Source organism: Suncus etruscus, chromosome 19, assembly GCF_024139225.1.
Source record: "Suncus etruscus isolate mSunEtr1 chromosome 19, mSunEtr1.pri.cur, whole genome shotgun sequence".
Taxonomy (NCBI): Eukaryota; Metazoa; Chordata; class Mammalia; order Eulipotyphla; family Soricidae; genus Suncus; species Suncus etruscus.
This window is the reverse complement of record NC_064866.1, coordinates 19,449,220-19,593,398: the sequence shown is the minus strand read 5'-3', so window position 1 is coordinate 19,593,398 and position 144,179 is coordinate 19,449,220. Positions and strand designations below refer to the sequence as shown.

At 40.2% G+C, this 144,179-nt stretch overlaps 3 protein-coding genes and 1 pseudogene across 3 annotated transcripts in view; 2 read left to right on the top strand and 2 right to left on the bottom strand.

Annotated features, from left to right (window-relative positions):
- Positions 1–15,322, top strand: part of SASS6 (SAS-6 centriolar assembly protein) — a 36,034-nt gene extending 20,712 nt beyond the window's left edge. Inside the window, exons 9-17 of the mRNA XM_049765843.1 lie at positions 1,865–2,059; positions 2,155–2,244; positions 2,327–2,506; positions 3,030–3,111; positions 7,321–7,457; positions 9,983–10,111; positions 11,737–11,831; positions 14,706–14,800; positions 14,898–15,322. Coding sequence (XP_049621800.1) covers positions 1,865–2,059; positions 2,155–2,244; positions 2,327–2,506; positions 3,030–3,111; positions 7,321–7,457; positions 9,983–10,111; positions 11,737–11,831; positions 14,706–14,800; positions 14,898–15,001 — 1,107 coding nt within the window. The 3' untranslated portion in view covers positions 15,002–15,322. The remainder of the gene's footprint in view (positions 1–1,864; positions 2,060–2,154; positions 2,245–2,326; positions 2,507–3,029; positions 3,112–7,320; positions 7,458–9,982; positions 10,112–11,736; positions 11,832–14,705; positions 14,801–14,897) is intronic.
- A 3,909-nt stretch (positions 15,323–19,231) lies between these two features.
- On the bottom strand, positions 19,232–68,012 carry MFSD14A (major facilitator superfamily domain containing 14A). The gene is made up of 12 exons (XM_049765742.1): positions 67,791–68,012; positions 53,923–54,018; positions 45,024–45,086; positions 43,494–43,621; positions 39,924–40,038; positions 38,812–39,030; positions 30,124–30,237; positions 29,331–29,402; positions 25,320–25,432; positions 24,033–24,130; positions 21,273–21,436; positions 19,232–19,818 (listed from the first exon to the last, which is right to left on the bottom strand). Exons 1-12 carry the CDS (start codon positions 67,872–67,874, stop codon positions 19,612–19,614), a joined length of 1,473 nt encoding a protein of 490 aa, XP_049621699.1. The 5' UTR covers positions 67,875–68,012; the 3' UTR covers positions 19,232–19,611.
- A 14,494-nt stretch (positions 68,013–82,506) lies between these two features.
- Positions 82,507–136,472, bottom strand: SLC35A3 (solute carrier family 35 member A3). Its single transcript, XM_049765758.1, has 8 exons — positions 136,346–136,472; positions 109,741–109,945; positions 101,106–101,260; positions 100,903–101,025; positions 98,173–98,344; positions 87,818–87,936; positions 86,672–86,805; positions 82,507–82,901 (listed from the first exon to the last, which is right to left on the bottom strand). The coding sequence occupies exons 1-8, from the start codon at positions 136,466–136,468 to the stop codon at positions 82,811–82,813; spliced, it is 1,122 nt and encodes a 373-aa protein (XP_049621715.1). The 5' UTR covers positions 136,469–136,472; the 3' UTR covers positions 82,507–82,810.
- On the top strand, positions 108,508–109,423 carry LOC125997419 (60S ribosomal protein L7-like; annotated as a pseudogene).
- Positions 136,473–144,179: the final 7,707 nt, after the last annotated feature.

Genomic DNA, 144,179 nt, shown 5'->3' with positions numbered 1-144,179 from the left:
TGCCCTACCTCCATGCTATCTCTCCGGCCCCTTAAATTTTATTTATTTATTTATTTATTTATTTTTGGATTTTGGGCCACACCCGGCGGTGCTCAGGGGTTACTCCTGGCTGTCTGCTCAGAAATAGCTCCTGGCAGGCACGGGGGACCATATGGGACACCGGGATTCGAACCAACCACCTTTGGTCTTGGATCGGCTGCTTGCAAGGCAAACGCCGCTGTGCTATCTCTTCGGGCCCCTTAAATTTTATTTTTAAGTAACATTATTATTTGAATTTTGCTTTAAGGAATGAACAACAACAACAAAAAAGAATCTATAAACGAATTATTCTTTTTTGTTGTTGTTGGGTTTCTTTTTTTTGTTTGTTTGTTTTTAGTTTTTCAGTCACACCCAGCAGTGCTTAGGGGTTACTCCTGGCTCTACACTCAGAAATCGCTCCTGGCAAGCTCAAGGGACCATATAGGATGCCGGGATTCAAACCACCGTCCTTCTGCATGCAAGGCAAAAGCCTACCTCCATGGTATCTCTCTGGCCCCTTAACTTTTATTTTTAAGTAACATTATTATTTGAGTTTTGCTTTAAGAAATGAATAACAACATAAAAAAGAATCCATAAAAGAATTATTTTTGACATGGAAGTATATTTGTAATATGTGAAGAAGGAAGATTTTAAATGTGTATATAGTATGAGCTTTTCTTAAGACAAATCTCTAAATAGAAGAGTGATTTCTAGATTTTTTTTTCCTTTCCTCTCAGTACTGGGATGTTAACCCAGTATGTCGGCATGAGTTCTACAGTTGGAGTCACTTCTCCAGCCTGTTTTTCAGCATTTTTAGACCTTTGCATCTGTACTATCGGTTGAAAATGCTGATACGGACAATAGAGGAAAAAGTTACTTTTAGAGCGTGTCTCTTAGGATTAGATTTCCCTGGAATCATTACAAGCGGTGCTTAGTGTATCTGGGGCCCATTTCCGGCAATACTTGGCCCACCTGTGAGGGCCAGACAGTTCAAACCCAGCAGCCCTGGGCCACCAGCATATAACTGACAGTGCTTGGGATATTGAGCTGTGAGCTTCCATCTGCCAGCGATGTGCTATTGTGCTATGCCTTTGGGCTATCTTCCCAGCTCCTCTTGTTACTAGTTTTTTTTTTTTGGGGGGGGTGGGCGGGTCACACTTGGTAGCACTCAGGGGTTATTCCTGCCTCTACACTCAGAAATCGCTCCTGGTAGGCTCTGGGGACCATATGGTGGTTTCGAACCACCGTCCTTCTGCATGCAAGGCAACTCCCTACCTCCGTGCTATCTCTCTGGCCCCTTGTTACTAGTTTTTAAAAGTTACAGTTATTTATTCAATATTTGGTTTTCTTCAATTAAATCAAGATTTGTTTTCTTCCCTTACAATGATTGAATTATGATGAATTTATTATTATCAGTGCACTTTATAATTATATGTAGTCCAAACCCACAAATTACATGCAGCTTTAGAGAGAATCTTTTAAATCCCCCCCCTCCCAAATTAGTATTAGAACAATTATTACTTTTTTTTGGGGGGGGGGGTTTGGGTTTTTGGTTTTGGTTTGCTCAGGATTTACTCCTGGCTCTGCACTCAGAAATTGTTCCTGGCTCTGGGAACCGTATGGGATGCTGGGAATCGAACCCACGTCTGTCCTGGGTCAGCAGAATGCAAGGCAAATGCCTTACCACTGTGCTATCACTCCGGCCCCAACAACAATTATTGCATTTTAAAAACTATTTTAAACATCTTAGTTATAAATAGCCTGATTGGGCTATCATTCCTCTTGCCCTACTTTTGTATAATCCTATTCTCTATAATTTTTCTGTCCCTGCCTCTCCTACTTGTAGGACCTCCAGCGGACCAAGCAAGAAGTCCTCTCCCTGAAAAGAGAGAATTCTGCACTGGATGCTGAATGCCATGAAAAAGAGAAACATATTAATCAGCTACAAACAAGAGTGGCAGTTTTAGAACAAGAAATCAAGGATAAAGACCAGCTTGTGTTGAGAACAAAAGAAGCATTTGATACAATCCAGGAACAAAAGGTCTTGAAAACTTTCTAAAACCCGATTTTACACTGAGAAGTAATACTTTTCTTATGCAAACATATGCCCCAATGTTTCCTATTTTCCCCGAATAGGTGGTTTTAGAAGAAAATGGTGAGAAAAATCAGGCGCAGCTCGGAAAACTTGAAGCTACAATAAAGTCACTCTCAGCAGAACTTCTTAAGGTTTGTTTTGCTAAAAGTTAATGAAATTGATGGTGGCATTGGGTCATATTGAAAGATACATATGAAGCTTTTCTTTTTGCAGGCAAATGAGATTATCAAGAAGTTACAAGGGGATTTAAAAAGTTTAGTGGGTAAGTTGAAATTGAAAAACACAGTGACCGTTCAACAAGAGAAACTCTTGGCGGAGAAGGAAGAAAAATTACAAAAGGGACAAAAGGAATTACAAGAAGTTGGACAGTCTCTTCGACTTAAAGAGCAAGAGGTACTTATATCTGATTTGTGAGTGGACATGTTTAATAAATTTCCCGAGGTTTATTTTTGGTTTGGTTTTGCGGGGTGTTTGCCAAGTGGTACACAGCAGGCATATGGGCCACCTTGGGAGGTGCTGAGCCAATGGACCTAATGGTTCTCTGCTAGGACCCAAGGGTGTGGTGTTGCTTAGATCTTCGGTGCAGACTACCAGGCTATCTTGGTTTATCACAGATGCCTCTTGGGCCATATCTGGTGATGGTTGGTGCTGGGGACTGGACCCGGCTTGCATATTCATGTATTTCAATTGCTGTGCTATTTCCTAGCCCCTTCGAAATAATACAAATTTTTTTTACTTTGTTATATTGTAAAATGCATTTTTCTTTGGGTTTTTAAAAGAATAACTAGATTCTGCAGAAGCTAGCTTATTGTGAAAAGTGTGTCTTGAGCAATTATATATTCTGTGTATAAGATTTTCTTACTATTCTCACATGCAAAGTAATTAACAATCAGTTACAAGGATTAATATATTTCAGGTATGCAGATTACAAGAGCAGTTAGAAGCTACAGTGGAAAAACTTGAAGAAAGTAAACAGCTTCTAAAAAATAATGAAAAGTGTAAGTATTTTCTGATGGTATTTGGGGTTGGGCATTGCTGGGGATCAAATTTGACTACTTGTGCATGCTGAACATGTGTTTTTAGCCGTATTCCTGGTCCAGTAGCTGTGTTTTTTTTCTGTTTTTTTTTTTTTGTTTTGTTTTGTTTTTTGTTTTTGGTTTTTGGGTCACACCCAGCGGTGCTCAGGGGTTATTCCTGGCTATCTGCTCAGAAATAGCTCCTGGCAGGCACGGGGGACCATATGGGACACCGGGATTCGAACCAACCACCTTTGGTCCTGGATTGGCTGCTTGCAAGGCAAACGCCGCTGTGCTATCTCTCCGGGCCTGTAGCTGTGTTTTTAATCAAAAATTATATTTGGGGCCAGAGACATAGCAAAGTGGTAGGACATTTGCCTTGCATGCGGCTGAGCCAGGAGGGACCTGGTTCAATTGCCAGCACCCATATGGTTTTCCTGAGCCTTCCAGGAGTGATTTCTGACTGCAGAGCCAGGAATGACCCCTGAGCACCGCCAGGTATGGCCCAAAAACCAATCAATCAATAAATAAATTAATAAAGTTTAAAAACAATTATATTTGAATTCATGAAAGTCTAAACATGTCAGTAAGTTGCTGTATGCAAATCAGTTTAGTTTGATATGTTCTGTCTTTTCTATCACTTTGTCATCACAGTGATAGGGCTCACGTATACAGTGCTCCCACCCTTGCTGTGATTCTTAGTAGGGCTCATCCACTGTTTGTTTGTTGGTATTTGTTTATGCTGAAGGTACACACTTGTCTGTGGTGCCCTTGATTCAGATAAAATGCACTGGAGATCACATGATTTGGATTATAAACAGCAGTGCCACTGAGATTGCTTTTGACAAGTAAGGTGATGCATTGAATTGAATTTGTGGCCTCATGCCTGAAACGCAAGCATTATACCAGTGAAATCCATAACTGACTTAATATGTTTCTATATTGAAAGTCACATCATTTACCTTGTGAAAGTCCCCATCATTATAAGAAAACCATACCATCTATGGTAGGGGTCTCAAACTCGCGGCCCGCAGGTCGTTTGCGGCCCTCCGTACAACATTTTGTGACCCTTGGCTGGCCTTCAAATATCGCAGTATTCGCGATTATTCACTTACCGAATAATCGCAATAAGAATCACATTAGTAAGAAAAAAATCGCATTAAACATTCGCATACCCGAGCAGTTCCGTTTGGGGTGTGCAAATGTTTAATGCGATTTTTTTTCTTACTAATGTGATTTTTTTATTGCGAATATTTGGTAAGTGAATAATCGTGAATACTTTGCGCCTAGCGCAAACATCATTTCCGCTGCTCCTGCTCACTGTCCCTTGCATTATCAGAGGCCTAAGGGAGAGAAGGGAGAGAAGTTTATTACAGAATTAGATTTTGTCATACCTTCATCATGACTTCATCAAAGCCTGCAGTGAAGAGAAAGATTGATGACGAGCACAGACAATTTCAGGAAAAGTGGGAGACCCAGTATTTCTTTGTTAAGCACAGGGGCATCCCATACGTCTTATTTGCTCAGAGAAAGTTGCAGTGCACAAGGATTACAACTTGAAACGCCATTGTTCAACTAAACATGCTGAGGAATGTGCAAAATATCAAGGAAATGAGAGAGCCAAGCGGGTTGCCAGTCTTAAAGCCTGTCTAATGAGGCAACAAGATTTCTTCAAGAAAGCAACCAAAGAGATTGTTGCATCAATTGAAGCTAGTTACATGGTCAGTGAGATGATTGCTAAGGCAGGGAAACCATTCACAGAAGGAGAATTTATTTAAAAATGCATGTTACAGGCTGCAAGTATTATCTATCCAGAAAAGAAAGGTCAGTTTAGCAAAGTCAGTCTTTCTGCCAACACTGTGGCAGACGCATTTCTGACATGTCAAGTGACATTTATCATCAACTGTGAGAAAGCCAAGTGTTTTGATGTATACTCAGTTGCTCTTGACGAGGGTACAGATATAACAGACACTGCGCAGCTCACAATTTATGTCCGTGGTGTTGATTGCAATTTTGAATTGACAGAGGAGCTGCTCACAATAATTGCAGTGCATGTCCAGACCACTGCTAATGAGATATTTCGGCATCTGTGTGATGCCATTGAGAATGCAGGTTTGCCATGGAAGAGGTTTGTTGGAATAATAACCGATGGAGTGCCATCGATGACAGGGAGGAAAAATGGACTGGTGGCACTTGCTCAAAAAAATCTTGAAGAGGAGGATGTAGAGAAGGCCATTGCTCTTTACTGCATTATCCATCAGCAGCCCCTTTGCAGTAAATGCCTGTAACAGTGTGATGTCTGTTGTTGTGAAATGCATCAACCAAATCAGATCCAGGGGCTTAAAGCACTGGAGGTTCCGTGCTTTTTTTTTTTAGAGGAAATGGAGTCAGAATATGGAGATGTGCTCTATTTCACCGAGGTACGTTGGCTTAGCAGGGGAAATGTCCTGAAAAGATTTTTTGAGTTGAGAGAAGAAGTGAAAGCCTTCATGGAAAAGAATAGGAATGCTGTTTCTGAGTTGAGTGATCACAAATGGCTCATGGACTTAGCTTTTCTTGTTGACATCACACATAAGCTGAATGTACTAAACAAGATGTTACAAGGCCCAGGGCAGCTTATCAGTGCTGCCTATGACAATGTGAGAGCATCCTCCACAAAACTTGTGTTATGGGGGCCGGGCGGTGGCGCTGGAGGTAAGGTGCCTGCCTTGCCTGCGCTAGCCTAGGACGGACCGCGGTTCGATCCCCCGGCGTCCCATATGGTCCCCCAAGAAGCCAGGAGCAACTTCTGAGCGCATAGCCAGGAGTAACCCCTGAGCGTCACAGGGTGTGGCCCAAAAACCAAAAAAAAAAAAAAAACAAAAAAAACTTGTGTTATGGAAATCCTAGCTCTCTCAGACAAACCTTTGCCATTTCCCAGCATGCAAGGAACTTGTGGATGCAGGCAAACCATTCAGTGGTGAGAAATATGTTGATGCTATTTTTAAACTAGAGAAGGAATTTGATCACAGATTTGCAGACTTCAAAAAGCACAGAGCCACTTTCCAAATTTTTGTGGATCCCTTTTCCTTTGATATGCAAGATGCCCCTACTGTGCTTCAAATGGAGCTCATTGACCTGCAATGCAACTCTGATCTCAAAGCCAAGTTCAGGGAGATTAGTGGAAAAGCAGACATGCATGGGCAATTTTTGAGAGAATTGTCCCCCAGCTTCCCTGAGCTTTCCCGAATGTTCAAGCGCACCATGAGCCTTTGTGTGAAAAGTTTTCTCCACATTGAACTTCAATAAGTCAAAGTACAGGTCTAGACTTAATGATGATCATCTTCAAGCCATACTGAGGGTCTCAACTGCTTCCTCTCTAAAGCCAAATGTGGTTCAGATTTGTGAGAAGAAGCGCTGTCAAGTCTCTGGCAGCAAGGAATAGGCAAAAGATGCCATGTTCAGAAGAACTGTTCATGATCTTCACTCAATGTTCTATTCATGTTCAGAAGAAATAATTAAAACTGTTAATAATGACGTTTGAGGACTTTTTTTTTTTTGTGAAATCCCTTATGTGGCCCTGCCTCACCCTGACTTTGCCTCCTGTGGCCCCCAGGTAAATTGAGTTTGAGACCCCTGATCTATGGCATCAACTTAAAATTAAAACAATTGAAGATATTGGTATCACTTTTACTTTCAAATCTCATTTTCCTGTTTTTTATAGATTTTTATTATTTTTTGTTTGTTTTGGGGCCACACCTGGCACCACTCAGGGATTACTCCAGGCTCTGTGCTCAGAAATTACTCCTGGCAGGCTGAGGGACCAATGGGATGTTGGGGATCGAACCCAAGTTGGCCATGTGCAAGTCAAACATCCTACCCACTGTGCTCTAGCTCATATTTTCCTGTTTTTAAATTATTATGCTCCTAAAAGTAGTAATATTTGTGCTGTAATAATCTTAATAATACGTAGATTATTTGTGCTATAATAGAAGAGAAACCATATAGCTAACATTTCTTAATTTCAAGTGTTATTTAGCAGATATAAATATGAACTTCAAGATTGTTATAAAGAAAAAAAATCTTTCAGAAAGATCTATTTCTAGTAAAAATGCTTCTGATGGTGATGGAATGTTTAAAATTATTATAATCATGATCAATTTAAAAATTAAAAATGATGTTTTTGTTTTGTTTCCTGTTCTTTTATTGAAGTGATCACATGGTTAAATAAAGAATTAAATGAGAATCAGCTAGTGAGAAAGCAAGATGTTTTAGGATCTTCTACCACTCCATCTTTACATTCTACTGGCAACATGATCAGAAGCGGAATTTCTCCCAACTCCAATCTGGTAAGATTTCAGTTAAGATGTGAGAGGTCTTAGTAAATTTCCCAGATTTTTAGAAAGTATGACTTGAGGTGCTGGTATGAATATGACTGGAATCCTACAAACAATGACACTGAAATAAAGGTATTTAGAGAACCAAGCCAAGTAGTGATCGGGGCTAATCCTGGCATAGTGCATTGCTTAGTGATCACATGTTGCTAGAGATATAATTTGGGGCTCCCTCATTCAAAGTATGTGCTTTAACTGCACTATCTCCATGGCCCATGATAAAGCTTATTTATTTATTTATTTATTTATTTATTTATTTATTTATTTTTGGTTTTTGGGTCACACCCGGCAGCGTTCAGGGGTTACTCCTGGCTCTCCACTCAAATCGCTCCTGGCAGTCTCGGGGGACCATATGGGATGCCGGGATTTAAACCACCATCCTTGTGTATGCAAGGCAAATACTCCATACTATCTCTTTGCCTCCCCCTATCCCCTCATATAGCTTTTACTTTTTCTACTTTGAAGCTGGGCATATATCTATTTGAAATATTTGTACTTTCTCCAAGAGGCTACTTTTAAGAGATTGTTGTTTTGTAAAATTTTAACAGATATAAAAATCATTCAATATTAACTATAGGGGCTGGAGAGATGGCATGGAGGTATGGCATGGAGGTAAGGCATTTGCCTTTCATGCAGAAAGTCATTGGTTCGAATCCTGGCAACCCATATGGTCCCCCGAGCCTGCCAGGAGCGATTTCTGAGCGTGGAGCCAGGAGTAACCCCCGAGCGCTGCTGAGTCTGACTCCCCCCCAAAAAAAATCAATATTATAGTTAATGCCAAAGTATAAAAGATCAAAAAATATTTTAAATTTTTGGTTTTGGGGCCAAATACTGGCAACATTCGGGTTACTTCTGGCTCTGTGCTCAGAAATTATTCCTGGAAGGCTTGGAGGACCATATAGGATGCTCCGTGTCAAACCTGGGTCAGCAAGTGTAAGGCAATTACCCTACCTGCTGTGCAATTGCTTTGGCTCCTATATGAAAATGTTTTTAAGATTCATGCATGTATATCCACATGCTTATATGTATATGCATGAAGTCAGGAGATTTTGAGAATAGAGGCGAGGACAGGGTTGGTTTTTGTTTTTGGATTTTTGAGGGGGGGGCACATCTGGTGATGCTCAGAGGTTACTCCTGGCTTTGCACTCAGAAATCGCTCCTATCTTGGGGGACCATTGGGACGCTGGGGGATTGAATCCACGTCCATCCTGGATCTGCCGCGTGCAAGGCAAATGCCCTACCGCTGCACTATCGCTCTTGCCCCCAAATCCCACTTTCTTAAACTTCATAAATCATCTAGCACGTATATAAATCTGACAAATACAGTTCTTTTAGTACCCTCTATTACAGATTTCTACGGCTATCTATGTTACACTGTTTCATTGCATGTTTGCCTGTGTGTTTGTAGGTCTATGTGGAGAGTCATTTGCTGCAGTCTGTTGCATTGACTTAAAAATCAAATGCTTAGGGGTCGGAGAGATAGCATGGAGGTAGGGCGTTTGCCTTGTATGCAGAAGGACATTGGTTCGAATCCCAGCATCCCATATGGTCACCCGAGCCTGCCAGGAGTGATTTCTAAGCGTAGAGCCAGGAGTAACCCCTGAGTGCTGCTAGGTGTGATCCAAAAACAAAACAAACAAACAAAAAATCAAATGCTTAATTAATTCTTAATATATAAAATGTTAATATTTATAGCATTATATATAATATATAAAATTTTAATATATATGAAAATCAACAATAAAGTAGTACTTGGAATTTAAAGAAAGGAAGGGATTTCTGCTAAATTGGAAAACATTCTGGGAAGAAATACTTGGTTCTGAATTGGAATATTTTTTTTTTTTGGTTTTTGGGTCACACCCGGCTGCACTCAGCGGTTATTCCTGGCTCTACGCTCAGAAATCGCTCCTGGTAGGCTTGGGGGACCATATGGAATGCCGGGATTCGAACCACTGTCCTTCTGCATGAAAGGCAAACGCCTTAGCTCCATGCTATCTCTCCAGTCTCCTGAATTATAATCTTTTGTGTGTGTGTGTGTGTGTGTGTGTGTGTGTGTGTGTGTGTGTGTGTGTGTGTGGTTTTTGGGTCACACCCGCATGCTCAGGGGAAACTCCTGGCTCCATGCTCAGAAATCGCTCCTGGCAGGCTCAGAGGATCATATGGGATGTCAGGGATAGAACCCAGGTCAGCTGTGTCCAAGGCAAATGTGCTATCACTCCAGCCCTCTGGAAAATAAATAAATCACTCCTGGCTTTGGGGACCTTATTGGACACCGGGGATCGAACCAAGGTCCATCCTGGGTTGGCCGCATGCAAGGCAAACACCCTACCGCTGCACTATTACTCTGGCCCCGTGAACACCAATTCTTTTACCCTGAAGTACTTCTCTTATCTATTACTATATGATAATCATTTTTGGCTGAGCATTACTATTTGAAGCTGATTTTTCATCCTTTACCATTTTTATGTTTTTACTTTTAGGTTGATAGTAGACTCACTTATCCAGCTTGTGGGATAGGCTATCCCATCTCCTCAGCGTTTGCATTCCAGAATACCTTTTCTCATCCTGTATCTGCAAAAAGTGCCATCCACCCAGCTTCTGGACCAAAGGTACCTAGCCAGATTAATAAATATTTGTTTATATTATATATAACAAGATATATATATATATATATATATATATATATATATATATTAACCAGGTTAATATTTTTGTTTCAGACAAATTGCATGTTTTTTTAAAAAAAAAACACCATGCTTTAGAATACAAATAGTTTTCATCTTCAGATATTTAGTATAATTTATTCTTTGATAAATAACAGTTTATCCTTAGTTGCTAAGTTAGGAAATATGTCAGGTGATGTATTACTGAATGTGTAATATATATGCTTATAGAAAATCTTGAACTCGGTTAGGCACTTTATGTTATTTTCATTCTGTGTGTGACTAAAATGAGTTTTCTCTACATCTTAGAGTAAACATTTTGTGTGTGTGTGTATGTGTATGAAGCAAAATAGTTTTGTTAAAAGAAATTGAGTTAAGAGGCTGGTGCGGTGGCACTAGAGGTAAGATGTCTGCCTTGCCAGCGCTAGCCTAGGAATGGACTGCAGTTCGATCCTCCGGCGTCCCATATGGTCCCCCAAGCCAGGAGTGACTTCTGAGCACATAATAAGGAGTAACCCTTGAGCGTTACCGGGTGTGGCCCAAAAACAAAAAAAAACAAACAAAAAAAAAGAAATTGAGTTAAAAAACAAAACAACAAAGAAATTGAGTTAGGGGCCGGAGTGATAGCACAGCATGTAGGGCATTTGTCTTGCACATGGCCAACCTGGGTTCTGTCTCCAGAATCCCATATGGCAGAATCCCAACCTGGCAGGAGTAATTTCTGAGTGCAGAGCCAGGAGTCACTTCTGAATGCTACTGGTGAAGTTAAAAACAAAACAAAACAAAACAAAGCAAAAATAAGAAAGAAATTGACTTAGAGCCACAGGAGGGGAAGAGAGAGATGATGTGTTCAAGATAGAACCAGTCTTCTTTAGAGAGGAAAAAGCCAAGATAAACATTTTTTGAAAAGAATATTTAAAGAAAAGGTTTAGTTGGGGGTAGAGTGGTAAGAAAAATATTGTGGGACGTCCCACATTGCATATAATGTCCCAGCATTGCATATAATCCCAGGATTGTCCCCTGAGCATAGCCCAGTTGAAACCTCTGCTTTTGGTACTTGGCTACTTTAATGCTATTAAATTTTTTAAATATATTTGTGTTTATGTTTTTATTTTAGTATTTTTTTGTTTTTATTTTTATTTTTTTTTTGGTTTTTAGGGCCAGACCCATTTGGTGCTCAGGGGTTACTCCTGGCTAAGCGTTCAGAAACTGCCTCTGGCTTGGGGGGACCATATGGGACGCCAGGGGATCGAATTGCTGCCCTTCCTTGGCTAGCGCTTGTAAGGCAGACCGACACCTTACCTCTAGCGCCACCTTGCCTGCCCCTATTTTAGTGTTTTTACTATTAGTTTTATTTTACTGTTTTTGTGTTGTTCAACCTGTAGTCAGGAACTTTTTGGCAGGTAGAAAGGTAGAAGTCGTATTTAATTAATTAATTAATTATATTTATAAGTTATAGGTTGAAGTTAGAACTTTTTGGTCTTTAGGTTTTTGATCTAAGCTTATGAGCTCTTTTTATCATCTTTCTGAGTTTTCACTAATCAGTTCCATGAATTCTTTTCTTCTTACAGGTTCAATTTAACTTGCAGTTTACAAAACCAAATGCATCCCCAGAAGGTCAGCCAGGTGCAGCTATGAGTCTGCCTTGCTCAACTGATAAAGAAAAGTAAGTACTTGTTGAAATAACATATAACGTTTAATATTTATATTTTTAAAGGTCATCATACTTTTTTCAAAAATGAATGCCAACATTAATGAAATCGTCTTAACCATCTTTTAGCAGCATGTAAATGCTGCAATACTTACAATTTAGACATTTTAAATTGCTGGTCAGAGATTTAATTCACTTTTAGCCCTAAGAAAGTTATCTTGTATTTTGAAATTGCAGGCAACACTTAAGACATATAGTAAATTACTTTTTAAAGGAGAAGTTCTCTTGCATAATTAAAGGTTACCCTTTCAAATATTCTTGGACAAATGCAGCTGAAAATCCTCTATTGAAACTGTTAACAGTTTTGGTAATGGGACAATAGCACAGATAGCACAGTGTAAGGTCTTTCTTTGCCTTGCATGCAGCCAACCCAGGAGAGACCTGGTCGATTCCCATCATCCATATGGTCCCCCAGCCTGCCAACGGCAATTTCTGAGTGCAGAGCCAGGAGTAACCCTGAGTGCCACCAGGTGTGTCCCAAAAACCAATCAAGCAATCTATCAAAGTTAAAAAAAATTTTTTTTTATTGTTAAATAGGCTTGTAGATGTGTCATGGCATTAGTGTATGAATAAGCTTTAGTGTCAACTTATGACTTGTTTTGCTTCTTTAGGGATGCTTTGCTGTAAGGTTTTTTTTTTTTTTTTTTTTTGGCCATACCCGGCGGTGCTCAGGGATTACTCCTGGCTGTCTGCTCAGAAATAGCTCTTGGCAGGCACGGGGGACCATATGGGACACCAGGATTCGAACCAACCACCTTTGGTCCTGGATTGGCTGCTTGCAAGGCAAATGCCGCTGTGCTATCTCTCCGGGCCCAAGTTTTAAATCTTAAAGTTTTTTGCTCTAAAGTTTGTTGAATCAGTGAATTGTGGCACTGTTAAACAACTCATATAGACTTGTCTCTAAAGACTTTCAAGGATTATATGTTGGTGTATCATCCTTATGCCTCCTTACTTAAAATCTAGTAACTTTTGGACCAGAGGAATAGCATAGCAGATAGGGCATTTGCCTTGCATGTGGCTAACCTGGGTTTGATCCCCAGCATATGGTTCCTCAAACCTGCTAGGCATAACTTAGAGTGCAGAGCCAGGAATAACCCCTGAGCACCACTGGGGTTACCAAACAACAACAACAACAAAAATGTAACAGTTTAGGACTTATCTGCTAATACTGATTATGATGAGCTACCATCATCTCAATATATTATACTAAATTACTAACATCGTTTTTGAGAGGCTTCTTATAACTGTCTAGCCATTATTCACTGTTTTTTTTTTTTGTTTAGTGAGTCACTGAATTACACATCACAAAGATTTTTATGATTGAATTTCAAGTGTACATTGTTGCAACACCAATCCTTTCATCACAGGCTCTTGCAAATTGGCACAGGATATGTTTTAAAATAGCTCGTGAGACTCTTTAAAAATTTTTATAGCACTGTGATTTATCAAGGTGTTCATAATACAATCGTTTTAGGCATTAAATATTCAAGCATCTGTCCCACCACCAGTGTCACCTTCCTTCCCTTCACCAATATAACCAATATCCCACCCACATCATAGCTGCCTCTATGCAGGCACAAACAAATTTACTAATATTGCTCATTACATGTCTGCCTCCTTTTTTTTGTTTTTGGGCCACACCCATTTGACGCTCAGGGGTTACTCCTGGCTATGCACTCAGAAATCACCCCTGGCTTGGGGGGACCATATGGGACACCGGGGATCGAACTGCTGTCCGTCCTATGCCTACGTCCTACGTCCTACCTCTAGCGCCACCTTCCCGGCCCAAATTTTTTTTTTTTTCTTTTGTGGGCCAGATATTATAGTGGGTAGGTTTGTTTGCTTGACATGTATCTGATCCAGGGTGTGGCTCCACAATAAAAGAAAAACCCAAACAAACAACATTTTTTGAAGTTCTGATATATGTGTGTGTTTGTGTATTTGTTTTATTTATTCATAATTTGTTCAAAGAGAACACCTAGGAAGATTTTAATGTTTATATATTTCATTTTGTCGTACCTACCAATAGCAGTTTACTTGCAGAAAATAGAATATAGTAAGAAGTCAAGCATAACTGAGTGTCTCTAAAATTAAGATTGTTCAACTATTTTGTTTTTCTGATTAGAGCCGGTTCATTTATTAGTTTATTTTAAGGGGGGAATGGAAATGCAAAGTAAAGTGTAAAGGAAAAAGTGAAAATTAGAAAAAAAATACCTTTTGATCTAAAAATTGGGGGGAAAGATCACTTATATTACTAGTTTCCGTAACTTTTTGAGTGTTTGATACTAGAAAAACAACTTTAGGAAGAACTGGTAGGCAGGAGTAAAATACTATAAAATAGTACTTTTGATTTTTACTATTGGGGGCCTCCGAAGTAATAATCAAAGGGATTGCTGTCTATTCCTGGCAATATTCTATGTGGTAGAACAGGTAGTCAGTGCTCAGATCCATCATTCCAATGTTGATCAGTGGTGCCAGGCCACCAAGGAAACCCCAGCAGTTCATTGGGGCCATCAGAGCTATAGCTTGCAGTCTTCAGGGGACCATGTGTGCCAGGGATTGAACCAGGGTAAGCCACATGCAAGGCAAGTGCCTCAACCCTTGTACTGTCTCTTTGGCTTTATAAAATACTCATTTCTGGGAAAAGAATTTATTAACTAATCTATAAATTATCTGCATAAGAAACTAATCAAGTATGTGCTTTGTCTTGAGCAAACATTGAACATTAACTTAGTTATATTTAGTATTCATATATATGAGGTAAACAAGAAAATAGGTATTAAAGAGAAAACAATAATATTTGGTTAAAATGAATTCTTTACTTTGCAGTAGTGAAAGTTCAGGGCTGGAATCTAAGTATCTGAAGAAGAGGGAGGATAGCATTCCTTTACGTGGGCTCAGCCAAAATTTATTCAGCAATCCAGGTAAGATGACACTTCTGAAGTCATTTGTATGTTGTTGTTTAGTTAAATGCATGCATGAACACAAGGAGAAATAAAACCTAACTGCCCTCATTTGCAGAACTTCACAAAGATGGCACAATAGGAGCATTGCAGACTGCCAAGCCAACGGCGTTCTCTTCCACAGCGTCCGCTTACTTCCCTGCACAGCCACAGAACAGTTGATCGAGCTTTGTCTTTCCTTATTAAAGAAATTCAGGTGCTTTGAGAATATATCCACTAGACAAAATCTACAATGAAAACGTTTGGTAGCAGACTAATTTGTACTTCAGATTGATGAGGATTCTGAGTAAGAAATTTTGAATTTGTGACCTTAGGATGTTTTATGGACTAGCACAAATTTTATGAACTTATTTGACACTTTCTTAAAAGTTCTAAGGCAAGGGTACCTTCTTTTAAGGGACTTTCAAATCCTATCTGAGCAAATGAAAACCTTTGCAGAAGTAATCTAAAACCAAAGAATGCTATTTTCATTGGTAAAATAAAAAATTTTCAGTTGCCACCTGCTAACAATGAGGAAAAAATTTTATCTTTATAGGGGACGGTATTGTTAACAGTGAAAGGTAAAGTCTTAAAATGATTTTAAATGAATGACATTTTTGTACCAAGTATTCCCCTCAAAATCGTAAGCTGTTATTAAGTTTGATTAAAATTCTATTAACTATTTTACAATGCGTATACATGACTAGGTTAGGTATATACCATGCTTTAGTAAACTCAGTCAGCTGAGTTTACAGGATTTTAAAGCTTCCTAAAAAATCTGCACATCTGTTATTTTAGAGTTATGTCTATATTTTAACATTTTTATGAGGGACTGTGATCTACAAAGTTATTTATGATTGTTTCAGGCATACAAATATTCCAACACAATTCCTTCACCAGTGTCTACTTTTCTTCCCAATGCCTGCAACTTCCCTCCCACCTGTCTACCTCTGTGACAAGCACAACCTTTTCCCTTTTCCCCCACTTAGGCACTGTGATTTTTTTTTTTTTTTTTTTTTTTGGTTTTTGGGTGGTCACACCCGGCAGCGCTCAGGGGTTACGGGGTTACTCCTGGCTCTACACTCAGAAATCGCTCCTGGCAGGCTTGGGGGACCATATGGGATGCCGTGATTCGAACCACCTCTTTATGCATGCAAGGCAAATGCCTTACCTCCATGCTATCTCTCCGGCCCCAGCACTGTGATTTATAGCACTGTTTCATACATCACTTTAACCACTTCCAGTACCTCGTCCTACTCCACAATGGCCTCTTCCCTCCACTGTCATTGCATACACATCCAAGTTGTATCTTTCATTGGTGTTTCATTACTTATACAATTAAATCTGAATCTATGAAATTTTAAAAATCAGTACTACCAGGATCATTTATATAATTTTTATATTAAGTGTATGGTGTTCTTTATATCAAAAGCAGCTTATTTTTTGAGCCACACTTGGTGCTAGAGACTATACCCACTGTGAAGCCCCCCCAGCAGTGCCAGGATGCTAGAATTCTTACTCTGGGTGGTAGTGTGCAAGACCAGGACCATAACCCTATATTGTCTCTCTTGCCCCAAATGGACTTATTTTAAGTAGGTAAAATGAAGGATTGTTAAAAGAGTTGTTCCTTGAGGAAAATCAAGAAGTTAATAAAAACTCACCCAGAATCACGTAGGGCTTCTTATTTTTCTGACAAGTACCTTTTTCATTGGTTGTTTTTGGGGGTCCCACCAGTCGTGTTCGGGGATTCCTCCTGGCAGGCTCGGGGGACCATATGGGATGCCAGGACTTGAACCGACGTCTTTCTGTATGCCAGGCAAATGCCCTACACCTCCATGCACCTTCTCTGGCCCCAATGACCACTTCTTTTTTTTTTTTTGGTTTTTGGGCCACACCCGTTTGACGCTCGGGGGTTACTCCTGGCTATGCGCTCAGAAATCGCCCCTGGCTTGGGAGGACCATATGGGACATCGGGGGATCGAACCGCGGTCCATCCTAAGCTAGCGCTTGCAAGGCAGACACCTTACCTCTAGCGCCACCTTCCCGGCCCCCAATGACCACTTCTTTTTTTTTTTTTTTTTGTGGTTTTTGGGTCACACCCGGCAGTGCTCAGGGGTTATTCCTGGCTCCAGGCTCAGAAATTGCTCCTGGCAGGCACGGGAGGACCATATATGGGACGCCGGGATTCGAACCGATGACCTCCTGCATGAGAGGCAAACGCCTTACCTCCATGCTATCTCTCCGGCCCCGCAATGACCACTTCTAAGAAGCTTTTAAATCAGTTGTTTTCCTAAAGATTGCTACTGCTTATGATATTTAAAAATTATTTTCAAGAATATTACTATAGGGGCTGGAGTGATGGCGCAGTGGTAGGGTGACCCAGGACAGACAGCAGTTCAATCCCCTGGCATCCTATATGGCTCCCCAAGCCAGGAGCAATTTCTGAGCACAGAGCCAGGAGTAAACCTGAGCGTCCCTGGGTGTGGCCCAAAATAAAAAAAAAAATATATTACAGATGAGCAAAGAAATAGTACTGGCTCTGATATTCCACATAGGACAAGGATTCTTTATTAAATTTAAGTCATGATGCTGAGTCTTATGTTTTGAAAATACTGGTAATTAATGGCAAGTGATCTTAAACAAGGGGGGGTCCTAAGAAATGTAGTAACCATAATTAGGCCATGACTTTATAATCCTTTTCTCATTTAGATATACTATATTAGTAAGAATACTTGGTTACAATAACTTTGTTCTGGAATGAAGCCTAGAATCGGCTTTCTGAGTTTTTATATGTGTACAGGCTTTGGATGGGACATATAATATACAGGTTAACTTTTTTTTTTTGGTTTTTGGACCACACCCAGCGGTGCTCAGGGGTTACTCCTGGCTGTCTGCTCAGAAATAGCTCCTGGCAGGCACGGGGGACCATATGGGACACCGGGATTCGAACCAACCACCTTTGGTCCTGGATCGGCTGCTTGCAAGGCAAACGCCGCTGTGCTATCTCTCTGGGCCCAGGTTAACTTTTTATAAAAAGAAAAACAATTTTGAGGCTGGACAGAGTACTAGCAGGGATGGTGCTTGCTTTGCACTCAGGTTAATTTCAGGGACCATATGCACCCTGTAGCACCTCCGGGAGTGCAGGCTTTCTCCTTTCCCCACTTAACCCATGTTCACATATGGGAAATTAAAGACATTCCAGAGGATGGGATAGAGATCGTTTTGATAAACTTGCTAAAGATTTTTGTATTAAATGTAAATATATATATAAAATAGTTTTGAGTGTGCTAATTTTTTGCTCTACCTCTTAAACTTATTTGAAATTGTTTTGCAGTGTAAACTGTACATGTGTTGATAATCAAAATGTTGCGTTTAATGTATTTTTTAAACTGTGTGAGCTTTGATATTAATAAAGTATTTTTGGGAATATAAAGACTAGGAAATGCTTCCAGTTCATTTGCAAACTAAGTTTTTTTTTTTTTTGTCTTCCCAAGAGTACTTTTTGTTTGGGAAAAGAAATGGTGATGGAATGAAAACACATTCTAAGGAAAACATAAGATTTGACTGGTTACTGTAAAAACTGTTATGGTAACTAGTAAAGTCAAAGTAAGCCCTAAATAAAGGTAGTCACAGATCAAGACTTTCTTTTTAAAAAATCATTAAAATATTTAATTTTATTAACAATATTTACATTTCTTTTAAGACCTTATTTAACCATAGTGAATGTTCCAAGTTTAAAAAGCATTAAGCAATAACCACACACAAGATGAAAACAGTGTAAACTATACAATACTTTATGTACAATTTTTTACAAAGTAACACTTTTTTAAATAATATAACTGGACACAAAAATATACACTTTAGAGAAATTCACATCAGTAATTGTATAAAGCTCTCTCCTAGGGTCCTGAAAATTTAGGACAAACATTAGCTCGGTAAATGAAGTGTTACTGTGACTGTCCTCAAAGGCCACTATATAAATGTATATATACTCATCTACTATGGAGATCACACTTACAGTTCCAAGGCTACCAGCTGTAACTATAATTCCAGATTATGTATTCAAGTGTTGAGGTTCTTATGATTATGCAAACATTAAAAGAACAGTGGTATAAGTAGCTGGGGAATGAAACCGAGCCAGCATTCAATTTACAGGCTCGAGACATCCCAATTTAAATTCTAAGTGGCGGATGCTTTTTTCCTTTTAAAAAACAGTAGTGAATAATGTGTGAAATAAAATTATTACACGAGCTTGAAACATGATTCAGACCTAGTTCAATTTTCTTAGGAGTTCTTTTTTAAATGCAAACAATTCACTTACCACTTCTTTAGTGCATCTGCATTAAGGCTTTGAATTATTTGATCCAAGATTTTATGATTAAAATCTGACTATTTTAAAATGTTAAAACGAACGGTCCACAACCATACTTCATACTCTGTCTCACTGTGTCAGCATAAATAGTTAAAGCTCAACACCTGAAGGAAATGGTAGCAGAGACATTGCTAGTTTCTAAGAAGTGACACATATAGATTTAAACTGATGTATAGAATAAAACAAATAGCTTAGTGGCAAGAAATCGGTAGTCATAAACAAAAGGTTTCTTTTCGAAAGAAACTGTAACATCTTTGGAAAAACTGTCCTGTTCTTTCTTTAGTTCCCACGGAGTTCATGCAGATACATTTCTTTAGACAATCTGGAAGTACATTGTAGATGGAAATGGAATGTATATCCAGAACTACTGGTGAAAACTAAAACTTGGGTGCTGATAGAAAAGCCATCCGAATGTCTGTCATCACACGTTCGTGTCTTGAAGTAAAGGTTCTTTGGCCTCTCCTGGAGCCTGTGTACTGTGAGGATGGCTGTGGCTGCCACAGTGCTTTCTCCAATTGCTCGACCGTAAGCTTAAATTAGTATGTTCCGGAATAAACAAGGCAACAAGCAGGGCCAGCAGTACCGAACAGGCTCCAAAGAGGAAGGGGGGACCAGGGATGATGGAATTCTGCATAGGAAAAATAAGAATTAGGAATTTATATGGAGGTCTTACAAGAAACCGCTTTCCTTTTAGCAGTAACTGACTGCTGTGAATTACGATCCAATGAAAACTCTCAAATAAAATGACAGGAAAAGCATTCTCATTTCAGGACAAAGGGGACATACATATTTACCTTTCAATTTAAGATTCCAGTGCTACTAATAATATTCTAAAGAATAGAGCTAAAAGGCTTTTCTGGTTTGTTTGTTTGTTTGTTTTGGGCCACAGCTAGTGACGCCGGGGGATCGAACTGTGGTCCGTCCTAGGCTAGCGCTCGCAAGGCTTACCTTACCTCTAGCACCACCACACCGGCTCCCGGCTTTTCTGTTTTAAAGAATAATCTACACAGGGGCCGGAGAGATAGCATGGAGGTAAGGCGTTTGCCTTTCATGCAGGAGGTCATCGGTTCGAATCCCGGCGCCCCATATGGTCCCCCGTGCCTGCCAGGAGCAATTTCTGAGCCTGGAGCCAGGAATAACTCCTGAGCACTGCCGGGTGTGACCCAAAAAAACCACAAAAAAAAAAAAAAAAAAAAAAAAAGAATAATCTACACAGAGGTATCATAATTGTCACATAACAAATTGGTGTTTTGAGCCTTTTTTTCTTTGAAATGTTTTCTGATTCGCCTCTGTCAGTTATCTGCCAACCACACTGTGGTGGTGGTGCTCAGGGTCTCGATGCACCTGGTCTGCTGCACTTAAGGCGTGTGCCTTCACCCTGCAATACTCATCTGGCTCTCACAGAAATATTTTCTTCATTTAAAGGATAATTATATTCTCTAGCGACTGAAGAAAAATGATTACCATGTAAAGAGGTAAGAATCATTGCTCTGTCTGGAATGATATACTTAGCGAGAACTCGCACTACCAGTTTTACCTGTATATAACACATAGTCTGCTTTATTTAAAAGTAGTTTTGACAGGTTTGAGGGTTCGTGAAGAATTCTGCCAAGAATAAATAATGGACGAACTGTATGTATTGGCTAAAATAATGCTTGCTGTTAACAATTTCAGTTTCCTTGTCACTGATGATTAGTTCAATGTGGAAATAAAAGCGAATTAAACAAAGCAACAACAACAAAAAAATCCGTTTTTGGTTATAAGAAGGGAGGAGTATAAACAGATGTAAGACTGATCAACACCAAACTAACTTTGTGAGAAGGCTGCTTAATAGAGAACCAACAAGATAAGTCTCAAACTACAACCTGTACCATTAGGTATATACCATTAAGTCATCTTTAATTCTGAAGGGGGAAATGGTGTTTGCAGAGCCAATTTCACAAAGATGTAAATAAGAGAATGTAGTTCACCAAGGTGGGATTTTTAAGCAACTGAATCTAAAATACTCTCATCAAAGCTTTAGGGAGCGAACACTTAACATCTTTCAATCCAAAAGAATTTTTGTCTTCAGTGAAAAATTACCTGTTCAAAATGGTGCTGCGGACTTGTGTTTGTTCCCAAGTCTGTTCCTGTCATTGGTAATTCTTTAAGTTCCACATGGAAGATGTAGAAAATAAATCCATAAAGAGCTGGTCCTAGACCATTGCACAACCCTCGAATTCCTGTTATCATTCCTTGAACAACACCTAAAAACATTTACACAAATTAGGTTTAGGTGACCACTTCTTTCCGTACCTTTGGATAAATATTTAATCAATACAAATGCAAAGCATCTTATCAGCACTAGTAATCAATTGATGGCATTAAACATTAACTTCGAAGTTTATAGTGTCAGGAATTTATAAGCAACTGTGGGCTGAGGTGAATTTTATTAGTTTTAACAACTCAGGCAAGGGCTAGAGAGATAGATATAGTGCAGTGGGTAGGGTGCTTTGCTTGCATGGAGCTGGCCTGAATTCAATCCGTGGCACCATAATATATGGACCCCAATCCCTGCCAGAGTGATCCCTGTTCACAGAGCCAGAAGTAATAATGAGGAAAAGCAGTTGTGGGCCCAAAACAAAACAAAAAAAGTGGGCAAAAGCACTTTTTAAATGTCTAAAAATTAGTATGAAATACTAAAAACAAATTTAAATATTGAGCTTTTAATTGACCTCTCAAATTTGAAAGACTGTTGTCATTGGTTTTTCTCTTATTCATAGGACAGGTGACCACAGCTACTATTGTGTTCCTTCTTTCCTCATGACTGGACAAAACATTTTCCAAGAATTATTTCTGATCAGTTATTTCAATAATTAAATAGTCCCATATGGCCCCCTGAGCACCACCAGGTGTGCCCCCCCGCAGTATGAATGTAGATGAATGTGTCCAGCACTTGGCAGTAAACACAATAATCGAAGGTAAAATGGACTTAGAACAAGCTTTCATTTTCTACTTTCAATCTCTTTTTGCCTGGTAATTTTTTGCCATGACTCTAGTTATACAGAATATAGATAAACATAATTCAGAGGCATGGAAGAAGTCTTCAAGTAAATCTGCATAGGGATGACTTGCTAAACCATCTAAGAAGTGTACTGATTGAATGCCAATGCTTCTTGGGCTAAAAGCAGTAAAATATAATGTACCTGACTTTTTTTTTTTAATCAAGGCAACAGTCCTGATGCCACAAAAAATAAAACTTCTATAAAAAGGGCCCGGAGAGATAGCACAGTGGTGTTTGCCTTGCAAGCAGCCGATCCAGGACCAAAGGCGGTTGGTTCGAATCCCGGTGTCCCATATGGTCCCCCGTGCCTGCCAGGAGCTATTTCTGAGCAGACAGCCAGGAGTAACCCCTGAGCACTGCCGGGTGTGGCCCAAAAACCAAAAAAAAAAAAAAAAAAAACTTCTATAAAAAAAAAAAAAGGACAAGCAGTTCAAGCATTTACTGCTTATAAAGTGATTTTGAAAGAAATGTTTTTAGGAACGTGACCCACAGTTAAAAAAAACTAGGTACAAGGCCAAACAGAATACAAGGGTTTAAAGTGCTTGTTTGCCCTGAGTGCAACTGAAACCCAGGATTTGAATCCTTAGCACCACATATGGACCAGGAGCAGCACCAGGAATGATCACAGGGGATTCTCAGGTGTGGCTCTATACCACCTTCGTCCCGAATAGAAATAAAGTAGGGGCTAGAAGACAGCCAAACTTCACTAAATTTTCTAGCAAAGGTCAGTTGGAGGCTATCGCTCTTAAGATGCTATGGTCTGCATACAGTCAGCCACAGTGTGATCTCTCGCACCACACAGCCCAAGCTGCGCTATATCTACTCAGGCCCTCATGGTGAACTGTCAGCTCAGTTGGTCAAGAATTATCAGAAAGGCTGGGCCCAGTCTCCCAAACACTGCTTGGGAGTTGCCCTTCGACTCCCCCACAAAAAAGATCAGATGGACCTCATATTCAAAATAAAAGACAAGATTATGTTATTCACTTAGAAATACCCTGGAGGCCAGGGCAATAGTAGAGTGGGGAGGGTGCTTGCCTCGTACACAGATAACCAGGTTCATTCCTATTACCTCATGGCCCCCCTTCCCTGCCAGGAGTTAATCCTGAGTGCATAGCCAGGAGTAATCTCGGAACACCACTGGGTATGACCCTAAAAACCAAAAGGAAAAACACTCTAGAATCTGTTTTTAGTTTGTTTGGTTTTGCTTTATAATTTTTTTGAAATAGGATTGTTTTACTTAGGAAATATGAAAAAGAGGAAGTCCTCTAGAATAAAAGGACTATAATCCCAAACTGGGATGTAGACAATTCCTGAGTAGAGCACATTGGATACTTTTCTTTTTTTTAAATTTTGTTTTGCAGTGACCACAAAACCAAACTGTTTAGAGAGCTACTCCTGGCCTTGTGCTCAAGTGGACATACTTAGTAGAAGCCATGCAGTGTTGAGATTGAACACAGACTTCTTGGGTACAAAGCATGTACTATACCTGTGGAGTACCTCCTGCCTGCCTTCTTTCTTTACAACAAAAACAATTAAAAATGGTCTACTTATTATGAAACATGATTTAATGTATTAGGATCTACTGTAAGGAAAAAGGGAGAGGATGTCTGGTGACAGCACAGAGGATCAGAATATGCTTTTGCTTTTATCAACATTGGTGGACATGTCTGGCTATGCTCCGACGTCTTAGATTCACTCCCTATTGAAGTGGGGTTGGCCACACACAACACAAACAAGCACCTTAGCTTCTGTATTAACTCTCTTGCTTTTAAATTATCATCATTGATCCTATCGCTTACCTTGCTGATCAGCATCAGCAGTTCGTGAAACAAGTGCACTAACGGCGGGGAAGGTGATGCTGGACATGGCGGCCACTGCCCCGGCAGCCCACATCATCCTAGAATAGGCGCGCAAGACGGAAAAAGGAAATCATTATTCTCTTGTGCACAATCAAAGCAAAATGAGTTCTTCAAATCAAGGCACTTACTGTGAAAGGGTTTCACAAGGGGAATAAAGGCAGTACTAGTTCATTTCTTCTTGTGTATTTGGGGCGGCTCAATTTAAAGTTTAATCCTGTTTATTTCTCTTATAGAAACGGAGATACAACCACTTATTTACAAAAATGACGTGGAGCTTTAAGGCTGAACTGATAAAGCTCTCATGTTCTAAACTGTAAAATGGTTGGAAATTACTTCAGTCTGGAGTATGTGACAGATGTAGAGTTATAATGCAAAATCAAACATGTAAAAGCACTGTTTACTCATACCTAATTATGAACAGTGTCGTTCAGTTGTGAGGAAGAGAGTAAACTAGGGGTTCAGTACAGTACTCCTGAACAGAGCAGAGCTCACAGGCAGTCCGGCAATAGCACCACCAAACTAACAGACTTTTCTTGGCACAAATGTAGAACCACAAAACAGCTTTTTTCACTCTCTGAGTACTGGTTGATAATGCGCATTGATGGTACGTGATTAATCAATTTACTGTTTCTTTCTCACCAGAAAAACAAAATGTTGCTATGGGATTGACTATCCTTTCCCCCATACTAAAATGATCGAAATTAAATACCAACAGTTTTCCCTCTCACCCTTCCCTCCCACCTGCCTCTGGGGCACACACTTCTCTTTCTCCTTCTCTTCCCGAACCCCCCTAACCCACCCCACCCTGTCCTTTCTTTATTGACAATGTGGTTTGTACTACTACAAACGAAGGGGCACCATGAATGTCCCTTTCATATTTGACCCTTTTCTCTGCTCTTTGTGGCAAACTTCCTACCATGGACTGGCTCCCCTAATCCTCATCTCAATTGTCTCTGATATCATCCCCACAGTCTTTTACTTTCCTTGTATCCCTTTCCCCTCATTTCACTCAGCATAATACTCTCCATGTCCATCCACGGATAAGCAAATTTCATGACTTCATTTTTCCTAATGGCTGCATAGTATTCCATGGTGTAGATATAAGTGAGAGATTTGTTTTTGCATTGAGAAAAAGCGAAACTAATAAGCCTCAATAAAAAAAAGACATTTTGTTAATTTTATCTCAAACCTGTCAAGAGGAGACAGAAAAAAGCAAAATGTGCCTACCAAGGTTCTGATCCGAAGCCATACCACGCCAGCTGTAGTATCTGAAATCCCAGACCTAATAAAATGGTGTTCTTATTTCCAATTGACCTCATAAGTAAACTCAAGACTATGGTCTAGAAGGAAAGGAAAATCAAAATGGTTAATCAGAGTAAACATTTTAAAGCTTGGAAGTCTATAAAACTTTCTGGTGACTTTTTTCAATTTATAATATAAATGTAACCTTTCTATATTTTGGTTTTTCAGCTCTAAGTGCTCTGGCTATATTTGAAACCATTTCTGTAGTGCTGTAAGCAGATAAAAGAATCCTCTATAGGCAGTTTCAGAGAAAAAGAAAGAAGTATGTACCATTTCCACTCAGTACATTTCTAATGAGAAACATTTAAACTGGCAGCTGAAAACATTAGGGTCAAAGTGTTCTAATAATGTAAAATTCCCTATTACATAAAGGTAGGATAGTACAGTGTGGAGGGTACTTTCCTTGCATATGGCAGATCCAGGTTCAACCCCTGTTCCCCCTTTGCAAGGTGTGGCCTCTTCCTCCCACCCCCATATATAAAAAGGAAAGAACAACAACAGCAACAAGCAAAACTTCAAAGAGATTTTCAAAAGTTTAATGGATACATATATAACTTTTGGTCTAAATAGTGTTTCCCAAACTGGTCAACAAATATTTACCAAATCTCTACTATCTCCAACTTGAGCTTCTGAGTCTATGGGTTAGTGAACAGGTCAAAAGGATGCCAGCAAAAAGATGTTCTGTTCAGAGAAGACAGATTCACAGAAACATACTTTCTGAACCAAACAATCACAGGCTACTGCTGCTATAAAAAAGCATCAAGTATGGGGCCGGTGGTGGCGCTAGAGGTAAGATGCCTGCATTGCCTGCGCTAGCCTAGGACGGACCGCGGTTCGATCCCCCGGTGTCCCATATGGTCCCCCAAGCCAGGAGCGACTTCTGAGCGCATAGCCAGGAGTAACCCCTGAGTGTCACCGGGTGTGGCCCAAAAACCAAAAAAAAAAAAAAAAAAAAAAAGCATCAAGTGTGTGTGGAAGTAGAGCTCCTGGAGGGGCAGTGAGTCTTTTTGGGAGCTGAGTAAAAGAAGGGGTGAGATGAGGCAAGTCACAGAAATTAGGTTGCTCCAGAGCTGAGGGTGCAGGGGTGACGGAGAAGGCAAAGATCCTGGAATAATGTAGTGCTCTCAGCAACATGCAGAATAAAGGAAAATGGGGAAAGAGACTAGTTTTGATTATTTAAAAAAAGTGGATTTTAAATAGAAGCTACAATCAAATTTCCTTTGGCAAAACTAGCAGTGAGAAGTAAGGAACCCCGCTTGACAGAGTCACTGCCAATGATTTACAGTGGGTTGCTTGTAAGGAAGCTGGGAGGATAAGGTTTGGATTCACAAGTAGTTCTGGAGACAGGTGATGAGAGGTACGGCAGAGAGAAAGAAATCAGAAATAAATCAGAGAAAGAAATCAGAGAGAAAGAATCAGAAATAAAATTCTTCAGAAATGTGCCCTACACCAATACATAAATAAATAAATAAATAAATAAATAAATAAATAAATAAAAAGAGAAAGAAATCAAAGAGGACCTGCGGGCAACAGGATAGCTCAGTGGTAGAGGCCATGATGAGTCCCTGGGTTCAGGATCCCTGAAGGACATAAGTCCAGTTTTAGTTTTGCAGTAAACTATTTAGTTTATTTACAGCAGATTTGTCAAATAGATGCTTAGGGTTGTCAAAGATGCAGACCTAAAAAGACCATATACTCAATAAGCACTTATTAACCGCATTGTGAATTTAATGATGTCTAGTGGTTCCAAGAAACGATGGGGGAACTAAGGCAAACCAAAACATCCCAAAGGGAACAAGAAACACTTGAGTGCTACAGATGGGTTTTGGCAATGTTACTAGACCTAGTAATTTGATGGGAAAAGCATCATATCTGTATTATCCTTTATAACTACCATTTTCTTAAATGCTTACTAGTTTGTTAGGTTTGTTTTTGGGTGGCATCCAGCCAGCTCAAGGGCTACTCTTGGTTCTTCACTCAGGAATCACTCCTGGTGGGCTTGGGAAGCCACATGAGATGCAAAGGATCAAACTCAAACACAATGGAGGGGATCCTTGGTCAGATGCAAGTGACAACTTGGAAATGAGGTGCTGTAGCTTCCCTGTTTGGGATGCCTGGCACTACTAGAAAGAATGCAGGCCACTGCAATACAACAAAATGTGTGCAAGCACCACAAATCAATGTGTGTGACCTTTGGTCACTAGAAAAAGTAAGACCTTAAGGGGAAAAAATTCTGTACTTCAATTGAAGTCTTGCTAGGTAATAGGCACAGGGCAGAGTGCAACAGTGACTATAGTGAACATAACATAATCCTGACTTCACAATCTTCTCAAGACTCTAAAAGGTGTTCAGTCTAATGTGGCAAAAATAACAAAAGGTAAGTAAAAAAAAAATCTCCAGTAGAGTGTATTTTGCACAATAGCAGAACTAATTGCATTCTACGGGAATTCCGAAAAGAGATAATTAAGGTAGAGAAAGAGAAAGCAGAAAGAAGCAGGATCAAAGGTACAAGGACAAGCAAGAAAAGAGGACAAAACTGGGAGCAAAATCAGCTCTGCTGCTGGAGAGTGAAAGACGAACCCTGGCTGAGTGAGGTCAATGGTTGACAAGTCACTCTCACGGGGCCAGGAAGGTGGCGCTAGAGGTAAGGTGTCTGCCTTGCAAGAGCTAGCCTAGGACGAACTGTAGTTCGATCCCCCGGCGTCCCTTATGGTCCCCCCAAGCCAGGGGCGATTTCTGAGCGCATAGCCAGGAGTAACCCCTAAGCGTCAAACGGGTGTGGCCCAAAAACCAAAAAAAAAAAAAAAACCCCAAAACAAGTCATTCTCACTTGTCCACAAACAAGAATTTGGTCAACTGAGCCGGGAGTGACAACACAGCGGGTAGGATTGGAGTGGTGGCACTAGAGGTAAGGCATCTGCCTTGCAAGCGCTAACCTAGGACTGACCGCGGTTTGATCCCCTGGCATCCCATATGGTCCCCTCAAGCCAGAAGTAACCCGAGTGTCACCGGGAATGGCCCAAAAACCAAAACTAAAAAAAAAAGTGGATAAAAGTAAGCAAAAATAGCAAATAGCAAAATATAGGCTTTTTTTTTTTTTCTCACAAAAAGGATAAATGAGGAAACATATTTTGATTGTGAAGCAGAGATCAATTGGAGCAGACCTCCTAAGTAAATTTAGTTTCCTTTATTCTGTTCATCAATCACACTGAGTTTCCAGTTGCGCACCATTCCTCTGCAATCCACCCAAAGCTGCTTCTCCTCTGGCTGGTTACAGAAGTAGTCTACAGGGCTGTCTGTTTCCACTCCTAGACACTGTTTCATACCTTTCCTGTTCATCTCACTGCAGTCCTATGGAACCCCCTGGCTATTCTTTTCACAAGCCAGGCAGAGTCTCTTCGAGCTTTATTTCCTCTGCTTAGTATTCCCTTCTTCCAAACTTTCCCAAGGCTTGTTTCTCTTTCTTTGAGTAAGGCCTTCCCAACCTTGCCGGACAAAACAAAATCCTGCACCAAACATACTTGATTCCCCTCAGCCCTTTTATGATTATGTTATCATTCTCATTATACCCACTAAGTTTATACTGACACATTCAGTTTCTTCTATCCCACAAATATATTAAAAAATTCATTGTTATATCTCCAGAACTTGGACAAATAATATATATGTTTGTGGAGTGAGTGAATAGCAGAACAGGACAAATAGAAAATTTTAACTTTATGTAGGTCTACACTCTAAACCTGGAAACTGTCTTATTTTTATGTATCATTTAATATACAAATTCCCTAAATCTGATCATACTAACAACTGAGTTTCTAAACCTACAAACATTGGTGAAACCACTAAGATAACTCTCTGGATATCTTTCAAAATTTCATTTGGGCCAGCCACAGTTCATCTTCTATGACATCAATCTAGCTTATAAAGAAAACTCACCTGTGCGATAATGGAAAGTATGCCAAGGACTGCAATAAATGCTGCAACACTTTCTGGTGAAAATTTCATTATCTAGAAGATTTTCAGAAAAAGTAACATAATAGATTAAAAACAAATCAATTACCAAACTAATGCAACTACTAGTGTATCTAATAAGTTAATTAATTTTAATAGATTTGAATAGGCAAAAAGCCCAACCCTTTATAATCAAAGAATTCATCAGGTGATGTATCTGGTTTTGACTACAAACCAAAATTATATGCACTGTCATCCTAAAATTAATTCTATATAATTTAGGTTAAATAAATCTAAGACTCTCAACTCAGACTGATTGAATTACAAACACCTAACAAGCACTCAGAATTCATTTTCTATTACTAAAATACTTTGTGCTTTTCATAGATACTGATGAAAGCTTAATCTCTGGCTTGAAAGATTAGTGCCAAGTGCTTTCAATTTGGTTAGTTGATTTCAAATGTGCTCTAACAATAGAGTCTGGAGTAGGCGGATAATTAATTTTATTAAAGCTATAAACAACATATAAATAAACTCAATCCACATACATTGCAGGGAAAACTAACTCTTTGTTTCAGCCAGTTTTAAGAGAAATGCATAAGAAACATCAGCAAACTGCATTAAGTAGAAAGTTAATTCCTAAAGGCTTGAATGCTTGAATTTAAAACCGGCAGCCATTATATTATTAGTGCCTCACTCATTTAAATTTTGCTACAACAGCACCAAACGAGGAACTAACTGAAAGTCTATCTTGGTAGAATCTCGAGAAAAAGTTTACCTGTCTGAGGTATAAAAAAAAGCTGGAGTATTGGCCTGCCTCCGGTAAGTAGGAGAGAAACACCGTAATGCAGATCAGCAGCACTATGGAATCTTGGCCCACTTTTTTTAAGGACTAGAACAATAGAACAAGAAAAAGATTGAGACAAGGTTTTACATAGAAATGTTAACTAACTAGTCTTAAGAATATGCAGTGATGGGCCCGGAGAGATAGCACAGATTGCTTTGCCTTGCAAGCAGCCGATCCAGGACCAAAGGTGGTTGGTTCGAATCCCGGTGTCCCATATGGTCCCCCATATGGTCCCCCGTGCCTGCCAGGAACTACTTCTGAGCAGACAGCCAGGAGTAACCCCTGAGCATAGCCGAGTGTGGCCCAAAAACCAAAAACCAAAAAAAAAAAAAAAAGAATATGCAGTGATATCTTTTGGTAGTGCATATATAAGCAGCTAGTGATATTTTTAAAGGTGACACATATTTCCCAAACAACCTTAAAATATTATTTTAAAAAAATTCACAAACTTTTGGGAACATTAGTGGAGGGAGATGGACAATGGTGGTGGGACTGGCCCAGATTCATTGTATGTCTGAAACACAACTATGAAGGACTTTGTAAATCACAATGCTTTCAATAAAATGTTAAAAAAGTTGAAAAAACCCACCTCAACAAGTTGTTTCCACCAAAGAGAGAAACACCACAAAATATTAATGTTTCATCATTTCATTATTTCAATGTTTCATTACATATATTTCATATATATTTCAATATACATATTGAACATATATTCAACATATATATATTTCTTTTTTTTTTTTTTTGCAATCCCTGTCTGATATTGAGTATATCATCATTTTTAAAATTTTTCTTTGTTTGATTAAATTGAGAGCATACTTTAGAGAGAAGACTGATCATTTCTTAAATAATAAACATAGTATTGTTAAATGAAAACAATCATAAGTCAGTGCAATAATATGCCTCCTTGAAAGATATCTGACAAAATTATAATGACCACAGGGTTAATAGTTATGGTTAAAAATAAATGTTTCACTTCAAATATAATTTTCTCCAAGTTTATCTCACGTACATTATGAGCATTTGATTTGTTAGCAGATTCAGAGATGTGGGGGAAAACAAGATTTATTTTCATAAAGCAATGTCATGATATTTAAAGTAAACCATCCTTAATCTGAAAATTCTATGCTATTCTATCCTTAATCTGAAAATGCATTATGATGGTAATTCAAACAACTTTAAGACATATAATTATGAACTTTAGTCTTAAATGGATAAATATCTTATAAATCTGCTATTTGTACACTCATAAAGTAAACTGATTAGTAGTAAGATTTTGGTTTGTTTTTATAATATTTTGAAAACTATTTCCATAATACTCTCTCATCTTAGTTTATCTGAGCAATTCAAATGTCTAGGAAAATTCAGGAACCAAACTCCCCTTGGGACATTCTTAATACTGCTCTGTAACCAACAAGTGCCAGTTTTGATATGACATCCTGACAATGAGGAAATGGCAACAACTTGGTCTAAGAGCAGGTGTCTTACCTCACCACCTAATGATAAGATGAAATCAGAAGACATGTCATCCTTTGAACTGTGCAAAAGCCAAGATTGATAACTACAGAAGACTGATGTGACAACCATGACTGGGTAGAACTTATCCTGGAACCAATAAAAATGACCCTAGACTAGGCTTTGGTCTATGATCTGTACAACTAAGATCTCTAATTCCAGAAATCTGAATGAGACAGATCTTCTGGAAACATAATGAAAGACTCTATCTTAGGCTTCACCCTAGGATTGGTGCAAAACCCAAGGCCACCAACTACAGAAGACTGATTAAAACAACAGTGATGGAACAGAACTTCTGGAACCATAAAGTCTCCATCGTAGGCTCCATTCTTTGACCCATGCAAATACCAAGATCTCTAGTTACAGAGGCCTGATTTTATCATCCATGACTGAGAGGAAAGTTTCCATCATAAAAGACCTAGGGGAGAGATTAAGAGCACGTATGCAGCCTGTAGTTATTCCCATGACTATATACTACAAGGGCAGAGAAACCCTGTATCTCTTAGGCCAAGGAAATTCCCTTTCTAATCTCCCCAATATTTACTGTGCCTATGAAAAAATCCACAAATTAATTTTTTGTTATTGTTGTCATTGCTTGTTTTTGTTTTGTGTGTGTATGCTTTGTTTTGTTTTTATCGTGGGACCAGGATTATTGTTTGGTTGTAGTCTTTATTGCTGTGGTGCTTTACGGAGATGTTTTTGCTTAATTTTTTTTGTATTTTTTTGTTATGTTTTTCTTCCTTTTTCCCTTTCTTCTTTTAAATTGATATTTATAGCCTTTAGAAGGACTCCTCCCTTGTTTGTTTGGTTTTCTTTCTTTCTTTTTTTTTTTTTTTTTTAAGATTATTTTTTTTTCTCTTTATTTGGATATCTTGATTACATAAATGATTCTGATAAGGTTTCAGTCCTATAAAGATCACCCCTCTTCACCAGTGCAACATTCCCGCCACCAAAGTCCCAAATCTCCCTCCATCCCACCCCACCCCCACCTGTACTCCAGACAGGCTTTCCAGTTCCCTCATTCATTCACTTGATTATGGTAGTTCTCAGTGTAGTTATTTCTATAACTGTGCTCATCACTCTTGTGGTGAGCTTCATGGAGTGAGCTGGGGTTCCAGCTCTCCTCTAATTGTCTCTGAGGATTGTTACAAAAATGACTTTTATTTTTCTTAAGACCCATAGATGAGTGAGACTATTCTGCGTCTCTCTCTCTCCCTCTGACTTATTTCACTGAGCATGATAGATTCCATGTACATCCATGTATAGGAAAATTTCATGACTTCATCTCTCCTGACGGCTGCATAATATTCCATTGTGTATATGTACCACAATTTCTTTAGCCATTCGTCTGTTGAAGGGCATCTTGGTTGTTTCCAGAGCCTGGCTATTGTGAATAGTGCTGCAATAAATATAGGTGTGAGGAAGGGGTTTTTGTATTGTATTCTTGTGCTCCTAGGGTATATCCCTAGGAGTGGAATAGCTGGGTCGAATGGGAGCTCAATTTCCAGTTTTTGAAGAAACCTCCATATCGCTTTCCATAGAGGCTGTACTAGACGGCATTCCCACCAGCAGTGGATAAGAGTTCCTTTCTCTCCACATCCCCGCCAGCACTGATTGTTCTCATTCTTTGTGATGTGCGCCAATCTCTGTGGTGTGAGGTGGTATCTCATCGTTGTTTTGATTTGCATCTCTCTGATGATTAGTGACGAGGAGCATTTTTTCATGTGTCTTTTGGCCATTTATATTTCTTTTTTATCAAAGTGTCTGTTCATTTCTTTTCCCCATTTTTTGATGGGATTAGATGTTTTTTTTTGTAAAGTTCTGTCAGTGCCCTGTATATTTTGGATATTAGCCCCTTATCTGAAGGATGTTGGGTGAATAGTTTCTCCCACTCAGTGGGTGACTCTTGTATCCTGGGCACTATTTCTTTTGAGGTGCAGAAGCTTTTCAGTTTAATGTATTCCCATCTGTTAATCTCTGCTTCCACTTGTTTGGAAAGTGCAGTTTCCTCCTTGAAGATACCTTTAGTCTCAATGTCATGGAGTGTTTTACCGACATGTTGTTCTATATACCTTATGGTATCTGGTCTGATATCAAGGTCTTTAATCCATTTGGATTTTACCTTCGTACATGATGTTAACTGGGGGTCTATGTTCGCTTTTTTGCAAGTCGCTAACCAGTTCTGCCAGCACCACTTGTTGAAGAGATTTTCTCTGCTCCACTTAGGATTTCTTGCTCCTTTGTCAAAAATTAGGTAATTGTATGCCTGGGGAATGTTCTCTGAGAACTCAAGCCTATTCCACTGATCTGAGGGTCTGTCTTTATTCCAATACCATGCTGTTTTAATAACTATTGCTTTGTAGTACAGTTTAAAGTTGGGGAAAGTAATGCCTCCCATTTTCCTTTTCCCTAGGAGTGCTTTAGCTATTCGAGGATGTTTATTGTTCCAGATGAACTTCATAAGTGTTTGATCCACTTCTTTGAAGAATGTCATGGGTATTTTTAAGGGGATCGCATTAAATCTGTATAATGCTTTGGGGAGTATTGCCATTTTAATGATGTTAATCCTGCCAAGCCATGAGCAGGGTAAGTGTTTCCATTTCCGTGTGTCCTCTCTTATTTCTTGGAGCAGGGCTTTATAGTTTTCTTTGTATAGGTCCTTCACGTCTTTGGTCAAGTTGACTCCAAGATATTTGAGTTTGTGTGGCACTATTGTGAATGGGATTGCTTTCCTGACTTCCATCTCCTCCCTATTATTATTGGTGTATAAAAAGGCCATTGATTTCTGTAGGTTGATTTTGTAGCCTGCCACCTTGCTATATGAATCTATTATTTCTAGAAGCTTTTTGGTGGAGTCTTTAGGGTTTTCTAAGTAGAGTATCAAATCATATCATCTGCAAACAATGAGAGTTTGACTTCTTCCTTTCCTATCTGAATTCCCTTGATATCTTTTTCTTGCCTGATCGCTATAGCAAGAACTTCCAGTACTATATTGAAGAGGAGTGGTGAGAGAGGACAGCCTTGTCTTGTACCCGAATTTAGAGGAAAGGCTTTTAGTTTTTCTCCATTGAGGATAATATTTGCCATTGGCTTGTGGTAGATGGCTTCAACTAGATTGAGAAAGGTTCCTTCCATTCCCATCTTGCTGAGAGTTTTGATCAAGAATGGGTGTTGGACCTTATCAAATGCTTTCTCTGCATCTATTGATATGATCATGTGATTGTTATTTTTCTTGTTGTTGATGTTGTGTATGATGTTAATAGATTTACGGATGTTAAACCATCCTTGCATTCCTGGGATGAAGCCTACTTGGTCGTAGTGTATGATCTTCTTGATGATGCATTGGATCCTATTTGCCAGGATTTTGTTGAAGATCTTTGCATCAGCATTCATCAGGGATATTGGTCTGTAATTTTCTTTTTTGGCAGCATCTCTGTCTGGTTTTGGTATCAAGGTAATGTTGGCTTCATAAAAGCTGTTTGGGAGAGTTCCCTTTTTTTCAATTTCATGGAAGAGTCTGGCTAGGATTGGTAGTAGCTCCTCTTGAAAGATTTGAAAAAATTCATTAGGAAAACCATCTGGGCCTGGGCTTTTCTTTTTTGGTAGATGTTTGATTACAGTTTCAATTTCCTCAGTAGTGATGGGGGTGTTTAGATATGCTACATCCTCCTTACTTAAATGTGGAAGGTTATAAGTGTCCAAGAATTTTTCCATTTCTTCTAGGTTCTCATGTTTTGTAGCATAAAGTTTCTCAAAGTAGCCTCTGATTATCCTTTGGATCTCTGCAATTTCTGTTGTGATCTCCCCCTTTTCATTTCTGATACGGGTTATCAGATTTCTCTCTCTCTCTTTCTTTGTGAGTTTTGCCAATGGTCTATCAATCTTGTTTATTTTTTCAAAGAACCAGCTTCTGCTTTCGTTGATCTTTCGGATTGCTTTTTGGTTTTCCACTTCATTGAGTTCCGCTTTCAGCTTTATTATTTCCTTCTGTCTCCCTATTTTTGGTTCATTCTGTTGGTCATTTTCTAATTGTTTAAGCTGCGCCATTAAGTTATTCAGGTATGCTCCTTCTTCCTTCCTGATGTGTGCTTGTAGAGCTATAAATTTTCCTCTCAGGACTGCTTTTGCTGTGTCCCATAGATTCTGGCAGTTTGTCTTCATTATCATTTGTTTCCAGGAAAGTTTTGATTTCCTTTTTGATTTCATCTCGGACCCACTGGTTGTTCAGTAGCAGGGTGTTTAATTTCCAATTGTTAAAGTTTTTCTTCTGTGTGGCTTTGTAGTTCACATCTAATTTCAGAGCCTTGTGGTCAGCAAAGGTAGCCTGCAAGATTTCTATCCTCTTGATTTTATGGAGGTATGTTTTATGTGTCAGCATGTAGTCTATTCTGGAGAATGACCCATGTACATTGGAAAAGAATGTGTATCCAGGTTTTTTGGGATGGAGTGTCCTGTATATATCTACTAGTCCTCTTTCTTCCATAACACTTTTCAGGGCTAGTATGTTTTTGTTGGGTTTCAGTCTGGTTGACCTATCAAGTGTTGATAGGGCTGTGTTGAAGTCTCCCACAATGATTGTGTTATTATTGATGTCTTCTTTCAGATTTGTCAGTAATTGTATTAGATAATTTGCTGGTCTCTCATTGGGTGCATATATGTTTAATAGTCTGATTTCTTCCTGTTGCACATATCCCTTGATTAGTACATAGTGTCCATCTTTGTCCCTTACCACTTTTCTGAGTATAAAGTTGGTGTCATCTGATATTAATATGGCCACCCCAGCTTTTTTCAGGGTGTTGTTTGCTTGGATAATTTTCTTCCAACCTTTGATTTTGAGTCTATGTTTGTTCTGACTATTCAGATGTGTTTCTTGTAGGCAGCAGAAGGTTGGATTCATCTTTTTGACCCATTTTGCCACTCTGTGTCTTTTAATTGGTGAATTTAGTCCATTGACATTGAGGGAGATGATTGTCATAGGATTTAATGTCATCTTTGTAGATAAGTTTGCTGTGTTTGTTGGTCTCTCTTGTCTTAGAGTAGACCTGTCAGTTTTTCCTTTAAGGCTGGTTTATCTTCTGTGAAGTTTCTGAGCTGTTGTTTATCCGTGAAGCTGTGTATTCTTCCTCCAAACCTGAATGTGAGTCGGGCTGGGTGCAGTATTCTTGGGGAGGCATTCATTTCATTCAATCTTGTCACAATATCCAACCACTGTCTTCTGGCCTTGTGACATGTCTGCTGTAAGTCTTAGGGATGCTCCTTTGAATGTAATTTCCCTTTTTGATCTTGCTGCTTTCAGTATTCTATCCCTATCTATGGGATTTGTCATTGTAACGAGGATGTGTCTTGGTGTGTTTTTCTTTGGGTCTCTTTTAGCTGGTATTCTTCGGGCATGCAGTATTTGATTGCATGTAGGCTTTAACTCTGGGAGTATCTCTTTGATGATGTCTTTGACAGTTGATTCTTCTTGGAGATCTCCTTCCTGGGTTTCTGGGACTCCAATGATTCTTATGTTGTTTCTGTTGAGTTTATCAAAGACTTCTATTTTCATCTCTTCGCATGCCTTGAGTACATTTTCCATTGCCTGTTCGTTTGTCTTAATGTTCTTTTCCAATTTCTTCTGTTGTGTTGAGCTTTTCTGCATCTCATCTTCCAGTACTCCGATTCTCTCCTCAGCTGCTGATACCCTGTTGGCGAGGCTATCCATTGTGGTTTTCAGTTGAGCAACCGTATTTTTCAGATCTGTTATTTCAGTTTGGAGTTTTCTGATTTCTGTTTTTGTGTTCTCTTCAGATCGATCTATGCTCTTTTTGAGGTCTACAAACATATTCCATATTTCTACTCTAAACTCCTTATCTGAAAGGTTAATCAGGTGGTTGTAATTTATTAGATCAACCGAGCTTTCGTCTTCATTCTCTATGGATGGTGTTTGCCTGCGAGTTTTCCCCATTGTCACGCTTGTAGTGTGGTTTTTCCTGCGTGTTGTGGTGGGGTTCATTGATTAGGAAGAGTTCGCGGCTGCAAAGGGAAGCGAAGCGGCTGAGCGCTTCTGTTGCCTCTAGTTGCAAGTCCTCAGAGTGAACAAAGGCAGGGCAAGGTAGAGCGATCCCGCAGCCCCAGAATGCAGCTGCTCACCAGCTTCAAAATGCAGTTTTTTAGGGGTGCACTCCCTAGGCCCCTGAGGAAACCTTCGGAAGTTCAGAAGCACAGTTTCAGGCAGACAGAGATAGGAGTTTTCCCCGAAGTCCTCAGAGTAAACAAAGGCAGGGCAGGGCAAAGCGATTCCGCGGCCCCACAATGCAGGCACTCACCAGCTTCAGAATGCAGTGTTTTTGGGGGTGCGCTCCCTAGGCCCCTGAGGAAACCTTCGGAAGTTCAGAAGCACAGTTTCAGGCAGACAGAGATAGGAGTTTTCCCCGAAGTCCTCAGAGTAAACAAAGGCAGGGCAGGGCAAAGCGATTCCGCGGCCCCACAATGCAGGCACTCACCAGCTTCAGAATGCAGTGTTTTTGGGGGTGCGCTCCCTAGGCCCCTGAGGAAACCTTCGGAAGTTCAGAAGCACAGTTTCAGGCAGACAGAGATAGGAGTTTTCCCCGAAGTCCTCAGAGTGAACAAAGGCAGGGCAGGGCAAAGCGATTCCGCGGCCCCACAATGCAGGCACTCACCAGCTTCAAAATGCAGTGTTTTTGGGGGTGCGCTCCCTAGGCCCCTGAGGAAACCTTCGGAAGTTCAGAAGCACAGTTTCAGGCAGACAGAGATAGGAGTTTTCCCCGAAGTCCTCAGAGTAAACAAAGGCAGGGCAGGGCAAAGCGATTCCGCGGCCCCACAATGCAGGCACTCACCAGCTTCAGAATGCCCAACATATATATATTTCAATATAATGTTTCATTATTCTTCAGGGTATTTTGAGTTATTCTGGACGGGATACTCAGGGGTTATTCCTGGCTCTGCGTTTGGGAATCTCTCCTGGTGGGGGCACAGGGGACCATATGGGATGCTGCGATCAGACCTAGGTCAATTTCATGTAAGGCAAGTGATCTACCTACTCTGCTATCCCTGACCCCTCATCATCCAGTTTTGACAGAGAAGGGAAAAGTACAAACTTACTGCAAAGGGGTCGGCCTGTTCCCAGGAAATCGGTGCTCCCCAAGATGCTGGCCTCATCTTCTCAGGCAGTGATTCTGGCACAGCAACAAGGATGAAACAAATGTCTAGCAAAGCTATGGCTGTAGCCAAAACCACCACTAAGTTGTCCCCATAAACTCTTCCAAGGTAGGCTCCAATTGCAGGGCTGGTTACCAAACTTGCAGCAAATGTTGCTGAGACCTGAAAGAAATCATATCGTGAATGGAAGAGCTCAGTTGGGTCCTTGACTTCAATAAACAGAACTCTCAGTCTCGACACATCCTGGACTTATTTTTGGAGTGAGTTAAGGATACCCTCACTCCATCTTCATGTAGTTCTGGACACCCTGTCAGCCCCCAAAGGCAATTAGCATGCCTGCATTTGGCCATCTCTATTCTCAAAAGGAATGTATATACCAAACCATGAAAAATTACAGGTAGCTGAAAATGGCAATCTTGGGAGAAGAGAGCAAGCCTTGACCTGCCCTGCAAAAGCAACACTAGTTGCACCCTCCACCCACAACTGCCATTTTGCCAATGGCCCACTTCACCAAATCAATCACAATTCTCTGCAGAGGTCAAACTAACTAAATCTCCATACTGTAAGGCCATTAAATATTTAATTTACCAAGACAGTGTTCAGCAAACAACTGCTAATAGTCCAAATCTAGGTAAATGGTTCTGACATTTTTAGAGATGTGAAATCATGTAAGCATAACTATATATGGGAGAATATAAGGGACAGAAAGTCATGGAAAAGGTTTACTGATTCCTATGCCAGCTATTGCATTTCAGGTTACACACTAAATACAATATTTTTACACACAATATATTATGTTTGAAATTTTGCTAAAATTAACTTCCACATAGTAAAAACAGTCCAGGGTATTCTCAAACTAAAATGTGACTAATCAATTCTCCTTAAATGAAAGTAACAAAAAAACATCTGCGTTTGTGTTAATTTGGATAATTTTATTATGAAATATATTTATGGAAAATTAAGACCTTGCAATACTTACACTCGCTGTAATATGCACTAATTAGAAAACAAGGTATCTTTTATCAGACAAAAAGGTGTAAAGTAAATATATTTACCAGTCCATAAGCCATACTTCTTTCATGTTCTTGGGTTATATCTGCTACATATGCAAATACCACAGAGAAAGTCACTGCAAAAACTCCAGAAACAGAAATGACAGCAAAGTACCACCTGGGGATTAAAAGGTAATTGAGAAGATATAGTCAACAATTACCATTATACCATAATTCTTTATCTCTACAGTGAGCTAAATAGGTCATCTGATTCAGATGACTAAAATATTTTATAAATCAATTCTATAAAACATAATCACAGATATCAGAAAAATACAGGATAGAAGAGGCCTTTTGATAGCAACTAAGACACGATGTACAAATAGCACAAATTAGACAATGTAAGCAAGGTCAACTGTTTAATCAACTATTGAATTATTAGTGGCTTAGTTTTTTTGGCTTCAACTGAAAAATATAGCAATTAGAAGTCTGATTTATTAAGTACTAGTTTTTACCACAGTAAAAAAAAAAAAAAGAACAAAACTCATTAACTAAACTAAGGCCTAAGCTATTTCACATTTATTTCAAGCCTGAATAAAGAAACAAGGTGCTTCTACTTATAGATCATATTTGATTCTTTAGTCTATTCCCGCCCTTTGTGATGCTGGTAGCCCTCACATATACAAGGCAAATACTCTACCACCTGGCCCTTCTGCTCCTTAAATGTTGGCAAAACAGCTCAGCCTTTACATTAACAAAAAGTGCTTCTAAACACCACAGTATTGGTAATACAGCTTTAAATTTCTGGGCAACTTCATTTGTTTGATGCTGACATTCCTACTGGAACACAACAATTTAATAGAATGGACAGCTAACACCAAGAGCTTACTACTAAATCTTCTGTTATTATATTAATTACTTCATTGGAGATATAACAATTTTCTTTTTTCTTTTTTCTTTTTTTTTTGGTTTTTGGGCCACACCTGTTTGACACTCAGGGGTTACTCCTGGCTAAGCGCTCAGAAATCACCCCTGGCTTGGGGGGACCATATGGGATGCCGAACTGCAGTCCTTCCTTGGCTAGTGCTTGCAAGTCAGACACCTTACCTCTAGCGCCACCTCTCCGGCCCCTTGATATAACAATTTTCATAAATGTGCTTGTGACTGTAGTTTTTCTTTTCCTAAACTTTTCCTTTTAAATAACTACTCTCATTTACCTGAAAACAAATGTAATATGGTCAACTATCCTGCATTTTCTTTAAATTAAAAAATAAACTGGGGCTGGAGAGATAGTATGGAGGTAAGGTGTTTGCCTCTCATGCAGAAGGTCGGTTGTTCAAATCCTGACATCATATATGGTCCCCTGAGCCTGCCAGGAGTAAGTTCTGAGCCAGGAGTAATCCCTGAGTGCTGCCGAGTGTGACCCAAAACCCAAACAGAAAACAAAAAACAAAAACTGCGGGGTCATTTTCATGAATAAAATGAGAGATTACTTTATATTCTGCTATCTAAAAATCTGTATTTCCCTATATATAATTTCGAAAAACCTGGCAGGGCTTAAGAAATTTCTATTAAAATGCTGATTTAGTTTTTCAAAACAAGTATAATCATAATAAAGTCACCAGATACCATTGAACCAGGGCTTTACAACTTAACGAAATTTCTAATACATTACCTTCTGCTTTGTTCACTGCTTTGAGTATTTGTTAAAGATTTCATTTGTATCTTTAGCTCTCATCAAGGGTTTAGGTTTTAAGATTTTAGCCCAGTGGTCCTCAAACTACAACCCATGGGCCACATATTGTATTCGTTTCCATTTTGTTTCTTCACTTCCAAATAAAATATACATGGTGTGCAGAGGAATTTGCTCATAGTTTTTGTTTTTACTATAGTCTGGCCCTCCAACAGTCTGAGGGACAGTGAACTGGCCCTCCTACACACACCCCCTTTTAAAAAGCTTAAGGACCACTGGTTTACCCTATCAAAATCCATGGACATTCTTTTTTTTTTTTTTTTTTTGGTTTTTGGGCCACACCCGGCAGTGCTCAGGGGTTACTCCTGGCTGTCTGCTCAGAAATAGCTCCTGGCAGGCATGGGGGACCATATGGGACACCGGGATTCGAACCAACCACCTTTGGTCCTGGATCGGCTGCTTGCAAGGCAAACGCCGCTGTGCTATCTCTCCGGGCCCATCCATGGACATTCTTAGAATCACCATGGAAATAAAAGTCTGCCTACAATACTGAATTACTAAAGTTAATATGCAGTGGAATAAAACATCAGCCAGAGAATTAATAAATATGAAACCACACTGGGAGTTATTACCCTGCAAAAATAATTTTTTTTTTGTTTTTTTTGTTTTTGGGCCACACCCTGTGACGCTCAGGGGTTACTCCTGGCTATGCGCTCAGAGGTCACTCCTGGCTTGGGGGACCATATGGGACGCCGGGGGATCGAACCGAGGTCCGTCCTAGGCTAGCGCAGGCAAGGCAGGCACCTTACCTCCAGCGCCACCGCCCGGCCCCAAAAATAATTTTCTTGGTGAGCTTTCCTTCCCCCTTCCTCTTTGTGAAAATAATCTTGGTTTTTACTCAGTGGCCATGAGACCAGTCTTTAGCAAACTAGATGAAGAATATGTCTGATACCTGACTCAACAGACACAGGCAGATGTTGGATGGGACTTCATTCCCCAGTCTCCTCAGAGGCAAGCAATATGCTTTCATCTCCAATGACTGAAATGCTACATGATCACATGCCTAAAGATGATGTGTGTGTGTGTGTGTGTGTGTGTGTGTGTGTGTGTGTGTGTGTGTGTCTGAAATGCTACATGATCACATGCCTAAAGATGATGTTGGTGTGTGTGTGTGTGTGTGTTTGCTTGTTTTTTGGGCCACACCAAGCGGCATTCAGGGGTTACTCCTGGCTCTATGCTCAAAAATCGCTCCTGGCAGTCTCAGGGGAACCATATAGGATGCCAGGAATTGAATCTGGGTTTGTGCTGGATTGCTGGCAGTGTGCAAAACAAACGGCCTACCGCTGTGCTATCACTCTGGCATCCTAAAGAGCCATCTTATACAGAAGCTGAGAGAAGAGGGTGGAAGAGCAAAGACTGAGTAAAAGTCTGGTTCCCTGGAAATGTGTTAACTCTGGATCGCTCAACTCCAACTTTCTTTCATTAGAGACAGATTAAATTCCCTTGATTTTAAGTATTATTTGGGGATCAAATGATACTTAAAGTATACTTACTTAGGGTCTTGCTCCCATGTGCATAGCAGTCAGCAAGATGAGATTGGGTGGTTGGGGTAAGGTTAACAAGCGTACTGTCTCCCTTTAAAGAACTAGGGATCCTCACTCAACATCTGTTCACTAAAAGTTTAACCCCATTTAAAACATTGTTTAAAAGTTAGACTGTAAAACACCAAAAGTGTATATGCTTCCTGAAAATAGCATCTAGATCTAAAATCTTTATCAACTATGGATTAGTTTCTCATGGCCTACGTATCCATGCGAAAGATCAGATTATTAGAAGAAAAAAATTAAAGCCTAGACAGGATATCGTAAACTAAGAAAATATTCAGAAAACAATCAGCGGGAAGTGATGTTTAGCAGCTATAAATTGGGCACTGTACATACCATGGGCTGATCTTCATTAAAGGAATTGGGGCACATGTGAAAAATACTGTTAGCAGCAAGAAGGATTTTCGGCCCCAAACATCAGAAAGAGCACCAATAAGTGGGGCACTGAGGAATGATAACAAACCCTAAAATGGAAGAAAAAATATAGGTGTAAAAAATAAAACACTTTACTACCACCAAAGAACTTTAAAGACATTTCTAAAGTAAGCACAGACAGCACTACAATTTAGGTAAGCAACTCTTCTTTTCTAGCTGTAATTTCAAATTCCTTAAAATTGTCTAAAATAGGGTTCTGTGCATTAAATATGAAGTGTGTTTTTTTTTTTTTTTTTGGTTTTTGGGCCACAACCGGTGACGCTATGTGCTCAGCAGTCGCTCCTGGCTTGGGGGACCATATGGGACGCTGGGAGATCGAACTGTGGTCCGTCCTAGGCTAGCGCTGGCAAGGCAGACACCTTACCTCTAGTGCCACTGTGCTGGCCCCAAATATGAAGTGTTTTAATGAATTCTCAACCACTCCAACTCCACAGTAGCAATAGTAGAAAACACATATCTAGTAACATAGCATATCTATTAACATCCACAGGCTAGTTCTATTTCTAAAACTTCATCAAAAGGAATCAAGATCATGCAGAACAATCAAGATTTCACCATACTGATACAGCTTTTTACATTTACATTTTTACATTGTATAGTCCAGCACAAACTGTGGTCAGAGTTTAGCAGCGCCATGCTTGGCAGTTCTGAGGTGGGTGTGGGAGAAATGCCAGGCTAGGAACTGTGCTCAAGGCCTCACAAGTTCTATGTCACACAGACCTATTGATATATTTTTTAAAAGTTATTTTCTCTTCAATATATACTGTTAATTGACAAAAGAATTAAAAATCTGTTATGTGGTTTACTGTTACAAATGATGTGGCTATACTGAGTTATATCAATGAACTGGCCATCTAGAGTGGCCAGAGCAATCATACTGGGGTTAAGGACTTGCCTTGACTGTAGCCGATTCTGGTTTGAATCCTTGCACTGCATATTTAGTATCAAGTACCGCTAAGGACCACTCCTGAGTACAGAGCTTACAAATAACCCCTAAGTACCACTAGCTGTGGCTCCAATACCCCACAAAATTTAAAACCCAGTTCTTTTTATTTTTTTTATTTATTTTTTATTTTTTTTATTTTTTGGTTTTTGGGCCACACCCTGTGACGCTCAGGGGTTACTCCTGGCTATGCGCTCAGAAGTTGCTCCTGGCTTCTTGGGGGACCATATGGGACGCCGGGGGATCGAACCGCGGTCCGTCCTAGGCTAGCGCAGGCAAGGCAGGCACCTTACCTCCAGCGCCACCGCCCGGCCCCCCCAGTTCTTTTTAAAAGTATTAAACAATTCTTCAGCTATATTCTAATAAATGGATTAGTCAAGCCATTTTATAATTCATGAATCAATATAATGGCAAATTTACATATATATATATGCAGATGGACATGTGTGTGTACTTGTGTAGAAGTATATGTAGAATTATGAGCTCACCTTTACACCTTGAATTAGGCCATTCATCAAAAATGTATGTTTAGGGAAGGTTTCATGTAGTACCTAAAGAATAAAACAAAAACATCTCATGTTGAATTTCATTCTTAGTATAATTTCTACAGTTTCATTTTAAAGCATTCCTTTAAAATACAACTAACTTAATATAAATTTTCATTTTTATATGCATAGTATGAATTAATTACCAAATGTTTAGCATTTATTATGTCACAAAAGCAAGCAATTGGGCACTTTTCATATTCCTATTAGAAAATTGACATAGGTCAAACAGCTTGTCCAAACATAACTACTAAGAGGTAAAAACTAAGACTGAATACAAGACGCTCATTTTCAAGGTCCATTATCTATTTTTGGAGGGGGATGGAGGAGGTTATTGGGGCTCCAAAAGTCGATGCTCAGGAGTACTCCTGCCTCTGCAGTCAGGAATCATTCCTGGTGGTGCTCAGAGGACCATATGGGATGCAGGGAATCAAACCCAAGTTGGCAGCATACAAGTTAAGTGCCCTACCCACTGTGCTATCTCTGACATCATCAAAACCCAGACTTTTAATTACTTGGCACTTCTGTTTCTCACTGTAGCTTAGAATTCTTTTATAAATAGGTATGTTATTTAGGATAAGAGACAGAACATTTTAATTCCAAAAAGCAGTCTAGAAAAATTTTGTGAATTAAGAAAAAAATATCAGGGCCGGAGAGATAGCATGGAGGTAAAATGTTTGCCTTGCATGCAGAAGGTCAATGGTTCAAATCCCAGCATCCCATATGGTCTCCTGAGCCTGCCAGGAGCGATTTCTGAGCACTGCTGGGTGTGACCCAAAAATCAAAAACCAAAAATAATAATAATAATAAAAATATATATATATAGTTACCTATGAAAAATAGGTTATTCATGCAAATTAAATTAATATCACAAAATTTGAAAACATCACATTTCTACAAAGAAGCACAGATAAAGTAAGATAAACAAAACCCATGGTTGACTTTTTAGTAAGTCCTGAGCTGGAGAGAGTATAGGGGCTAAGGCAATCACCCTGAGCAGTGACTCCTGAGCAGAAAACAAGGGATAAACCCTGAGCACCCTCCAAAACAAAACAATGAAAAAAAAAATACAGGTAAACCAACTAATATATTTATTTTTAATTTTTATTTTTTTGGTTTTTGGGCCACACCCTGTGAAGTTCAGGGAGTGTTACTCCTGGCTAGCATTCAGAAATTGCTGCTAGTTGGGGGACCATATGGGATACTGGGGATTGAACTGAGGTCCATCCTAGGGCAGCCATGTGCAAGGCAAATGCCCTACTGCTGTACCACTGCTCAGGCCCCCTAATATAAAGATTTTTATCTGTGGGGCTGGGAAGGTGGCGCTAGAGGTAAGGTGTCTGCCTTACAAGCGCGCCAAGGAACGAACCGACCGCGGTTCGATCCCCCGGCGTCCCATATGGTCCCCCCAAGCCAGGGGCGATTTCTGAGCACATAGCCAGGAGTAACCACTGAGAGTCAAACGGGTGTGGCCCAAAAACCAAAAAAAAAAAAAAAAAAAGATTTTTATCTGTGAGGTACCGTTAGTATTGATTTTAGGCTTAAACAGGAGCCAAAGTATACCCGCTAGGAGTGATTCTGAAGTGACCAGCCAGGGGTAAGCATTGCTGGGTGTGCCCCTCCCCCCAAAAATACATATCCCAGTAAAATTTATAAAGAACTTTACATTTTTTTATAATATAATTTTATTTTGATCATAGTGGCTTACATATTGTTGACAATAATATTTTAGGTACATATTTACATAAAATCAGGAGGGATTCCCATCCATCACCGAATTGTTCTCCCTACCCGTCCGTTTTTGTCTTTCCTCCCATTTCTTCTTCCCTCACCCCCAGGGCGGCTAGAATATGTGGTCCCCTCTGTATCTAACCTATTACTTAGTAGTCTTGCACCTGTTTGGTCTTGAGGCCTCCCTTATTTCCCCCTCTAACTGGAGGCAAGACCAGCTATTTCAAGTTACGTGGTTTTGCCTGAAAAAGAAAAAAGTAATAAATTGGGGTAAGAGTCTAATACCCCGAAAATGGGCGGAATCAGAACTTTACATTTTATTTTTTTTTTTTTTTTTTTTTTTGGTTTTTGGGCCACACCCGGCGGTGCTCAGGGGTTACTCCTGGCTGTCTGCTCAGAAATAGCTCCTGGCAGGCACGGGGGACCATATGGGACACCGGGATTCGAACCAACCACCTTTGGTCCTGGATCGGCTGCTTGCAAGGCAAACACCGCTGTGCTATCTCTCCGGGCCCCGGAACTTTACATTTTAAGAATAAATAATTATGGGGCCGGGCGGTGGCGCTAAAGGTAAGGTGCCTGCCTTGCCTGCGCTAGCCTTGGACGGACCGCGGTTCGATCCCCCGGTGTCCCATATGGTCCCCCAAGCCAGGAGCAACTTCTGAGCGCATAGCCAGGAGTAACCCCTGAGCATTACCGGGTGTGGTCCAAAAACCAAAAAAAAAAAAAAGAATAAATAATTATTAAATGCATCAGAATTAGCTAATAGCAAAGGATGAATACCACATATATAGAAGAGATGCACGGGGAATTTAGTAGAGGACCCTAAAACATAGGCTTTGCATCTCCCAGCTTGAACCACCAAACACTGTCTTACTAGTTGAGACCAGTTCTTTCAAAATATTTGAGGGCATTTCTTACTATGGTATATCCTTATAGAAAGATTACTAATTGGCCATCACTACAAATCAACAACCGTACAAGTCCTAACTTGTCCATCTCAGTGTTAGACTTCGGTTCTCAAAAATATCTGCCAGTACGCGTCTCTGCATTGGACCAGTTCCATAGACTCAACTGTTCTCAAAGTTATGCAAAATTATTGGCACACCAGTCACACAGTTGAAAGCTGGTAATCTTACCTGCTGCACTTTATCACCCCTAACTGCAGCTTCACCAATGGCCCTGCTTCACCACTCCTCTAAGGCTCGATGCATAGACATCAATCTAACCAAATGCCTTTGGGCTGATATAACCAGGACTTTTTGGGAGTAAGTGAGGGCCTATCTCTGACCTTCTCAAACTTTAGGAAGACCTGGCAGCCAAAAACATACCCTACAAAAACCACAGTATTAGCTCCAATGTTTGGAATTCCTGAACCAGGACAACTCCAATTTTTTGAATACTGTCATCCCCATAGGAACACACCAATCTAGACTCCAATGTGTATCTGAAGCCACCTAAGGTTCAGAAAAGAAAGAAGTAACAGAATGTTCAGCTAGCAACAAGAGCTTACTAAACCTTCTGACAATGACTTAATGACCTCACTGGAGAGACAATAAAATTTTCATTAATTTGTTTGTTGCTATACTCTTTTTATTCTTTTTTTTTTCTCTTTCTTCATATTTTCCTTTTTTTTTTTTAATTTTTTTCTTTTTCCCTTTATTTTTTTAGTAATTTATCTCCCACTTACCTGGAAACAAATATATTCTGATCAAATATGTCAACCAAATGACATATGCTCTTTAAATAAATAAAAAAAAAATCCGCCAGTACAAAATTAGTTTTTGTAGTTAGATGCTGGTGGAGACTTCTCCAACCTCCACTCCACACACAGCACAGACTCTGTTCTTGTTCTTTGTGTACTATGAGAACACAGTGTTCTATAAGCTCAATGAATATCAAACAAAAACAGCAGCCACATAAATAAAAAATTCTTTAACTTCACTTATATTGAAAAAAATAAGACCAGCAATTAGAAAAAAACGCAATCATTATAAAATGGGTTCTTAAGATTGTTAACAAATAAATCAAAAGATTATTTGGCAATTTCAAATGCTGAAAGGGGCCAGAGCAGTAGCACAGTGGTAAGGTATTTGCCTTGCACATTGTGACCCAGGAAGAACCCGGGTTCGATTCCTGGCATCCCCTATGATCCTCCCCAGTCTGCCAGTGGCGATTTCTGAGAGCAGAACCAGGAGTAACTTCTGAGTACCACCATGTGTGGCTCAAAAACCAAAAAACAATCAAATTCTGAAACAAATTCTAATTATTTGAGTGTTCTAGATGGGAATTGTCTTAAAATACAAAGGATCTAATTTTATTCATTTTTCCTTTATCTTTTTTTTAAATAAATGTAAGAGCTTTGATTCTTTAACAGGCATCCCTTACAGTAACATTCAAAACACAAAAGACAAAAATAAAATGTTTAGAGGTTAGCAACTTTTAGAAAGAGGGCAACTTGCTACATTTCCTATCCTTGTTCTACCATGAAACTCACCTGTCCCCACACCAAACCACAAAGGTGGGAATGGGGGACACAGAGGAGTCCTAAAAAAAATTGGACTGGAGCCGGTGAGATAGCATGGAGGTAGAGTGTTTGCCTTGCATGCAGAAGGACAGTGGTTCAAATCCTGGCATCCCATATGATCCCCGGAGCCTGCCAGGAGCGATTTCTGAGAGTAGAGCTAGGAGTAACCCCTGAGCACTGCCGGGTGTGACCCAAAAAAACAAACTAACAAACAAAAAATTCATTACACTAATTCTTGGGCCAGAGCCATATAGTACAGTAGATAGGGAGCATGCCTGGTACACAGCTGAAGTGAGTTTTATCCATAGCACCCCAGATGGTCTCTCTCTAGATTGCCAAAAGCGATTCCTGAGTATAGAGCCAAGAGTAAGCCCTGAGCTTACTCACACTGGGTGTGACCACCCTCTCCCATAATGAGATACAACAAAATATGTTCACAGTTGATGAAAACTTTGATAGCCTTAAAAACCCCATATTGTTCAATGCTTATAGGATACAATATATATTTTAAAAATAAAAATATATGGGATTATAGAGATAGCATAGTGGTTAAGGTATTTGTCTTGCATATGACTAACTCTAATTTGATTCCCAGCATCATATGACACCCTGACCTATATACATATATATATATATACACATATCAGAAATGACCTGAGTGCAGAACCAGGAGTAAAAGCCCTGAGCTCAACAGAGTGTGATTTTTTCTGTGCTAAAAATAAAATAAAAATAGTGTTATGGACTATGTAGAGGGGTATAAGGAATATAGACTTATAATTTCCTTATATTTCAATCACTTGCTGCTTCAGTGTCCTGGGGATAGCAATCTCTACACTTAGATACCATCTGATCTCTACAACTCAATAATGTCTTGCATAGGATATTTCCTTCTCATCACACAGAAGAAAAATGTGTATCATAAAATCGTAATGATGTAAAAAAATGTGTTCATCAGATGAGACAAGAATTAGAATATAGGGGCCGGAGAGATAGCATGGAGGTAAGGCATTTGCCTTGCATGCAGAAGGTTGATGATTTGAATCCTGGCATCCCATATGGTCCTCTGAGCCTGCCAGGAGTGATTTCTGAGCGTAGAGGCAGGAGTAACTCAGGTGCAGCCGGGTGTGACCCAAAAACAAAAACAAAAACAAGTAAAAATAAAACTGAAGCTAATTTTAAAAAATTTGGTGTTTGCCTCACATGCAGTCAGTCCCAGTTGAATGCCCAGAACTGCTGGAACAGAGGCAGAAGTAGCCTCTGAGGGTGGCTCAACTCACCATCCCAACTCACCAAATTAATAATTTTTCTTTTCTAAAAAGAGATTTGATTTTAAAATAACCAAGTGAAGAACTATAAAAAATCATGATTGACCATTCTCTTAGTCAGTAATAATTGGCCAATCACCTTGCCATTTTAAAAGGCCATGTATAAAGAACAACACAAAAATTAGAATTAGGAGTAACTTCAAGACAACCACGGGAGGGGGGGGGGATAGGGGAAATCTTGCTATAAATCAAACACTTACTAATGAAAAAAAACAAAAACAAAAACAAAAAAACCAATTACTAATGATATTATAGCAATTGTTCTAAGAAATGTAGCCATGCTGGGAAAAAAGAGAAAATAAACAGAAGTGCCCCCAACACAGCATTCTTTATTTTTCTAACTAAAACGTAATTTAATTTAGTTGGGTTTTTTTGTTTGTTTGTTTCTTGTTTTGTTTTTTGTTTTTGGGCTACACCCAGCGGCACTTCGGGGATACTCCTGGCAGGCTTGAGGAACTATATCTAATGCCAGGAATGGAACTAAGTCCATGCCGGGTCAGCTGTGTGCAAGGCAAACAACCCCTACCACAGGCGCTATTGCTCTGGCCCCTTAATTTAAGTATTAAGAAAAAAAAAAATGCAGAGCTCCATGGATGAGAATGGGGCATGGTTTAGCCACAACCAATGGTGCTCAGGGGCTATTCCTGACAATGTGCTTGAAAATGCTCCCAAGACAGGGCAGAAGAGATAGCATGGAGGTAAGGTGTTTGCCTTACATGTAGAAGAATGGTGATTCGAATCCCGGCATCCCAAACGGTCCCCTGAGCCTGCTAGGAGCGATTTCTGAGCGTAGAGACAGGAGGAACCCCTGAGCGCTGCCGAGTGTGACCCAAAAACCAAAAACCAAAAAAAGAAATAAGTAAGAAAAAAAGAAAAAAGAGAAAATGTTCCCAAGACGTGCTCAGTGAAAAGTACTTATGCCGGGAATTTGAACTGTGGTCAACTGCAAGCAAAGCAAGCACCTTAACCTCTGTACTATCTCTCCAGCAGCTCCATATTTTAATAACAACAGTTCAAATACTAATATTGTGTTTTACTATCACACAAGCTGCTTAGCTTTTCACAACATCAACTTTTCATCTGCATTATAGTTTTGAGGATTAAAAAGAATAATATTTTAAGGTATTTAAAACTGCTTGGAGCAATCAACTTAATGAACTACTAGCACGAATCTCAAACACTTTGAATAGAGACAGTAATTCATTAGACACATTCATGTGTGAAATTAGTGGTGGGTTATACAATACACTGGAACATTATGAAAGGAAATATAAAGATGCGGTTCACATTGTTAATCACATTACCTTAGTAGCCCGGACATCAGTTTCAACTCTCCATTTGGGTTAACAAAGGCAGAAAATCTGTATGATAATTTTGAAATATTGGCACAGAAAGTATTTAACTTATTTTAAAAAACAAGTGTTTAGGGCCGGGCAGTGGTGCTAGAGGTAAGGTGCCTGTCTTGCCTGCGCTAGCCTTGGACGGACCGCGGTTCGATCCCCGGGCTTCCCATATGGTCCCCCAAGCCAGGAGCGACTTCTGAGCGCATAGCCAGGAGTAACCCCTGAGCGTCACCGGGTGTGGCCCAAAAAACAAAAAAACAAAACAAAAACAAACAAACAAAAAAAAAACAAGTGTTTAAAAGTCCACACTATTTATTTTGAAATATTTTTGTAAAACTGATAACCTGTTACAAGTAAATGAGCTGTTGCCATCTGCATCCAAAGGAAGTAAGTTTCTTTTAAAACAGACACAAATTAGGGGTTGGAGTGATAGCACAGTGGTAGGGTGTTTGCCTTGCACCTGGACGACCCAGGACAGACCCAGGTTTGATCCCCGGCATCACATATGGTCCCCTGACCCTGCCAGGAGTGAATTCTGAGTGCAGAGCCAGGAGTAACCCCCGAGTGCCACTGGGTATGGCTCCAAACCAACCAACCAACCAACCAACCAACCAACCAACCAACCAACCAACCAACCAACCAAAAAAGCAAGTCAGCAGTCCTGTAAGAAACTAGTAGAATTATTTGAACTTGTAATACATGGTTTACTGAAAAAAAAAAAAAAAAGAACTATTGTTTGAGATTATCTTATGAATTTTGTTTTAAAAGCTTATAAAGATATATTTAGGGTAATTATTACACATTCATAGTTCACATAAACAGTATGCATGCATAAGGCAAAAATAGAAACACAATCTGTTAGACTTGTTCAATATATTTATATAATATAATTCAATATTTTTATATACCCCTTCATATAGCAGTTCATGAAAAATAAATGGAAGTACACCCATTTAAAACTTTTCTGAGAACTTGCTAAACTACACATTTATCCTAAGTGAACATTTCAAGACAGAGACATTTATGTTTACTTTTTCATTTCATCACGCTCACCATTTACACCAACTGGGAAACTAGTCATTACTTGAGCCAGTAATCAGGCAGGGAGATTTTTTTCTAAGATTTCAAACATAGGAGTATTCCAATAAAAATCAGCAAGTGTTCCCCCGAGCCTTCCGGGGGCGATTTCTGAGCATAGAGCCAGGAGTAACCCCTGAGCGCTGCTGGGTGTGACCCAAAAACCAAAAAGAAAAAGAAAAAAAAAAAAAAGAAAATTCAGCAAGTGTATGATGATATCAAAATTATTTTCTCGGGGCCAGAGCCATGGCGCAAGTGATAAGGCATCTGCCTTGCGCATGCTAGCCTACGAAGGACCTTGATTCGATCCCCTGGTGTCCCATATGGTCCCCCAAGCCAGGAGTGATTTCTGAGCACATAGACAGGGGTAATCCCTGGGGGTCATCGGGTGTGATCCAGAAACAAAAAAAAAGACAAAAAACAATAAAAACTACCTATTTTCTCACATGGAAAATGAAAAATCTTAGCCTAAGTTAAAAGAACTGCACATAAAATAAGAATGTTGAGTGATTGGAACTAGGGGCATCATCTTTCATTCACCTATCAGCTTATGAATTTTTATATTCTATCTAAGCACAGTGGTTATTGTGCCCTTGTTTTAAATACATTTGCAAGAATCACAAGATTTATCACATGAAACATTAGTCTGAGTGTCCCTTCATAAACTCAAAGTAAAGGAGAAGAAAAGGTCAGGAAAAAAAAAGCTCAACAAAAACAGGAAAATACAATAAAGAAAGGCTGACAATACTGGTAGGAGTCTTATCAGGAGACGAAAGGGATTTCTTATCCCATAAAACTATAAAAGATCTTAAAGCCAGAGATAAGTAAAGATTACTTACCACCAAGGTAGGCGCTGTCAACAATCCCCAGGCAAAAAATTCCAAAAAGATGACTATAACCGCATGATAAACACTAGGAGAGCCTATTCCTTGAGGCTAAAGAAAAAAGAAAAAAAAAAAGTTTTTAAATGAATGGTGAATTCTAAAATCACTAACAATGACAGTAATAGTAAATGTTCAGTGAAAAATATATAATATTGAACATTATGTCAAACAGCTGAACACTAATACAGGAACAAGGAAATTAATGCATACTTTGTAAAAGAAAATGCACTTGGAAGACAGAGACCAGAGTGGGGGAGGAAGACACAATCAAAACAAGCAGACTTTGGGGAAGAAGCTGCAACAAGAGTTTTGACAAGAACAAGTAGGGCGAGGTGAGTGGGCATGAAAGCAGCAGCCTGCACAGAGGTTTGTATGCAGGGAGCATCAGAGAACTCAGAAATACAGGTTGCAGTTGTACTATGAACAGAGGTTCTCAAACTTATTTGGCCTACCTTCCGGGGGGGGGGGGGGGGGAGTTACTCACTGCCTTCCTGGAAGTCTACTTTCTTGAAAATTAAAAATAAAATGAGAGGGCCCGGAGAGATAGCACAGCGGCGTTTGCCTTGCAAGCAGCCGATCCAGCACCAAAGGTGGTTGGTTCGAATCCCGGTGTCCCATAGGGTCCCCCGTGCCTGCCAGGAGCTATTTCTGAGCAGACAGCCAGGAGTCACCCCTGAGCACCGCCGGGTGTGGCCCAAAAACCAAAAAAAAAAAAAAAAAATTAAATAAATAAATAAATAAAATAAAAAAAATAAAATGAGAAAAAAGAAAAGAGGGGCCGGAGAGATATCATGGAGATATGACGTTTGCCTTGTATGCAGAAGGTGGTCAGTTCAAATCCCAGCATCCCATATGGTCCCCCAAGACTGCCAGGAGTGATTTCTGAGCATAGAGCCAGGAGTAACACCCGAGCGATGCTGGGTGTGGCCCTAACACCAAAAACCAAACAAACAAACAAAAAAGAAAAATATTGCCCTCTCTCCTTTTTAGACCAAATGTGGTCTACAAGTATCCATACTGTTCTATATCAGCAGACTACCCCTCTACCACTGTCCCAAAATCTCTTTTCCCTCTATCTGCTCTTGAAGCTTTAGTTCATTTTATCAGTATCAGTTTGTTTCCAACAGAGACTGTCTAGCCCTTTGCTTTGTCTTAATACTCATGTATGTATGTATGAAAAATTACTGTTTATCTTTCCTCTTTTTAAAATGTTACTTTATTTATATTTGGGGGCACATCTAGAAGTATTCCGTGGTTACTCCTGGCTCCCAACTTAGCAATTATTCCTGGTAGTGTTCAGGGAGCCATATGGGATGCCAGGAATCACTGGGTGGCTGTGTGCAATGCAAATGCCCTATCCACTGTACTATCACTTCAGCTAACTTTTTTTCATTTGTTTTAAGTGTTTGGACCACATCTGATGATGATTTACTTCTGGATCTGCATTCAGATAGGATGCCAAGGATCGAACTCAAATGCTCTTTCACACACTGAACTATCACATCAGCCCTTATTTCTAATAGTGACAATAAATTGATGGAAAAGCAAATGGTCTATTAAGTCAATTTCACTAACCCTATAATAGAAGTAGAGTTGAATTTTGCTATGGATAACTTAAATCAACATGTTGCAGCATCACACTTAAGTTTTAAAGTATATTTAATTGTCTAACTTGGAAATTATTAAGTTTGGGTTTATCTACATGCTAAAATAGTACTAAATTTATTTTATATAATTCTCATTAGTTATAATGCATAATCATCATTGAAAAGATGTCTTTCTCTCCCAACCTGCAGAATGTAGGGACCTCTGAACTCCCTCACAGGAGATACTGGAGTGAAACAACCTGAGTTAGCAGGTGTGGAGTGGGCTCGAGGAGGTCACACAAACTGTGTCTAAGAGTTGGAATCTAAGGACTAAGTCTAAGAGGAAATCTGTATAGAACTTAAGTGCACGTATTAGGAAGCAATTTCAAGTAGCAAGAAACTTTATGTTGTCCTGAAATTTTAAACATTTTCTATTACGCACTTTGAATAAGAGGAAATATTAAAAAAAACTATAGAGAATTATCTATTTTCCTTTGTTTTAAAATGATTTAAACAGAATTGAACACCACATAATAGGAGGACAAGATGTCAGGAAGAGGCTGTGGTATTGAAACATTGCATGTCTGCAACCTTATTAACAAAGTGTTGTCAATCACAGTGCTTCAAAACTATCTATATATAGATATGACCAATTAAATTGACAAATCTTCAAAAGACTGAAAATCTGGAACAAATCTAAGATTTGATAAATTTTTTTTTGTTTTTGTTTTTTTTAGATTTGATAAATTTTAATGGGATACTCAAAAGCTAAATTCCTGAACAAAATTTGAGAAAGTCTACAAGGGTCATGGACTGAACATAAAAAGCAGGAGGGTAACAAAACATTTGCCAAGAACAATTTGTAACACCCGGAGAGTTCCTATCCTGAGAAAATTGTCCACAGATGACCTGTCTTGAGATGCTTGAAATTTCAACAGGTACAAAGTACAAAATCCTATAGGAATTCAAATCAGAACAGAAATCTGCACATATCTGACTCGCAAGGCAAAAATATGCCTGCCACCTTAAATCCTAATAGTAAATTCTACTAAGTTTTCAGCGGAGTACTTTCTCTGAGAGATGGTTTCAATGCAGTCACTTCTTAGCTTCAATATCAAAAATCAGGGATAATCTTTAATCCCTCCACACTCCAATCTATTTCCTATTTCTCAAAGCATTTATACTTTCTATCACTAATATGGTTATGGTTTCATTATCTAGGCTTTCAGCCAAGTCTTTCCAAATTATATTCAAACATATATATACATGTATGTATATATGTATGTACACATATTTTATCCCATAGTGTGATATAGCACTTAAGAGTTGAATTTTGCTATGTAAAGTCTTAATGATCTAATCTGAACTTATTTTTAAGCTCATACTCAAGCTCATGCTCTGATGCTTTCTCTGGGTGGTAGGTATGTGCAAAAAACAGCCCAGAGGTGTGCTTAATAAATGTCTGCAGAACCGTTCTCTCTGTTCTCTGAGTTTCCTCTACAGTGTATGTATCCAGTAATTAGTTTTTATCATTCTGAAGATGATATTATAAACTGCTACCTTTCCCCGATAAACTTCCTTATACTGGTTTCTCACATTATGCTACTGTATCACCTATTATAGAAATTTATTATACACATACACTAGATTAGAAAACCATGAAGTTTACAATGGCTTACTTTCATCACCTTACTGATTCTTCCTTAGCAACTGTTCCAGCGAGATACTATCATCTTCATTTGACAGTTCGATTCATCAAGTAAAAGATGAAAGTGTCCAATCCCAGAGCCCAAGTCTGGAGTGATCCTGGCTGTAGTGGTCATACCACACACACACTGGCATTGTATGTTATGTGAGTGCAGGGATTCAGCCTCATCTATTTCAAAATTCCAGAGCACAGCACAATCCCGGGGAAGAAAGGGCATTTAATGCCACTGAACTGGCTGACCCTAATCATGAGGGTTACAAAACTGCTAAGGTGACCTAAGTAAACTGGAAGGGGTAACTTATTAATCAGATCCTATAATCCAATCTATAAAATTCTAAGTCTATGACTGCCCAACTGATGAGTTTATGAATGCAGCACTAACACAGGATAATACTTCCTTGACATTCTCTCCTTCCTCCCTCCCTCCTATCTTTCCTTTCTTTTTCACCAGGCTTAACGGTTACACCTGGCACTAACTCAGAATTTACTCCTGGCTCTGTGTTCAAGGATCACCCACGCCTGATGGTGCCTCTAGGGCTATGTAGTGCGGAGAATGTAACCTGCATGTATGGGAAGTTAGGAAGTGCCTTAAGCCCTGTAGTAGTGCTCCAGCCCGCCCCTTTGTTGATATTGTTATTGCAATGACAAAGCTGGATGGGGGGCTCATTTTGGCCTGCAATCCTCTAGTGTGGCACTTGGAGCTCTTAAATGGCACGCAAGTTATGGCTGCGGTGCTCATCAGGGGTTGTAGTTCCTGGCTAGGCACACCCAGACATCTTTCTGAAATTGTGATGCTCATTAGGGCAGCACTCTCTTGTGGTTTACACACATTAAGCACCGTGTCTCAAAATACCTTTGTAGAGCTGGAGACCAGGCTCAAAGAGACTGACAGGGGCCTGGAGAAATAGCACAACGGCTTTTGCCTTGCAAGCAGCCAATCCAGAACCAAAGGTGGTTGGTTCGAATCCCGGTGTCCCATAGGGTCCCCCGTGCCTGCCAGGAGCTATTTCTGAGCAGACAGCCAGGAGTAACCCCTGAGCATCGCCGGGTGTGGCCCAAAAACCAAAAAAAAAAAAAAAAAAAAAGAGAGACTGACAGAATTGTGTTAGGAACATGTTGAGCTCTGGGAATTGAAACGTGGCCACATACCTATCTGTAAGGCAGTTGTGCTAGCCCCGGAACTACTACTCTGAGCCTTGTAATGAGTCACATAACATGCTGTATTCCTATCAGTGAACCAGGGGATGTTGATAGCTGAACAAGAAACAAATGGTTCCACCAATTAACTGTCATAAATCAATCTTATTTCATAGGATGTATTTGAGAAAACAAAGTCAAATTGAGGTTTTTGTTCTTAAAACATAACCTACACTATAAAAAAAAACCCACATCTTTTAACATTAAAGACACATGATAGATAAACATTGTGATTAAATTCTGCATTAAGAAATAAAGAACTGGCCAGGACTGGCTCATAATATGAAGCTCACTACAAAGAGTAGTGGCACATTTAAGGAAATAACTACACTAACAACTATCACGACAATCTATCATGACTATCAATGACAATGAGTGAGAGAAGTAGAATGCCTGCCTTGAATACAGAGGCAAGGGTTGGGAAGGAGGGAGAGTGGGTATTGTAGCGGGAATGTTGTACTGGTGAAGGGGGTTGTTCTGTTTATGACTGAAACCCAACTACAATCATGCTTGTAATCATGGTGCTTAAATAAAGATTAATATATATATGTATCTATATATATAAAGATAAAAAGAACTAGGACAGGAGAAATAGTACAGTGATAGAGCATTTGCCTTGCAAGTGACTGACCTATGTTTGTCCCAGGCATCTGATAATCTGATATGGTCACCAATCACTGTCGAGGGTAATTCCTGAGTGCAGAGCCAGGAGTGAGACAGAGTATGACTGTGTGCAGAGCACCCCTCCACTCCAAAAACACAACTATAAAAAGCACTTGAAACAACTGGAGAAATGTTACTGTACGCATTAGTATTGAGCTTTCAAAATGTGATAACTGTATTGTATATATTTGGGACAGACAATATCCTTATTAGGTAATACATTCTGAGCTTTTTTTTTTTTTTTTTTTTTTTTTGGTGTTTTGGGTCACACCCGGCAGCACTCAGAGGCTACTCCTGGCTCTATGCTCAGAAATCTCCCCCGGCAGGCTCGGGGGGGGGGGGGACCATATGGGATGCTGGGATTCGAACTGCCATCCTTCTGCATGCAAGGCTCTCAGGCCCCACATTCTGAGTACTGTAAGGATAAAGTGCTGTGATCCCTACAATAAACTTACAAATGGTTCAGAAAAAGTGGAGTATATAGAAAGAAAATAAAAAGTGTGGTAAAACAGTTAACACTGAGTGAATCCTAATCTTCTCTTGTAACTTTTTAAATATTGTTTTGGGGGTACACCAAAAGACGCTCAGAGGTTACTCCTGGCTCTCCTATAGAGACCATATGGGTGCCAGGGATTGAACAGGGCTAACAGCAGGCAAAGCAAGCTCCCTATCCATTGTACAATTTTTCGGGCTCCTATTCTTGTAACATTTAAAGAAACTTGAAAATGCTTAAAAACTGAGAATAAATGTTTTTTTTTTTTTTTTTTTTTGTGGTTTTTGGGTCACACCCGGCAGTGCTCAGGGGTTATTCCTGGCTCCAGGCTCAGAAATTGCTCCTGGCAGGCACGGGAGGACCATATGGGACGCCGGGATTCGAACCGATGACCTCCTGCATGAGAGGCAAACGCCTTACCTCCATGCTATCTCTCCGGCCCCGGGAATAAATGTTTTAATGACATCATCAAAATTGGGTATGAAAGAATATTTGTTCTCATTTGATTGCTATATATGTGTATATATATATATATATATATATATATATATATATTTTTTTTTTTTTTTTTTTTGTTTGGGCTGTTCTTTGTAGTTCTCAGGAACTATCCACAACTCCCTGGAGGTCGCTCCTGGTGGCACTCCATTCATTCAGCTATTTCTCTGACCCTTGTTTTATAACTTAAGGCAAAGCAAGATAATATCTTTGTAGAGTAAAAAGAAAACCAACCCCCAATTTCTGGGAAATAAGAGTCACCCTAAACACTATTGAGACACTAATAAACACAAAGAACATCATAAAAACTAATAACAGGATGCCACTAAATGGATAACATGATTCAAATTACTAAAAACTGAGCTCACTACAAAAGTAAGGTTAAAAAAAGAAAAAAGTCGGGGCCGGGCGGTGGCGCTAAAGGTAAGGTGCCTGCCTTGCCTGCGCTAACCTTGGACGGACCGCGGTTCGATCCCCCGGTGTCCCATATGGTCCCCCAAGCCAGGAGCAACTTCTGAGCACATAGCCAGGAGTAACCCCTGAGCGTTACTGGGTGTGGCCCAAAAACCAAAAAAAAAAAAAAAAAAAGAAAAAAGTCAACATAAAATTTAAGCTCTAGGGGCTGGAGAGACAGTATAATTAATAAGGTATTTTCCTAGCTTGCACCTGACCAATGTTCAATCCCCAGCACCCAGATGGTCTCCCTCGCTTTGCTAGAAGAGATTCCTGAACACTAAGAGTAAGCCCTGAAGCATAGCAGATGTGGCCCAAAATCCAAAAACAAACAAACAAACAAAAACAGTAACTAATAAAGGATGGAATTTAACCTTATTACTAATACCAATATAATGGCTAAGTCCTCAACTTACACAAGTACATGTTAAAACATTACCAATCAAACATGGTCTTGTTTTTTGTTTGTTTGTTTGTTTGGGGCCTCACCCAGCAGATTTTGAGATGCCTGGGATCAAACCCCAGCTGGCCAAGTACCAGGCAATATCACTTCGTCCTCCCTTTTTATTTGCTACCCATGGTCTTAATATATTGACTCCCGAAGAATTCAAAACTGTACGCTCTATCATTGAAAAAGTAAACCTTGGGCCGGGAAGGTGGCGCTAGAGATAAGGTGTCCGCCTTGTAAGCGCTAGCCAAGGAACGGACCGCGGTTCGATCCCCCGGCGTCCCATATGGTCCCCCCAAGCCAGGGGCAATTTCTGAGCACTTAGCCAGGAGTAACCCCTGAGCGTCAAACGGGTGTGGCCCAAAAACCAAAAAAAAAAAAAAAAAAAAAAAGTAAACCTTGGGGCCGGTAAGCTAGCATGGAGGTAGGATGTTTGCCTTGCATGCAGAAGGACGGTGGTTCGAATCTCAACATCCCATGTGGTCATCCGAGCCTGCCAGGAGCTATTTCTGAGCATAGAGCCAGGAGTAACCAACCCGAGCGCTGCCGGGTGTGACCCAAAAGCCAAAAGTAAACCTATATAAATAAGCCACTACAGCTGGTTCTCATAAAGACAAAACAATTTCAGAAATCTTGATGTACACAGGTTGAAACTATCAACTGTTACTTAGTCTCTATCTGATTTGAAATAAAGCCTGCGGGTTTTTTTGTTTTCTTTTGGGGTCACACACAGCAGTGCTCAGGGGTTACTCCTGGCAGGCTTAGGGAACCATATGGGATGCTTGAATTCGAATCACTGACCTGCATGCAAGGCAAACGCCTTACCTCCATGCTCTCTCTGGAACAGATGCTTTTTACACTGGGAATCAAGTCTTCTATTTGATAAACAACAACATATATATTGTCAGAAAAATAGTGTATGCCAAAACTATCTAAATCAAGTAATGTACCAGAGAGATAAGAAGATGTTATTCTAGACCAGAGTGATATTACAGTGGGTAGAGCGCTTGGCCTTACTTGCAACCAAACTAGGTTTGAATCCTGGCATCCCATGTGGTCCTTCAAGTCTGCCAGAAGTGATCCCTGAGTGCAATCAGGAATAAGCCCTTAGCACTACTGGGTATGGCAAAGAAAAAAAAAAGTCAGTCCTTAAAAAAACAAAAGTCCTTCCTGGTACAAACTACTTGTCACAAACTTGCCTGAGTCCCTAACTTCAAAGAACAACTGCTTTTTGAAAGGTAAAAGTCCTTCCTCAAGGTTATTTAGCTAGCAGCCCTCTGGGGTTACAGAGCCAAGCTGCAACTATCCTACTCAACTGAGTAAGAATGCAAAAAAGGGCCAGAATTTGAATCTAGACTCTTGAAATAGTTTGAGACTCCTATTTACAATGAAATTAATGTTGCTCTCGTTCTCTGGGAATATTTAATTCTGCAAATAAAATAACCAATTTTACTTTTTTCAAGTACTTTCAACAAAGCAATCCACATATCTGGCTCTATTGACTTTTGGTCTGGGACACACCACACAATAATCTTCAAAGGCTACTGCTGATTTAATAATGCTCAGGGGACCATATGGTACTCAGAATCAAACCTGGGGTTCTTAGAAACAAAAGCAAGTGCTCAGAGGCTGAAGACATAGCCCAGTGGGTAGGCACTTGCCTGGTACAGTTAGTTACACAGTGCCACATGGTCCCTAACTCTTGCCAGGAGTGATTTGTAAGTGCAGAGTCAGGAGTAATCCCTGAAACATCTAATAACTTGAAGTAGCCAAAAATCCCAGACAAGGGCCCGGAGAGATAGCACAGCGGCGTTTGCCTTGCAAGCAGCCAATCCAGGACCAAAGGTGGTTGGTTCGAATCCCGGTGTCCCATATGGTCCCCCGTGCCTGCCAGGAGCTATTTCTGAGCAGACAGCCAGGAGTAACCCCTGAGCACCGTTGGGTGTGACCCAAAAACCAAAACCAAAACCAAAAACAAAACAACCCAGACAAACAAAAATAACAGCTCAGGTCCATTTACCAATATTCCCAGTTCTCTATCCCATCTTTAAAGTCATTTTACCCATTCACTTGTAAAAAAAAACCTTCCACCAACAAAAATTTTTTTGTGAAATATTTTACTGTCATAGGTAGTTTCAAAGCTATATTAAATAAAAACATTTTTTCTAAAAAAAATAAAGCTTTTAGAAACTCATAGTAAAGTTCTGTTTTTGATCACACAAAAAAACTAATATAACAACTCTTTAGTTCTTAGCCTCACATTATGATTATAAATAATCGGGTGACACAGATCATAATTTAACAACAAAACTGAAGGATTAAAGGGGCCAGTGATAGTACAGCATATTGCCTTGCATGCTCCTGACCCAAGTTTGATCCCTAACATCCCATATAATTCCCCAAGCCTGCCAGGAATGATATGTGAGTGCAGAGTTAGAAGTAATGGCTGAGCACCAGCAGTCCCAAAACACAGAAACAAAAAAAACACTAAGCACTATAAAATGTCAGAATGCATTTACAAGTCAATTATCCTAAATGATCTATACCTAGAGACATTAAAATGTTTCATGTTAGAACCTGTAAAAGCTGTATCTCTACACATTTCAAAAAACAGAAAATCCACATTACTATCACAGTTTTGATCACTAAAGGACAAATAATAGACTGATAGTTACTATGTAAAATGGTGTTATTTAAGAAGAGAAAGAGTCCCATAAGAAAGAAAATTATGCACCCTTAGCGGGGATGTTGCTGAATGTAATTATAAAATGTTTATTGAATTTAATCTCAGCAATTAACAGTTAGCTGCAAGTTTTTAAACTTTGGAAAGTACTTATCTTTTTGGGATATTTTTCTAGGAACATACAGTCAAATTTTGCCAACAACTTCAAGGTAAAGTTAAAAGAATCACACTTCAAAAAAAAAGAAACACAGTTCTACATAATTTGCCTTAATTATGTACTATTCAGAGTTTAGTAAGTCTAACCCTGGTTACAGAACTAATTTAAAGAAAATCAATTGTCACCTTTTATTTGGTTTAAAAGGGTTCATATTCTACTATTAAAACTACAGTGGGTAGGGTGTTTGTTTTAAACTCCGTTGACCCAGGTTCCTTCGATCTTCAGCATCCCATATGTCCCCTGAGCCTGCTAGGAGTAATTTCTCAGCACAGAGCCAGGAGTAAACCCCTGAGGACTGCCGGGTGTGGCCCAAAAATAAAACAGTAACAACAAAGCACTACGATAAATCTGTTCACTTTGGCAAAAGTGATCGACTCATTGTACTTTATTAATAGTAAAACTGGTTAATTGGGCTTTATTAAAATGTCACTAGCAGAAGGATAAAGCAAGATGATTATTAGTACTATTTTTGAACACTAAAAAGAAAACGAAAGTGGGACAGGTCTGTACCATTACTGCCCAAGGATGTGGAGGATTTTGAGCTGGTCCCGTGCTAACCACGGCCTCAAACAACTGACTTGAACTGAATCTGCCCACTCATTGGTGGACTTTAAAAACTCACAGAAGGATGCAAAAAATTAAAAAACAAAACAAAAAATAACTCACAGAAAGGCTAGAGTGAAAACACAGCTGTAAGGCGTTTGCCTTGCACGAGGCCAACACAGGATGGACCCGGGCATGATTCCTGGCATTCCATATGGCCCCTTGCACCTGCCAGGAGCAACTTCTGAACACAGAGCCAGGAGTAACTCCTGAGTGCAGCAGAGTGTGACCCCAAAACCAAAACAAACAAACAAATTGACAGAAGGGGCTGGAGAGAAAATTCAGTGCATAAGGCACTTGCCTTGCTTGACTCAGGGCAACTGGGTTCAATAACCAGCATCCCATATGGTCCCCTGAGCATCTCCAGGAACTTGAGTGCAGGACCAGGAGAAAATCCTGAGCATTGCTGGGTGCGGCTCCAAAAAAAAGCACACACAAAACAAAACAAAAATACATCGAAACACATGAAGAACAAACCAATACCAAGTGGTAGTTTTATTCCTTTAACCCAGCAAAATAAAAAAAAAAAGAAAAACAATTAAAAATGTCTAGCAATAGGGGCCGGGCGGTGGCGCTGGAGGTAAGGTGCCTGCCTTACCTGCGCTAGCCTAGGAGACGGACCGCGGTTCGATCCCCCGGCGTCCCATATGGTCCCCCAAGCCAGGAGCGACTTCTGAGCGCATAGCCAGGAGTAACCCCTGAGCGTTACCGGGTGTGGCCCAAAAACCAAAAAAAAAAAAAAAATGTCTAGCAATGTACTAGAGTCACACACATTTTTATCATTTCAAATACATAATCATTTTAAACTTCATTGGATTAAAATATTCATAAACAAAAACCCTCTGACTGTCCAGTGCCCTTAGAAAAGAATACTAGAGAAGTGCATAAAAATGATAATACCAACATGCGCATAGCTTATATTTTTGTGTGCTCACTGAACACTTAAAATTGGCATAAAACATTTTGACTTGTGCCCAAAAGCAAACTATGAATTCACTACAAAGTTAATAAGTAAATGAATTTTAAAAAGATGAAAATAGATTAATCTCACATATCTCGTGGGGTTTGGAAAGAAGACATATGCTATCGACAGAATAAAACAAAACTATAAGATGTAACATAACTGAACTTTATAAGGAAGTGGAAGGTTTCCTAATAAGTTTCAAATCTTTTGCAAAGAATGTAACTCTAAAACTGCCTCCAGTCCTTTTTCCTTTTTTATTCAGTCAGACCCTTTTATTCCTTCTAGTTTGTAAATTGTACCAAGAATTAGGAATGCCATGTCCTCATGAGGCTCTTTCTCCACGTAGCTCTAACTTTCTGGTCAAGCGACAGTACTACTGCTAACAGACTAAAAAGCAATGCATTCACTAATCAAACACAAAATGATCATTCGAACCTGAAAGCCAGATTGGTGGCAAATAGTAAGTCTGCCAATGAACTGAAACTAATCCCAAAGTGTCACCTAGGTCCCAAGCTTTCTCATTGCCAGCACACGCTGGATCCTATTCGGAACCTTCAAAAAGAAGTTGTCTTACACCTGCCATGCAGTGCTAGAGCATGACAGGGAGCTCTACTGAAACCAAAAGTAGAAAGGCAAAATTTATGTGTCAGTCCTGAGCAAAGTGCATTTCCCCTTCCCATTCTATTTACGAGCATGGACCTCAAAGAATGCAAAAAAGAAAAAAGATCCGAGTGTGTGTGGTCAGGGAGAAATGTCAGCATTAAAAAAAAGTATGCAGGGGCCTAAGCGATATAGCACAGCGGTAGGGCATTTATTTGCCTTGCATGTGGCTGACCCAGGAGGGATCTGGGTTTGATTCCTGATGTCCCATCTGGTCCCCCTGAGCCAGGATTTCTGAGTACATAGCCAGGAGTAACCCCTGAGCGTCACCGGGTGTGGCCCCAAAACCAAAAAAGAAAGTATGCAGAGTGACTTTCAATTGAAAACAAAAAAGAAAAAAATGCTCTGTCCCCTGCTGGTTTAACTACCATGCACAACATAAAGTTGATGGTACTTTTTCTATAAAGCTACCCTTTGCAAACTCTTCTTCGCTTCCCACCGTGCTCCCTTCTGTCTGGCATTTTCAGAAATCAAAACAATCGAAAAAAAAAGATCTAGGAACGAGCTAGAGCCACACACATTTTTTTTTTTTACCACTTTAAATACAGAGTCCTTTCAAACTTCCTTGGATTTAGAGATTCATCATCATCATCAACAACAACAACAATAAAGCCCTTCTGAACTCAGTCCACTGAACTCAGTTCAGAGCCCTGAAGAACAGAAAAGTCCTAAAAGGAGAAGTGCACAGACACGCACACACACAAATGAAATGACAATCTATACCAACAGGCACATAGCCTATATATTTTTGGGGTGCTCACTGAACACTTAAAATTGGTAAAAAACAAAACAAAACAAAACAAAACAAAACAAACAGGGGCCTGAGAGATGGCATGAAGGTAGGGCATTTATTTGCCTTGCATGCAGAAGGACGGTGGTTCGAATCCCGGCATCCCATTATGGTCTCCCCAACTCTGGAGCCTGCTAGGAGCGATTTCTGAGCATAGAGCCAGAAGAACCCTTGAGCGTGGCTGGGTGTGACCGCCCCCCCAAAACAACAACAAAACCCAAAATTGGTAAAAAAAAAAAAATAAATAAAACAAAACACCCAAGGGAGATTGAAAATTAAAAAAAAAAAAAGCATGGGAAAAGAAAATTAAAATTACTGGGGGGTCTGGACACAGGTCCCCAATTAAGATCTTGGGAGTCTAGGCCCCAGGGAAGTGGAGATGGGGTGTCCTGCACCCCCTTTAGGTCATGCTCCAGATTTGGGGAAGTCAAGGCAAGGTGAGGGGAGGGGTGGTGTGGACCTCCCTGGAGCCAAGGGAGATCTAAGGAATAAAGGACTTAGTCTAAGAACTAAGAGGGTGGGGCAAGGGGTGTACCCCAAAAGCCAGGGGGCCAGTCCAAGGACCCCCAAGAACATACATAGCCAGGTAAACTAGAGCTAGCTAGCTGCAAGGCCTGGCAGGGAGCAGACCTAGGAGGAAAGAGGCCCGCGCACGCGCAGATGCTTTCTCCCGACCGCGCATGGGCAAACGAGGCTCCCCAAGACGCCTGGGGGCGGGGCGGGTTCGCAGGTGGCGAGTTCGAGCCCCGAGTCCGGAAGAAAGCTCCGGCGCGACGGGATAGGCCGGAAGTGGGTCGGAGGCACGCGAGGATGAACCTGCGTGAGAAAAGCGAATGGCTCCGAGCGGAAGTGCAGTGCCTCACCGTGCCGCCGTCCTTAATGATGATCTTCTTGGCCAGCATGATACTGCGGTTGGCGGCCCGTTTCTTCTTCTTCCCCTGGGTCATTTTACCATCCTCCTGGCGAGCCGAAGCCAACGCGCGGTGGTGGGCGGCGGCGGCGGCCGCTACAGCCGGGCCGAGCCGCTCGGGGCTCCCGCCGCCATCTTGAAGGCCCGGCCTGCCTCAGGCGGCGGCGGCGGCAGGGGCGACGGCGCGTCACATCGTTCGATCGGACGCCGCCGGAGTCACGCCCATGCGTATTGGCCACGCCCACGAGGCGCCTTTCGCTCCTGTGATTGGCCACGCCCGCGTTACGCCGCGACGCCCTGGGATTGGCTACGCCCACCCGATGTCGGCCCGCTCGTGTGATTGGTCACACTCACACGGCGCCGGCACGCCCATGGCTGTTGGCTACGCCCACAGGACACCGCCCCGCCCTGTGTTTGGTCACGCCTACCGACGTCGGCCCGCCCGTGTGTTTGGTCACGCCCACACGCCACCGCCTCGCTTATGTGATTGGTCACGCTCATGGGCTTGGCCACGCCTCCGAGACGTCGCTCTGCTCATGGGATTGGTCACGCTCAAACGACGACGCCCCGCCCATGAGATTAGCCACGCCCACATAACGGTGCCAGGCTCGTGGCTTCGCCACGCCTCTACACGACGCCGTCCCACCCGACTGACTGGCCACGCCCACACAACGCCGCCCCGCTCATATGATTGGTCACGCTCACAGGACGGCGCCTCGCCCATGAGATTGGCCACGCCCACAAGATGGCTCCCGGTCCCGCCCCTCCAGCTCTTGGAACGCTTCTTCCTGAGGATGCTATAGAACTCTAGGCTGCCTTGGAGGGGAGTACCGGAGCGGTGGCGCAAGCGGTAAGGCGTCTACCTTGCAGGCACTAAGCTAGGACGACCGTGATTCGATTCCCAGTCCCGGCGTCCCATAGCCAGGAGCGATTTCTGAGCACATAGGCAGGAGGAACCCCTGAACTGACATCAATGGATGATTTGGCCCAATAAAACAAACCAAAAATAAATAAATAAAAATTAAAATGTTTGGATGATGCAGGGAGTTGGCTGGGGAGGATTGATTTAAAAAACTAGGAGATCAACCCTTTCTTTTTTATTTTCTTCAAAAATTAAGATGGTTAATTATTTAATTAATTATTTAATTAGATTTCATCTTCAATTTATTTTTTGCATTTCTGTCTAGGAACATTCATTTTTTAATTTTAATATCTTTAGTTAAGCACCTTGATGACAACTAGGATTGTAGTTGCGTTTCAGTCCTATAAAGAAGACTCACCTTCCGCAGTGCAACATTCCTATCAGCAATACCCCAAATCTCCCTCCCTCCCCTGCCTGTACTCTAGACAGGCTTTCTACTACCCTCACTCATTCACTTTGGGGTTTTTTTGTTGTTTTTTGTTTTTGGGCCACACCCGGCGGTGGCCAGGGGTTACTCCTGGCTGTCTGTTCAGAAATAGCTCCTGGCAGGCACAGGGGACCATATGGGACACCGGATTCGAACCAACCACCTTTGGTCCTGGATTGGCTGCTTGCAAGGCAAACGCCGCTGTGCTATCTCTCCGGGCCCCACACTCATTCACTTTGTCATGATAATTCTCAGTGTAGCTTCCTCTAACTGCACTCGCCATTCTTCGTGGTGAGCGTCCTGATCAACCCTTTCATTAAGGGATAGGCACTAGCCATAAGGAATGTGTATGTATATGTGTGGGTGGAAAAAGTGTGGCCTCGCAGGAGGGAAGGTGTGACTTGCGTGTGATTTTAAAATAAGGCCTACTAACTCAATGATAGGTTTTTCTGGAACTCACTTCCTATGCCCTGGAGTACTGGCTGGGCTTAGTGGCTTGTTGTCTGATAGATTCTTTTAGGAGTGGTTGTACTAACTGAAGGGCCTTGCAAGTCAGAGAATCTTTCTGCAGCTGTTTTGGCTTCACTGCCAGCCCCCAAGTCTCAGGACAGCTCAGGCATCTGGGACTGAAGTTTCAGTCCATCAGCTCTCACTAGAACCAGCCAGGGCAAAGTAACTCTCCAAAACCAAGATTATTAAAACATGTGTGGGGCACTTGCTTTGCACGTTCACGGTTCGATCCCCCGGCATCCCATATGGTCCCCCAAACCAGGGGTGATTTGCTGGGAGCCAAACCTGTTCGCTAGACGCCAGCGCCTGCAAACAGATCCTTCGTGGATTTTCGGGAAAAAACCCGCGGGGAGAGAGTGGGTACACGGATGGCGAACGACGGAAAATATGTTGTAGAAATGAATGAAACCACGCAGATTGCATGGGGACTCTCGTTTACAGAAACGGAGACATTTTTATTTTCTGAGCTAGCTGTTTTTAAAGGTTAGAGGCTTGGAAGGCAGATGCAAATTTTAGGCATCAAAGAGACTGGGGAAAGAAAAGGAGGACTCTAGCTTAAATTAGCATATAAAAGAGTTGAAACTGAGGGTGAAAAGGCCAGCTTGTTTTGGGTTCCCTTGTTTTGGGTAAAACAGGAGGAAAAGGTAATTTTCAGGTGGACTGTTTCAGAGTTTCGGGGAAACACTGAAGATTACAGAGGAAAAACTGAAAATTGCTTTTTATTGAGTAAACAGAGAAAAACTGAAAATTACTCTGTTTTGGGTAAACAGAGCAAAAAGTGAAAATTACTTCACTCATGAGCTAAGTTGAAAAACCAGTTCTTGGCACCAAGGTAGTTTTGACAGTGGGAGACTTTTGGCTGGATTGATTGCTGTTCTAGTAGAAAGAATTTACTAAGGCCTGATTTTTAATAAAGGTTTAAAATAAAGAGAGAAATAGTTACAGCCCTTATGAAATTATGTCCAAATAATCCACGCAAAGGGTCGAGAGAGAGAGAGAGAAAGAGAGAGAGAGAGAGAGAGAGAGAGAGAGAGAGAGAGAGAGAGAGAGAGAGAGAGAGAGAGAGAGAGAGAGAGAGAGAGAGAGAGAGAGAGAGACTAGAGAGTAGTGCAGCCTTGCACACAGCCAATCTGGGTCCCATCTCTGGCAAGCAGAGGCAGAATAAAAATTAAGCATCACCAGGTGTGTCCCCACCCCACAAAATACTCGCAATTAAGTACTAAGTAAACTAAGCTCCAATCATACTCCACACCTCCAGACTACATTAGGTAAAAAAAAGAATGAATTCTTTTTTTTTTTTTTTTTGGTTTTTGGGCCACACCCGGCGATGCTCAGGGGTTACTCTTGGCTGTCTGCTCAGAAATAACTCCTGGCAGGCACGGGGGACTATATGGGACACCAGGATTCGAACCAACCACCTTTGGTCCTGGATCGGCTGCTTGCAAGGCAAACACCGCTGTGCTATCTCTCTGGGCCCAAGAATGAATTCTTTATACAGGTTTTGTCACTTCTTTAGGTTTGAACATTTCAAAATGATTTTCTAGTTCTTCCATTTCTATAACTGACTACGATAGAAATGGCACGAAAAAGAGAAGATGTTATATTTTTTTATAATCAAGTAAACTTAATTGTTTGCAAATTCTCTCTTGCTAATAAAATATTTGAACAGGTACTGAAGAGACCTGGGACTAACTTGGTTTGATTCCTGGCATTCCATATAGTCCCTCAGCTTGCCAGGAGTGATTTCTGAGCGCAGAGCCAGGGGTAACCCCTGATCATTGCCAGTGTGACCCAAAAATCCAATCAATTAATAAACACTGCTTTTGTTTGTTTGTTTTGGGAAATCTCAGAAGCCCTCAGTGGTTATTCCTGGCTCTGCATTCAGAAATCGCTCTTGCAGGCAAGGGGGACCATATGGGATGGATCAGTTGCCTGCAAAGCAATTGCCCTACCCTGTGCTATCTCTCCAGCCCCAGATACTGCTTTAAAACAAACAAACAAACCAATAAAAAAAAACCCACAAACATTTGAACAAATAGGAAGTTCTTTAGAGAAAATGAGATTTTTATAGTGGGGGTTTTGATTTTTGGATCACGCCTTACTTTTGGCTCTGTGCTTGTGGGTGCTTGAGGGTCAACCAGGATTGACCAGGGATTAAACCCAGGTCAGTGTGTGCAAGGCAAGCATCCTACCTACTACCATTTCTCTGAGATTTTAAAATTAAATCCCCAGCAACTTTATTGGGGTTGGGAGTTCTGGTGGAGAATACTGTGGAGGAACGACTCCCCACACTACTGAGACCAACAGGACTGGCCATTCAGTATTTAATTCTGAGAATGTAGTAATGCACAACACCAGGGTAAAGTGGTAAGACTCGGGGTTTTCCTGTCCTACAAGAGAAGATGCTTAGGAGGCCATGTGATGGTAAGGGTCCAAACCTGGCTTGGGCATATCTGAGGCATAAACCCTGGCCCAGGACTTGTTTTTGATAGATAGATAGACATTGGTTAAGATCAGTTATTGCCTGACAGTACAAGAATGTTTCATAGCCCTATACTTCATCCAGTCATACCAATTCTATCATCTTCAGGAACATATTATTCATTCAAAAATTCTTTTTTGGGCCGGGCGGTGGCGCTAAAGGTAAGGTGCCTGCCTTGCCTGCGCTAGCCTTGGACGGACCGCGGTTCGATCCCCCGGTGTCCCATATGGTCCCCCAAGCCAGGAGCAACTTCTGAGCACATAGCCAGGAGTAACCCCTGAGCATTACCGGGTGTGGCCCAAAAACCAAAAAAAAAAAAAAAATTCTTTTTTGAGAACCTACATTTGTCACTTTTATTAGACACAAAATACATTAATAATGAGATTGCACTTATCAAGCATGGAGCAGTTAAACTGGGGGACACAGTTACAAAAGGCAGGTAATGGCAGTTTTGATGTGTTGTTGGAAGTTTGGTTTTATTTCTTAAAGTTTATTGATTGGTTTTGGGGCCACACCCAATGGTGCTCAGAAGTTACTCCTGGCTCCTTACTCAGAAATTGCCCCTGGCAGGCTGGGAAACCATATTGGGATGCCGGGAATCAAACCGGGTCCATCCCGGGTTGGCTGCATGCAAGGCAAATGCCCTACCACTGTGCTATCTCTCCAGCCCCTGGAAGTAATTTATTAAGAAAAGTTTTAGCATACGTTGAATGTACAGTGTCCCAGACTTTTCTAGAAGAGTTGCTAGTAGCAAACAAAGACCAGCCTTGTTCTAACAGACTTAACATATCTATACTGTGGCTTTGAATTTTGTTTTGTTTGGTCTTTGGGGTAGCAACAGTTGAGGTTTAGGGCTTGCTCTAAGCAATACCAGGAATCAAATTCCAGCCTCCCTCATGCAAGAATTTCACTGAGCTGTTTCAGATCCATGTTCTTGTGGATTTGTGATTGAGGCTTGTAAATATCTTTGCCTTGAAAGGTTGACATTTCAGTTGGTATTCTTGGGTTACATACAGTCAACAGAAATTAGGATTGGCTAACAAGCAAAAAGGGGTTCCCAAATTAATGAGGACAAAAATAAGGGCTTGAAAACAGACAAGAGGGGCCGGGCGGTGGCGCTAGAGGTAAGGTGCCTGCCTTGCCTGCACTAGCCTTGGATGGACCGCGGTTCGATCCCCCGGTGTCCCATATGGTCCCCCATGCCAGGAGCGACTTCTGAGTGCATAGCCAGGAGTAACCCCTGAGCGTTACCGGGTGTGGCCCAAAAAACCAAAAAAAAAGAAAACAGACAAGAACCAAGGTTTAGAAAGATTATGAAAACACTCCAAGAAGCATTTCAGAAGGAAGTGGAATTCTTTGGGTGAAAAGAGAAGTGACTGAAACTAAATACTCTTTTATGTTTTTGTTTGTTTTTGGGTCACACCCGGTGACGATCAGGAGTTACTCCTGGCTATGTGCTCAGAAATCGCTCTTGGCATGGGGGACCATATGGGACACTGGGGGATCGGACTATCCTAGGTCAGTGCATGCAAAACAAACACCCTATTGCTTACGTCACTGCTCCGGCCCCTGAAACTAAATATTCTTATAGAGACAAGATTAGGGGCCAGAGCAATAGTATACTTAGCAATAGTATACAATAGAGGGCACTTGACTTGCTGCAGCTGCTCAGGTTCTATCCCTGGCACTACATAAGTTGATCCTTCGGCAGTCAGATCTGGCCCAAACACCAAACAATTTTTCTTTTTCTTTGGTTTTTGGGTCACACCTGGCAGCACTCGGGGTTTACTCCAGGCTCTATGCTCGAAATCACTCCTGGCAGGCTCGGGGGACCATAGGGGATACCGAGATTCGAATCACCGTCCTTCTGCATGCAAGACAAATGCACTACCTCCAGGCTATCTCTCCGGCCCCAAACAACACAAAATTTAATAGTTTTATTCTTTTAACTTTTCCTTAGGATAATGATGATGGTCATTTAAAATAAGCTCAAAATTATATATGAAAAGATAGCATAAAAACTGCATATTGAAAATGTTTTAATTATAGTTCAGGCAATACAGTTACAATAGTATTAATGTCTATAGTTTTGCTGTAGTTGTGGTGCTTTCCTACTAGTAAAGTAACCCTCCACCACTGCCTTATGTCACTTCTAGTCATCTTTGCTTGGTTATTTTTAAATTCAAAACCAAGGGTTTGTCATCATCTGATGTTATCTATTCCCTTGTTTTTCCATATATAAACAGGAATGAGATCATTTGTCCTACTTAAGTCTGATGCTCTCCAGTTCCATCTAAAAACATTTTAATTTTTGATTTTGTTTTGGGGCCACACGAGAGATCCAGGAGTTAATCCTGGACCCTCACTCAAGGATCACCCGTCAGCGCTCAGGGACCAAATGGGATGCTAGGGATCAAACCTGGGTTGAAAGTGCCTTATCTACTGTACTCTCACCAGCCCCAACCTTATTACATTTAATTGTTCATTAAAATGGTTCAGAATGTAATAACTGTCATTAAATATGATTAAAAAGAATAATGTGTACTACACCACTGATTATAAACATGTTTTTCTTTAAGTCATCTTTCAATTCAGAATCATTTGATAAGCTTTATATTAAAAATAACTATAAAGATTTCTGTAAACGAGTGTCATAACTTGTGCCATTCGCGTTACTTCACAAGAAAATGAGTTACTTTGACTTCATCAGAGTTTTGGCCTAGAACTTTAGATCTCAGAAAGCTTGAATATTCATGATAGGCCCTCAGACTACATGATAATTAATGCTAAAAAGATTACTACAAACTGATGTCAGTTAGATCTCCAGGAAAATGCTGGGCTGGAGTTGTGGTCAACCACACTGGGCAAAGAACCAAGCATTCTCAGAAATAAAGATCAGAAGATATACAGATACCTTCTAGTGACACAGCTAAAAGGGCCCCAGTTCCATCCATAGCACCATAATAGGCCCAAGGACACTGCCAAGTGAAGCTCTGAGCACCATTGGTCCCGAGCAGCATCATATTATCAACAAAGCAATAAAGATAGGAATTAATCCTTAATAGTGCTTACAATTTTAGCTCTATGCATTGAAATAGAGAAGCAATTAAATTCAAGCTCAAGTGGAAAAATACTAATTATTATATCAAATACCAATAATTACTTTCCCTTGAGGCTAGTAAAGAGAGAATTTAAAACAAAAATGCTTAGATTATTACCATATATTGGTACAGAGATTCCAATATAAAGTCCAGTCTCATACTAGAGCATTATAAAGGAAGAAAAATCATGTTATAAAGATAGCAAGAAAAGTAGAATAAAGATTTTTGAATTAGGTCAGTTGCAGCACAGTGCATAGGTTTTTGTATGTGGCCAACTTGGGTTTGATCCCCAGAATCCCATATGGTGCCAGGAGGCTGCCAGGAGTAATTTCTGAATGCAGAGCCAAGTGTAACCTCTGAGCATCACTGGGTGTTACACACTCCCCAAAATAATATTTGTGAGTTATTTTTTAGTAGAGAATGATGATAGTAAGTAATTCATAGGCTAAGTCAGACACAGACAAACAGGGAAGCAAAGAAATATACCAAAAACTTTATGTAGTTATTATGAAAATAATCCATTGCCATAAGTCCATTATCTATTTAATAGATAAGTGGATTCTAAAAATGACAGAAATTTATCAATTTTAAAAAGTCATTTAACAAAGAACAGTTTATACATTATGCATCCATAACAATTTAAATACACAAATTACATTCTCAAACCCAAAAGAATCATTCAACACAAATAGACATATAAATTCAGAAATCATTAAAAAAAGCTTTTAAAAATATCAGAGTAAATTATATCCATATGCTAAAAAATAAAATTAATTTAAATAAGAGTTTTATACAATTGTGGAAGTTCCAAAAATTCAGTGATAGTGCAACAGAGCCATATTTTTTTAATAAATGTTTTTAAGTTTGTATAATAGTCCCATTTAATAGTCACAGTCTGTATGTATTATGTAGTGTATGCTACCAGGAATTGAGACCAGGATCTCACACATGTATGACAAATGTTCTATTGATATTCTATTGATATTGATAGAACAAATGTTCTATATTCCAACTCTCTACATTATAGGTTTAAAGAAAAAATTTGAAAATCAGCACTGGAAAAAAAAAGTTACTATTAAAACATTTTACTTTTGCCCATGTATTGAAAGTTGTAAATTCTAGTAATACTCATCAGAAGAGTCAGGTATTTTGGCAAGGTTCAGAGGACCAAATTTTGACAAAGGTGCTTTTTCTTTGCTCATGTAATTAATTTAAATTTGTTACAGCACCTGGAAATTCAAATGTGCTACATGTCCTTTTTTCCCTTCAACTTTAAAATTTTTTTATTAGTTTGGGGGCCACATCCAGCTGTGTTCAGGGCTTACTGTGGCCCTGTGTTCAGGGATCACTCTTAGTTAGCTGTGCACATATGTGGTACCAGGGATTAAACCCAGGTAGGCAGCAAGCCAGCCAATAGGACAATTACCCGCTGTACTCTCTCTCCTTCCCTAGCCTGGAGATGCCCGGGAATGCATCTGGTTGGCTGAGTGCAAAGCTAAATGCATACCTGCTGTGCTATCATTATAGCCTGTCCTGGAGATTCTTAAGATGACATTCAATGTAGCATAAATATGTTGTTGTTTTTTGTTTTGCTTTTGGGCCACACCCGCATTAACGCTCAGGGGATACTCCTGGTTCTGCGCTCAGAAATCATTCCAGGCTTGGGACACCATATGGGATGCCGGGGATGGAACCAAGGTCCATCCTTGGTCAGCTGCATGCAAGGCAAACACCCTACTTCTGTGCTATTGCTCTGATATCAACATAAATTAACTTTTATAAACTTTTTCTAAATAAAGCATACATTCACATGCAATTAAATATTAATATAATGAAAGTATAAATGAGCCATACAAAATCCTGTTATAAAAAAATCTCAGTTGAGGGGGCTGGAGAGATAGCATGGAGGTAAGGTGTTTGCCTTGCATGCCGAAGGTCATTGGTTCGAATCCCGGTATCCCATATGGTCCCCAGAGCCTGCCAGGAGCGATTTCTGAGCATGGAGCCAGGAGTAACCCCAGAGCACTGCGGGGTGTGACCCCCCAAACCTCCCCCCAAAAATATCTCAGTTGAATGACTACAATTACATTTTAAAAGTTTATTACCTTGATATGTAGGAAAGTATATCAGTTCTTAAGAATAGGGATGGAGAGACATCTCAGGGGGCTAAGCACATGCAAAGCATGTGGGAGACAAAGGGTTCATCCCTGATACTGCAGTCTCCCAAACATTGCAGGGAGTGGCACCCCTGCACCACAAACACCACTGGGTGTGCCCAACTCTCCAAAATAGTCATCACTCTACTAAATTGATTGAGTACAAGTCAATCTCTTTCCAGAATCCATTTTCTTAGACTTTATTCAAGTAACATTTTTTTAATCAATATAAACTGATTTCAACTTTCTAGTCCTAAAAGCAGCTTACTTTTCAAAAACTCGTTAAAGATATTACTGTATTAAGACATCTTTATGTTACATTTCAAACTTTCATAATTACCATAAATGATATATATTTCAATTAAATTTGAGTGTTGTGGACTAACCCAGGGACCAAATATATTTACCTGGCCCTCATACTCTACTTTTTGGGGGCCACACCTGGCAATGTTCAGGGGTTACTCTTGGCTCTGCACTCAGAAATCACTCCTGGCGTGTTCAGAGGACCATAAGGGATGCCAGGAATTAAACCCAGGTTGGCTGTATGCAAGGTAAGTGTTCTACCCGCAGTACTATTGCTCCAGCCTCATCATAATTCTTAATTTTTATTGAAGTCATCAATTGGGACTCTGTTCCATTAGCAAAAATTAAATAAAGCAGTTGAGGTAACAAGTAAACTTTATAAAAGTATCATTGTGTCACTGTTAAAAAATATTAAAGAATTTAGATAAGGAATCATTTCTAAAAGATTAATAAAATCTTAGAAGAGGGGCCGGAGAGATACCATGGAGATAAGGCGTTTGCCTTTCATGCAGAAAGATGGTGGTTCGAATCCCGGCATCCCACATGGTCCCCTAAGCCTGCCAGGAGCGATTTCTGAGCCTTGAGCCAGGAGTAACCCCTGAGCTGCCGGGTGTGACCCCCCAAAAAAAAATAACTTTGAAGATCATAAAGAAGGAACACACAGAAGAGAATGGTATTATCTGTATATATAACATGGTCATCTACAAAACCAGTTTGCCATTTATCATTATTTCATAACATTTTTTAATGTTAAAGCATGTTATAAAGATCCTTGTCTGTTTGCTTTGAAAATATAAATTCCACCCTCCCCCCACTTTTGTTTTGCTTTTGGACCACACAAGCAGTACTCAGAGCTTATTCCTCACTCTGTGCTCAGGAATTACTCCTGGCTACACTCTGGGGGCCATAGATTGTGTGGGGGTTGAACCTGGGTCAAACACATCCAAGACAAACATCTTGATAGATTTTTATTACCTTTGTAGGGAGTCTTTCTTATATACTTTGAGAACCTGAAAATATATTAATACTGTAACTACATGCCTTATATTCAATAATTTGTATATAATTTTTGGCCAATTTAAATTATTAAAGTAATTATAATTACTTTAAGCACTGTGGTTACAAAATTGTTCATGGTTCAGTTTTTTTGTTTCTGGTCACACCTGGCAGTGCTCAGGGGTTACTCTTGGCTCTACGCTCAGAAGTCACTCCTGGCAGGCTCAGGGGACCATATGGGATGCCGGGATTCGAACCATCATCCTTCTGCATGGAAGGAAAACGCCTTACCTCCATGCTCTCTCTCTAGCCCACATGGTTGAGTTTTAGTTACAGAATGCAACTACCCTTCACAAGTGTACGTTTTATGCCACTAATGTCCCCAGTTTCGCTCCTCCTACCTTCTCCACCTGCCTCTGGCAGTCATTTTACTTCTCAATCTCTTTTCTTTTTTGACACAGTGGTTTGTACTATTACATATGAAGGGGTATCATGCATATCTCTATCCCTTTTTGTAATCAGTTTCAACTGTCATTGTCCCAGTGGACCGTTCACTACCTAACTGCATTCACTCCTTGTGGCACTTCCTATCATGAACTGACTGATGCTCTTAGCTCTCATCTCTATTGTCTCTGGATATTATTATAATGCTCTTTGATTTTTCTTACATCCCACAAATGAGTGAGATTATTCTATGTCTATCCCTCTCCCTGACTCATTGGACTCAGCATTACCATCTCCATATCCATCCATGTTTAAGCAAATTTCATGAATTCATTTTTCCTAACAGCAGTGTAATATTCCATTGTATAGATGTACCACAGTTTTTTTTTTTAAGACAGTCACCTGTCTTCAGGCACATGGGTTGTTTCCAATTCTGGCTATTATTTTTAAATATCAAAAATAACTCAAAGTAAACCTGTCATAAAAAGTATGTACACTGGATTAATTACCTATTATACAAATACTTCAATATAAGTTGAACATAAATCTTTACAATTAATTTTTAATTCTGGGCATCTGCAAGATTTATATGCCACTCAGCACTAAGTATAAAAATCTGAGGGGGTTACAGCTTAAAAACATAATGTGCAAATGTGGTAAAGTTAGGGACTGAGGAGACAGCTCAAAGGACTAGAAGAAACACTTGGCATGCACAGGATACCAGGTTCACTCTCTAGCATCACAAATCTTCTCTAATGACTCCATTCCCCCCCCCCCTTGTTTTTTTTTTTTTTTTTTTTTATTTTGGGCCATTCCTGTTGATGCTCAGGGGTTACTCCTGGCTCTGTCTTCAGAAACTACTCCTGCAGGCTCAGGGGAACATATGGGATGCTGGGGATCTAACCTGGGTCAGACATGTGCAAGGCAAATACCTTCCCAGCTGTGCTGTCACTCCAGCCCCAGCCTTCCTAATACCTCTAGATACAGATCTGGTGGCCCCAAACAGTTGGGATGGCCTCCCAAAATGAGAAAGTTACAAATACAAATATAGTAAAATTATCAACTAAAAGGTGATTGCTAAAAATCCTGAACTCTCAGAAAGTTTGCTTGGAATCTCTTGCAAATTAACTTAAAAGAGTTCCTAACATTTAAACACATTTAAACTCTTAGAGCAGATTAGACTCGTGTCCTACAGAGAATGTTTTTCGAAGCAAAGTCACATAATCAGAGTACCCAGCAGTGTATGTGTGAAATAATGATTTGCAGCCACACTCTTCAACAAATTGTAGGACAAGCATATAAAAATATTTATTTTTTACAATTTTATATTATAGAAATGGAGAATTAAAAAAATAAAGTATGATGAAAACAATAAAGTAAAATATTTCTTCGATTCAATAGATTTGTTGTTTCTGTATTTAATTATTAGAACCACACCCAGATTTACAAATATTTTTTGCTCAACAGTTCATCTTATTATTTCTGCTATAGTCTCTTTTCCTTGAATCAATTTATAAAAGAAATCATAATTTTTAACCTCAACTCCAGTGCTAAAAAAAAAGAAAAAAGGAACAAGAAAACCACAATTTCAAAGCAATGGTTGCTCTTGCCAATACCTTTTGTAGAGGCATATAACTTCGAATTCCACTACCACTTCCAGGTATGTATATGAATGCCTGAAAAACTTATTATGAGAAGCTTTGAATTTTTAGTTACATGCCACTTAATATAACACAGCAATTGAGAATGTCTACAAGAAAAGTCATTTTGGTCTCAATTCACTGACATCTTTACTACTATTTTTTTTTTGGTAGTAGTTTTTTTTTTTTTTAACAATTACAGATTAAAGGAAATTTATACAGCTTAACAAATAAACTATCCATTCATCAACATTCTACAGTTACATACAGAATTTACTTCAATATATCTCAATCTCCATGTGGAGATAATTAGGCAATAATAATTTTATTTTAAATTATTAAATGAATATTTAAACCCTTTAAGTTATTTTATTACAGTAAAAATTAACACAAGGTTTTAAAGTAAGATTGAATTTTTTTCTAATTGACAGAAAAGAAATACAGTTATGAGATCAAAGACAGGTTCCCTTAGTATGAAAATCACCGGCTTCAATCAAGCACAGTGGCAAATGGAATGCCTTCGCCAGTTTCTAAGCTTTAAAGGATCTTAAAATGCAGATGGAGAAATTTTTACATTACATAAATTTCATCCCCTGACAAATCAAATCCAGAATGTCACTTCTCAATTTTTTTTTCTTTGTCTTTTTTATTTCATTTTTTTTTTTCTTCTTGTTTTTGGGTCACACCCAGCAGCACTCAGGGGTTACTTCTGGCTCTACGCTCAGAAATCACTCCTGGCAGACACGGAGGACCATGTGGGACACCGGAATTCGAACCACTGTCTCCTATACCAGCTGCATGCAAGGCAAATGCCCTACCATTGTGCTATCTCTACAGCCTCACTTTTCTTTTTTTTTTTCTTTCTTTCTTTCTTTTTTTTTTTTTGTGGTTTTTGGGTCACACCCGGCAGTACTCAGGGGTTATTCCTGGCTCCAGGCTCAGAAATTGCTCCTGGCAGGCACGGGGGACCATATGGGACGCCAGGATTCAAACCGATGACCTGCATGAAAGGCAAACACTTTATCTCCATGCTATCTCTCCAGCCCCACAGCTTCACTTTTCAATTTTTGTGTAGTTAACCATTAGCATTTTGCAATCCTTTGCTTAGCAATCTTTTGTATAAATATAAAAATGTCATATACACAAAAATGTCTTTCAAATCATAATCTACTTCACAGCATAGTAATTATAATTTATGAATTTTGTTTTTGTTTTTTGTTTTTGGACCACACCCGGCGGTGCTCAGGGGTTACTCCTGGCTGTCTGCTCAGAAATAGCTCCTGGCAGGCACAGGGGACCATATGGGATGCCGGATTCAAACCAACCACCTTAGGTCCTGGATCGGCTGCTTGTAAGGCAAACACTGCTCTGCTATCTCTCCAGCCCCAATTTATGAATTTTGAATATGCCATATGATTTATTATATCAGAAAAGGTAATATTTTTCTTTTTTTTTTTTTGTGGTTTTTTTTTTGGGTCACACCCGGCAGTGCTCAGAGATTATTCCTGGCTCCAGGCTCAGAAATTGTTCCTGGCAGGCACGGGGGACCATATGGGACGCCGGGATTCGAACCGATGACCTCCTGCATGAAAGGCAAACGCCTTACCTCCATGCTATCTCTCCGGCCCCAAGAAAAGGTAATATTTTTCTAACACAAAATTGACCTAATTTGTAAAAACTGATATTTGTTATGTGTTCTTACAGACTGCATAGAATATTTCTGCTGCAATTGAAAAATTAAAATTCAGACTTCATGTTTCCTCCAATAAATTCTAATTCCTGGGAACATTTTCAAGTTTTAATTTCTGGACACAACAGTTGCTTTGTTAAATATACACATGTATTTTTAACTTACATAGTTTCAGATCATTTGAATAATACCAGAATAAGCATGGTGCTTTCTTCTTAGAATCTGCAGACATACTCTGCGTAAAACTAGTTTTGATATTCCTAGTGCACCATTGTGAACAACCAGTTAAAGACATTATTCGACTATGCTTTCGTGGGATTTCCTGCAGGTTTGGGATCATAACCATATAGAAAAGTAGCTGTTATTACGAGGATGGCTCCAAGGAAAAAGACACTAAGAGAAAGAAAAATGAAAAAGAAAATTAGATGAAAAGCAAAACAAATCCCCCACCCATAGCGCTCTCTCTCTCTCTCTCTCTCTCTCTCTCTCTCTCTCTCTCTCTCTCTCTGTATATATATATATATATATATATATATATATTTTAATTGGTTTTTGGGCCACACCTGGTGATGCTCAGGGGTTACTCCTGGCTATATGCTCAAAAATTGCTCCTGGCTTGGGGGACCATATGGAACGCCGGGGAATTGAATCGCAGTCCATCCTAGGCTAGTGTGGGCAAGGCAGATGCCTTACTGCTTGCATCACTGCTCCAGCACATCCCCTCTATATTTTTATTAAAAAAAAAAAAAAAGTATAGGGATTGAGGCACAGAAGGTAGATTGTTTGCCTGGCATGCAGCTGACCCAGATTTGATCCCAAGCATCCCCTCTAGTCCCCTGAGTATCATGAAGAGTGATTCCTGAGTACACAACTAGGAGTAACCCCTGAGCCACATCAGGTGTGACTCCAAAACAAACATAATAAAAATAAGCATAATAGGGAGGTATCCTAATAAATATTGAATACTTCCTGCATTGATTCGGTAGTATTCTCTCTCTCTCTCTCCTCTTGGTTTTTGGGTCACACCCAGCAGCGCTCAGGGGTTACTCCTGGCACACTCAGGGGACCATATAGGATGCCGAGATTTGAATCACCGACTTTCTGCATGAAAGGCAAATGCCTTATCTCCATGCTATCTCTCTGGCCCCGTATTCTCATTTTTGTAATACATGAAGAAACTACAGTTTAGAGACTTTAAGTAGCTGAATGTTCCATACTGAAGTGGAAAGTGGGCTTTAGGTCAAATCACTGTGTATCTGATTTAAGCCTCCACTTTCATAGTCTTCACTCTCTACTGTCTTCTTTTTTTTTTTTTTTTTTTTTTTTTTCGGGCCACACCCGTTAGATGCTCAGGGGTTACTCCTGGCTACATGCTCAGAAATTGCCCCTGGCTTGGGGGGACCATATGGGACACCGGATATCGAACCGTGGTCCTTTCCTTGGCTAGCGCTTGCAAGGCAGACACCTTACCTCTAGCGCCACCTGGCCGGCCCCTCTACTGTCTTCTTTTTTTTTTTTTTTTTTTTTTTTTGGTTTTTGGGCCACACCCGGTAATGCTCAGGGGTTACTCCTGGCTATGTGCTCAGAAGTTGCTCCTGGCTCGGGGGACCATATGGGACACCGGGGGATCGAACCTCGGTCCGTCCAAGGCTAGCGCAGGCAAGGCAGGCACCTTACCTTTAGCGCCACCGCCCGGCCCTCTACTGTCTTCTTAAGCAAAGATGTTTTTCATCATGATATGCCTTTTTCTACACTATACTAAATAACAAGATCAGAAGTTGGGTTTTGTTTATTTTGAGGTGATGCTGGGAGGGGTCCTTTCAAGGTGTCGAAGATCTACAGCCCTTCCCAACTATTCTTAGACAGCTTGGTTGGCATTTCAATGCCAACATGAACATGTGTTGCCTGGACTCTTTGGTGCTAAAGATTAAGCAGGTTACCCCAGCAGTTCTTGGGGACCTCCAGAGTTAGATACCCAGAGTTAGATATGATTCAGAGAGAACCAGGATAACTCATACCCTTTACCACTGCTCTAGCTTTCTGGTTCTTCAAAAATGTAAATATATATGATAGAAAATTAAAATTTTTTCCAAACCAACTCAGTTTAAATTTTGATGTTGGAGATCCATCCCAGGAACCGGCAAATGCCAAGTCAAGTACTCTACCACCAAGCTACCTCCCTGGCCTCCTTGGTTAAAATTCTGCTTCTCTGGTCATGTGTTATGACCTTACTTTTCTGGAACTCTGGAATTGCACAGCATCACACACTCAGCTGAAAAATGGCCTCCTCTCATTTTCTGTCTACTAGAGTATTTCATTCTACTATCGCTAGCAGGATCTGCTAAAATATCTAAGAATGTTAGAAACATCTTCTTCTCCAGTCAGCTGGGTTGTTAAAGATGGTTCTGAGAAGAAAAGGTTTAATTTGTTTGTTAGAAAAGAACTATCAGGGCCGGGAAGGTGGCGCTGGAGATAAGGTGTCTGCCTTGTAAGCGCTACCAAGGAACGGACCACGGTTCGATCCCCCGGCGTCCCATATGGTCCCCCCAAGCCAGGGGCGATTTCTGAGCACATAGCCAGGAGTAACCCCTGAGCGTCAAACGGGTGTGGCCCAAAAACCAAAAAAAAAAAAAAGAAAAGAACTATCAAAATTTCCTAACTATTCTAAGAATCTGAGCTCCCTTTTTTTCAAAAAATAATTGTTTATGTGTTCTACTGCTGTACTAATGGTACATATCTGCCAATTAATCATTGCATCCACTCGGAAGACAGGAGACTATAGCTCAGTTACACATTCCTATTTTTCCAGGATCTCTAGCAATAATGGCAAGCAAACACATAGTGAATATAATGTCTTTTTGACTAAAGGAGAGCCAAATATAAAGTGACTGTATGCTTCTCCAAAGAAGACACATACATAATAAATAGGAACTACAGTGAAATATCACCTCACACCAGCCTTTCTCACAAAAAGACTTGAGACAAAAAATGCTAGTAAGGAGGCAGAAAATGAAAATTTATAGGTTCTTAGCAGGACTGTAAACTAGTCTAGCCCCATGGTAGACAGTCTAAAAGAGTCAACACAGATTAAAAACAGATTAACATATAACTCAGTAATACCACTCTTAAATGCCTTTCTAGAGATAGAACACTGATAAAATCTGAGAAGACTTGTGTTTAATACAGCTCTTTCTAGAATAAACAAGCTATGAAAACAATCCAAATGGCCAATAACAAAGAAGTGGATAAAGAACATGTGTTTGCACACAATGCAAAGAAGGGGCTAGAGATAGCATGAAGTTAGGGCATTTGCCTTGCATGCAGAAGGTTGGTGGTTCGCATCCCAGCATCCCATATGATCCCCGGAGCCTGCCAGGAGTGATTTCTGAGTGTAGAGCCAAGAGTAATCCCTGAGTGCTGCCAGGTGTGACCCAAAAACCAACCCCCCACCCCCAAAAAAAAGAAATCACAAGGAGTGATCCCTGAATGCAGAATTAGGAGTAAGCCCTGAGCACCGCTGCGTATGCCACCCATCGAGTTTTTTTTTTTTAAGCTACATACATTTGAGAGGGTGGGGAGGGATAGGCTACACCTAGTGGTGCTCAGGGGTTACTGCAGGCTCAGGGGACTGTATAGGATGCCTGGGGTTGGTCAGGGATTGGTCTTGTGCAAGGCAAACACCCTACTGCAGTGCTATTGCTCGGGCTTAAGCTATGCAGATTTTGTACTTGAAAATGTCATTAAGGGGCCAGAGAGAGAACTCAACTCTATTTCCAAGTCTTCAAAATTCATAATGAAAAATATGTTCAGATCAGATTTTATGAATAGTTTTTAATTTCAATATATTTTTAGAGATTTAAAAGAAGTTGTGGGGTGGGGTCAGAGTGATAGCTCAAAGGGTAAGGCACTCCTGGGGCCCACTCATGTTTGATCCCCGGCATCCCATAAGGTCTGCTGAGCCTGCCAGGAGTAACCACCATCAGGTATAGTCCCCAAACCCCCTTACACACACACACACACACACACACACACACACACACACACACACACACACACAAATGCGTGCGCGTGCGCAGTACTGTAAATCATAGTACCTCCAAAAAGACTCAGAAAATAAAATAAAAAAAAAGAACAAAAAGAACGAAATAAAAATAAGATATTACCTGGTCGGCACAAAATCTTGTAGCCAAAAATAGGATATTAGTGTTGATAATATTATGGACAAAGAGGTTGCAAATCCTTTTAAAATATTATCTGCATACTTAATAACAGCAGCTATTACAAGACCTCCAAGTGCCTGCAGAGTTTTAAAATATTATTTTTTAAAATAGACATATATAAAACTGCTTTTAAAACAATCTCATTATTCAATAGTGTTAAGTTCTGTTTATATTTTAACCCCACGAGAGTAATTTTTTATTAGACATCTCAAAACAACTAGGAACTGAACTGGGGTGGGGTGTCTCTGCATGCCAAGCATATACTCCAGTTCTTCAAGCCATTTCCCCAATCCACAAATCAGTTCTACCTTATTATTATTATTAGTTTATTTATTTTTTGGTTTTTGGGCCACACAGTTGACACTCAGGGGTTACTCCTGGCTATGCGCTCAGAAATTGCTCCTGGCTTGGGGGACCATATGGGATGCCAGGATCGAACTGCAGTCTGTCCTAGGTTAGTGCATGCAAGGCAAACGCCCTACTGTTTGCACCACCACTCCGGCCCCTATTTACTTATTTTGCACAGTGGTGCAAACACAGTGGTGCTCAGGACTTACTCTGGGTTCTGCGCTCATAGAACATCTTTGTGGAGTTTGGGGAATTATATACAGTGTTTAGGATAGAATCTGAATCAACCCTATCTGCTGTGCTAAAGCTCTGTTTTAATGTTCCTATAAAAGTAAATATACTAACAGCACTAACATGAGAGATGTTTTCTCTTTACATTAGTGTATCAATCAGTAGTCCTAGTGAATTTCTATATAAAAATTAAGTTTGTTGAGAGAATGGCGGGAGGCGGGAGGGAAAAAATATTAAGTTTGTTAGTACTAAATATAAAACTTTAAATGCTGCAGCTGGAGCTATAGCACAGCGGCAAGGGGTTTGCCTTACATGTGGCCAACACAGGATGGACCTCCGGTTCGAATCCCAGCATCCCATATGGTCCCCCGAGCCTGCCAGGAGTGACTTCAGAGTGCAGAGTCAGGAGTAATCCCTGAGAGCCACCAGGTATGACCCAAAGACCAAAACAATAAAAACAAAAATCAAAAAAAACAAAACAAAACAAAACAAAAACTTTATATGCTTTACCTGGAGAATAACAACTATCCAAGTCAGTCGGTTGTACCCTTGAAAAAATCCGTTCTTTGATACCAATTCTCCATCATATATGTATACACCCATCAATCCAAATATACTACCAAAGAAACCTAAAAAAAAAAAAAATCATGTCATTCTGTTTTTCTAAAGAGAAATATTCAATATTCCAAATAACTGATGTTTATTGTTTATCTATTGTTTGATAAAACTTGACTTAAAAAAATTTTTTTTACTTAATGTTTTATTTGGAGGTGTTGAGGAAGGGGAGATGGAGGAAAAGAAAGAATAAGAGTACTGAGTAATGTGCTTAAGAGACAGTGCAGGCCTATCCAAGGTGGCGAGAACCAAAATACACACCCAAGAGATAAAAATTGAAGTCCAGGGTCTGGAGTGGTGGTGCTAGAGGTAAGGTGTCTGCCTTGTAAGTGCTAGACTAGGACAGACAGGGGTTTGATGCCCTGGTGTTCCATATGGTCCCCCCAAGCCAGGAGCAATTTCTGAGTGCATAATCAGGAGTAACCCCTGAGTGTCACAGGGTGTGACCCAAAAAACAAAGAAACAAACAAACAAACAAAATAAAATAAAATATTGAAGTCCACATCTCAAGAGGGGAGATGTGGGTCACATGTGTTCGGGCACCATGTACCCAAACAACAAATGTGTCCAGTCAGATAATCTTAAACATATAATTGTACTATATTATAATAGAGACATAGACATGAGAATATTGGAAACACAGATGACCAACCTTGGAGTGTTCAAAATATAGAATTCATAAATTATATCACTAAAAGCTGTTGGCCTATTCACATATTTGTAAAAAACTATGCGCATATTTCATTCATTGCTAGATCCAGATTTTCACGCATTTGTTATTCATGCAGATATTAAAGCTCTATGTATGTGACAGAGCGTTTTTTTATTTTAAGAACTTTTGAATGTGGTACCCAAAATTATCGGAGCTGGGGGGCTGGAGTGACAGTACAATGGGCAGGGCTTTTGCTTTGAAAACACGTGGCCAACCCATGTTTGATTCTTGGCATCCCATCTGGCTCCTCAGAGCCAGCCAGGAGTGATTCCTGAGTGCAGAGCCAGGTGCAACCAATGAGCATTGGGTGTGATCCAAAAAAAACAAAACAAAACAACAACAAATCCGTTGGTAGCATATTGAGAATGTGTCCTTACTCAAGTCTGTTAAGAAAGATCAGCTCGAGGATAGCAGGAACTATGTCATATTCCCAGGTGAATCCCTTATCTCTACCACAGAGCATACAGATAATTACTGAGTTTAACAGATTTTTAGAAACAATCTTAAATTTTGAAAAAGATATAAATGTGTACAGAAGCCATCTCTTAAAAGTAGTCTCTAAAATGATATGCACTTGAAGAGGCACAGTGAAGCCAATTTCGGCGTAAACCCAAAATCAAGCATTCCACAATGGAAAGGAACAGAAATGAATATAACATTTTTTTCTAGAATTTTACTTATGCTAGCCCTATATTTTATTTTATTTCATTTATTTATTTGAGTTTCTGGGGCTATCCTGGTGATGCTCAAGGTTTATTCCTGGCTCTTCAATCAGGAATTATCCTGGGAAGTACTTGTGGGACCATCAAAGATGCCACGTTCCAAACCAGGGCCGGCTGTGTGCAAGGAAAGCACCCTACTTACCGTGCTATCTCTCCAGCCCACATTTTGATATGCTTAATCATAACCTGGTAATTTGGGCACAATACAAACTAATAAATATAAATACTTCTGAGAGCAAACTTCTTATTTCCGTTTAAAAACAACAGGATGGGGCCAGAGAGATAGCACAGTGGTAGGATGTTTGCCTTGCACATAGCTGATCCAGGACGGATAGTGGTTTGAATTCCAACATTCCATATGATCTGTGCCTCCCAGAAGAGATTTCTGAGCGCAGAGCCAGGAGTAAGCCCTGAGCAACACCGGGTGTGACCCAAAAACCAAAACCAAAACAAACCAACCAAACAAACAAAACCAATAGGACAATCAGAGAGCACAAAGAAATAGACCTCATTAGGGAAAAAATCCCCTTATAAAAGCAGAAGCCACCTCTGTAATCTCATCCAGCTGTGTCAGTGTCATCACTCAGAAGTCCTCTGACTTCCAAGCATTCTGAGCATCTTCATTTTTGAAGGTGGGTGATTACAACCATGTCCGTCAAATAAGGAAAGACAGGTTGCTATCTAATAAAAGAAGGTTATCAGCACTGTGGGGACACACAGAACTGCAAGCACTCAGTGGGAGATAAGAGGAAGGAAACACCCTTTTGCTTATCCGAGGTCGAGTAACATGACTGTCTCTCAACTTGGGCACAGTGTTTCAGGAACCCCACATCCATATCTCACTAAACCCTCTAAGTAAGAGCTGTGAGTTCCCTTTCTCAGTGCAGCAGAGAGGGCTGTGTTGGTTTTCCAACCAAGTCAAGAAAGTGCTGAGACGTTGGGTATATACAAGTGTATGGGACACCAGCAGAGTCCTTCAAGGGGGAGAGCAGGATCCTGCTAAAGCAGGGATCTGGGGCTACAAGGTCCCAGTTATTTCAATGGCTCAGACTGACAGAAGAAAGCTCCTCTCTCAGCTCATTTTGACAGGCATCTGCAACCATCAGAGCCTTCAGCTGTCGGAGCCAGAGCAGTGGTGCTAGAGGTAAGGCGTCTGCCTTGCAAGCGCTAGCCTAGGACAGACCGTGGTTCGATCCCCCGACATCCCATATGGTCCCCCCAAGCCAGGAGCGATTTCTGAGTGCTTAGCCAGGAGTAACCCCTGAGCGTCAACGGGTATGGCCCAAAAACAAAAAATAAAACTCCATTCTGTCAATGATAAAGAAAAAAAGTAGCTTAAAAAATTTAAGAAGCAATTTTTAAGAGACAACTTAAGAAAAATGTAAGGTAATATAAAACAAAGACATCACAGAATCAAGCCATCAGATTTCTCAGCAATAAGCCCATCAGCTTAGAGAAGAATGATAGATGATTCACAATTCTAATAGGTAAAAATTTCCAGCCAAGAATGTCCTTCAAATTTTCATTCAAATGTTACAGATAAGCCATGACTTTCCTGGAGAAACAAAAGCTAATGGAGTTTACACTGCAGATCTGCAGAAGCACTGAAAGACTGGGGCTAGGGAGACAAACCATTACTAAGCATGCATTGGGACCAAGTTCAAACTCCATTACCCACACTCTGCTCAGCACTGCCAGGAGCAACACTGGAGAAGCCAAGCACTCACTGACATGCAACTGCTAGCACTGATGTGCATAGTTCAGCTGGCAGAGAACAATACTCAAGGAGAGCCTTCTCCTACCTTCTGATGCCCCTCCCCAAACTCAAATGCTGAGGGCTAAAAAGAGAGCATGAAGTGCTGAGTGTATACTTCACACAAAGGAGCTTGAGTTTAATCCCCAGGACTGCAACCTCCTATGGGCAACGCTGGCACCGACTGCAAAAATTAAGCAGGTACTGGCCCTTGAGTACCGCTGGTTGTAGCACCTCAATGAAAACAACCAAAACAAAATGTTGAAAGGAGTCCTTATACTAGAAAAGACAAAAGAAAATGTACATCAAACCTTGGACATAATAAGTAGCAATAAAGAATCATAACCCCAAAAAATGAGTCAACAGTAAAATAACAGAACAGAAGAGAATCTATAAATAGTCTAAAAAAGACCATTCAGGATTGGAGAGATAGAAGTAAGGGTTGGAGTACATGCTTTGTATGCAAGAGGGTGGTTTTAATGCGAGAGTATCATATTGTCCCTTGAACATTGCGACATGTCCCACTCCCCCTTAAAGCACTAATATCTGCACACACACAAATTATATTAAAGCTACAAAGATACTGGTATTATTTTCATAGTGACAAAGAAAAAAAATGATGAAACTAGAAGAAGCACCAGGAAAAATCATTCAAATAAAAAAGCAAATGGAAATGCCTTTAAAATTTAGAAAAGGGGGCCGGGTAGGTGGCGCTGGAGGTAAGGTGTCTGCCTTGCAAGCGCTAGCCAAGGAAGGACCATGGTTCGATCCCCCGGCGTCCCATATGGTCCCTCCCAAGCCAGGGGCGATTTCTGAGCACATAGCCAGGAGTAATCCCTGAGCCTCAACCGGGTGTGGCCCAAAAACCAAAAAAAAAATAAAATAAATAAAATAAAATAAAATTTAGAAAAGGTGGGCCCAGAGAGATAGCACAGCGACATTTGCCTTGCAAGTAGCCGATCCAGGACCAAAGGTGGTTGGTTCGAATCCCGGTGTCTCATATGGTCCCCCGTGCCTGCAAGGAGCTATTTCTGAGCAGACAGCCAGGAGTAACCCCTGAGCACAGAAACAGAAGCCCTGAGTACCACCAGGTATGGCCTCTCCCCCAAAAGAGTTGTAGGGTACAGAGCACTAGCACAGCAGAAAGGGTGCTTGCCTTGCATGCAGCTGATCTGGGTTCAATTTGTGCCATTCCAAATAGTTTCCACCAGGAGTGATGCTAAGCACAGAGAACCACGATTAACCCTTGACAGGAGTGGCTCAAAAACAAAATAAAATAAAATAAAATAAAAGTTGTGGTATATATACACAGTTGAGTACTATTGTTTGTAGCTGTAAAAATAGATGAAGCCATAGAATTCATCCCAACATAGACAGAACTGGAGGGTATCATACTAGTGAAAAATTAGTGAGCTATAGAATTAAAAATACTGAAAGATCTCACTCATCTGTTGAATGTAGGGAGACAAAACAAGATAAAACAAAACAAATAAAATCATACATTGACAAATCCTTGAGCTTAGTTTACAAAACATTAAACAATGGGAGAAAAGAATGGGAGAATGATCAGACTAGAGCTAACAGTGGTAAAGGCTACCACTCTGGTGGTAGTGGGGTGCAGAAATTTTGCAACAATACCAGAAGCTTTACACTATATTGCTAAATATACCTAAATTTATTTTTTTATTTATTTGGGGGGGGGTTTGGGTCACACCTGGCAGTGCTCAGGGGTTACTCCTGGCTCTAGGCTCAGAAATCGCCCCTGGCAGGCACAGGGGACCATATGGGATGCCAGGATTCGAACTACCGTCCTTCTGCATGAAAGGCAAACGCTTTACCTCCATGCTATCTCTCTGGCCCCATACCTAAATTTATTAATAATAAAAAATTAATGAAAAATTCTAAAGCAAGATAATTAACAAATAAAAATGGTAGTAAATATAGCAACTTATGAGATGTATATGCAAAATTTCATTCCAAAAGGAAGATCTATTTTTCTCTCAAGTACAAAAGAAACATTCACTAGGATAAATCTGAAGCAGAGAAAAAAATGTCTTAGTAAGTAAACTATGACTTTTTGGGGTTTTTTGGGGGGAGCATACCTGGCAGCACTCAGGAGATCTCCTGGCTCTGCACTCAGAAATTGCTCCTGGGAGACTTCATATGGCCAGGAATCAAACCATGGTCCATCCGGGGTTGGATGCATGCAAGGCAAACGCCCTACTGCTATGCTACCTCTCTGCCCCATAATTTTTTTTTCTGATCACAGTGGTACAAGGCTAGAAATCAACAAAGGGAAAATTACCTTGAAAAAATCTCAACTGTGAAAATTCAACAACAAGACAACCTGCTTCTGAATAATGCTTGGCTCAATGAGCAATCAAAAGAAAAACATTGGGGCTGGAGAGATAGCATGGAGGTAAGGCGTTTGCCTTTCATGCAGAAGGTCATCGGTTCGAATCCCAGCGTCCCATAGGGTCCCCTGTGCCTGCCAGGAGCAATTTCTGAGCATGGAGCCAGGAATAACTCCTGGGCACTGCCGGGTGTGACCCAAAAACCACAAAAAAAAAAAAAAAAAAAGAAAAAAGAAAAACATTACCTAAAAATATTAGCTCAAGAAAAATAAAAAACCAATCTCAGTGGGACCTCAAGTCAGTTTTTGGAGTCAATACAATGGATAAGATCCTTGGCCTGCACATGGCTGATGTGATCCCCAACACTCTTTATGGTCCCCCAAACACCTCCAGGAGCTGAGTGCAGAGCCAAAAATAAGTCCTTAGTACTGTTGGCTATTGTCCCAAATCTAATAACAATAATAATAATAACAATAACTTTATATGGAAAATAAATTTTCAGATTTCAAGTATTTCTATATCATAATTTTATTTTATTTATTTATTTATATATATTTTAGGGGTCTTGGGGGGTCACACCTGGCAGCGCTCAGGAGTTACTCCTGGCTCTACGCTCAGATATTGCTCCTGGCAGGCTCGGGGGACCATATGGGATGCTGGAATTTAAACCACTGTCCTTCTGCACACAAGGCAAATGCCTTACCTCCATGCTATCTCTCTGGCTCCCTCATAATTTTATTTTAAAAATTGTTAGGCAGGGATGAGGAAATTGCTCCCAGTGCATCAGGACATAAAAGAGGCCTTGGGTTCCATCTTTGGCACCACATAATGTAGGTGAATATTATCTGGGATGCCAGAGCACCCCAAGGCACCTCCGGGTATGGCTCAAAACCAAAAACAATCAAAAATATTTTGCATATTTCCAATTGAGATCCACTGATATGATATATGGATCAATACTCCTAAGAGCCAGAGGTTCTGTTCCTGAGAGTCACTGTCTAATTGTATTTTATTAACTTATTAATCTTTGATAGTTATACTAATTTTTTTCATAATTCTGAATTATCTACACCTTATTTTTTTCATCTTTTTCAAAACTCTAGGTAAATTTATCATTAGCTGTACTAAGTCAAAAAGAATAAGAGGATGGATACAGAGGAGCAGGAAGAAGGCTGCTTAGCTTAGAGGCCATGTGAAAAAAGCACATAGCGAGTAGGGACTTGTCTGGATGTCTCCTGAAACTTAAAAAAAAAATAGAATAAGAAATTCATAACGGGCCTGGAGAGATAGCACAGCGGTGTTTGCCTTGCAAGCAGCCGATCCAGGACCAAAGGTGGTTGGTTCGAATCCCGGTGTCCCATATGGTCCCCCGTGCCTGCCAGGAGCTATTTCTGAGCAGACAGCCAGGAGTGACCCCTGAGCACCGCCGGGTGTGGCCCAAAAACCAAAAACCAAAAAAAAAAAAAGAAATTCATAACATACAACAGAATTATGAATCTTGACCTGCCTTTTATTGTCACTTTATAATTCAAGTGAATTTTGAGTAACTCACAAGTATAAATATTTCTTCTCGAACATTTATATATATTATACAAATACATAAATTTATATATATCATATTAGTATTTTATATCAGATAGTTGATCGTTTTTTTTTTTTTTTTTGGTTTTTGGGTCACACCCGGCAGCACTCAGGGGTTATTCCTGGCTCTATGCTCAGAAGTCACCCCGGCAGGCTCGCCTTACTGCTGTGCTATCTCTCCGGCCCCAGATATTTCATCTTTTTTTTTTTTTTTTTTTTTTTTGGTTTTTGGGCCACACCCGTTTGACGCTCAGGGGTTACTCCTGGCTATATGCTCAGAAATCGCCCCTGGCTGGGCCAGGAAGGTGGCGCTAGAGGTAAGGTGTCTGCCTTACAAGCGCTAGCCAAGGAACGGACCGAGGTTCGATCCCCCAGCGTCCCATATGGTCCCCCCAAGCCAGGGGCGATTTCTGAGCACATTGCCAGGAGTAACCCCTGAGCGTCAAACGGGTGTGCCCCCCCCCCCAAAAAAAAAAAGCAAAAAAAACAAAAAAAAAAACAAAAAAAAAAAGGGGGCCGGGCGGTGGCGCTAAAGGTAAGGTGCCTGCCTTGCCTGTGCTAGCTTTGGACGGACCGCGGTTCGATCCCCCGGTGTCCCATATGGTCCCCCAAGCCAGGAGCAACTTCTGAGCGCATAGCCAGGAGTAACCCCTGAGCGTTACTGGGTGTGGCCCAAAAGCCAAAAAAAAAAAAAAAAAGAAATCGCCCCTGGCTTGGGGGGACCATATGGGACGCCGGGGGATCGAACCACGGTCCGTTCCTTGGCTAGCACTTGTAAGGCAGACACCTTACCTCTAGCGCCACCTTCCCGGCCCCCAGATATTTCATCTTAATCACTATAATTTAATCATCACAGCTACATATAAAGTACTGTCAATACATTTATAAATGAGGATATTCAAAGTTAAGAAAAGTCTCTAAAGTCACACAAATGGAAAATGATATGCTGAATATTTGAAAAGTCTGACCAAAATACTAGGTGTTCTTAACCACTACTTAAAAAATATACTGTTTCTGAAATGAAAAATCTAAGTGGTTAATGCTTTTCAACTCTGAACGTGCTTTTAGATAAGCTGAACAAAATAAAGTTATTTCAAAAAAAAAATTTTTTTTGTATTTTTGGGCCATACCCGATGACACGCAGGGGTTACTCCTGGCTATGTGCTCAGAAATCGCACCTGGCTTGGGACCATCTGGGATGCCGGGGATCAAACCAGGGTCCATCTTGGGTCAGCCACGTGCATGGCAAATGTCCTACACTATGCTATCGCTCTGGCCCCAGTTATTTCAATTTTTTTCCTTAAAAATATTTACATTCAAAAAAATATTTACATTCTTTTTTTTAATATATACCTTCTATATTGTGAAAAGTAAAACTTTGTCCACATTAAATATATATTTGACTGGTGACTTCTAATGCTTGAAATTAAAATTGTGGAACCAGAGAGATAATACAGCAGTAAAGCACTTGCCTTGTATGTGGTCAAGCCTAGTTTGATGCCTGGAACCACATATTATTCCTCAATCATGTAGGTGTGACCTCTGAACACAGATCCAGAAGCGAGCTTTGAACAATAGTATATGGCCCAAAACCCCAAAATGAATAAATAATACATTAAAAAAAAAACAAATATTTTCAGCTTCTGGTTTTTTAGCTTTTCTTATTTTGTCTAAGTCCTGTATTTGGTTGATAATATATGATATATATGTGCGTACATATTTATGTACTTATATACTGCTAGAAAATATTCTAATACTGTTACTAGTAAAAAGATGACCTTTTTGGGGGGCATACAAAATATTATAATCACCTGCTTTAACATTACAATCAATAAATGACTTAACTTCATTAGAAAATGAAAACTATGGGTCCAGATAGTATACCTTGGAAGGTGCTTGCCTTGCAAGCAGCTAACTCAGAATTGCTACCCAGTATCATCTCTGATCAGGGAGGACCAATAGGACTGACTCCTAAGCATACAGCAAGGAGCAAGCCCTAAGCATTATTGCAAATGGCACAAAACACCACCCTTCCTGAAAAAGGGAAAAAAATTACTTTGAGTGTTCTTCAATCGCTCAAAATGAACAAGTTTCTTATCACAGTACTTAAAAAAAATTAGAGGGTGGGCTTTAGTCAAAGTGGGAAGGCTTAATTGGGATTGTTGGCCTTAAAATAAAGCCATTAGGAATACAGACAAATCACTAGGTAAGACACTAAATGGTCTCGTATAATTGTTATCAAAAGGGATATTGAATATGGATCCCTTTTACTATCTAAGGGATGAGGACTGTATGTGACACAGTGGTAGAATGCATGCCTTCAAGCATGAGGCCTTTGGTACAATCCTTAACACTATTAAAGAGAGGAAAGGGAGAAAGATTGAGAGGAAAGGAAAATAAAAGGCCTTTCTCGTATGATTTGGCACATTATGTGTATGGTCTATTTTTGGATGGGGAAATAGGAGAACCTGTGCCTACTAAAATGGAATGAGCAGAAAAAAAAGCAGTGGTTTCCAAGATGAACTCCAAAATCACAAGTACAGAGCTATTTAAAATGGAATGTGTTGATTTGTAGTTGAGTTTCTTATCACACACAGAAAATTCCAAAATAAATATGTCAGGAATACGAAGTGTTAGAAATTTTCTGTAATGAGATAAATATAATAAGAAATCATCTAAATAGTTGTTCAAAGGTCAACCTTCAATATGTGGAATAATTTTTATTTTAAACTTCTTTAAGAGAATAAACTACAGTTTGTTAAAAATAAAAACAGAGGAACCAAAATATAGTTTAGTGGGTAGAACATGTGCCATGCAATGGCCAACCCAGATTCTATCCCACGTATCCTATATGAGCCTATAGGAATGAGCCCTGAGCACAAAGTTAGGAGTAATCTCTAAATGTAGCCAGATGTGGCCTGGAATTATGTACATGAGAAAATATCATTAACAATATTGTAAATCACAGTTCCTCAATAAAAAAAATTTTAAAAAGTGTTATGACAATTTCAAAACAAATGAAACACTCATCATTTCAGAGTTTGAAAACCTTGCCAGATATTTCAGTCAACAGCTGATTTTATGAATAATAACTGTAGAAAATAACATAAAAAAACATTAAAACTTACCTAGTTGGATATTCCTTATCCACACTGATTGTTTGGTTTCTTTTAAAATTTTCTCAAAGTAAACCCCAGCAAAGCCACTTGAAAAACAAGCTGTGAGAACTGCCATGAGGCCGACAAACTGAGAGCTGGCTGTAGCATCCTTAGAATCAAGCTCCTGAGAATCTGAGGGCCACTGAGCAGAGAGATAAAGATGAAAGTAAAGCTTAATTTCTATAACACTGTTTAGAGTCTCCATTCATACCTTAAAGTAAAAATTGAAGTGATAACTCTTGAAGATTCTGAAAAAAAAATCAGAATCATTGTGTATAGTCCCACAGTCCTTGATAACTTGTAACTTCAAAAACTACCCTAAAAAAAAAAAAAAAAACCAAGAGAATGTCTAAATGTACAAATGCAGAAAATGGATCTTTTCAGCTACAGAAACTTGGAATGTGAAGTGTAGTAAAGTAAAAAAATGAGTCTGGACTGATGGTGTACCATAACATTTGGCGCTATGCTAACCATTTTAGATTTGTTTCTGTAGATCAATGTTCCTGAGATCAGTTATTTCCCACTCATCTTCATGGCTTTTGTCAAATCTACATTACACCTAAATGGCAATTACTTGATATTTTAATTAAAAATACCCACTTAAGGGGCCGTAGTGGTAGCACAGCGATAGGTCACTTGCTTTGCAAGCTGCTGACCCAGGAAGGACCTGGGTTCGATCCCTAGTATCCCATGTGGTCCCCCAAGCCAGGAGCAATTTCTGAACACATAGCCAGGAGTAACCCCTGAGCATCACTGGTGTGACCAGAAGAAAAAAAAAATACCCACTTAAGTTGTAAATGGTACAAGTTTAAGAAATAGCTATGAAGAAAATATGCCAGTTATTTATATACATAGTTTTCAAATAAATAACTTAAATCACTATTTAAAATAAATAAATAAAAACATTTTTTTTTTGGTTTTTCGGACCACACCGTTTGATGCTCAGGGGTTACTCCTGGCTAAGCGCTCAGAAATTGCCCCTGGCTTGGGGGGACCATATGGGACACCAGGGGATCGAACCGTGGTCCTTCCTTGGCTAGCGTTTGCAAGACAGACCGACACCTTACCTCTAGCGCCACCTCGCCAGCCCCTAAATAAAATTTTTTGTTTGTTTGTTTTTTTGTTTTTGGGCCATACCCGGCAGTGCTCAGGGGTTACTCCTGGATGTCTGCTCAGAAATAGCTCCTGGCAGGCACGGGGGACCATATGGGACACCGGGATTTGAACCAACCACCTTTGGTCCTGGATCAGCTGCTTGCAAGGCAAACACCACTGTGCTATCTCTCGGGCCCTAAATAAAATATTTTTATTTAAGACATATACATCACACTTTGGGAAAGTAATGGGGAAAATAACAGGGGGCCCCGTCTGGATGGCCAGAAATTGACATCATTGGGTTGTTTTCATTTCTTTTTTGGGCTACACCCACTGATGCTCAGGAGTTACTCCTGGCTATGCGCTCAGAAATCACTCCTGGCTCAGGGGATCATATGGGATGCTGGGGGATCAAACCACAGTCCATCCTAGGCTAGCGCTTGCAAGGCAGACACCTTACCTCTAGCGCCATCATGCCAGCCCCAATTAGGTTGTTTTCAAATCACAGTGGTGACTAGGGGTTGAAGCTTAATTTGAGTCTAAAGATAAGATTAAGTTAAAAAAATAATAAATAAATAAATAAAGAATAATAAATCTGGAGTATAAACAAGATGTTAAAGAGGCATGAATTTGGGGCTGGAGCGATAGTGCAGTGGTAAAGTGTTTGCCTTGCATGCAGCCAATACAGGATGGACCCCGGCTCGAATCCCGGCATCCCATGTGGTCTCCCGAGCCTGCCAGGAGGAGCAACTTCTGAGTGCAGAGCCAGGAGTAAACCCTGAGCGCTGAATGATCAAGATAACCAGGACTGATGGCAGACTAAGGAACAATAAATATATGTGTTAAGAAAAATCTACAGAAGGAACAAAATCTTCAAAAATAAGGATATGATTTAAGAGAAAGAGGGAACAAACATATAAGCAACTGAGAATCTAATCTAATCTATAACAAGGAAAAGGACTTCTGGAAGGAAAGCAACAAGGAATCATTAGAAAGATGTGAGAAAGGGGCTGGAGATATAGCAGGACAGATGGTGGTTCAAATCCTGGCATCCCATATGGTCTCCTGAGCCTGTCAGGAGCAATTTCTGAGTGCAGAGCCAGGAGTAACCCCTGAGCACTGCATCAGGGACAACAAAAAAAAAAAAAAAAGAACAATGAATAACTCAAAGGCTCCAGATAAATAGTAAAAATCTGTTTTGTTTGATATGCAGTGTCTTAAAACCCTAACTGGATGATTCATTTCTTTTTTAATTCTTTTTTTTCTTTTTGGTTTCTGGGCCACACCCGGCTGTGCTCAGGGGTTACTCCTGCTCAGAAATAGCTCTTGGGAGGCACGGGGGAGCATATGGGACGCCAGGATTCGAACCAACCACCTTAGGTCCTGGATCGGCTGCTTGCAAGGCAAACACCACTGTGCTATCTCTCCGGCCCCCGACTCATTTCTTTTTAAGGTAGATAATACAAGTTTTACATAGAATCTTCTTCAAAGAGAGCCCTGAAAAACTGTCAGTTCTGGTCAGTCTCAAAAAAGAATAAGCCAGATTCTCCATTTATAATAATTATAGTGTTTTCAAAGTGTGACAAAAATGAAAGACACAGTTACCTGTACAAAAGCAACTCCCGTCATCAGAATTATTAGCGAGAGCCATTGGTACACACCTAATTTTTTACTAAGCATAGACACAGAAAACAGTGCTGTTGTAAGAATTTTCAACTGATAGGTGACCTGAAAAACAAAACAATTAATATGGTTATTGTTTGCTTACTTTTTTCCTACAAAAGACTACTGAAAATATTTTTAAGTACCTGATAAGTAGCAGCATCTAGATTTGTCAATGCCACATATAGTAAATTATTCTGAAGAGTATATATCCCTGATGGAATTGCAAGTTTAAGCGTTTCCATAGGTTTATTAAGAATCTCATCATGGAGTACTCGATTCAGTGCTCTTAGACTACATTCTAGAAGAAACACGAAATAGGCAAAATCAGTAATTAAGTAATTCTAAGTTACGTACCCTCTCTCAAGTCTTCAGTTTCCTCACATCTGTGAAAAAAGGAAATTGGGCTACATGTTAAGACACTTTTAGGTCTAAAATATACCTTTAATTATGTTAAATATTGTAAGACAGTAATTTCATAAAGTACTATCTTTATATTACTTCACTGAGAAATGCAATCATCTGCATGCACTCAAACATTCATATGTCCATATTTATAACCGAAAAATAAAAGTATTTATGTGTCAACTAAGTATTATTTATTTATTTATTTATTTATTCATTCATTCATTTTGTTATTTTGGGCCACACTCAGTGGCACTCAAGGGTTACTCCAGGCTCATTCTGTGACTGTCCCTCTCCTGACTAATTTCACTTAGCATGATACTCTCCAGATCCATTCACATTACAGTAAATTGCATGTTACATCTTTTTTTAAATGACCACGTGTTATTTATGTTCTTATAAACCGTAGTTTCTTTATCTACTCGTCTTTCTTGAACAGTTGGGCTGTTTCCAGACTTCAGCTATTGTATATAGTGCTGCAATGAACATAGGAGTCCAAATGTGTTTTCCGAATACGGTTTTTTGACCCTAGGGGTATATGCACAGAAGTGAAATAGGTGGATCATAGGCAAATTAGAGGAGAGGGGAGAGAGAGAAGAGAGAGAGGAAAGAGAGAGAGGAGAGAGCAAAGATAGAGAAGAGAGGGGAGAAAGAGTAAACAGAGGGAGAGAGAGGGATGAGAAAAGGGAGAGGGGGAGAGGGGAAGAGAGAGAGAGAGAGAGAGAGAGAGAGAGAGAGAGAGAGAGAGAGAGAGAGAGAGAGAGAGATCACAATGAGATGGCCAGGCCCTGCATCTTGAGTGGCCCTGAGGTGAGCATGCTCCACCCACCTGCATTGGACCAAGAAAGCTTGGTGACAGTGCCCTGCCCTGCCAGTGGTTACAAGGTTAACGTGCACTCCGCCCATCTGCAAAACTGCACAATGAAAAGAGCATGGCCACTCCTTTCCGCAGACATGCAATTCTTCTAGTCCAGGGATTGCGAACAGGATTTTTACCCTCCCTCAAAAATGACAAAATATGTGTTTAATTATTATTGTTGGCCGGGCGGTGGCGCTAAAGGTAAGGTGCCTGCCTTGCCTGCGCTAGCCTTGGATGGACCGCGGTTCGATCCCCCGGTGTCCCATATGGTCCCCCAAGCCAGGAGCAACTTCTGAGCACATAGCCAGGAGTAACCCCTGAGCGTTACCGGATGTGGCCCAAAAACAAAACAAAAAAAAAAAAAATTATTATTGTTAAAATTAGATGCTTTTGAGTGAGTGTTTGTCTGTTTTGGCAGGTTACTGTGTGGTGAGGCTCTCTGACTCTCACAGTTTAAAATTTTGGCTTTGTGTTGAACTTGTTCACCGCCCCTGTGTCAATGAACCCCAGCACATGATGTAAAAAACACTAAGTTGCAAAGATCACAATGGGGGAACAACAGAGAATACTACCATGCATAGAGAATGAAGATAATGAAGATAGGACCAGAGGGATAGCACAGTGGGTAGGCATTGCCCAATCTGAGTTCGATCCCTGGCATCTCATATGGTCCCCTAAGCCTCCCAGAAGTGATTTCTGAGCACAGACCAAGAGTAACCACTAATTGTCACTAATTTTGAAACAGGAATAAAAAGAGAATGAAGATAGTAGCTCTGAAGACCTGAAAGTACTAGCCATCTATATAGACTCTGTGATAAGAACTTTAGAGAGGAAATATGTAGCTACTCAATGAACTCAAAGAAACGATGGAACAATCTAAATGAACCACAAGTAAGACTCAGGAGGATATGAAAGTAGAAATGAGAAAACGTCAAACTGAAATAACAGGTCTGAAAAACTTGGTAAGCAAAATGAAAAACTCACTGGAAGGCCTCACTAGCCTGTGAGATGGAAGATGAGCTGAATAGCACCTCCAAAAGAGGTTGGATAGAAGTCTTAAAATAAATGAGTAGAAGATGGAAAAAAAAATCAAGAGAGCAAGTGAACAAATGACAATAGAACTGTGGGATGATGGGGCTGGAGAGATAGCACAGCAGCATTTCCCTTGCAAGCAGCCAACCCAGGACCTAAGGTGGTTGGTTCGAATCCCGGAGTCCCATATGGTCCCCCGTGCCTGCCAAGAGCTATTTCTGAGCAGATAGCCCCTGAGCACCGCTGGGTGTGGCCTAAAAACAAAAAAACAAAAACAAAAACAAAAAAAGAACTGTGGGATGACAAGAAACAAAATAAGAATCATTGGAGTCCCAGAGATCCAGGAAGAAAACCCCATGATGAATCAATAGTCAAGGATATCATTTCTGGGAAATTCCCAGAGCTAAAGGAGGAAATAATAAAGGTTAGAATAGAAACTAATGAACTTAGATCCCCCCAGAATCCAAAGGATCAATGAAAGCAAGAGTTGGTTCTTTGAAAAAATAAACATGATCAATAAACTATTAGTAAGACTCACAATGCAATCACAATGAAGGGAGAGTGAAAAACTTAATAAACACAATTAGAAATGAAAAGGGGAATCAGGATTTACTTTGAGAATCTTAATGCCACCAAACAATAGAATCGGAGAGAAATGGATACATTTTTGGACTCCTACAACCTGCCAAGGTTGAGCCAAATTGATCTGGAATACCTGAGATCTATCACCATTGAGGAAATTGAAATGGTAATCAAAATGCTTCTCCGAAACAAAAGCTCAAGCTCAGATAGAGTCAGTAAAGAATTATTTCTAACCAACTGGGGGCCAGAGCAACAGCATGGTGGTGGAGCATTTGCCTTGCATACGGAGGACCCAGGACAGACCCGGGTTTGATCCCCAGCATCCCATAGTGTCCCTCGAGCCTGCCAGGAGTGACTTCTGATCGAAGAGCCAGGAGTAACCCCTGAGTGCTGCTGGGTGTGGCCTAAAACAAACAAAAAATACTTTTTAAATAAAAATAAAGAGAACCTACCGCCAATCCCTTTAAAGCTCTTCTAGGAAACTGAAGAAACAAAAACATTTCCAAATAGTTTCTATGAAGGTAACATCACTCTGATACTGAGAGACAAGACACAATATATGAACACAGATTCAAAGTGCCTCAACAAAATCCTAGCAAACAGAATCCAAAAATGTATCAAGAAGGTTATACACTATGACCAAGTAGGATTCATTCCAGACATGCAAAGATGGTTTAACATATGCAAGTCAATAAATATGATATATGATATTGCTAAAAGAAACACAGAAATCTTATGATCATATTAATAGATGCAGAGAAAGCATTTGACAGGGCCAACATCCATTCATGATAAAAACCTTCAATAAAATCAGAATTGAACAGTCTTTTCTCAATATTGTTAAAAGTCATTTATCACAAATCCATTGCAAAAATATACTCAATGGGGAAAAATTAACAACCTTTCCTAGAAGATCTGGCACAAGGCAAGTTTGTCCCCTTTCACCACTTCTATTCAATATAGCACTGGAAGTTTTTGCCATAGCAATTAGAAAAAAAAAGACATCAAAAGTATCCACATAGAACAGGAAGAAGTGAGGCTCTCAATTTGCAGATGAAATGATACTATACCTAGAAAATCCTGAAGACTAAATAAAAAGCTTCTAGAAACAATAGTATAGAAAAGTGTCAGGCTACAAAATTAATATGCAAAAATTCATGGCTGTTTTAGTCACAAATAATGAAAGAGAAGATAAATATATTTACAAAATAATCTTATTCCCAATTGGGCCTCAGAAAGTCAAGTACTTTGAAGTCAATTTAACTGAAGAGGTGAAAGACCTATATAAAAAAAGATGACAAAATACTGCTTCAAGAAATAAAAAGAGGATACAAAGAAATGAAAATACATACTACACTTATGGATTGGGAGGATTAACATGACTAAGTGTCAAAAGAAAAGAAACAGAGAGAGAGAGAGAGAGAGAGAGAGAGAGAGAGAGAAGCAAAATGCCTGCCCCAGAGACAGGCAAGGATTGCAAGGGAAATGGACGACACAGGTGGCAAAAAAAAGTGCATTGTTGAAGGGACCATGACTGAAACCCAACTATAAACAACTTTGTAACCACAGTGCTAAAAGAAAATTTTATTTTATTTTTTTTAAACTTTATTGATTGATTTATTGGTTATTGAGTCACACCCAGTGGTGCTCAGGGGTCACTCCTGGCTCTAAAATCAGAAATCGCCCTGGCAGGATGGGGGACCACATGGATGCTGGGATTCAAACCACCATCCTTCTACATGCAAGGCAAACGCCCTCTCCGGCCCTAATGCAAGATTTTTTATTTCAACAAAGATTTAGGGACTATCCTATTTCATATTTTGACCAATTCAGGTACTGCTATTTTGTTTTTGCCATTGTGCGAGTACTGAAATTGAGTCTTCTGTTTAAGTGAAGCTGAGCACCTTATTTATTGGACATTCAATATGCCTCTTCCATGAATCTTCTATTTACATATTTTGTCCCCGTTCTGTTAAATTCTGGACTTATCTTATTGAGCTGTATAAGTTCTTTGTACATTCTCAACTTTACTGATGATTTCATATGATGTAATTATATTTTCTCAATGTGTAGCTTTGTCTTTTCATTAGGTTGATTTATAGACTTATTCATTTTAATTCTCAAAAGTTCCTCAAATGACATCATTTCATTCACTCTCATAACACTAATAAGAAAAGTTTCTAACTAGATCTACAATCTGTGTAAAGTTTTCACATTCTCACATATCTGCATGGGCTTCCCATGTGTATTTCACTGTCCTAACATGAGGTACATGCTGCTATATGAACATCCTGTTTAGGGTTGCTGTCACCATGTGCCCTAAGCTTCTGAGGTAAAATTCAGTAACCTGTCAACCTGAACTGGAGTACCCTGAACTGGAATATTAAAAAATGAGTTTTGAGTGACAAAGAAGTGTTTGGGATCTTTTTTGCAAGTTGCACTCAACTTTGCAAACTAGAAATAGAACCTAACACTTGACTCATATATCAAGTAGCCTATGGTAAAACTAGTTTTGTTACAGATAGTTTTGCTTAAAACTGCATGTCCATGAAATGGTTGAATAATATTAAATGAGGTTTTACTGCAGCAAAAATGATCTATTATTTCCTTTATCATTTATTTACAAATTTTATTACTTTTTGGGTTTGGCCTCACCCATATATACTCAGGGTTTACTCCTAGCTCTGTACTCAGAGACCACTTCTGGCGGGCTCAAGGGACGATGAATTTGGGTTAGCCACATTTCAGATAAGCACCCTATTGCTGTATATCCCTCCTGTCCTTTATCATATTTTAAAATCTTGTTTCCAAGCCCTCATAGCACCACTATCACAACATGAAATCTGCTTTTAAAAATCAATCTTTATCTAGAATTTTTTATGTGTATGCATGTTCTCTAGTTGTACATCTCTCTGCAATGCCAGTAACTAATATTTAACATATCTTTGTGTCTATAATGTGCAAAGAGTGGTGATTTTTATCATCTATATCTCAGCAACAAAAAATCTATTTTCTGGGACTAGAGCAATAGTACAAGGCTTTGAACATAGCCAATCCAAGTATGATCCCCAATACCATATGTAGTCCTACAAGGACTACCAGGAGTGATCCCTAAGTGAAGAGCCAGGAGTAAATCCTGAGCACCCCTGGTACGGCCCCAAAACAAACACATCGTCCTTGGCTTTTCAATTTTATATTTTCACAATTCTCTCCTCATGACTCCCCAGATCTTTCCCTTTTGTTTTTGCTGTTATTAATCCCCTCTTTCAACATGGTCTTAAATGTTAAGTATGGTCTTACATCTTTTTTTTTGTGGAAACATACCATTATTCTAACTAATCTTGACATTAAAATAATATGTAAGTTAATAAGCACATGAAAAGATGCTCAATATCACTATACATTAAAGAAACATATATTGGGGCCGGAGTGATAGCACAGTGGTAGGGTGTTTGCCTTGCACGCGGCTGACCCGGGACGACCTTGGTTCGATCCCTGGCGTCCCATATGGTCCCCCAAAGCAGGGGCAATTTCTGAGTGCAGAGCCAGGAGTAACCTCTGAGCATCACTGGTGGGCCCAAAAAAAACAAAAACAAAAAAATAAAGAAATGTATATCAAAACTACAAAGAAAGCAGTAAATGCCACCCAGCACGGGCCTTAAACATGTGAGACTCTGGGTTTCTTTCCACCATAAAAACCCCACAATCTTTTCATGCCCAAAACAACAATAGCACAAAAAATAATAATCATGGGGCCAGAGAGATAGCATGGAGAGGTAAGGCGTTTGCCTTGCATGCAGAAAGACAATGGTTCAAATCTGGCATCCCACATGGTCCCCCAAGCCTGCAGGGGGCGATTTCTGAGCATAGAGCCAGGAGTAACCCCTGAGCACTGCTGGGTATGACCCAACCCCCCCCAAAAAATAATAATAATCTCACAATGAAAGATACTTTACTCCTATTAAAATTGTTACTTAGTTGCAGTTCCGTTCGGGGTATGCAAAAATGTTTAATGTGATTTTTTGCGATTTTTTTCTTACTAATGCGATTTTTTTATTGCGAATATTCAGTAAACGAAATTCCTTATGCAGCCCTGCCTCACCCCGACTTTGCCTCCTGCAGCCCCCAGGTAAAGTGAGTTTGAGACCCCTGACTTATACACTTTGAATATATTAAATGTTTGATATGCCAACTGAATTTCAATAAAGTTGTTTTCAAATAAAACCTACCAAATTTGTTACTGCAAATCAATGAAGCAAACAGAAGAGAATGAGTTAAGTATAAAACTATGATTTGATTTCCAGCCAGAAAATCATAAAATCTACTCTTCTAAGTATTTAAAATTCAAGAAACTGGGGCCGGGAAGGTGGCACTAGAGGTAAGGTGTCTGCCTTGCAAGCACTAGTATAGGACGAACCGCGGTTTAATCCCCCGGTGTCCCATATGGTCCCCCCAAGCCAGGGGTGATTTCTGAGCGCATAGCCAGGAGTAACCCCTGAGCATCAAACGGGTGTGGCCCAAACACCCCCCCCCAAATGAATAAAATAAAATTCAAGAAACTATTTCAAGGTTACTGCATGAAAGTCATGATCCAAACTAAAATGCCAACACTACAATCTACAAAAGTCTCTTTATAAAATAAGAAATACCCCTCTTTTCCGACCGGAACCATGGAGGGCGCAGAAGAAAAGAAAAAGAAGGCTCCTGCTAAGCCAGCAGCAGCAGCAAAATTAGAGAAGAAAAAGAAGCTTCCTGATGTTCCAGAAACCTTGAAGAAAAAGTGCAAGAATTTCGCAGAGCTGAAGATTAAGCGCCTGAGAAAGAAGTTTGCCCAAAAGATGCTTCAAAAGGCAAGGAGAAAGCTGATCTATAAAAAAGCTAAGCATTATCACAAGGAGTATAGACAGATGTACAGGACAGAGATTCGGATGGCTAGGATGGCGAGAAAAGCTGGCAACTTTTACGTTCCTGCTGAACCTAAATTGGCTTTTGACATCAGGATCAGAGGTATCAATGGTGTGAGCCCTAAGGTCTGAAAGGTGGTGCAACTTCTTTGCCTTCGTCAGATTTTCAATGGCACCTTTGTTAAGCTCAACAAGGCTTCAATTAACATGCTGAGGATTGTAGAACCTTATATTGCATGGGGGGTATCCAAACCTGAAGTCAGTAAATGAGTTGATCTATAAGTGTGGTTATGACAAAATCCACAAGAAGCGAATTGCCCTAACAGATAATGCATTGATTGCCAAAACTCTTGGTAAATATGGCATTGTTTGCATGGAGGATCTGATTCATGAGATCTACACTGTTGGAAAAATGCTTCAAAGAGGCAAACAACTTCCTCTGGCCCTTTAAGTTATCTTCTCCTCGAGGTGGGATGAAGAAAAAGACCACCCATTTTGTGGTAGTTGTACTTAGCAAAAAACAAACAACCAGTGGAATACACTCAACTTGGAGATGCTAGCAACAGGGAAGACCAGATCAACCAGCTGATTAGACGGATGAACTAAGGTAGCTACCATATTTTTGTAATCTGGTCAATTAATAAACAATTGCTTTCAAATTGGAAAAAAAATAAAATAAAATAAGAAATACCAAATGGTCTTATACGAGGGCATCAGATAATGAAAATACTTTAAATGTATAGATATTAACATATCATATTTAGGGGCCGGCGCATATTTAGGCAGCGCAACGGAAGGGCATTTGCCATGCACGCGCTGACCCAGTATGGGATTTGGTTCAATCCCAGTGTCCCATTTGATCCCCCAAGCCAGGAGCTGTTTTTCTGAGCGCATATCCAGGAGTAACCCCTGAGCATCACCGGGTGTGACCAAAAAAAATTTTTTTTAATATCAAACAAATTACAATAGTTTAAAAGCCAGAAAAGCCTACATACTTACTGCTATCTTTGTAGACCAATAAAATGCAGGCTATTATCTTCAAAAGTTCAGCAACAACAACTGCTGTGGAAGATAGATAACGAGGTCCCTCCTCTTTTAAAGTTCTAGAATAACGCATTGTTAGAACCAGACTGGTAGTCTGAAAGACCAAAATTCCCAAAGAAAGGTATTTTAGGTTGGCGGACATTTTTTTATCTTCATTTGCCTGAAAAACAAAATAAATAGATCAAATAAACAAAATTAGAAAATACAGAAGCTATTATTTAAAAACCAAAGGACTTCTGATTCTATACCAGATAAGTTGAGTGTATTCCACTGTTTTTTTTTGTTGTTGTTGTGGTTTTTTTTTTGTTTTTTGCTAAGTATAACTACCAACCCTTGAGCATTGCCATGTGTGCCTCCCCCAAAATATAGCTGTTTAAGTCTTCAGTTATGTCACATCAAAAATATTTCCGGAGATTGTGGTACACACACAGACACGCGCACACACACCCCTCACCCTAGATGCTTGACCATAGACTACATTAATAGGAGCAGATGGGGCAGCCTTCCACTCTCCTAGCAGGGGCTACAGCACCTAAGACTCTGGGGACAGAATCCTGCTGGCTGGCCATTCCTGCCCTACATGAAGCAAATGGCAGCAAAATGCACTCTTCCTGACTCCAATGAGACCGTGGCTATCTTATTCCATAAAAGACTTCACTCCAGGGCTAGAGTGCATATCTTGTCCTAACTGTACATTATGGACCCTCAAGTTCTGCTGCATCCTAGGCCTTAGAAGCAAAATATCATGCAACAAACTCTGCAGGGCTAAGTATCACTAGGCGTTATTCTGTCAAAGCACCACTGGGGTAACTGAAAAAGAGATTTAATGAAATGGGCCCAGGAATGTGGCTCAATGATAAAGCGCATGCCTGTATATGTGAAGCCCTAGTTGAGATCTTCAGCTTCACAGCCAAGTATGATTCCCCAGCACTGCACCAACAGCAAAAATTTAAACAAGAATTAAGTATTATAACACCCCCAAATTTCCAGAATACAATCTAAAATAAATAAATAACCAAGATAGGAAAAATCTCAGTTATTATGAATAATGACAGTTAACAAACAATGCAGTTGGAATTATACAAGAAGCTGGCAGCAAGGAGTTCTGGCCACACTTGGCAGTGCTGAGAGGTTACCCCAGCCCTGAGTTTAGGTATTACTACCCCAGCCCTGACTTTAGGTATTACCCTTGGTGGTGGTCAGAGAACCACATGCAGTTATAGGGAATCAAGACAGATCATTTGCACACAAGGCAAGTGACTTCTTACCTTCTGCCCCCATATAAGAATTTTAGGGCCCGGAGAGATAGCAGAGCGGCGTTTGCCTTGCAAGCAGCTGATCCAGGACCAAAGGTGGTTGGTTCGAATCCCGGTGTCCCATATGGTCCCCCGTGCCTGCCAGGAGCTATTTCTGAGCAGACAGCCAGGAGTAACCCCCCTGAGCACTGCCAGGTGTGGCCCAAAAACCAAAAAAAAAAAGAATTTTAAAGTAGAGTCTGAGAAATAGCACAGCTATAGGGCGTTTGCCTTGCACGCAGCTGACCCGGGATGGACCTAGGTTCGAATCCCGTCAGATATGGTCCCCCATGCCTGCCAGGAGCGATTTCTGAGCACAGAGCCAGGAGTAACCCCTGACCACCGCTGGGTGTGACCGCCCCAAATTTTAAAGTAGCTGCCATTAAAATGAACCAACAGCAAGCAATTATAAATATTCATGAAATAGTTTTAAATTCATACATAAGTTGAAAACACAGTACAAGAGTTCTCATGTAGTTAGTTCTATCTTCAACCAACAAAAGTTGCAATTATTTCTTTCTTATTCTAAAACAAGTAAATATTAATTCTAAGAAAAAACTTCAACTATGATGACATAAACAGGTTAAAAAGTAAAAGAATGACGTGCATGGCCAGGGATTAGGGGAGAGCTATAAGAAGACTGGAAGGTCTAAATTACTATCTGGCAAAATAGATCCTATCAATTATTTCTATAATGAAATGGCATTTCATAATGATTAAATATAAAATGTAAGAAAATTATTAACTATCACAGTTGCTTTATATACTTAACTATTAACATATGTTCAAAATATAAAACTGACAGAACTAGAAGAAAATAGGTAACTTGATCATTAAAACATGAGATCTTAACTCAAGTTTCTTTGAAATAAATTCCCCAAAATACCAACTGGTAAGTAAAAGAAATCACCATAACTGTGGCAAACAAAAATACTCCACTAAAATCCATTTTCAAAGAAAAACTTAACGCAGTATGAGTATAACCAGTTTTCTACATCTTCAAAGAATCTTTAACTGACATCAAAGTTCAATACAAGCCCTGAGAGACAGTAAATGCCTTGCATGTGGACAGCAATGGTTCATTCCCTAAAATCTAAATTCTGCTTATAGCTAGCATAGCTGGGTGTGGCCTCAAGTCCCCTAAACTCTCCAAAAATCAGTGCAATCCCAAATAATCCTTGGAGACTTTTTTTTAAAGGAGTTGACTTTCCATTTGTAGATAAAAATTGCTTTCTAAGGCCCGGAGAGATAGCACAGCGGTGTTTGCCTTGCAAGCAGCCGATCCAGGACCAAAGGTGGTTGGTTCGAATCCCGGTGTCCCATATGGTCCCCCGTGCCTGCCTGGAGCTATTTCTGAGCAGACAGCCAAGAGTGACCCCTGAGCATTGTAGGGTGTGGCCCAAAAACCAAAAAAAAAAAATTGCTTTCTGGAGAATTTGACTCCCAACATAGAAGCAAACACAACGGAAAATAAAGCACAGAGGATGAAACCTTAGCTTTCTAAAATTGTGAACATAATTAAATGTAGGGTCATGAAAAAAATTGGCAACAGTAAATGGTTTCTGAATGTGCAACAACCAAAAGTTAACTCAAAATCAACCATATAATGACTCTGAACATTAACAGCTTTACCCTGAGTTACATTTCTCAATAAAAAAGAGGTCACAAGCAAAAACATTTTAAGATATAGGAGTTATTATTAAATTTCAGACCTCTTATAAAGTTAAATCAATTACAAAAAATACTGCATAAGGATAAAATATAAACCAACAGAATATATATCCATATATATTTGGTCAAATTATTTTGACAAAGTTATCAAAAAAGAAAGGGTGGTCTTTTCAATAAATAATTCTGAGGCAATAAGAATATTGTTTATTTGTGGGACGGTAGTCACACCTGGAAATACTCAGGGGCTAATCCCAGTTCTGGGAAAGTGGTCTGCTCCCAGCAGCACATGGTAAGGACCATTGATCAAATCCCAGCCTTCTACATGCAAAGCATGTGTTCAGTCATTGAGTTATTTCTCCACCTCTAAATACATACCTAAAAAATAAAAAACCATTTTTCTAAGTTTATTTCTACCCCCATCTGCTCATACTAATTATTAAGTAGATATAGGTGATAGACCTGTGATGAAAAAGCTAAAACTATCAACTTTCAAGAGACAATAAACACATCAAAATAAAGTTCCTTGATAAGCAACAATGCCCCAAATGCCCAATAAAACATGAACAGATTGAATATCTTGAAAATAATAAAAAATGCTCTCTTAAAGCACTATAAATTATGGGGTGATATTATATAGGGTATAATACCTTACATGTGGACACCTAGGATTGATCCTCAGAACTCCATATAAATCCCAAAAGCCCACCAGTAGTCTTCCTTAGCAGAGAGCCAGGGATCTGGCTGAGTACCACAGGGTGTGCCCCCAAACCAAATAAACAAATAGTAAGTATACTATAAAATAAAAGGGAAATTACATCATAGAAAGGTTTATTCTCAAAACATAAATCTGGCAATGTTTACAACATAAATGGTTGAAGAAACCCTAACTTTAAGTGGGCAAAAGATTTGAACAGCTATTTCACCATGCAAATAGTAACCACAATGAGATCGCATACATATCAATTCAAATCTTAAAAAATGATGCTACTAACTGCTGGAGAAATTTGGAGCAAAAAAGAATTTCCAAATTTATTAGGGAAATATAAAGTGCGACAACTACTTTGAAAAACAAGACAGAAATAACTCCATAATATCTTTTCAGAGGATTAAGCAATTTACTCTTTCTGATATCCAAGAGGTTTGAAAATTTATGTCCATAAAAATGCTTGCACAGGAGTTTTTACAGGAAATATACACAAGAGCTTTATTTCTAAAAGTTAGAAAGTGGAGAAAAGGGCCAGGAGAGATAGCACAGTGGCGTTTGCCTTGCAAGCAGCTGATCCAGGACCAAAGGTGGTTGGTTCGAATCCCGGTGTCCCATATGGTCCCCTGTGCCTGCCAGGAGCTATTTCTGAGCAGACAGCCAGGAGTAACCCCTGAGCACCGCTGGGTGTGGCCCAAAAACCAAAAAAGAAAAAAAAAGAAAGCGGAGAAAACCAGAAATATCCATTAATAGGTGAATTATGAAATACAATGGCTTAAACAATGGAATACTAATCAATAATAAAAAGAGGGGCTGGAAAGATAGCATGGAGGTAAGGCATTTGCCTTTCATGCAGAAGGACAGTGGTTCTAATCCCGGCATCCCATATGGTCCCCCGTGCCTGTCAGGGGCAATTTCTGAGCCTAGAGCCAGGAGTAACCCCTAAGCGGTGCAGGGTGTAACACCCCCTCCCCCCAAAAACAAGTAAACAAACAAAAAAATGAACTGCAATACTGGTATGCAATAAATAAGGACTCTCAAAAGTACATGGAGCAGAAAATATACAAAATCATATATACTGCATAATCCAATTATATGAAGCTCTAGAAAGGGCAAATAATCTGAATCAATCTTTTATTTTAAAGCAGCTCATTCTTTTTTTTTTTAATTTTTATCAAGACTAATGTGAATTACAAGTCTTTCACAGTTATATTTAAGATACATAGTGATAGCGAATTAGGGCAATTCCCACCACCAGTGTTGACCTCCCTCCACCATTGTTTTCCTCATGCAGCCCATACCTCCACCCCACCATAGGCCCCTGGACTGCTAGTGTAACCAGTTCCTTTTGTGTATAGCTTGTCGTGGTTTGGGTCTCTTGATTCTATTGTCTTTAGCTTTGAGTTGGGTATTTAAGACTGTTCATTTCTTATTTCTACTCAGTGGTCATGAGATTGCTTGTCCCTAATACCATTCACTTTTTTTTTTTCTCAGTTTATAGGAAAACATAGAAATTGGAGGCATAATCAATCAATCTTTCTTTTATCTTTTTTGGTTTATGGGCCACACCTGGTGGCCCTCAGGTGTTACTCTTGACTATGCGCTCAGAAATCGCCACTTGAGGGGCCGGGCGGTGGCGCTAGAGGTAAGGTGTCTGCCTTGCCAGCGCTAGCCTAGGACGGACCGCGGTTCGATCCCCCGGTGTCCCATATGGTCCCCCAAGCCAGGAGCGACTTCTGAGCGCATAGCCAGGAGTAACCCATGAGCATCACTGGGTGTGGCCCAAAAACCAAAAAAAAAAAGAAATCGCCACTTGGGGCTTGGGGGGACCATATAGGATGCTGGGGGGATCAAACCGTGGTCCGTCCTAGGTTAGTGTGTGCAAGGCAAACCCCCTACTGCTTGTGCCACTGCTCCAGCCCCAAAATGAATCAGTCTTTATTAATGCAGATTATTCATTCATTACTTGCAGTCAGGACTGGGATTGGGCACTCAACAGTAAAGGTTTAACAACTTTTTGATTGAATGGAGAATATAATATCTCTGTGAAAATGTTATAGAACTATATTAATTTATCGTACTCATGGACCTGTACATTTAAGTGGGTACACTTTATTGTCTATAAAGTTCATTATCCTATTAAAAACAGGATATGCTTTATAGCAGCATTTTTCACTAGGCTTTCCTCAGAGCTTTGGTTTTCCCTCTGATTCCTTTAGATTACTATTTTTTTTTTTTTTTTTTGGTTTTTGGGCCACACCCGGTAACGCTCAGGGGTTACTCCTGGCTATGTGCTCAGAAGTTGCTCCTGGCTTGGGGGACCATATGGGACACCAGGGGATCGAACCGCGGTCCGTCCAAGGCTAGCGCAGGCAAGGCAGGCACCTTACCTTTAGCGCCACCGCCCGGCCCCAGATTACTATTGATATGGTGTTGAAATAGTTAATATCAATAAGACACTACATTGATATGGTATTGTTTTTTGTTCTTTAACTCCTTCTAAACTAAATTTTGTTAATGACTCTTATTTATAGTATATTTCTTTAGAGCTTTCATAACAAGGTCACAATTTATGGTTCTAAATATCTGACCCTTTTGTTTCCTTACTTCATAGTTATAATAGAATATAATATACTCAAACAGATTCAATAATCAAGATTCTAGACTTGTCTAAGTATCCTACAGAGAGGGTCTATTATCTTGGGCACAAAATACAGCTTACTAAAAAATCATTTTGGGGAGTTGTTTTTTAGTTTTGTTTTGGGGCTACACCTGGCGCACTCAGACATTACTTTTGGCTCTGTACTCAGAAATTATTACTGGCAGACTAGGGGACCATATGGGATATTGGGAATGAAACATGAGTTGGCCTCATGCAAGGCAAATGCCTTACCCACTGTGCTATCACTCTGGCCCCTAAGTAACTGAATATGATCCAAGACAAATGATGTACCATTATTGTGAATATAAGAATAAAATTAGTATAAGGATAGCACAGCAGTAGGGCATTTGCCTTGCATGCAGCTGACCTGGGAGGGACATGGTTCAATTCCTGGCATTCCACATATGCCCCACCCTGTTAGGGGCGATTTCTGAAGGCAGAAGCCAGGAGTAACCCCTGAGTGCTGCTGGGTGTGGCCCAGAAACCAATAAATCAATCAATCAAGTTTTTTTTTTTAAATAAGGATAAAATCTTAATAATGAAAAATAGTTCACAGGCATTTTCTTTCAGAGAAAACTTTCGGGTCAGAGAGATGCTCAATGGGCAGAGTGCACCCTATGCATGTGGAAGACCCAGGCTCAATCCCCTAACCACATTGTCCCCAATGGAAATCACCCCCAAGCACAGGATGGGAATAACTACTGAGTTTATTCTACTGCTAGGTATAGATTCTTCCCAATAAAAAAAAAAAAAAGACAATATTTTTGGTTTGGTTTTTGGTTTTTGAGCCACACCCTGCAGTGCTCAGGGGTTACTCCTGGCTCTGCCTCAGAAATTGTTCCTGGCATGTCCCGAGGAAATGGTTCCTCAGGAGACGGTATGGGATGTTGGGGAAAGACAAAATCTTTATATGCTGTTTTTTTTTGGGGGGGCGGGAGGGGGGGTCTGAGGAGAGCTACAATGCTCAGGGTTACTCCTTGCGCTACACTCAGGAATCACTCCTGGCAGAACTTAGAGAACTATCTGGGATGCTAGGGATTGAATCTAGGTCAACTGCATGCAATGCAAGCACCCTACCTATTGCAGTAGTACTCCAGCCCCGCAAAGAGAAAAACCTTAATATCTCTTGTCACATATAAAATGCTGGTCACTTTATATGTGACAAGAGATATTTATATGTGATAAAATATAGACACCAATTAGCCATCTATATTATTACCATAAATCTGCATTAGCAAAAGAGCCAACTAAAATAAAATCACATTTTAATGATGGGAGATGCTTTAGAAAGAAGTTGCTACAGGGCATGGAGAGATGGCACCCCGGCGTTTGCCTTGCAAGCAGCCGATCCAGGACCAAAGGTGGTTGGTTCGAATCCCGGTGTCCCATATGGTCCCCCGTGCCTGCCAGGAGCTATTTCTGAGCAGACAGCCAGGAGTAACCCCTGAGCACTGCCGAGCGTGGCCCAAAAACCAAAAAAAAAAAAAAAAAAAAAAAAAGTTGCAACAAACTTTTCATTTTAAAATGAAGAGTGAAGGGGCTGGTGAGGTGGCGCTAGAAGTAAGGTGTCTGTCTTGCAAGCGCTAGCCAAGGAAGGACCCCGGTTCAATCCCCCAGAATCCCATATGGTCCCCCAAAGCCAGGGGCAATTTCTGAGCCCTTAGCTAGGAGTAACCCCTGAGCATCAAACGGGTGTGGCCCAAAAAAACAAAAATAAATAAAATTAAAAAAAAATAAAGTGAGGAGTGAAGAGACCATGAATGACTTGGTCAAGGTCAAATAACTAGCAACTAGCATTAAGCAGTAATTAGTAAGATCCAAAAAATTAGATAATATGGGACTGGAATAACAGTATAGCAGGCAGAGTGCTTGTCTGGCACATGGTCAACACAAATTCCATCCCCATTCCCCTAGATGGTCCCCTAAGCACATCAGGAATGATTCCTGAGTACAGAGCCTAGCAGGGGTCCTCAAACTTTTTAAACAGGGGGCCAGTTCACTGTCCTTCAGACTGTTGGAGGGCCAGATTATAGTAAAAACAAAAATTATGAACAAATTTCTATGCATACTGCATATATCTTATTTAGAAGTGAAGAAACAAAATGGGAATAAATACAATATGTGGCCCGCGGGCCGTAGTTTGAAGACCCCTGGGAGTAAGTCTGAGCACTGCGGGTATGCTCAGCCCCAAAACAAGCAAACAAAAAATTAGATCATACAATTAAATATTATTATAGTGTATAATACATGCCACTGTAGGTTTCCAGAGAAAAACTGTGGCCTTTATCTCTGTAAAGAGGAAAGCAATTTTCCAGTAACCAACGTTTGGCACACACCCGAATTCTCCTGGAAACTTTTGAACAATGCTTTCAGATCTATCAAAGGAAGTCTTTATTATTTTATGCAATCAAGACTATAATGTACCTGTTGTATTAGGAATGCTTTAATTTCCCTTCTCATGTGAAACTTAAGTCAGACTCTAAGCCCTGAAATTTACTATTTTGCTTTTTCATTTTTAAGCACATACAGTTTCAATATAAAGATTCTCCAATTTCAATATAGTCTCCTAAATAAAAGTTTTTAATTATTCATGTAATTCTTAATATTTTGAGTCCCATACAAGTGTATGTTTAAATCTGTGCAATAGTAGAAATTTTATAATGGTAATAACATATATTTACTGGTCTCAGCTTCCAACCCATGACATGGGTCTCCTGAAATAACTATCATTTCCTAGGTGATACCTGTATCTTTTGTATCTAATGAGAGCTGGTCACCAAATATTAAAAAGCCATGATTAGAAAAAGTTAGATGTTGGAACTCTCATCCCCATTCTTTTGAGAAAGGAGAAGAGCTAAAATAAAACAAATGATTATGCCTACATTATGAAGCCTCCACAAAAAACCGAATGGGTTGGGGTTCAACGAGTCTCCAGGTTGCTGAACATCTTCTACAAGGGGGGGAATGGCATCCCAACTCCAAGGAAATAGAAATTCCTCTGGGGCAGCTCTCCCAGACCTTGTTCAATATTTCTCTTCATTTGTATGTTCGACTAAATTATAATTCTTTATTATATCCCTTTAAAAAAGTGCAAATATGTTTCCTGCATTAAGGCCAATCTACCAAATTCACCAAACCTGAGGAAGAAGTCCTGGGAACATCTATTTGGGGACAGACACTATTATGTCCAAATTAAGTTAAATTATAGGGCATCTGAATGCTATTACAGAAAACTGATGTGTTTTTTTTAAGGAAACAAATCTGAAGAGTGATCAGTGAAATACACTGTATGAGGAATAAAGAAGATACACAGAAGTAGAGAACAGGGCAAGTTTTCTCATGCAAAGTCAAATATAATATATATATATATATCAACAAATGATAAAAATTTAGAATTTACAACTCCTTATTTGTTTTGTTTTTGTGCCACACTGGGTGATGCTCAGGCATCATTCTTGGCTTTGCATTCAGAAATCATTTCTGATGGTGCTCAGGTATATGGGATGCTGGGAGATTGAACCTAGGTTATCTACATGTAAGGTAATTGCCCTATCCACTGTACTATCGTTCCAGTCCTATAATTCTTTTAAGAACAACACAAATAGTAATAAAAACAGGAGAATGATAAGATACATTTTAGTTTGTAAAGTATAAAAGCAAAACTATTTCTACTTAATATCTACTAATGCATAGCCAAACCATAAATATAGAATCAGCCAAAGTAAAGATTCTACATATTATAAAATTAACATACTTTCTAATATTTTCCATTGTGGCTAAAAATAAAGCAAGCATGGTTAAAATTTAAGTCCAGCACTGAACTTTTTTCTTACCACCTAATTCCTCTTTTTTCTTTTTAACATTTCAGCTCATAAGAGTCTTAATTTCTAGACTAATCTTTGTTTCCTAAGAAAATTTCCCTAAGAAACTCATAAGCCAATAATCAATAAGAAACTGCTCAGTTCTTTCAGAAATATAGCCTTATTTGACTTACTGTCAAAAATCCTTTGAACTTGTACAATAATTACTATGATGTTCTTGCAAGGACCTGAGTTTTGAGGTTGTATTTATATATAGCAGTCAGGATGCTTAAATATTCCACTTTCACCTTAAATAGAGAAGATATAAAAATGCATGTTTCGGGGCCGGGCGGTGGCGCTAAAGGTAAGGTGCCTGCCTTGCCTGCGCTAGCCTTGGACGGACCGCGGTTCGATCCCCCGGTGTCCCATATGGTCCCCCAAGCCAGGAGCGACTTCTGAGCGCATAGCCAGGAGTAACCCCTGAGCGTTACCGGGTGTGGCCCAAAAACCAAAAAAAATAAAATAAAATAAAATAAAAAAAAAAAAAAAAAAAAAAAGGGGCCGGAGAGATAGCATGGAGGTAAGGCGTTTGCCTTTCATGCAGGAGGTCATCGGTTCGAATCCCGGCGCCCCATATGGTCCCCTGTGCCTGCCAGGAGCAATTTCTGAGCCTGGAGCCAGGAATAACCCCTGAGCACTGCCAGGTGTGACCCAAAAACCAAAAAAAAAATAAATAAATAAAAAAAAATGCATGTTTCTTGATAACAGAGTAATGACACTATCTTATTCTGATGATTTTTGCTTTAATTTTCTTTGCTTTTGCAGTGCTGGGATTGAATTAACCAAAAATTTATAGATATTTTAAAAGGTTATAAATCATCTAAGAAATTCTACAAGTTAATATTTTTCTATTATGAAAATAAAAGTGGGGTCGGAGTGGTAATACAGTGATAGGCATTTGTCTTGCATGCAGCTAACCCAGGAAAGACAAGGGTTCGATCCCTGGCATTCCATATGGTCCCTCAAGCCAGGACTGATTTCTGAGTGCAGAGCCAGGAGTAACCCCTGAACAACACCAGGCGTGACCACTCCAAAAATAATAAAAGGTTATTTGTTTTTTTTTAATTTACTGTTTTAAAATTGAGCTACATATACATTTTCTACATATTAGGTTTGAAATATTCTTCCTAAGCACAATAACCTATAGTTTAATAACATTATGGAGAACACAGAAAAAGTTATAAAATACTATACAAATATAAGTTACTTTTTACTTTAGTCAGAAACATATGTAGCTTTATACATTAATCAGAAACAAATCTTACAAGGTTTTCAATGTAAATAGAAAAAATACATACAGGAATGTTGACCACTGTTGTAGTATTTTGTCCTTTATATTCTTCCATGTTCTTTATCTCTATATGCTAAATAATGGCAAAATATATTACTGACTTCAGTTCTGATACTGGTTGCTAATATTTCTTCTTTTCAAGCTACCTATGAGGTTGAAATGGTATTTCCAAAAAGTAGCAACCATATGCTGTGTTTGAAATCCTTTACTAGTCCTTTGGGAAAAAATCCAAATTTCTTCTTTTTATAAAAATCAAAGAAATGGGGCCCGGAGAGATAGCACAGCGGCGTTTGCCTTGCAAGCAGCCAATCCAGGACCAAAGGTGGTTGGTTCGAATCCCAGTATACCATATGGTCCCCCGTGCCTGCCAGGAGCTATTTCTGAGCAGACGGCCAGGAGTAACTCCTGAGCACCGCTGGGTGTGGCCCAAAAACCAAAAAAAAAAAAAAAAAATCAAAGAAATGAAGTTAAAGGCGATTTACATAAGTTCTCTTCACTAATTAAGAGAAGCAGATTCCTGCTCCCTAGCACTTAATAACTGGTTGATACATGTATGTTTTTAATACATTTGAAACTGAACAATGTTTCATTGTTTCTCCTTCCTTTTCTTCCTCAAGGTGTTGAGTGTCTGTTTACTTAAGACAATATCACCAGTCCTAAGTTATGGTACTGTAAATTTTTAACTTGTGCTTTCACAGTCTGCAAATTTTCCAATCCGACTTTCAGATAATATCAGTAACATTCAAATTTTATTTTTGTTTGTGGGTCACACTCAGCAGCACTCAGGGGTTACTCCTGGCTCTATGCTCAGAAATCGCTCCTGGCAAGCTCAAGGGACCATCTGGAATGCTGGGACTTGAATCACTGTCCTTCTGCATGCAAGACAAATGCCTTACCTCCATGCTATCTCTCCGGCCCTTAAATATACTATACAAATAGCCTATTATCATTCTGATTGTTTGAAAATTCTTCAGGATAATTGTGCTCAACATAAAATCAGTGATCTAGGATACACAATGACCATTGAGAAGTCCTTTGAATGTGTGGTTTCATGTAAAAATATACTGATCAAAAAAAAAAATATATATACTGATCGTTCTCCCATTTCCATCCCCTCTTTTATGCTTTTCTGCACCATCAGATGCTGCAATGGTCATTTCCCATTACCTACAACTAAAATCAGAAGTTAAAGGTATTCCTAAAAGAACAAAGATTAATATAAAAATCAGGTAGGGTCCATGGGCACAACCACTAACAAAGGTTTTAGATTAAGGAGACTAGTGGTAGAAGTAGAAAGCAAAGGTCTGCAGAATGTCTAATGGCTCTCCATACTGAATACAAAAGGATTATAGTCAAACACTGAGGAACATTGAGCACACAAAGAGAAACACGAAAAATGTCTAACTGTTCAAACAGTTTAACCTCTAGCATAGAAGATATATTATTCAAGTAATAAGGAATAGTATAAACGTATGTAAATGGCTGTGATATTTGGCATAAAGGAAAATAACAAAGCAAGAAACTATCATGTCATCTTGGCTAAACTCAAAAACATTTCCCCAAATTTCCTATACGGTTTTAGATTAAGGCGGCTAAACACAAATTCTTCAGAAAAGTTGAAAGGTAGAACTGAATTAAGAGCCATTACTCTCAAGAATTTTAAGGTTAAATGTAGTAAAAAAGAAATGTCTGCTGGCGGATTCCAATGGCATATCATTCCTTGCTTTACAACAGGTTTTCCTCCCCCAGGCCTGTCATTACACTTTAAACTAGTAACAGAAAGTTACCCAAGGTGACACCTTTCCATAAATTGTCCATCAGTTCTACTGAATGGTCTTATTCTGACTGTGGAGAATGAGTGGCTTCCTAGAAAAAATTTAAAACTGACCTATTTACCCATATATGTCTTTCTAAAGGGCTGTTTTTTGGACTCCAGGAAATTCTACACTTTCTTCCTTTATGTTATTGCTCTTTGGGGCCACATCCTGCAATGCTCAGGAGTTATTCCTGGCTCTGCATTCAGGAATTATTCCTATCAGGGGACCATATGGTATACTGGGGATCAAACCTGGGTTAACAGTTGCACACACAGCAGTGGGCCTACCTGCTGTACTATCTCTGACTCCAACTCTCTCTTTTGGCTTTTATTTCCTTACTTCTCCTGTAATTGTAGAAGGTGTTATTCCTATAATATGGCCTAATTTCCTGTTGATCTACTGAAGCTTAACAGATATTAGATGACACTATAGTTCCAGGGTAACAGAACCATATGAGAGTCTGCAATCAGTTTTCTGTTTTGATTATATTTGTAAATATATTAATGACCTGATTACCAATGGTTACTATAACACTAATTCATCATTCCAACGTAAATATTGCTAAAATCATCGCCTGAAGACACCTATAAATAACAGTAATTAAGAAACTGCTTCCAGGCCTGGAGAGATAGCACAGCGGTGTTTGCCTTGCAAGCAGCCGATCCAGGACCTAAGGTGGTTGGTTCGAATCCCGGTGTCCCATATGGTCCCCCGTGCCTGCCAGGAGATATTTCTGAGTAGACAGCCAGGAGTAACCCCTGAGCACCGCTGGGAGTGGCCCAAAAACCAAAAAAAAAAAAAAAAAAAGAAAGAAAGAAACTGCTTCCATATATATATTTTATTGGAAATAGATAGGTTCATAATGGTATTAACTGATGGCTGTTAATAAGTCAGAAAGAAAACTTTTTATTTATTTGTTTTTTGTTTTTGGGTCACACCTTGCAGTGCTCAGGGGTTACTCCTGGCTCTACGCTCAGAAATTGCTCCTGGCAGGCTCAGGGACCATATGGGATGCCAGGATTTGAACCACCATCCTTCTGCATGAAAAGCAAATGCCTTACCTCCATGGTATCAGAGAGAAAACTTTTTTTTTTTTTTTTTTTTTGTGGTTTTTGGGTCACACCCGGCAGTGCTCAGGGGTTACTCCTGGCTCCATGCTCAGAAATTGCTCCTGGCAGGCACAGGGGACCATATGGGGCGCTGGGATTCGAACCGATGACCTCTTGCATGAAAGGCAAACGCTTTACCTCCATGCTATCTCTCCAGCCCCCAGAGAGAAAACTTTTAAAAAAGAAAAAAATAGAGGCCAGAGATATCTTAGCATGTAGGTAAGGCATTTGCCTTGCATGCAGAAAGACGGTGGTTCGAATCTCGGCATCCCATATGGTCTCCTGAGCCTGCCAGGAGCGATTTCTTTTTTTTTTTTTTTGGTTTTTGGGCCACACCCGGCAGTGCTCAGGGGTTACTCCTGGCTGTCTGTTCAGAAATAGCTCCTGGCAGGCACGGGGGACCATATGGGACACCGGGATTCGAACCAACCACCTTTGGTCCTGGATCGGCTGCTTGCAAGGCAAACACCGCTGTGCTATCTCTCCGGGCCCGCCAGGAGCGATTTCTGAGCGTAGAGCCAGGAGTAACCCCTGAGCGCTGCCGGATGTGACCCCCCCCAAAAAAGAACAAAAACAAAAAACAAACAAACAAACAAAAATAGAAAAGCCCCAGAGAAAATTCAGAACTGAAAAGGAAAACGCTCTTGTTGCTGTCGGTGGTGACCAGATTGGGGGTATCTGTGAAGATTCCTGAAGCTGTGCCTCAAAATCAGAGGCAGAGGTGGGAGTGACAGCACAGCTATCTTGCATGCAACCGTCCTGGGTTCAATCCCCAGCTTCCCATCTAGCCCCCCAACCCCCAAGCCTGTCAGGAATGATTTCCCAGAGTAACCCCTAAATGCTGCCAGGTGTTGCAAAAAAAGAAGGGTAGGGGAATGGCAAACCCTTCAGTAAGCATGAGAGAAACTGTTCATTTATCATCACTCCTGGAATCATCCTTTCTGCAGTCACTGACAAAAAAGGAGGAATTCTCCTGACATGTAGCTAAGCTCTGCTTGCTACTTTTGACTAGATCTTTGTCCCTACACAGATCATTATAGAAATGAGTCACTGTTCACCACTAGCAAAACTGGTCTGAGTGACATGACAATCCCCAAAGACCTCGCTGTATTAACAGATGTGTAAATCCAGCCATGAGGAAGGTGAGATCTCTGACGCAGACAAAGAGGATTCTGATAATAGAGGGGTGGCAGCACAGGCTACTCAGAAAGTTGTAGGTCTGGCCCTGGGCAATAGTACAGCGGGTAGGGTTTTTGCCTTGGGCCGGGAAGGTGGCGCTAGAGGTAAGAGGTAAGGACAAGCGCTAGCGTAGGACAGACCGTGGTTTGATCCCCCGGCATCCCATATGGTCTCCCCAAGCCAGGGGCGATTTCTGAGCGCATAGCTAGGAGTAACCCCTGAGCGGCAAACGGGTGTGGCCCAAAAACCAAAAAAAAAAAAAAAAAAAGGGTTTTTGCCTTATACACAGACCCAGTTTCTAGTCCCAGGATCCCATAGGCAGAATAAAGAGCAACCCCAGAGTATGCTAGCTGTGGCCCATAAACAAAAGCAAACAACCTCCCCCCAAATCGGCTAAAAGAAAAAAAAAGTTGTAGATGTGCAAATTTTGCTAATAATCAAAACTATTTCCAGTTTCAAGACTATAATGTTTGCTCTCCCAGAGGAACTAGTCCTCACATATTGGTGTTTCAATTTCTTAAAAAGAATTTAGTTGGGGCCGGCGAGGTGGCGCAAGAGGTAAGGTGTCTGCCTTGCAAGCGCTAGCCAAGGAAAGGACCACGGTTCAATCCCCCGGCGTCCCATATGGCCCCCCAAGCCAGGGGCAATTTCTGAGCACGTAGTCAGGAGTAACCCCTGAGCATCAAATGGGTGTGGCCTAAACCCTCCCCCCAAAATAAGAATTTAGTTGATTCATTTTTAAAAATGTTTTTAAATTGTGAAAAAGTGGGGCTGGAGAGATAGCATGGAGGTAAGGCGTTTGCCTTTCATGCAAGAGGTCATCGGTTCGAATCCCAGCGTCCCATATGGTCCCTCGTGCCTGCCAGGAGCAATTTCTGAGCATGGAGCCAGGAGTAACCCCTGAGCACTGCCGGGTGTGACCCAAAAACCACAAAAAAAAAAAAAAATTGTGAAAAAGTTTCAGAGAAAAGTTGTTTCAAATTAAGTTTTGGTGCTTGGGGCCGGTGAGGTGGCGCTAGAGGTAAGGTATCTCCCTTGCAAGCGCTAGCCAAGGAAGGACCACGGTTCGATCCCATATGGTCCCCCCAAGCCAGGGGTAATTTCTGAGTGCTTAACCAGGAGTAACCCCTGAGCATCAAACGGGTGTGGCCGAAAAAACAAAGAAAAAAAAATCAAGTTTTGGTACTTAATAGAATCCAAATGTTATTAGAAAAGCTGAGTTATAGATATCGTCCTTTGAACTGTGAAAAATAAGAGCACCAACAACAGAAAACTGATTTGACAACCGTGACTGAACAGAGCCTACCTTGGGACTAATAAGGAAAACCCTACCCTAGGCTGTAGTTCAGGACACATAAACAACAACAACAACAACAACAAGATGTCTTATTGCAGAGGTCCAACTTGGACAACAGAGACTGAGCAGAACCTTTAGGGAGCAAGTGTTACAGAAGACTGAACACGGGGCCGGAGAGATAGCATGGAGGTAAGGCATTTGCCTCTCATGCAGAAGGTCATCAGTTCGAATCCCGGCGTCCCATATGGTCCCCCGAGCCTGCCAGGAGCGACTTCTGAGCCTGGAGCCAGGAGTAACCCCTGAGCACTGCCGGGTGAGACCCAAAAACCAAAAACCAAAAAAAAAAAAAAAAAAGAAGACTGAACACAACAACAACGATGGATAGGAACCTCTAGAAGTCTAGAACCTAGAGACTCTATCCTAGACCCTGCGCAAATACCAAGATAGCTAGCTACAGTGGCTTGATTTTCACACACACAACCGAGAGGAAACTTTCCTGGCATCACAAAAAAGCCTTTGGAATGGGGTAATGAGTATAATTGGAGCCAGGGGTTGATCCCATGATGGTATGCTTCAAGGATGGAGAAACCCTGAATCTCTTAGGCCACAGGAATCCCCTTTCTTCCCCAATGCTTACTGTGCCTATGCAAAAAAAAAAAGTGGGGGGAACGCCAAACCCTACCACTCCAGCACCCATACTTTTTCTTGTTTTGTTTTGATTTGTTAGTTTTTGACTTTATTTTCCTTCTCTTTTTTCTTCCACTTTTCTCATTCTTTTTCACTCTTGTGGTTATTATTTAGTTATTTTTATTTTTATTTGCCAGGTCCATTTTTTTTCTTTTTTCTTCCATTTTTCTTTTCTTTCTTTTCTCTCTCTTCTTTCTTTTTTTGGTAGTTGTCACCAAATTTGTTTCTCCCCTTTTTCTTATCCTTTTTATCTCCAATGACGGTGGAATAGATGCTCAATCTACAACAAGCTGTAAAGTGGAGATCAGTTGCACTAGCATACTGGGGCGTAGAGGAGGGAGATATGGGATGCATACTGGGAACAAGGACGGAGGGAGGACAGCACTGGTGGTGGGAATGCCCCTCATTCATTGTCACTATGTACCATAAATGATGCAGTGAAAGATTTGTAATGCACTTTGGTCACAATAAATATTAAAAAAAAAGAAAAAAGAAAAACTGGGTTATGCACGCAGAACAATTCCTGAAATAAATTATGTGTAAAAAATTGTTGTAATAAGAGCCAGATTCATTAACAAAGCAATGATAACAAATAAATATTATTCTGGAGACCTTTGGTCATAAAAATCACAAAACCTACTATGTTCACTAAGATAAATGGTTAATATTTCCATAAGGAGGGTACAACATGACTACGGTTATAAAGTAAATTCTATAGCTGTTTACTTTAGAAAATAATTCTTTCCTACTTTATTTTTACCTTTTTTTTTTTTTTTTTTGCAGAACTAATGAGTAAGCCTTGTGCCTCACACAAGCAAGACTTGAGCCACCTCTCCTCCATCCCTTCTACTTTCAAGGACTCCGAAGACCAAAAAAAAGTGAATGATGTCACTATTGCTTTTTTTTTGTTTTAATTTTTTGGGCCACACCTAGTGGTGTTCAGGGGTTACTCCTGGCTATGCGCTCAGAAATTGCTCCTGGTGGGGCCGGATTGGTGGCAAGGAGAGGTAAAGCATCTTCCTTGCCCACGCTAGCCTAGAAGGACCACGGTTCGATCCCCCGGGGTCCCATATAGTCCCCCAAGCCAGGAGCGATTTCTGAGCGCATAGCCAGGAGTAATCCCTGAGTGTCATGGGTGTTGCCCAAAAAAAAAAAAATTGCTCCTGGCTTGGGGGACCATATGGGATGCCAAAGGAATGAACAGCGGTCCATCCTAGGCTATCACTGGCAAGGCAGTCGCCTTTCTGCTCTGGCCCCTATTGTCACTATTTCTATTAGTATTTTTGTTTTTATAGCTGACATATTAATAGCAGACAAATGATTATAAGGCTTCTAAAATAGAAAAAACAACTTAAAATTGTCCACTTTAAGTATTCTGTCCATACCAGACTATTCTCAAATTGCTTCCTGTTATTTGTTTTGTCTTAATTTTTTGGAGGGAAGAACCACCTCTGGCAGTGCCAGGGCTCTGTGCTCAGGGATCACTCCTAGTGGTGCTAGGATATTATATAGTACTAAGGATTTAATCCAGGTTGAATGCATATATGGTAACCACTTTAGATACTGTACTCCTTTAAACATGATTTATTGTCCAATTTGCAGTATATTATGTCATAACATGCCATGTAAATCATATCTATTTGTACACAATCAGACTTAATTATTCTGGAAGACCATACTTTATTCTGACTTAATAACACAGCTCCAATATTTTTTTTCTTTGTTTTGTTTTTGAGTCATACCCAGTGGTACTCAGGGTTACTCTTGGCTCTGCGCTCAGAAATCATTCCTGGCAGGCACAGGGGACCATATGGGATGCTGAGAATTGAACCTGGGTAAGTCCCGGGTCAGCTGTGTGTGAGGCAAATGCCCTACAGCTGTGCTATCTCTGACCCATCAGCTCCAATATTTTCGGATTCTCTTAGTATTAAAGTATTAAAATAAACAGCTGTAATCAAGAATTATGTTTGAGGATGGAGAGATAGCATGGAGGTAAGGCATTTGTCTTGCATGCAGAAGTATGGTGGTTCGAATCCCGGCATCCCATATGGTCCCCCGAGCCTGCCAGGAGTGATTTCTGAGCGTAGAGCCAAAATCCCTGAGTGCTGCCAGGTGTCACCCAATAGCGGGGGGGGGGGAGGGGAGAGAGAGAGAGAGAGAGAGAGAGAGAGAGAGAGAGAGAGAGAGAGAGAGAGATCTTCCTGAAAGATGAAGCTCTCTCTCTTTTTTATTTTTTTAATTTCTTTGGTTTTTTTGGGCCACACCCGTTTGATGCTCAGGGTTTACTCCTGACTAAGTGCTCAGAAATTGCCCCTGGCTTGGGGGGACCATATGGGACACCGGGGATAGAACCACGATCCTGATCCTTGGCTAGCGCTTGCAAGGCAGACACCTTACCTCTAGCGCCACCTGGCCCGCCCCTTTTTTTCTTTTTTTTGGTTTTTGGTTTTTGGGCCACACCTGGCGGTGCTCAGGGGTTACTCCTGGCTGTCTGCTCAGAAATAGCTCCTGGCAGGCACGGGGGACCATATGGGACACCGGGATTCGAACCAACCACCTTTGGTCCTGGACCGGCTGCTTGCAAGGCAAACACCACTGTGCTATCTCTCCGGGCCCAAGAAATTACTTTTTTGGGGGGCCACACCCATTTGATGCTCAGGGTTTACTCCTGACTAAGTGCTCAGAAGTTGCCCCTGGCTTGGGGGGGCCATATGGGACGCCAGGGATCAAACCACGATCCTGATCCTTGGCTAGCGCTTGCAAGGCAGACATCTTACCTCTAGTGCCACCTTGCCAGCCCCTTTTTTCTTTATTTTTACAAAATGTATTGAATGATCATGAGAAATAAAGTTACAAAGTTGTTGATGATTAAGTTTTAGTTATACCATGTTGGAGCACCCATCACTTCACCAGTGTCCACTTCCCTCCACCCATGTCCCCACAGTTTCTCTCCCACTCCCCAGTGTGCCTCTATGGCAAACACTTTTCTTTTTCCCTTGTAGGCACTATGGCTGGAGGATTTTCTTTATCGTATTGAAAGATGGTAGCAAAATTTAAAATTATGTTTATCAATAAGAGTAATTCAACTTAAACTTAACAGATCATTTGTAATGATTTGGTACTTCTGGATTTATGATGTGACAAACTACCAAGGATTTTTAAACTTTTTAAAAAACCTTGATCTTAATTCTGCCTGGGTAAATAATGAAAGATTGCACCTTCCCCTACCTAAGCACAAAATTCCAAAATTAGAATACAAGTGCTGTGTGTTGTATTTTTTTCAAATTAACACCCTTCTTCTAAAACAGGAGACACTATAACCACTTCCAGGGAAATCTACTGTCTCAAAAACTGACATATACATATGGGTTTATAACTTTACATACAATAATACATTTTAATTATGCTTACTCAATATTTGCTGTTCAAATCTCATGTTACACTGCCAGATGGGATCAGTCTTCCTCACAATCTAATCCTCCATTAAGCAGGAATCTTTTTGTTTTAAAAGGTTTTTTTACTTATTTTATTTATTTATTTATTTGTTTGTTTGTGGGCCACTCTTGGCCGTACTCAGGGGGTACTCCTGGGTATTTGTTCAGAAATAGCTCCTGGCAGGCACAGGGGACCATATGGGATGCCGGGATTCAAACCAACCACCTTAGGTCCTGGATCGGCTGCTTGCAAGGCAAACTGTGCTATCTCTCCAGCCCCTTAAAGTGTTTTTTTAAACTTTATTTATTTATTGATTGGTTGGTTGGTTGTTGGGCTACATCCAGCAGTACTCAGAGGATACTCCTGGCTCTCCACTCAAAAAGCGCCCCAGGGGGCTGGAGATAGAGCATGGAGGTAAGGCATTTGCCTTTCATGCAGGGGTGATTTCTGAGCATAGAGCCAGAAGTAACCTCTGAGTGCTGCTGGGTGTGACCCAAAAACCAAAAAAAAAAAAAAAAATCGCCCCAGGCAGGCTGAGGGAACAGATGGGTGCCTAGAATCGAACAGGGTGTCCTCCTCAGGTAGGCCACATGCAAGGCAAATACCTTCACTCTGTGCTATCTTTCTGGCCCTAGGCAAGAATCTTAATAAAAATATATATCTGACCACATTTCTTCTGTTTGTAAAATACTAGACTAAATACCCTACTAAAGAAAAAAAAAACCGTACAAAGTCTTTTACATAAAACAGCCCTTCATAAACTGGCCACAGCCAAATTTCCTGCCATAAACTATTATCTGTCTTAAATATTTACTCTTCACTAACTCTTTAATCAAATATCCCTCTTAAAAAAAAAAAAAAAACTTTGGGAGCCAGAGAAGTAGTAGTTGGCAGGCCATTTGCCTTGCACATGGCTGAACTGAATCCAATCTCTGGCACCCCAGACTGTTCCCCTAGCGCCCTTCCAGGAGTAATCCCTGAGTGAGTGCAGTCAGGAGTAAGATGTGGCCCAAAATAAATAAAGCAAGCAAGCAAAAAAACCCAAAAAGACAATGGGGGTGGTGAAGGGGAGGACTCACACCCAGTGATGCTCAGAGATTATTCCTAATGGCACTTCGGGGACCAAATCAGACACTGTGGATTGAATCTGTATCAAGCCACAAACCCAAGACAAACGTCCTATTTGCTGTACTATCCATCCTGCTCACAACCCAAAGCCAAAAATTTTAAGGCTGATTAAAGAGGTAAAATGCACCACTTATTTTTATAGATGGAATAAACTAATGTTCTGAGATTTTAAGTATGTAAATTGCCATGAATGTCAGAGTCCAGATCAGAAACAAAATTCCTCTCAATCTTATTAATTTTGCAGAAAAGTCTTCCGCATTTTCCTTGAAGTAAAGCCTAAAAGCAAGAATGTCTTAATACTTTTTTTTTTATTAATTTTTTTTAGGGTCATACCTGGCAGCGCTCAGGGGTTACTCCTGGCTCTATGCTCAGAAATCGCCCCTGGCAGGCACAGGGGATCATATGGGATGCAGGGATTCAAACCACCGTCCTTCTGCATGAAAGGCAAACGCCTTACCTCCATGCTATTTCTCCAGCCCCAATTCTTAAAAGGTAAATTAACACCATAAATGCAATTAAATCTTTAAACAGCCTGAGTTCACATTCCATCTCTACCATTTGATAACAAAGATAAATTACTTAACTCTTCTGTTTGTCCTTTTCTTCATCTAAATAATGAAAACAATATTAGGTTCCTCCTAAATGGCTAGAGAGATTAAACAACCTAAGCTGAAAAAACAAGCAAAGTAGGTATAAAGTCATATGTGGACACTGTCTTCTCAGAATACTTTTTAATATTTGTGTGTGACCTGAATTTCAGCTTTATCTTTTTTTGGGGGGAGGACAGCTCAAAAACAATTTTCAAGGGACCTAACAGTTGGGCTATTTCTAGCAGCCATTGGTGTAAAGCTAGAGCTCAAGCATGCTGTACAAATAAGGTCCAGAGGGGTGGGAGAGATAGCACAGTGATAGAGCGTATGCCTTGTACACAGCCAACCCAGATGGATAGTGGTTCGAATCCCGGCATTTCATATGGTTCCTGGAACCTGCCAGGAGTGCGATTTCTTTTTCTTTTTGCCTCTTTTTTTTTTTTTTTTTTTTTTTTTGGTTTTTGGGTCACACCCATTGGCACTCAGAGGTTACTCCTGGCTCTATGCTCAGAAATCGCTCCTGGCAGACTCAGGGGACTATATGGGATGCTGGACTTCGAACCACCATCCTTCTGCATGCCCTACCTCCATGCGATCTCTCTAGCACAGGAGTACGATTTCTGACTGCAGAGCCTGAGCGCTGCCAGGTATGACCCAAAAGCCGAAAGAAAACAAACAAACAAGCAAGGCCTAGCGATGTCAGGAACTTAAGATTCATCCTAACTCTGATACCTGATCGAGTATCCTTTTCAAAAAACAAAATATGCTTCCAACAGTTACTGGGTCTTTGGTGACATTTCAGATAGTACTACCAGTATGGATCATACAGAATAATTCAAGTAAGTAAATCGGATAGAGAAACTAACATTTAAACTTACTTAAAAACAAAACAAAACCAAAAAACCCTGGAAGTGGGGGGGAGTGGTGGCACGAGCCATAAGTAGTGCCAAGGACAGACAACGGTTAAATCCCCCAGCATCCCATCTGGTCCCCCAAACCAGGAGTGATTTCTGAGCACATAGCCAGGAGTAACCCCTGAGGGTCACCGGGTGTGGCCCAATAAACAAAACCCTATTTATATTTATGTAAATATACTTATATTTTTATGTAAAATGCTTACATTTACATAGTGAACAACCAAAATCATTAAAAATAAGAAAAGTACTGTTCTTATTCATTAAAGGAGATACATTGAATAAGTATGAGTAACATGCCTTTTTAGTTTTGTTTTTTTTTTTGGTTTTTGGGTCACACCCAGCTCTGCATTCAGGTATCATTATTGGCTGTGCTCAGGGACCATATGGAATGCCACCTGCTAGGTAAACATCCTACCCACTTAAATAACATTATTTACATAGATGACTAGTGCAGTAAATTTAAAACATTTTAAACTACCCAGATAAACAATTTTCCCTTTGTAATTTTATGTACTAAAACATTCCAAAGCAGATTAATTATCAAATGGAAAGCTCCCAATAAAATCTTCAAGCAAGGAAAAGAGATTCAAGTTATACTTCAATTACTGAAATAAGCTATGCCTTAATTTACAGATTATTTCACTTGATTCTATTATTACATGGTTCATGTAGGATAAAAGATAATTTAGAAGTCTTGTATGGGAGACCTGGAATAAATACTTGACTACCTTAAATATTCTCATCTATAAAATGGGGTGAAGAGAAACACACCCCTCAGCCCCCAAAATACTTTTACATATTGCTTCTTTTGAGCTACAGGCTCTTTAAATACAGCAACTACAAGAAAAGACTTTATCTGAAGTTCCCTATTAACCTACTGATAAATTCCCTAAAATGAAATCAACGATCACGTATTCTGTCCCCAGAAGATTTTCATCAACTAAAGATGAGTAAACCATATAAAGAGAGGAGACCGGAAATCAACATCACGTCTTTTAAAAAATAAAATAATCATTCGTATCTGGAGGATACAGTGGGTAAGGTAAGTAGGAAGAAGTAAAATTAAAGCCGTAGAGCCATTACTTGGAAGGAAATGTATCAGAAAAAAGTATTTAGAAGTTATCCTGTGAAATAAATAAAAATGGAATAAGAGCACTAAGCCACAGGTGATTCCAAATTCCACTTTCACCAAAGCTAAATTAGTTGATTGTGGTTCCATTTGCAAAGCTGCATGCAATCGAAATTTAAAAGTTAGCTACTTTGATCTAAAAGCAGGTTCCCCTAACTCATTACCTAATGGTGGGATTATATTAAAAGACACTCCATCCTTTGATTGGTGCAAAAACCAAGATCACTAAATACAAAAGACTGACTACAACAACCGCCACTGAGCAGAACTTCTGGAACCATAAAGAAAGACTCCATCCCAGACTTCCTCCTAGATTCTGTGCAAAAACCAAGATCTCCAATTACAAAAGACTGATTTTGACGACAACCACAACCGAGCAGAATATTTCCTGGAACCACAAAGTCAGACTTTGGGGTTCACAATGAACTGGTCCGGAGCCCATAGTAGGGCTCATGACAGTATGCTTCAACAGTGGCAACATTCTGTATCTCTTAGGCCAAGGCAATTTCCTTTCAAATGTCCCTAATTCTTGATTTGCCTATGCAAAAAAAAAGTCATACTAGCCCCCCTCTTCTTTTTTTTTTTTTAATTCATATTTAAAGCTTCTAGACAGGGGCTCCCATATACTTTTTTTTTTTTTTATAAATCGGAACCATAGACGATGAATCATCTTGTTCTGCCTCATATTTCTATGTCTTCCTACAAACTGAAAAAAAAAAAAGTGGATGGTACCATGGGCCAAACAATCTCATGAGCATTGAGTGGAAATAAAAAATGTCCAGCCCTAAATACCCAACCCAAATTCAGCGACAATAGACTCAAGAGACTCAAACAAACTACAACAAGCTATACACAAAAGGAACCTGTTCCACAAGCAGTCCAGGGGACTAAGGGTGGACGTAGGGAATGCCTGCTGGAAACAGGGGCAGAGGGAGGTCAACACTGGTGATGGGAATGGCCCTAATTCACTGTCATGTACCTTAAATACAACTGTGAAAGCCTTATAATTCACATCGGTGTCCATACACCTAGTAGAGTGTTAGCAGAGTGATGAAGTGCTCCATTGAGCACAGTGCTTGACTCATATGACTTACCTTTAACAGTACCCTTTAAAAACCATTTTAATCCCATTTTAATTCTAAAGGAGTGTCCATCAGTTTCCAACAAATAAGTTCATTCAAATCGCAACAAGTAAGTTGGATCCCAGGGAGGATCCAAGGGGACCCCTCCAACCCAACCTCTATCCCTGTCCTTGCATCCATTCTAGCTCATTCAAACCCTCCCTCCGAGGGAGGATCTAAGGGGACCCCCTCCAATCCAACCTCTATCGCCAGCTCTGTCCTTTGCACCCACTGTAGCTGGAGTACCACAGCTGGGCCTGGGTGGGGGAAAGAGCCTTACCACCGAGGGGTCCCTTTTCATGTCTTGCAATCGTTGAGTCTTGGAGAGCTTCCTCCTAGCTGGGACCTCAAGGGAGGTTGCCCCAAGGCAATGCTGCCAGCTGCGTTTGGGGTGTGGTGTGGGAAATGGGGGAGACCTCCCTGGATGCCTGTCTTGGCTTCCACACACCAGGATCTGAGACACACCCCCCTCTCCTCCAATTGCATTTCCTCCTCCACCCATCAAGGCGCTTTGCACCGTCACCCCTGCAACTACGTGTCACCCCATTTGCTCCCACTCACCCTGCTTGGCCACCAGCTCCTTTGCACCAAGGGGAGCTGCCCAGCCTATCCCCCTACCCAGGTCCTAGAGTGGACACTAAGGCCCCCCTCGAGAGGAACAAAGCTCACCTCCTGAGCAGCTCCTCCGGCTGCTCTGGGTGCCCGACGCGGCCGCTCGGTCCGCCCGGGATCCTCAGATCCCAGGCGCGCACCCCCGATCGCTCCGGGGGCCGCCCGCCGGTTCCTGCCCATGCGCTTCCGGGTTCCCGTAGCCAAAATGGCGCGACTTCCGCCCAGGCCCCGCCCACGAGATTCCCGCCTAGTTCTCGCGGGAAGTTAGTTTCGGAACTCCGCGAAACGCATGCGTTCTTCCCTTTCTCGGGCGGGGCCAGGAGTCAAGTCGCTTAAATACTACGACTTCCGCCTCGGCCCCGCCCACGAGATTTCCGCCTGAGTTCTCGCGAGAAGCTGGACTCGGGACTACGCGACGCGCATGCGCTCCTCAAGCTCGGGCTGGCCCCGGTGTCTAGTTGCCCCCTCTGCACATTCCGGTCCCATCGCGCAAGTGCTCCCACTTCCGCCCTTGGCTTCGCCAACGAGATTCCCGCCTGAACTCTCGCGGTCCTTGGGAAGTTGGACCCGGAATTCGCGATGCGCATGCGCTCTTCCTAGGCGGGCCCAGAGTCAAGTCTCCTCTCTGCGCAGTCCATTTAGATCTGTCATGAGAGGAGCTTGGCGGACAGACAGACAGACTGAGGGATCTTTGCGGGCCTGTCACGTCTCAGGGGATTGCCAGGGTGCCCAAATGCAACTGCCAATGGTCAAAGTCTTTTAGGCGACAAAGAGGGATCAAAGGAGGAGTCCCACAAAGCTTCCAATCCACTTATTTACTTATTTATTTTTGATTAATTTTTGATGATGAATTGCAATGTTTTTATCCTTTTTTTGGTTTGTTTTTATCCTTTCTTAACTATATACCCCATTTAGTGCCACATTTTGGGAAGTTTCTCTTTTTTAATTTAATTCTATTTTATTTTTTAGAGAAGCTCTTTAAATGCTTCTTGCAAAACTGGTGTCATGGTTATCAATTCCATAAGCTGTCCATGAAGCTCTGCATAGTTCCTTCAGAGCTGAGTGATCATTTAGCTAGACAAAGTAATCTTGGCGAGGTCTTCCTTTCATTGAGGTTTTTTTTTTTTTTTAAATATATTTCCATATTCTTCTGGTTCGTGGAGTCTCACTTGATAGAGCTGTTGTATATCATATGGACTTGACTAATCAACTTTTTAAAATGCTGGGCACTGACACTGGAAATAATGAGCTGATGGTGGAGGAAGTTGTCTTCTTATACCCCACATCCCCTCAACAGAGCCCCCCCCAAAGGAATCACTAATAGGCCCAGTAGTAGGGGAGGAAGACCAACCGCACCACAGGAGCTGAGTGCCAAGGAGCTAAAATAAAAAGCATTGATATACTCATTACCTTTTTAAAGATTTTTCCATCTTTGTTGGAAAACACCCAACTATGCATGTAGTCCATTCTGGTGAAGGACAAATTTCCTTAGGTGTCAGAAATGCAGATTTTTCTTTTTTCTCTTTTAACTTGATTGTTTGGTTGATTGCTTGGGCCACACCCAGCAGTGCTCAGAGGTTACTCCTGGCTCTACACTTAGAAATTGCTGGTGGCAGGCCGGGAGAACATTTGGGATGCCAGGAATCAAACCAGGTCTGCTGCAAGCAAGGCGAACGCCCTACTCCTGTGCTATCTCTCCAGCCCCAAAAAATCCAGAAATCTAGATTTTCCAAGGAGTAGGAGGTTCCCAATTCCTCTTATCTCTCTAGGTCACTAGAAATTAAATTATGTCTATTTAAATTGTGAGTTAAGACATGTCCAAAAAAGGCATTGCAAGTGCACACACAGAGAGATAGAAGGAAGGAAGGGGAAAGAGGGAAGAATAGAAGAAGGTGGGACAAGTGAATGGGTAGGAGGAGATTGTAGTTAAATCACTGTTAGGGACAGTGAGAAAGTCCTATATCTGAGCTCATGCTTTGCATAAAGGAGCCCTGAGTTGGATTTCTGACACCAGATTGGCCCCCAGTACAGAAACAGAAGTTTCCCCTGAGCAATGCTGGGTATGACTCAAAAAAATAAAATCAATTGATTGATTGATTGATTAAAAATGACTGATACCAAAAAAAAACAAAAAAAAAAAAGGGGGCTGGGCGGTGGCGCTAGAGGTAAGGTGCCTGCCTTGTCTGTGCTAGCCTTGGATGGACTGCGGTTCGATCCCCCAGCATCCCATATGGTCCCCCAAGCCAGGAGGGACTTCTGAGTGCATAGCCAGGAGTAACCCCTGAGCGTCACCGGGTGTGGCCCCCAAAAAAAAATGACTGATACATCATAATTATAGCTAATAAATATTCTCATGTATGTCTGGAAATTTGAATGTATGTATAATATCAATTTTTAAAATAGTATTTAGTGAATATGTGTGGTTGCAAGTTTATTTTAAAAAGATTTAAAATATTTTAAGTATACATCAGCAAGAAAAGTATACCTTAGGAAATAAGTATATTTGGGGAGGGGGGGGTCACACCCGGCGGCACTCAAGGGTTGCTCCTGGCTCTACGCTCAGAAATCGCCACTGGTAGGCACAGGGGACCATGTGGGATGGTGGGATTTGAACCACGATCCCTCTGCATGAAAGGCAAACGCCTTACCTCCATGCTATCTCGCCGGCTCCATGGAAATAAGTACATTTTTAAGAGGAAAACTGACCTTTCCATCTACCCAGGAAGTTTTAAAATGATTTAAAAAATAACAAGAAGAGGAAGTACTTTTAGTTATGAAATATCAACACGTGCTTGAGAAACATGACCAGGCATAAAATTAAAAATAACCAAAAGGCTACACAATTAAAGTAACAAGGATAATAGAGGGACAAATATATGATATCAGCTATTATCCAAACTAATAATCAAACAAAAGTAATACTTTTATTAGCCTGTCCTAGCATTACAACTTATATTCTAGTAATATTGAACAGCTTTGCGGTTCCTGTATTCCTGTTCATTGTGCTGTTCTGTAAGTGTATAATACATTTTCACTGCTCCTTTTTATTTAAAAAAAAATGGGGACCATATTCTAATAATGTCCAGAAGTGCAGGTCTGCTGCTCTGGGCAATTGTAGCAGTGCGGAGCCACCACACTCTACCTGACTGTGCTCCAGGTCATGTGATTTTTAAGAATCAGCTCAGTCCACTGTACATGCTAGAAGCATTCTAGACACTCATTCTATCTCTTAACCTATTGGCCTTTTCTACTTAATATATACATACAGACACACACACAGACACACATGTATTGCTTTTATTTGTTTAGGGCCACACCCAATGATGTGTGCTGAGAGATCATGCAGTGTCAGAGATAGAACTCAGGCTTCCAGCATGCAAACTGTGTGCACTAGCCCTTTTTTTTTGTTCGTTTGTTTGTTTGTTTTTGGGCCACACCCGGCAGTGCTCAGGGGTTACTCCTGGCTGTCTGCTCAGAAATAGCTCCTGGCAGGCACGGGGGACCATATGGGACACTGGGATTCGAACTAACCACCTTTGGTCCTGGATCGGCTGCTTGCAAGGCAAACGCCGCTGTGCTATCTCTCCGGGCCCTTCACTAGCCCTTTGAACTTTCCCTAAACCCCCCCCTTTTTTTGGTTCTTGGGCCACACCCAGTGACACTCAGGGGTTACTCCTGGCTATGCACTCAGAAATCTCCCCTGGCTTGGGGGACCATTTGGGATGCCAGGGGAGCGAACCGCGGTCTGTCCTAGGTTAGCTGCCTGCAAGGCAAATGCCTTACCACTTGCGCCACTGCTCAGGCCCCTAAACTCTTTATATTTTTGGAGGTGGACTCCATCCACTCTTCAGTTCTCTGCTCAGATAGTTCACAAATTTGAAGTCTTGCTTCCTTTGTCCCAGATAGCTGAGATTTAGCTGCACTACATCTCTGGGATCATAGCATCCTAAGGAATCATATGCATCTCTAAGTAATTTTATTTCATTGTTTTATGATTGTTTTTACTATGATATCTTTTGTGCCCAATACATTGAGGTCAATGTTACCTTATTTATCTCTGGATTGCTGGCACCTCGCAAAGTGCTTAGCATATAGTAGAACTCAATATCTCCAGGAATAATTTATGATCAGAGAACCAAGAGTAAGCTCTGAGCTCAGCCAGATGTGGCCTGAAAATTTAAAAAAGAAATTAAACCTAAAAATAAAAGTCAACATACTTACCTATCACAGGGAAAAGAAATGTTACAGAAGTTCAATGTGGAAAAATGTACACAATTTAGAAATTAAAAGTGATAAACAGAAGTAACAAAAATAAAATAAGAAATATGAGGAAAAGAGAGAGCCAAGAAAGAAGAGACAGAAAACTCAACCAGTAATCTGGTGACAGTGGGGCCAAAGAGCCAGCTGTTGCCTCTGTTGTAACAGATTTGAAAAGAAAAACTTTGGTTCCCTAAAGACTGACTAATGAGAACAACATATTTCTATAAGGCCAGACTGTAAACAGTGGTACTGATTAGGATTCCAGATAAAATACAGGACTCAGGGGTCAGAGAGATAGCACATTGGTAGGGCATCTGCCCTACATGGGGCTGACCCAGAAGGAACCTGGTTCGATTTCCGGCATCCCATATGGACCCCCAGCCTGCCAGAGGCGATTTTTGAGTGCAGAGCCAGGAGTAAGCCCTGAAATCGATAGGTGTGGCCTAGAAACCAATCAATCAAGGTAAAAAAAAATATACAGGACCTACTTAAATGTGAATAGATAATAAAAATATTTACTATATGAAATATTGAACCACTATATGAAATAATTATACAAAAACTTTCCTCCATCACAAATTCAAATTAAACTGGATGTCCTATATTATTATTTGCTAAATATGATAACCCCATTGAAAGCATGAGTACATTATAATACTGCGCAGTGCTGCCTTAGAAAAATAAAGATCAAATCAAGTTCTATTTGGTATAGTTGACGCTGTAAGCATTAAGTGCATAAAATTTCTTTTCTCAAATATCTATCTTTAGGCAGAAGCAAGTCTAGTGGTTTAGGGATTTTAATGATTTAAGATTAAAGATTTCCCCAAGTAGGAAAAGAAAACACAGTATAAGGAAGTGAGAAAGAACTCTCTTTATATATATATGTATATATATATATGTATATATATATCTGTATATATTTTGCGTGCATTTCTGATCAAATGCTAAAAATACAAATCTTTCCATTTTTAGACAATTAAACCTTGCTTAGGTATCACTTAGACTTTGCTCCTATACAATTACAGTTCTTAAAGTTATCAAATTAAAATAACAGCTCATGAACAGGAAAAACTAGTTTATTCTTTCAAGATGCCATATTTGAATCTAGGCATGTTCTTGGTAGAACTTCAAGGCCAATAGTCCATATCCAAAGAAAGTTGAAAAGAATATCCAATGGTTATCTACTTGTCCACTATTTATCCCTCAGAGATGAATTAACCCAAAACTATTATCAATAGACTAACAGATGTGTGATCCTTTTTGCTTCAAGATAGATCTATGGAGTGGAATGCTCTAACAAATATATATCCAACCGACTTAAATAAAATATTTTATGCCTATTTTATATTTATTCTGAGCAAGTTGTTTGTGATTAATTTGTATGTAGGTTTATTTTTACTATTACTTAATAATAAAATATATAGGTGATTAGTTCTGCTAAATCTATAGATGCTATTTGAATAAATACATTTTTTGAGGATTTTCATAGACAAAACAAAATAAACTAAAATGTGGTTCTTTCACAAATATTTCTGAGTGCCATTTTAAAAATATGCATAGGAAGAAAAGGTTTTGTGAACACAAAAATTGTTCCATTTGTTTTATATTTTTCTGATCAGATAAACTTGGCTTTCTCAATGGAAACTGTTTTCTTATAATTTTCCTTGTGGTTTGGAGATTATTAGAAAAAGAAAGACAGAAGTTGCACCAGAGAAATAGCTTTATGACCTCTGGCACATACAGAAGGCACCAAGTAATCCCCAAGCACAAAGCCCTTCTCTATTAGGTGTGGCTCCAAAACCAAACCAAATAAAACTTAAACCTAACAGAAGTCAACTCATTTATCACATCAAAAAATATTATGCATGACATTAAACTGTTTACTTGTGACTTTGGAAACTCTCCCTGTGTCTTTGAATTAGTCTGTGTTTAGGATCATGACAGAGAGAGAAAATAGAAGTGAATGACCCTGGATATCTACAATAACAAGGACGGGAAATTCCCAGTCTCTGATAAGGTCTTTTTTTTTCTGTTTTGTTTTGTTTTTATTTTGTTTTGTTTGTTTGTTTGTTTTGGGGTCACACCCAGTGATGCTCAGGGGTAACTCCTGGCTATGCTCTCAGAAATCGCTCCTGGCTTGGGGATCATATGGGACTCCAGGGGATCAAACTAGGCTAGTCCGTCCTAGGCTAGCACAGGCAAGGCAGATGCCTAACCACTTGCACCACCACTCTGGCCCCTGGAATCCAGGGTTTTATCATGCAAAGATTTACTTCAATCTTTAAGTTATCTCCCCAACATTAAGAAAAAAATTTATTATTATTATTTTTTTAGATTTAACTTGGTTGTGCTCAGGGTTTACTACCTGCTCTGTGCTCAAGGGTCTCACCTGGTCAGGGTGAAGGATAATATGGGGAATGCCAAGGATCAAACCAGGTTAGCCATGTATAAGGCAAATGCTTTCTCAACTCTACAAACTCTCAAGCACCCCCCCCCCCAAAATATTTTTAGAAGGTTTGTGTCAGGGATCAAACCCTGGGCCTCACATGCAAGGCAACTGCTTTACCACTGAGCTATACCCCTGATCTCCCAATCTGTTTTAAAGTCAAACAACCTTGGTGTCATAAATATTTTTGACAAAACTTACTTTACATTGATTAAAAACAGAAATTGATGACCAAAAGAGAGATATATTTTAAATTAAAATATGGCATTTGTAGCTTTGATTTGGGTGTAAATTAAGCTGCCTTTATTATTTTATTTTATTTTTTTTTGGTTTTGGGGGTCACACCCTCTGTGCTCAGGGGTTACTCCTGGCTCTACGCTCAGAAATCACTTCTGGCAGGCTTGGGGGACCATATGGGATGCTGGGATTCGAACCACTGTCCTTAGGCATGCAAGGCAAATGCCCTACCTCCATGCTATCTCTCTGGCCCCGCCTTTATTATTTTAAATAGATAAATTAAGCTGGTATTAGAATCTGGGCAGATATCAAAACTATAACACATCAGAATATTGATTAAAAAAAACTGGTGCTTTTAATGCAGAAAAGCCTTCTGCATTCTGATGTTGATTGCAGCACTATTCACAATAGCAAGAATCTTGAAGCAACCCAAGTGCTCCAAGAACAGACAAGTGCAAAGAAACTATGGTATATATACACAATGAAATACTACACAGCTGTTTGGAAAAATATGAAGACATAAAATTTGCTTCAACATGAATGGATAAAAAGAGTATTATGCTGAGCAAAATGAGTCAGAGGAAAAGGGACAGATAGGGGCTGAAGAGATAGCATGGAGGTAAGGCGTTTGCATTTCATGCAGAGAGTCTTTGGTTCAAATCCTGGCATCCTATATGGTTCCCCGAGCCTGCCAGGAGCAATTTCTGAGCACAGAGCCAGGAGTAACCCCCGAGTGCTGCCGGGTGTGACCCAAAAACAAACAAACAAACAAACAAAACAAAACAAAAAAATTTAATTACAAAGGAAAAGAGATAGGCAAAGAATGATTGTACTCATTTGTGGGATATATTTTTAAAGGAATTATGGTATTAACATCTGAAGGTAATATAGATGAAGGCCAGGAGGGCTAGTAGGAAGCTTGTCGCAAATAATAGTTAAGGTAGAGAA

Coding starts and splice junctions, on each gene's coding strand:
- MFSD14A (XM_049765742.1), bottom strand. CDS start 67,874: ATGACCCAGGGGAAGAAGAAGAAACGGGCCGCCAACCGCAGTATCATG. Junction 43,622..45,023: donor GCCTAATTCAAGGTGTAAAG/GTGAGCTCATAA, acceptor CTTCCATTTTAG/GGTTTGTTATCATTCCTCAG. Junction 21,437..24,032: donor TGCTGATGCTGATCAGCAAG/GTAAGCGATAGG, acceptor AAATGTTTTTAG/GTGTTGTTCAAGGAATGATA.
- SLC35A3 (XM_049765758.1), bottom strand. CDS start 136,468: ATGGGCAGGAACCGGCGGGCGGCCCCCGGAGCGATCGGGGGTGCGCGC. Junction 109,946..136,345: donor CCGGAGGAGCTGCTCAGGAG/GTGAGCTTTGTT, acceptor TTTGTTTTTCAG/GCAAATGAAGATAAAAAAAT. Junction 82,902..86,671: donor CAAGATTTTGTGCCGACCAG/GTAATATCTTAT, acceptor TCTTTCTCTTAG/TGTCTTTTTCCTTGGAGCCA.